Source organism: Dipodomys spectabilis, unplaced genomic scaffold, assembly GCF_019054845.1.
Source record: "Dipodomys spectabilis isolate Male_0828 unplaced genomic scaffold, ASM1905484v1 ptg000231l, whole genome shotgun sequence".
NCBI classification, from domain to species: Eukaryota; Metazoa; Chordata; class Mammalia; order Rodentia; family Heteromyidae; genus Dipodomys; species Dipodomys spectabilis.
The window spans coordinates 7,051,352-7,167,496 of record NW_024870908.1 but is presented as its reverse complement, the minus strand read 5'-3'; the positions used below and the strand labels follow the sequence as shown (position 1 = coordinate 7,167,496).

The 116,145-nt window shown below is 61.3% G+C and overlaps 13 protein-coding genes and 1 long non-coding RNA gene across 22 annotated transcripts; 10 read left to right on the top strand and 4 right to left on the bottom strand.

Moving 5' to 3' along the window:
* The first annotated feature begins 3,558 nt into the window (after positions 1 to 3,558).
* LOC122123907 lies at positions 3,559 to 6,805 on the top strand. Of its 4 annotated transcripts, none has more exons than XR_006150457.1 (5): positions 3,559 to 3,579; positions 4,166 to 4,212; positions 5,650 to 5,710; positions 6,246 to 6,362; positions 6,585 to 6,805. It is a non-coding gene; the product is annotated as an uncharacterized LOC122123907 (long non-coding RNA). The 4 variants fall into 4 exon arrangements; XR_006150458.1 differs by having other exon boundaries at positions 3,565 to 3,579; positions 4,043 to 4,212; XR_006150460.1 differs by lacking the exons at positions 3,559 to 3,579; positions 4,166 to 4,212 and adding an exon at positions 4,836 to 4,856.
* Positions 6,806 to 9,295: 2,490 nt separating this feature from the next.
* On the top strand, positions 9,296 to 16,425 carry Flywch2 (FLYWCH family member 2). Of its 4 annotated transcripts, none has more exons than XM_042698475.1 (4): positions 9,296 to 9,477; positions 11,236 to 11,307; positions 12,981 to 13,412; positions 14,866 to 16,425. In XM_042698475.1, the coding sequence occupies exons 3-4, from the start codon at positions 13,049 to 13,051 to the stop codon at positions 14,964 to 14,966; spliced, it is 465 nt and encodes a 154-aa protein (XP_042554409.1). In that variant the 5' UTR covers positions 9,296 to 9,477; positions 11,236 to 11,307; positions 12,981 to 13,048; the 3' UTR covers positions 14,967 to 16,425. The 4 variants fall into 4 exon arrangements, with proteins under 4 accessions (XP_042554409.1, XP_042554410.1, XP_042554408.1 ...); XM_042698476.1 differs by lacking the exon at positions 11,236 to 11,307 and adding an exon at positions 10,179 to 10,281; XM_042698474.1 differs by lacking the exon at positions 11,236 to 11,307.
* A 1,700-nt stretch (positions 16,426 to 18,125) lies between these two features.
* Positions 18,126 to 31,139, top strand: Flywch1 (FLYWCH-type zinc finger 1). Of its 2 annotated transcripts, none has more exons than XM_042698364.1 (8): positions 18,126 to 18,283; positions 24,962 to 25,307; positions 25,919 to 26,374; positions 27,735 to 28,172; positions 28,279 to 28,542; positions 29,105 to 29,368; positions 29,873 to 30,144; positions 31,032 to 31,139. In XM_042698364.1, the coding sequence occupies exons 2-7, from the start codon at positions 25,013 to 25,015 to the stop codon at positions 30,136 to 30,138; spliced, it is 1,983 nt and encodes a 660-aa protein (XP_042554298.1). In that variant the 5' UTR covers positions 18,126 to 18,283; positions 24,962 to 25,012; the 3' UTR covers positions 30,139 to 30,144; positions 31,032 to 31,139. The 2 variants fall into 2 exon arrangements, with proteins under 2 accessions (XP_042554298.1, XP_042554299.1); XM_042698365.1 differs by lacking the exon at positions 18,126 to 18,283 and adding an exon at positions 21,826 to 21,901.
* Positions 31,140 to 36,779: 5,640 nt separating this feature from the next.
* On the top strand, positions 36,780 to 40,386 carry Kremen2 (kringle containing transmembrane protein 2). Its single transcript, XM_042698367.1, has 9 exons — positions 36,780 to 36,883; positions 37,038 to 37,212; positions 37,866 to 37,957; positions 38,038 to 38,162; positions 38,350 to 38,503; positions 38,903 to 39,235; positions 39,344 to 39,472; positions 39,558 to 39,636; positions 39,867 to 40,386. The coding sequence occupies exons 1-9, from the start codon at positions 36,793 to 36,795 to the stop codon at positions 40,075 to 40,077; spliced, it is 1,389 nt and encodes a 462-aa protein (XP_042554301.1). The 5' UTR covers positions 36,780 to 36,792; the 3' UTR covers positions 40,078 to 40,386.
* An 871-nt stretch (positions 40,387 to 41,257) lies between these two features.
* Positions 41,258 to 44,179, top strand: Paqr4 (progestin and adipoQ receptor family member 4). Its single transcript, XM_042698368.1, has 3 exons — positions 41,258 to 41,778; positions 43,423 to 43,644; positions 43,746 to 44,179. The coding sequence occupies exons 1-3, from the start codon at positions 41,613 to 41,615 to the stop codon at positions 44,177 to 44,179; spliced, it is 822 nt and encodes a 273-aa protein (XP_042554302.1). The 5' UTR covers positions 41,258 to 41,612.
* Positions 44,180 to 44,714: 535 nt separating this feature from the next.
* Pkmyt1 (protein kinase, membrane associated tyrosine/threonine 1) lies at positions 44,715 to 51,818 on the bottom strand. Its single transcript, XM_042698366.1, has 9 exons — positions 51,628 to 51,818; positions 51,119 to 51,225; positions 48,788 to 49,245; positions 47,425 to 47,918; positions 46,692 to 46,798; positions 46,436 to 46,608; positions 46,115 to 46,275; positions 45,365 to 45,442; positions 44,715 to 45,285 (listed from the first exon to the last, which is right to left on the bottom strand). Exons 3-9 carry the CDS (start codon positions 49,136 to 49,138, stop codon positions 45,174 to 45,176), a joined length of 1,476 nt encoding a protein of 491 aa, XP_042554300.1. The 5' UTR covers positions 49,139 to 49,245; positions 51,119 to 51,225; positions 51,628 to 51,818; the 3' UTR covers positions 44,715 to 45,173.
* A 6,867-nt stretch (positions 51,819 to 58,685) lies between these two features.
* On the top strand, positions 58,686 to 70,191 carry LOC122123723 (basic proline-rich protein-like). Its single transcript, XM_042698140.1, has 32 exons — positions 58,686 to 58,749; positions 59,431 to 59,460; positions 60,015 to 60,050; positions 60,274 to 60,303; positions 60,385 to 60,417; positions 60,485 to 60,550; positions 60,787 to 60,819; positions 61,237 to 61,269; positions 62,033 to 62,044; positions 62,236 to 62,289; positions 62,513 to 62,548; positions 62,851 to 62,883; positions 62,979 to 63,038; positions 63,764 to 63,793; positions 63,873 to 63,905; positions 63,989 to 64,024; positions 64,291 to 64,323; positions 64,970 to 64,999; positions 65,086 to 65,118; positions 65,611 to 65,664; positions 65,774 to 65,806; positions 66,046 to 66,075; positions 66,400 to 66,420; positions 66,952 to 66,993; positions 67,092 to 67,124; positions 67,529 to 67,591; positions 67,671 to 67,700; positions 67,885 to 67,980; positions 68,207 to 68,251; positions 68,347 to 68,400; positions 69,470 to 69,936; positions 69,979 to 70,191. Exons 1-32 carry the CDS (start codon positions 58,686 to 58,688, stop codon positions 70,189 to 70,191), a joined length of 1,896 nt encoding a protein of 631 aa, XP_042554074.1.
* Positions 70,192 to 75,754: 5,563 nt separating this feature from the next.
* Positions 75,755 to 77,114, top strand: Cldn9 (claudin 9). Its single transcript, XM_042698347.1, has one exon. The coding sequence runs from the start codon at positions 76,109 to 76,111 to the stop codon at positions 76,760 to 76,762; it is 654 nt and encodes a 217-aa protein (XP_042554281.1). The 5' UTR covers positions 75,755 to 76,108; the 3' UTR covers positions 76,763 to 77,114.
* A 760-nt stretch (positions 77,115 to 77,874) lies between these two features.
* Cldn6 (claudin 6) lies at positions 77,875 to 78,542 on the bottom strand. Its single transcript, XM_042698407.1, has one exon. The coding sequence runs from the start codon at positions 78,538 to 78,540 to the stop codon at positions 77,875 to 77,877; it is 666 nt and encodes a 221-aa protein (XP_042554341.1). The 5' UTR covers positions 78,541 to 78,542.
* Positions 78,543 to 81,046: 2,504 nt separating this feature from the next.
* Tnfrsf12a (TNF receptor superfamily member 12A) lies at positions 81,047 to 82,817 on the top strand. Its single transcript, XM_042698374.1, has 4 exons — positions 81,047 to 81,172; positions 81,817 to 81,921; positions 82,020 to 82,154; positions 82,248 to 82,817. Exons 1-4 carry the CDS (start codon positions 81,079 to 81,081, stop codon positions 82,301 to 82,303), a joined length of 390 nt encoding a protein of 129 aa, XP_042554308.1. The 5' UTR covers positions 81,047 to 81,078; the 3' UTR covers positions 82,304 to 82,817.
* Positions 82,818 to 83,048: 231 nt separating this feature from the next.
* Hcfc1r1 (host cell factor C1 regulator 1) lies at positions 83,049 to 84,402 on the bottom strand. 2 transcript variants are annotated; one of them, XM_042698372.1, is made up of 4 exons: positions 84,190 to 84,402; positions 83,847 to 83,903; positions 83,606 to 83,734; positions 83,049 to 83,395 (listed from the first exon to the last, which is right to left on the bottom strand). In XM_042698372.1, the coding sequence occupies exons 1-4, from the start codon at positions 84,282 to 84,284 to the stop codon at positions 83,260 to 83,262; spliced, it is 417 nt and encodes a 138-aa protein (XP_042554306.1). In that variant the 5' UTR covers positions 84,285 to 84,402; the 3' UTR covers positions 83,049 to 83,259. The 2 variants fall into 2 exon arrangements, with proteins under 2 accessions (XP_042554306.1, XP_042554307.1); XM_042698373.1 differs by lacking the exon at positions 83,847 to 83,903 and having other exon boundaries at positions 84,190 to 84,394.
* A 65-nt stretch (positions 84,403 to 84,467) lies between these two features.
* Positions 84,468 to 87,466, top strand: Thoc6 (THO complex 6). Its single transcript, XM_042698371.1, has 13 exons — positions 84,468 to 84,735; positions 85,408 to 85,523; positions 85,639 to 85,703; positions 85,782 to 85,885; positions 85,979 to 86,016; positions 86,099 to 86,147; positions 86,242 to 86,313; positions 86,399 to 86,501; positions 86,595 to 86,644; positions 86,719 to 86,781; positions 86,881 to 86,991; positions 87,073 to 87,207; positions 87,283 to 87,466. The coding sequence occupies exons 1-13, from the start codon at positions 84,697 to 84,699 to the stop codon at positions 87,361 to 87,363; spliced, it is 1,026 nt and encodes a 341-aa protein (XP_042554305.1). The 5' UTR covers positions 84,468 to 84,696; the 3' UTR covers positions 87,364 to 87,466.
* Positions 87,467 to 87,718: 252 nt separating this feature from the next.
* Bicdl2 (BICD family like cargo adaptor 2) lies at positions 87,719 to 95,336 on the bottom strand. The gene is made up of 10 exons (XM_042698338.1): positions 95,277 to 95,336; positions 93,322 to 93,608; positions 90,365 to 90,580; positions 90,124 to 90,240; positions 89,840 to 89,986; positions 89,040 to 89,231; positions 88,809 to 88,958; positions 88,529 to 88,659; positions 88,316 to 88,436; positions 87,719 to 88,193 (listed from the first exon to the last, which is right to left on the bottom strand). Exons 2-10 carry the CDS (start codon positions 93,601 to 93,603, stop codon positions 88,038 to 88,040), a joined length of 1,512 nt encoding a protein of 503 aa, XP_042554272.1. The 5' UTR covers positions 93,604 to 93,608; positions 95,277 to 95,336; the 3' UTR covers positions 87,719 to 88,037.
* Positions 95,337 to 102,757: 7,421 nt separating this feature from the next.
* Mmp25 (matrix metallopeptidase 25) lies at positions 102,758 to 112,511 on the top strand. Its single transcript, XM_042698379.1, has 9 exons — positions 102,758 to 102,851; positions 104,493 to 104,628; positions 104,709 to 104,992; positions 109,941 to 110,117; positions 110,194 to 110,278; positions 110,427 to 110,509; positions 111,110 to 111,262; positions 111,407 to 111,664; positions 112,134 to 112,511. The coding sequence occupies exons 1-9, from the start codon at positions 102,812 to 102,814 to the stop codon at positions 112,385 to 112,387; spliced, it is 1,470 nt and encodes a 489-aa protein (XP_042554313.1). The 5' UTR covers positions 102,758 to 102,811; the 3' UTR covers positions 112,388 to 112,511.
* Positions 112,512 to 116,145: the final 3,634 nt, after the last annotated feature.

Sequence of the window (116,145 nt, the reverse complement as noted above, 5' to 3'; positions counted from 1 at the left end):
CAATGACTACATTCTTTTTTTATTTTATTCGGTTTCAGGGCTTGAACTCAAGACCTGGGCGCCATCCCGCAGCTCTTTTGCACAAAGCTAGTGCTTTACCACTTGAACCACAGCCCCACTTCGGGCTCTTTGAGATAAGAGTCTCGCAGGGACTTTTCTGCCCAGGTTGGCTTCGAACCCTGATCCTCAGATCTCAGCCTCTTGAGTAGTTAGGATTACATTTCTTTTTTTTTCTTTTTTGCCAGTCTTGGGGCTTGAACTCGGCCTAGGCACTGTACATGAGCTTTTGCTCAAGACTAGCACTCTACCCCTTGAGCCACAGCACCACTTCTGGCTTTTTTCTGTTTATGTGGTGCTGAGGAATCGAACTCAGGGCTTCATGCACACTAGGCAAGCACTCTTACCACTAAGCCACATTCCCAGCATTTCTTTTTGGGCAATGTCACTCCTTCCTTCCCAGTTTTTCTCTCCCATCACCAGCCACAAGTTGTATAGTTCATTTTCAAAATAGTGCCCGATGAGCACTGTTACTGCATTTGTTCACCCTTTGTCCCTCCTTTTCTGTGCCTCCCCTTACACATAAACGAATAAAGACATAAACGAACAAACAGAACAAAAAGGAAAGAAAACAAAAACATCAATCGGGCTGGGAAGGTGACTCAGTGGTAGAGCGCTTGCCTTGCATGCCTGAGGCCCTGGGTTCGATTCCTCAGCACCACATAAGCAAAAAAGAAAAAACCGGAAGTGGTGCTGTGGCTCAAGTGGTAGAGTGCTAACCTTGAGCTGAAGAGCTGAGGGACAGTGTCCAGGCCCAGAGTTCAAGCCCCTCGACCGGAACAAAAAAGAAAAAACATCAAGAAAAAAGAAACCTCATAACCCATAGCACAGTTTCAGGAAGGTAACATCAGAGCAATGCTAAAATCTGTAGAACGTAATGAAATGTCAACTATTCTGATAGCAAACATTTTTTTATAGTAAAAGAAAATTTAAAATCATGAATTCGTTGCATTTAGTTGTCAAATCTTTTAGATTATGTGGAACAGTTCCTGACTATAATTCAGGACAGTGAGTTTTGGAGATAACAGGCCATTTATTTTGTCGATAATTTGTAGCAAAGAACCCTGATTGAAGCCAGAGCTAGTGGTTCACACCTGCAGTCCTAGATACTAGGGAGATTGAGATCTGAGCTCTCTTCTCCAGTTAACAACAACAACAACAATAAAAGCCAGAAGTGGAAATGTGGCTAGAGCTGGCTTTGCACTTCAATCTTCAGACCTCAGCTTCCTGAGTATATATGATTAGAGGTGTGAGTAACCAGTCACCAACTTTGTCATTGTTGCTGCTGCTAGTCTGGGGCTTGAACTCAGGGTCTAGGTAGGCACTGTACCTGAGCTTTTTTTGCTCTAGATTAATATTCTACCACTTGAGTCACAGCTTCATTGGTTATGTGGAGATAAAGTCATATGACTTTCCTGCCCAGGCTGGCTTTAAACTTCCATCATCAGAGCCGGGCGCTGGTGGCTCACACCTGTAATTCTAGCTACTCAGGAGGCTGAGATCTGAGGATCACGGTTCAAAGCCAGCCCGGGCAGGAGAGACCATGAGACTCCCATCTCCAATAAACAACCAGAAAACCAGAAGTGGCACTGTAGCTCAAGTGGAAGAGCCCTCGCCTTGAGCTGAGGGACAGCACCCAGGCCCAGAGTTCAAGCCCCACGGCCGACCAAAAAAAAAACAAAAAACCTCCATCATTAGATCCCAGCCTCCTGAGTAGCTAGGATTACAGGTATGAGCCACTGGTTCCTGGCTTCCCTGCTTTTATTTAGATACTCAAACAGTGAAACAACATGATTCCAAAAGACATGTCTATACAATAATTATATTTATTCAGGGAATGGTTGTTTTCTCATCCCCAGCCCCTCAATTCTTCTTCTTTTTTTTGTCGGTTGTGGTGCCTGAAATCTGGGCCTAGGTGCTGTCCCTCAGCTCTTCAGCTCAAAACTAGCGCTCTACCACTTAAGACACAGCACCACTTCCAGCTTTTTCTGTTTATGTGGTGCTGAGGAATTGAATCAGGGCCTCATGCATGCTAGGCAAGCACTCTACCACTGAGCCACCTTCCCAGCCCAATATGTTTCCTTAATTCCCTTTCATACACAAAGATAATACAGGTATTCTTTGCTACTTTACTTTTCCCCCTTAGTTTGTAGAGATTTGTGGATGTACTGGTATTTACTCAGCTAGTCTTGTACCTCTCATCACTTAAACTATTTGCACTATTTTGTAATTCCAAACAACACTGCAATGAGTAACCAAGTACATGTCTATTTTCACCTCCTGGGACATCTGTCTTCCTGCTGTAAATTCCTAAGGTGTGAATGATAGAGCAAAAAGAAAAGACAGCAGTTTTGGTCATAATGCCAAATTCCTCTCAGGTTGGCTTCTCTTCCCACTATCAAGTATGAGAGTGCCTGCTGGCCCTCAGCCTCACCTATAGAGGGAGCACTATACTTGTGAATCTAAGCTAGTTCTCTAGGCAAGAATTGGTATTTCCATGCAGTTTTGGGTGGAGAAATGCAGGAAATACAGAATATCTCGTTTTACCTCTCAAGTAATACAATTCAGGAGCATTAAGTACATTATGAAATCATATAACCATTACCATATCCATTTCCAGAACTTTTTCAACATTCTAAGCAGAAAATCTATACTTTTAATCCGTCCCTGAATGGAAGAAAAGTCTTACAAGTCATATATCTGCCAAGTTAATATCCAGAATATACAGAAAATGACTTGCCAAAGAAAAAAGCCCCTTCTCCCATAGGGAAACTAGAGAGGGTACCACTGTCACACCTCGTGCTCCAGCAGCTCTGCTCTCTGCCCTAGGAGGCTGTCTTGGATGCAACTAATTTCTCGTTTCTCCTGACAGTAGAGAGCCAGTGCCAGGACCCCAAGTCCTGAGAGCACTGTGGCATAAAAAGGGGAATAAAAAAGAGGACCCTGGGAGCCTCATGTGCAGGATTTTTTGTGAGGGGTGGGGTGAGGCTGGGAAGCCTGCCTGAGGTTGAGCTCAGTGCCAAGGGCCTCACCCCTTAGCTACATGTCCCCCAGCCCTTTTGCTTTGAGTCTCTTTAATCAGGTAATCTCACACTTTTGCCCAGCCTGGCCTTGGACCTTGATCTTCCTATCTCTGCCTGCCAAGTATCTGGTTTAGAGGGTGTGTAAGAAATGAGAGGCAAGGGACCGATAACGGGGTCAACTTTTGGGGGGGACAGACCTGCCAGGCTGTTCTAAGTGGGAATGGAGGCAGCAGCTGTCAACAGGTGTGAGTGAAATTTAAAATTCAGGGAGTGGACAGTCATGAGTCACATTATGTGGGCTGCCAGAATTGGGGGAGGAAGAAGAATGTAATGAGACTTGCAACTGAGTGGGGATTTGTGTATCACACTGGGGAAATGGTACAGCATGGGGAAATCGAAACTTAACAGATTTTTTTTAAATAGGCAGGAAGTACTTTATAATATCAGCAAGCTGATTTTGAGACTTTAGATGGTGTGCTACCCAATCTGACCCTGACATGTAGGTTTTTAATTTGCTTTTTTTCTTTATTTAGGGGGTGAAGGGCGGGTTTCTGGGGCTTGTACTCTGGGCCTGGGTATTGTCCCTGAGCTGCTTTTGCTCAAGGAGAGCATTCTACCACTTGAGCCACTGTGCCACTTCTAATTTTTTTGAGTGGTTTGTTGGAGATAAGCGCTCCATGGGGCTGGAAATGTGGCTATGTGGTAGTGCTTGCCTAGCATACGTGAAGCCCTGGGTTCAATTCCTCAGTACCACATAAACAGAAAAGGCCAGAAGTAGCACAGTGATATGAGTCTGATAGACTTTTCTGCTTGGGCTGGCTTTGAACCCCAATCCTCAGATCTCAGCCTCCTATGTTGCTAGGATTAGTGGTGTGAGCCACCAGTGCCTGGCTCCCAACTGGTACTTTAAGGAACTTTATTACTAGATCTTTATTACTACTCCATCTGTTTTTATCTCAAAGCAGCTGAAAAGGAAACCAAGTAAAACTCAGTGATGTTCATTGCTTACCACCAAATCTGTAAACTACGCTATTTCCGGAAAGGAAATGGGTGGGGCAAAGGCAGTTACTCTGACTCGTTTTCAGCTCCTGGCACCAAATTAAGAATCTTCTGGAACTGAACACAGCTCAAGGTAAGGGTGGGAGCACCATGTCCACGGCGTGGGGGTTGCATGGATGGCCCATTATTGGATGCAGCTGGGAACGTGCAGGCCCGAGGGTGGGAGGTTCAGGCTGAAGAAGGCCTTAATGAAGGGGCAGCCCAGGTGAAACAGGCATGAATCAAGACCTTCCTTCCTTCTCCCTTGTATAACTAATATATACTAATTTTATTTGTTTATTGTGCCTGTACTGGGGCTTGAACTCAGGGCCTGGGTGCTGACCCTTAGCTTCTTCCACTTCAGGCTAGCACTCTTAGCACTTGAACCACAGCTCCAACTTGTTTTTGGTGGTTAATTGGAGATAAGAGTCTCATGGACTTTCTTGCCTGGGCTGGCTTCCAACTGTGATCCTCAGATCTTAACCTCCTACATAGCTAGGAATATAGGCATGAGCCGCTGGTACTGGCCATGTATGCTAATTTTTTTAAAATCAGGCCTTCCATCCACCAGGAGTTGCCAGGCCAGGGCAAGGGTCAGCCACAGGGCGTCATGAGATTTGGGGGTGCTGAGAAAGAAGTGGGGAGGGAATGGCAGAGAAAGTGTTAAAAGCCTACTATTTTCTTCACACCCACCCCGGCCACCCAGTCCTCTGCCTTCCACATCCCCAGGACCCAAAGGTGCCTCGAGGTTCTGTGGGGGCCCTGTGGCAGAAGAGGCATGCAGGCAGCAGAGGAACGGGCTGACAACAAGAAGGAAGTGGCAGTGTCTTCTAAGGACCCAGAGAACCATGTTCAGCATACATGTGGGGACCCTGGGGTGCAGAGAAGAGATACTGAGGAGCCGCCCTCTGAGGGCAGACTGCTTTCCAAGATGACTGAGGAATGAGAAAGTGGGAGGCCGGGGTTGACACCATCCCACAGGCCACGGGGACCCTGACAGGAGTCTGCCTGGGTTGTAGCTTAAGGAGGGCATGAGCAGAGACGCACTCACAGGCAGCTAGGGACCTTGTAGGGACTGCAGAGCTCCTGTTCCAGCTTCCTAGCTGCCTCCCCTGTTGGAACTATCCAGAAACGGGAGTGGGGGGGGGGGGGGATACAGGGGAGGGACAGGTGAAGAGCAGCTTAGTGACCACCCCTGTGTACATCCGGGCAAGCAACTGACAAGAGCAATAGAAAGGGGTGTATGGGAGACTGGGCCCTTGGTAGGCAATCCCCTGTACCTCTTGAGGGGTTTCTAGCCAGCCCAGCCGCAGGCAGAGGCCACTCACGGAGGCCACATGGAGGGTGGGTTGGGGCAGCCCATGGTCTCGAGGCCATTCCTTTGTGCCCTCTGTCTAGGTGCTCCTACCAAGCACAGGAACAGCTAGGGGGCGGTAGGCAGGGCAAATGGGGCCCTGCCATGGGCTGGGCTTCATGGTCCCCAGGGAGTCAGGACAAGGGTGGAAGGTGACCTGGACTCTCCTCCCTACAGGACTGACCGCTCTACTGTCTCAAAGATGCTGGAAACGGAGTCTGCCGTTTCAATCTCCTTGGTGAGAACCAAAGGCCCCTACAGGCCTCCCATGGGCAGTGAGGGTAGGCACTCCGCTGCCTTCCCACGGGCAGATGCCCCAGGGCACCTGAGATGGGCTATCCCTGATCCGAGGGCCTGCAGCTGTCAGAGGACACAAGGCTCCCTGGGCCTCCACCCAGATGGGGGGCCCAGGCCTCTGGGAACCTTGCTGAGCAATCAATCAGCGGGAACAGGACCCAAGGAGCCACAAGGCCCCTCTGGGGCATGCCAGCTTGCCCACCTCCGGTCTGAGTATCAGCCTGGTGCAGGGTGGGGTCCCCCGGCCCTGTGGGAAGCGCACTCATCTAAGGCCAGAGGGGAGGGAGGGGCAGTTTGCGTCTGTTGGGAGCCCGTTCTTCCCTGGCAGCTGGGTGGGACAGAGCCATCTCCAGGGTCACTGTGATCGTCCCTGCTCCTGTGTCCCAAGGGACCTGAGCCTGTAGACCCCCTTCTTGGCCCCCAGCTGTGGGGATGGGCATGGAGCTAGGGAGGTCAGGGGCCCATCTTTCTACTAGTCACTGCTGGAGACAGTATCTGTGACGGCGACCTTTACCGGACCTGTGGTATGGTTAATTGGAGCTGTGGTGGCGGTGGCCATTGTTGCTGCTGTCACTTATTATTTCATAAATAAGGTAAGGACTGTCAGCTTTGCTCTCCATGGCAGACCTGGGATGGATCTGCAGCCAAGGTTCCCATGAGTAACAGGAGGGGTGGGAGTGTCGGTGGACTGCTCAGGGTAAGTGTGCAAGAAGGGGCGGGGTCCCTCTGGGGTGCTCAGCACCCTCCTCTTCCCTCAGCACCTTCCCCACCCCTACCCGCCTCAGTGGCTCAGCTGACCTGCCTCTCTTTTTCAGATAAAGATGAATGAGAATAAAATGAAATGATGGCTGCCTGTTCAGTGTGAAGCCCTGGATTCCAACTCCCGCCCAAAAAAATTGTTTAAAGATACAATTGTTATCCAGGCCCTGGTGTACTGTGACAGGAAGGCCGCTGACGACACACAGTACACATTCCAAATTTTGGGCGTGAACAATGTAAGAAGTTTCATTAAACACAATTAGATGTGCTTATTAGATGCCTGGCTTTTTTTTTTTTTTTCCCTAGAACTAGACTCTAACCTGAAGGATCCTGGGTCCTTCGGCACCTACCTCCAACCCTTACAGCCCTTGGTCCTGCTGTGCCTGGAAAAAAAGCCCCGGATTGCTAAGTAAGCAAAGTCCCTGAGGTTTCTCTTTCCTGCTTCCTCGGCAGGGAAGGGAGCAGTGGGAGCTTGTCTGGGCCCTCAGGGGAGACCAGGAAGTCCTTACTCTCCCTGCCGGGCACTCTGCCCAGGGCCAGACCAGTTCCTTGACTACAAGTAAACACAGAGCCACTGGCAGAGGGCCCTGGGGCCAGACCAGTTCCTTGACTACAAGTAAACATAGAGCCTAGACGGCAGAGTTCTGAGACAGGAAGAAACCACCTGAAACTCAGGACTTCCTGCTTCTTCCAGAGATCTTAAGCTAAGTGCCTAGAACAGCCTGGACTTGGTTCCTCACCTTAGAAGTGGGCCACTGTCCTTACGAGCTCTAGAGTCCTACCTGTGGCTAGATATGACTGACTCTGCCTTCTAGGGGTCCTTCTCTGGGAGCCCTCATCCCCTCCTCCACACCCTCCCAGGACAGCCGGCTTCCCTTCCCCAAAGCCTCCCCAGTCCCGTGGCTGCTAGCACCTGGGTCCCAGCAGAGAGGAGTACTAAGCAAGCACTCTGCCACTGAGCTCCCTCCCCAGCGCCAGTAGGCAATATTTTAAATAACTTTTATGTTTTTTCAGTCCTAACAATGGTTCTCTCATGTGAACCAGGCCATTCCAACTTTTCCTGTGCTACCTTGTTTTTAGAAAATTACTTATACATTCATAAGTATGACCTGTTCCCACATTTCTAAAGTTGCCAAGCCTGAGCGGCAGCAGGTCAGAAAAATCCAGACTCCACACTGCCGTCTCCAGGGTAAGGTGTTGGTGTCATATTCTACCTGCTGCATTTTGTCCACTAGGCTTTCTCAAAAGGACTAGGGCAGCCGGTGCCAGTGGCTCATGCCACCAGCTTTTGTGGCTTTCCTAAATTTTGTACGTAGATGTCTTAGCAGCTGAACAAACAATCAGTCAAATGTAGTCTTTCAATCCCATCACCCCTGACTGTTTGCCACAGACCAAAAGTGCAAGTAAGGGTTTCCTGTAGGCCTCCATGAACTGGGTAGCTTTGAGCAACTAAGTTTATTCTTTCACAGTTCTGGAAGAAAAAAGTACAAAATCAGGGTGTCAGCAGTGCTCACTTCCTCTGCAAGTTCTAGGGAAATGCCCTCCTCAGCTCTTCCAGCATCGCCTGTCTCCCTTCATGTCTCTGCCTCTGTACTCAGACTCCTCCACTGGCCTGTATGTCTGCCTCCATTTCCTGTTCCCTTTGTCTTAAAAAGATGCTCATCATTGGAGGGCTGGGGATGCCACTCAGGGTAGGGCTGGCTTTCAGATGTGCAATCTGCAGCACCAGAGAAAGACAGAAACAAGTCAGGCGCTGGTGGCTCAGGCCTGGAATCCTAACTACCCAGAAGGCTGAGAAGTGAGGATCAATGGTTCAAAGCCAGCTCAGGCAGGAAAGTCACTAAGGTTCTTATCTCCAACAACAACACAAAAAGACAGAAGTGGAGCTGTGACCCAAGTGGGAGAGTGCTAGTCCTGAGCACAAAAGCTCAAAGACAGCACTCAGGCCCACAGAGTTCAAGTCCCAGCACCAGCGAAGAAAAAAAAAAAAAAATGTGAAGGGGTAGCTTACCTAGAGTGGGGAAGGCCTTGCGTTGGATCCCCAACCAGCAAAAATTAAATCAAACGTGCCAGGGAGTCACACCTGTCATCCTAGCTACTCAGGAGGCTGAGGTCTGAGGATCGCAGCTGGGAAGCCAGCCTGAGCGGTACAGTTCGAGAGACTGGGATCTCCAATGAACCACCAGAAACACGGGTGTGGGTCAAAGTGGTAGCGCGCTAGCCCTGCGCAGAGGGGCTGAGCGGCAGAGCCCAGGGCCCCGGCCAGCCCCGCGTCCCACCAAAGGGAAATAAAGGAAGTTCGGAAGGTCCCTCGGGGCTGCTAGGGCGCGAAACCGGCTCGGGAGGGCTCGCGGTGGGCACAGCGCGGGGCAGCCCCTTCGCCCCGAGGGCGCCTCTCCCCGCGGCCCGGCCGGGCGCTCGGTGCCCGAGGCTCCCGGGGGCCTCAGCGGGCCTCGGCTACTCGGCCAGGAGCGCGGAGCTGGAGCAGCCGCTCCGGGCTGCGCCAGACGCACCCTGGTGCCCACGGCACCGGGCTGCTATAGAACTACAAGGGTCCGGTGGTCAAACGGCCGGGCCGGGGCGAAGGCGCGGGGGCCGGGCGGGCCGCCGGGGCCGAGGGCCGCCGCGGAGACCGGAAACCGGAATCCAGGCTGCGGGCCCCGCGGAGGAAACGCCCCTTTCCGACAACACCCAATCCGTTACCGCCACGCCCCCTCGATCCCGCCCCGCGCGCCGATTGGTCGGTCCGTCAGCCCGCTGCCGCGAGGGGAAGACCCGGAGAAGCGGAGTCCTGCGAGGAATGGGCTCCGGAGCCCTGCCGCGCATGCTCGCGCCTTGACCCCAGATTGAGGTGACGGCCGGAGCCGAGGTGGGGGGGGGCCCTGAGCATTGAGGCGGAGGGAACCCGCCGCGGCTCCGTCGCCGGAGAGGGAGGGCCCGCTGCCGTCGGTGAGGACGGGCCCCAGCGGGCGGGGAGGGCCCGCGATGGACGACCCCCCCCCGCCCAGCTCTGCGGGGTCCGGGGGGCTGGGGAGGGTGCCCTCTGCCCCGGCGTGCCGGGATCTGCCTCCTCGGCTCGCCTCCTCCAGGACCAGACCCCGGGCCTGACGCCCCCCACCCCATCCGAGAGCCCCCTGCCTTCCCGCCCCGGGCAGGGTGCGCCGCCCCCACCTGGTCCTGTCCCATCTCGGCCCCGGAGGCTGGGAGTCGGAGGTTTGAGGGCTGGAGGCTGGGGAGACGATCGAAGGCCCGGAGCGGCCTCGGGGAGCCGGGGGGCCGTCTGCGTGCAGCCTGGACGGCCCCCCACGGCAGTCCTGTCGGGAAGATTCTGGGCCCTGGTGCTGAGGGAGAAATAATCACCTGATGAAAACTCCGGGTCCACGCCTCAGTAGCCCACACCTGTAGAATACAGCCCAGGACCTTCGGGTATCCCCCAAGCGCACCGTCTTTTCTTCCACTGTCCTGGGCACTACGTGTCGCATCATCCCTTCAGAAGCCCCGTGATGCGTGTCCTTCGTGGACGCTTTCCACAGATTGCCGGGAGCAGCTGGGGCTAGCCCACTTGGCAAGCAAAAAGACAAAACAAAACGTTCACAACCCTTCACATCTCGCTTATTAACAACCTCTGCTCCCTTCATCACTAATCCCAGAACACATGAAATCAGCCCAGAAATGGTAAGGGATTTGTCTTCCTATGAAGATAATTCTGATGACCTGAAGAAGGAGCCAGGCAAGGTTCCAGCTCCTGGTGAGGTTAGTTAGACCTTGTATTATTTTCCTGTGACTGCCATGAACAGATTGCTACAAATTTAAGTGGTTTAGAACAGAACCACAGTTATAAGGTGGGAGAAGCTAGATGTCTGTTGTGGGTGTCACTGGAGAAATGGAAGCGTAAAGCCACCAGGCTCACACCTTGCAATGTGAGCTACTCAGGAGGCTGAAATCTGAAATCTGAGGTTCCAAGCCATCCTGGACAGGAAAGTCTGTGAGATTCTTATCTCCAATTAACCAGCAAAAAGCTAAAAGTGAGCTGGGTGCCAGTGGCTCACTTCTGTAATTTTAGCTACTCAGGAGGCTGACATCTGAGGATTGAAGTTCAAAGCCAGCCTGGACAGGAAAGGCTGTGAGACTTATCTCCAGTGAAAAACAGAACACTGTGACTCAAATGATAGAGTGCTAGCCTTGAGTGAAAAACCTCAGGGTTCAAGCTCCATGACTGACCAAAAAACAAAGAAAAGTGAAAGTGGAGGTCTGATTCAAGTGGTAGAGTGCCAGCCTTGAGTAGAAAAGTCAAGCAAAAATGAAAGGCTCGGGCTGGGAAGGTAGCTTAGTGGTAGAGTGCTTACCTTGCATGCATGAGGCCCTGGGTTCAATTCCTCAGCACCACATAAGCAGAAAAAGCCAGAAGTGGTGCTGTGTCTTAAGTGGTAGAGCGCTAGTCTTGAGCTGAAAAGCTGAAGGACAGCACCCAGGCCCAGAGTTCAGGTCCCACAACTGGCAAAAAAAAAAGAATGAGAGGGTCTTAGTTCAATCCTCAGTGCCAACACACACACACACACACACACACACACACACACACACACACACACACACACACACACACACTGGAGAGATGAGTGGGGCTGCATCCCTTGGCTTGTGGTCCTTCTCCATGTTCAAAGTCACATCTCACTGGACCTTGCCTCCATTATCATGTGTCTCTCCCAGTCTTCTGCCTCCCTCTTCCACTTAGAAGCTGCCCAGTGATTAAGCCTGAGGATAATCCAGAGTGAACTCCTGGTGAGCAACTCTAATTCCATCTGCATCCTTCCTTCTGCATCTCCTCAAATAAGGTGAAACTGTCAGGAATTAGGACCTGGACGTGGTTAGGGACGTCCCTCTGTCTCCCACAGACCTGACAGTGTGGGAATAATACCCCTGGGTCCTGCCTGTGGTTTGATGCTGGGCTTGATCTACCCTGAACTCTGTGGGAAAAAGTCCAGAGCTGAGTGGCCCTTGTCATCACATGCCGGCCACGTGAGGCTCGGCATCCACGTGCCTTGTTGCTTGTGGTGCTGCTCTTGATCACCGGCTGAGGAGCTGTCTCCCCGGTGCATTTGCTATTTTTAATTTATTTTTACGGTTCCCTCTTCTTGGAACGGAGTCGCTGAAGCCTACTGACAATCCAGAGAGAGGACGTAGCGCCACCTCCTGGAAGAGGGTGTTTGTATTCAGTTCTTTAGATCAGTGTGGTTTGGGGATTATTTTATTTTTTGGGGGGTAAGGGGTTTGTAATCCTGATCACCTACTTGGAAGGTCTGACCTTGATGTCACAGGATCTTGTTCCGGACTCAGGGTGCTTTTGTGCAGGACTTGGAGGAGAGCCAGAGGGGCCGACTCACGCTCTGCCTCCCACCCTCTCACCATTCCACCCAGGTCTCCAGGTCACTCCTTTATCTCTATCTGCTTGTGTTGTGTCTGTTTTTTAATGCCAGAATGGTGTGTGTGTGTGTGTGCACGCGCGCGCGCACGCATGCTAGGGCTTAAACTCAAGTCCTGGTTTGTCCTTTAGGATTTTGATTCAAGGCTGACAACCTACTACTTGAGCCACAGCTACACTTCCAGCTTTTTTTTGACAGCCAATTGGAGATAATATCTCAGATTTTTCTGCCCCAGCTGCCTTCCACCATGATCCTCAGATTTCACCCTCCTGAGTAGGTAGGATTTACAGGCATGAGCCACTAGCACCCACCTTCATTTTCTCTTGTGGTATTATCTCGTATCTGAACAGAGACTCTTTTTTCCCTCTGAGTAATGGACTAATGAAAAAAATTGCCTTGTGAGTAATTATAGAGTGATTGGTTGATTGATTTTATTGGTGGTACTGGAATTTGGACTCAGGGCTTTGCCATTGCTAGACGAGTAAGTCTACTACATCTTGAACCAAGCCACCAGCCCTTTTTGCTTTAGTGATTTTTGTCCTTTTTTATCCAAGCTAGCCTGGAATTATGATTCTCTCCATATAACTAGAATTGCAAAATGTACACCACTAGCCTTTTTTTTTTTTTTTTTTTTTGCCTGTTCTGGGTTTGAACTCAGGGCCTGGGCGCTGTCCCTAAGCCTCTCTATACTCAAGGTTAGCGCTCTACCACTTGAGCCACAGCACCACTTCAGGCCTTCTCTGCTTATGTGATACTGAGGAATCAAACCCAGGGCTTCATGCATGCTAGGCAAGCACTCTACCACTGAGCCACCTTCCCAGCCCTAGCCTTTTTAAGTGTTAAATATTTTCCTGTTGTAAAGGTTAATTCATGCAAAAAAAAAAAAAAAGATGAGGTCATGAACATTACAATTTGAGAACAGAGATTTGTGGAAAGTGAAATCACTCCATCCACTAGATCCTCCCTAGATCTACCTGCTGAAGCCTGAGGAATAAGGATTTCCTTCACTCACTGGCTTGCCTCCTCCCCTAGGACAGAGCCTGGGAACCCCAGTAACCTGGCCAGCAGGGAGGAAGAAGAGGAGGAGGAGAAGGTGGATCATGTCTGCTGGGGGTCTGGCGCTGCCGGAGAGCCCAGGCACGGCCGGGCTCAGCATGCCCCTGCCTGAACCCAGTGAGCCAGATGTGAAGGCTGACCTGGAGCCCTCGGAGCCTGGCAAAGCTGTGCTCCCCGCTGCCCCCAGGAAGCCCAGGAAGTTCTCCAAGCTGGTCCTGCTGACAGCCTCCAAAGACAGTGCCAAAGTGGCCGGGGCCAAGCGCAAAGGTGTGCACTGCATCATGGCCCTGGGCGCGCCAGGCCCTGCCACGCTGGCCAAGGCCCTCCTCAAGACCCACCCAGAGGCTCAGCGGGCCATTGAGGCAGCTCCCCCCGATCCCCAACAGAAGCGCAGCAAGCTGGGCCTGGGTGAGTTTCAGAGAACCCCACACACACACCAAGATGGCCTCTGGTCCCTTGTCAAAGCTGCCCACACAGCGGATTGACGTCTGTCCCAAGCGTCTCTGTTGCTCATTCTGGCCTCTTGGCCCTCGACCCTGACTCCTCTGAGTACATGTGGGAGGTGGTGGCCCTGGGGTGGTGGGTGCTGGCTGTGCATCCCTTCAGAGCTGGAGATCCTGACTCTGCCCCTGCCATTGCTTCCAGGTGGCCATGCCCCCCCAGGCCCCTCCCCTGCAGCCTGCACACCTCACACCCCTACTCTGTCTCAGGCATGTCTGTGGGTGGAGCTGGGGGCCTGGCCTTGTGTACCTTCCACATATTCTAGAAGCCATGCATGGCCAGTGTAGAAAGCGCCTTCGTTTCTGCAGTTAGCTGCTTTGTCTCCACTTCCGGAATGGTATTGGGCACTGGGACTCAGAGAAGCCAGAGACTGGGTGGCCTTGTGCTGGCTTTTCCGAGGCTTTTCCAAACTCCAGTGAAGTCTGCCAGGACCTGAAAAGACAGGGTTTCCTCACTGTGTAGGGGAGCCCCTTGGGCTCAGCTGGGTGTTCATCTGACAGCCAGGCACAGAGCCCCTAGATATCCCGAACCACGGCCTGGAACTCTCAGGGACCAAAGGACTCTCTCTGTCTCCATGTCCTGCTGGGGGCTCCCACACCCATGGGAGTCCTGTTGGGCAGTCAGAGGGGACCTGACCTGAGGCATATCCTGCCTGCCAGTTCTCTGAGTGCTTCCATGTGACTGACCCTTGAGATTCAGCAGCCCAGGGGTGGAGGGTGGAGTCCCCAGGACCTGTGGGGTTGAAGAGGAGCCCATGTGGGAGTGGGAGGTTGGCCAGGAGCTGATGCCACAGAGAGGAGGGGATTAGGGTCTGGCTGGGGACTGGTTCTCCCCACTGGTTTTTTTTTTTTTTGGGGGGGGGTCCAGTTGTGTGGCCTGAACTCTGGGCCTGGGCACTGTCCCTCAGCTCTTCAGCTCAAGGCAAGCGCTCTACCACTGAGCCTCCTTCCCAGCCCCTCCCCACCATTATGGGTAGGACACGGCTGTCTCTGGGGTCCCTCTGTAGCCAGGCTTCTGCAGGGAACATGCAGAGGGAGGGCCACCCCTGGCCACAGGGCCAGCCGCCAGGCTTAGTAGTAGGCAGAGCAGCAGCTTCCCAAACATTTTGGAATTAACTCAACAGCCTTTGTTGCCCTTGGATTGAGGCCCTTCGGGTCCCTAGAGTGGCGATTATTTCTCTAAGTCAATCATCAGAGGCTCTGGCCTGGGAATGTACTCCACCCCACCCAGCCTGGAGGAGTGCTTATAGTCAGGCCAGGTAGGGGACTCCCAGCACAGGCTGGGTCCTGGGATGTCCAGAACCAGCCCTTCTCAGCCCTGGTCCTGTACCACCAGCCTGACCCACCTGCCTCCCCTCCAGATGCTGACACCAAAGAACACAGTGGATTGGCTGCAGTGGCTCCCATCCTGCTCCCGGAAAAGGCTGCTGGGCACCTGGCCCCGTCCACTGCGTCCCTGTAACCTTGCCAATGGTGGAGCCGTGGATCCTTGGAGGACCATTACTGGGGGAGGGGAAGGAGGAGAGGAGCTGTCCACAGGGCTCTTAGAAGCCCATGGGGAGTGGAGCGGAGGTTTGTTTTCAAAAAGATCAAGCGTGTTACTTTTTGTAAGAAAAGACATATTCAAAGGGAGAAAATAAGGAGCCCTGTTAGAGTATTTTAGATTGCCAGAAAACCGCACAGACATCCAGGCATAAAGAGCAAAGAAAAGGCTTATTCCAGTAAAGGGACTGGCAAGACCCCTTCCCACAAGAGAGGAGTGAGAAGAGGCACCGGCTATTTCTGAGGTGATCTATATAACCTTCTGAGGCTAGGAAGGGCTAGAAGAGGCCAGAAGGCAGAGACCCTGGTGTGGATGTGAGGGCCAAGGGCTTCATCATGGTGGACTAGGATTTAGGATTGGGGTCCAAATAGTAGATAAGGGTTGCTGCAACTGCCCAGACCTGAAGGTCACTCGAAGGAGCTCTTGCTGCCTTTGAGGGTGGTGGCTGCCCCAGAAGAGTGCCAGCTCAAGGTAAAGGGTTTGGAGGCTGATTATTTACCGCCTTTACTACATGGACCTAGTGTTGTCTAGGAAGGGAGCATGCCAAGCCGTAGAGAGGGGAAGGAACATGCTAAGCTATGGGAAGGGAGCTCATTGGGCTAACCAGCCCTGTGCGATTTCCCATTGCAGATGGGTTTTTAACATTCCAGGATTCTGGGTTCTTGGGACCTGGCTCCAATCCCACCAGCCTAGAGCTGTCCTCCCTCTACCAGTCTTCACGTGCCTCCCGCCTCTCCAGAGTAACCAGAGCAGGTGAACCATCCTCTATGGCTTCTAACCCCAGGCTTTGCCCCTCTAGACCCCTCTGGCCTGGAAAATGAGCCACTGAAGATAACTAGGTGGGTGGCTCCGAGGTTTCCTCTTCCTATTGCCCTTAGAATGGGGCCAGTGGGAGCTCATGGCCCAGGCCCTGGATAGCCAGGCCATTCCCTCCAGGGGCCTGTCCCTGAGAGGCCTCCGACTCCCACCTGCTGGGGCCTCCCACGATCAGAAGGTTACTTCCCTGCCTAGCCCGCACCTCGCTTCTTCTGGGCGAGGTGGCACTGAGCCTTTCCCCTAGCCTACTGGCTGCCACCAGACTGGGTTAAACATGAAGGAAGCAGTTCCCTTCCTCCAGCCCTCCACCAGGGCTCCTCCACAAAGCTCCTGGCCTTTGGTTTCCTTATTCTTTGAAAATCACCTCTGAGTACAAAGAAGCCTTCAGGTTTTGTTGTTGTTTTTTTTTCAGTGTAGGATGTAGAAGCTGTTTATTGTTAAATAGGATGTTTTCAAAACCAACTAGCATCTGCATTTTGCTATATTTCTTTTACATGGAAACTTCTTGCCTGGAAACTTCTGCTAGTTCAATGTTTAAATAGAATCCACTGATTTATCCTTTGCTGAGTGTCCTTGGGTGTGTGTGTGTGTGTGACCAGAGCGATATGGGGGATGGCAAGCACATCTGGGCTTGGAGAATGGCCAGTACTAGTGAGCAAAGCTAATATCCTGAACACACCTGTAATCCTAGCCACTCAGGAGGCTGAGATCTGAGGATTGAGGTTCAAAGCCAGCTTGAGCAGGAAAGTCTATGAACCTATAGCTCCAATTAACCAGCAAAAATGCCAGACTGATGGTATGGCTGATTTGGTAGAACATCAGCCAAGAGCAAGCAAGCAAGCCAAGCAAGATCACAAGGCTCTGAGTCTAAGACCTAGAAAGGGGGTGGCTTACATTTATAATCTGAGCTTTGCAAGAGGCTGAAATCTGAGCACTGTGGTCAGAAGCTAGCACAGAGATGAAAGTCTGAGACACTTATCTCCAATTAAACACCAAAAAGCCAGAAATAGACATGTGATTCATATGGTAAAAGGCAAGCCTTGAACAAGAAAGCCAAGAGACAGTGCCCGAACCCTCAGTTCAAGTCCCAATACCAACACACACACACACAGAGTGCACAGCATAGCACAAGCAAAATAGGGGGGGGGAGGGGAATGAGTCAGGTGTAGTGGTTTGCTTCTGTAATCCCAGCATTTCAGAGGTACAGATAGGAAGACCCCAGGATCCAGGTCAGTCTAGGCTCCATAGTGATTTCAAGGCCAACCTGAGCTAGATCATGAGGTGCTGTCAGAAATGCAAGCACTGCCGGGCGCTAGTGGCTCACGCCTGTAATCTTAGCTGCTCAGGAGGTTGAGATCTGAGGGTCAAGGTTCAAGCCAGCCCAGGCAGGAAAGACCTTGAAACTCTTTCTCCAACCACTCAGAAAACCAGAAGTGGTGCTGTGGCTCAAGTGGTAGAGTGCTAGCCTTGAGCTGAAGAGCTGAGGGAAAAGCTCTCAGGCCCAGAGTTCAGGCCCCACAACAGACAAAAAAAATAAAAAATAAAAAATAAAGAAACGCAAGTGTTAGAGAATGGCTCAGTAGACAGTGTGGATACTGAGTGGGTATGTAGTGAGATGTGGCATGGGTTGGATCCCCAGCACCACCAACAAACAAGACAAAACAAACTGAAACAGAGCTGGAGGTGCCAGCTCAGCAAGCTCAAGGCCCCCATGCAATCCCCAGAACCACCAAAATCAAAATCACACAGAACAATGATCAATTAGACATCATACAATGAAGAACTTCTATGGTTCAAAAGACACCACCTGAACTGGATCAAATATCTGATGAAAGATGCATAGCTAGCATATATAAATAAATAATCATACTCAGTGACTAACCAGTTTTTAAAAATGCATAAAGGCATCAGATGTCTCTCCAAAGAAGCCAGACCAATGGACAATAGCCACCTCAGAAATGGAGCATCACACCCCGCAAACCCCAGTCCCAGCCACAAATCCCGCCCTAGCCCCGCCCCTGATCTCCCCTACCCAATCCCAGAGTGGCCCCGCCTCTTTCGAGATGAAAGGCCCCGCCCCTGCACGATCATTGGCTAGGACGACCGTCAGCTCGGCGGTGCCCTGGGAAGAACCAGAGAAAAGGACTTTATCCCAGGAGCGGCTGCGCAGCCTTACTGCGCATGCTCGCTGGGGGGGGGGGGCTTTGGGGCGTTCCGAGAGGTCCGCACCGCTTCGCGGCCGCGCGCGCGCGCTCGCGCGCAGGGCACAGGGCGCGCTCTCGAAGGGGCCATTGGAGGCTGGGAGCCGGCGCTGTGGGGTTGTGGTGGCCCGAGTGGCCGGGGCCTCCAGGTCGACGCCTGCGGCTGTAGCGGCCGAGGCCAGGGACCCGTCGCGGGAGAGGGAGGGCCGGCTGCCGTCGGTGAGGACGGGCCCCAGCGGGCGGGGAGGGTCCCGTCCGGCGGATGGGCGCCCCGGGCCCCGCGGGCGGTGCTGGGGGGGGTCCGGGCCTGCGTCACGGGCGCCGCCGCCTCCCTGTGGGCCGCCCGGGCTTGCCCTCCTAACTCCTCGTCCTCTTTCCCCTCAGCCCCTTGGCCTGAAGCCGACACCCCCAAACCGGGGGCCTCCCCGCCCTCGCCGCCCGCCCCCCCGCGGTGCCCCCGCCCCCCATCTCCGCGTCCCCGGGCCCCAGTGACCTTGCACTTTGCGCCGGTGACGGCTTTCAAACTTCATGTCTGAGCAATGCGCCCCGTGTGCGGACCCTGTGGTGCCCGAGGTTGGATTGCTGCACCTCAAGTTTTCAAAGGGAGCCGCAGACCCCCGTGCACGTGACGCAGATGATCCGGCCCTCCTCGGATCCATTGCACGCGCATCCATTCCATCCCCACCCATTCCATGCCGGCCAGCACGCGAACCCGTGGATGGGGGGCCTGGGGGGGGGGGGGTCTGACGGACCCCTACAATCAGATAACCACACGTAAACTTCCATTTCTGCTTTCCAGGGCCAGCGTCGTTTCTGGAATGTGATGTAGATTTTTTTTTCCCAGTGTGATTTGGTTAGGTTTATCTGGTTCCTTTCCCCAAAGCCACTAAATCAGACTAGTGGAAGAAGTCCATGTCTGACGTTGGGGCTAGACTGTGTGGAGCTGGCCACGCTGAGTAAGCCCCAGAGCTGGAGGTATGCTTTAGATGCCTGAGGAAGCTTCAGCTTTAAAAAGAGGAACCTGCCAAGTGGTTCCTGCCTGTAATCCTAGCTACCCCGGAGTTTGAGATCTGAGGACCCAGGTTTAAAGCCAGCTTGGACAGGAAAAGTCTGTGAGACTCTTTATCTCCACTTACCTACCAAAAAGCCAGAAATAGAGCTGTAGCTCAAGTGGTAGAGCGCTAACCTTGAGCAAAAAAGCTCAAGGACAGCACCCAGGCCCTGAGTTCAAGCCCAGCACAAACAAAGAAATAAATAGAAGAAGAGGAACTTGCTGGCAACCTTTGCTGAGCATTGCTGTGCTGAAGACGAAGGTCTCAGATGACCTGAAGCAGATGGAAGGCAGGTGCAATCAGGTACACAGACGAAGATTTGAAGATGCATTAGGCCAGGTGAAGGAGTAAAACTAGCTGAGATTCAAGCCGGGCGCTGGTGGCTCACGCCTGTAATCCTAGCTACTCAGGAGGCTGAGATCTGAGGATCGCGGTTCAAAGCCAGCCCGGGCAAGAGAGACCGTGAGACTCCTATCTCCAATAAACCACCAGAAAACCGGAAGTGGCACTGTAGCTCAAGTGGTAGAGCGCTTGCCTTGAGCTGAAGAGCTGAGGGACAGTACCCAAGCCCAGAGTTCAAGCCCCACAACCGACAAAAAAAAAAAAAAAAAAAAACTAGCTGAGATTCTAGTCTAGGATGACTTGGGGTGCATTGTTAGCTTTCTGTAAGTACAAAATATATCCAGGAACTGACTTATAAAGACAAGAGGTTAACTTTGGCTCACAGCTCAAAGATTTCAGTCCAGGACTGTGCAGAGCACTTTGGGCATCTGGCAGCAGTGCTATATAGCAGTAGTGAGGAGTATGTGGTCCTTTTCAGGGTCCGGAGGCAAGAGAGAGGAAGAAGCAGGGATTCCTCTTCCTCTCAAGGGCACGCCCTCCCCAATGACCTAAATACCTCCCACCATGCTCACATCTTAATAGTCCCTTCCCACTCAGCCCTTTAGCACATGGGGTTTGGGGGGGGGGGGCACTCATGAGTCACTCTAGAGCAGGAGATGTGAGGTAGGGGCCTCCCATTAGCTAGATCTCTCTTTTTGTGGTACTAGCATTTGAACTCAGGGCCTCGTGTTTGCTAGGCAGTGTACCATTTCAGCCATGCCCCCATTCCATTTTTTAACTAGAATCTCACTTTTTTTTTTTTTTTTTTTTGGTCCAGGCCAGCCAAGACCTCGATCCTTCTAGCTATGCATCTCTGCATGGCAGGCACAGGCATCACACCCAGCCCTTATTGGCTGAGATAGGCATCTGGAGAATATTCTGCACAGCTGGCTTCAAACCGTAGTCCTCCCAATCTCTGCCTCTTGCATAGCTAGAATGACAGGTGTGAGCCTTCACCCAGCTGGGATCTCCCCTTCTGCACCCTTTAAGTTGCCTTGAAGCGGTGGCTCTCAGGCAGTTTTGCCTGTCAGAGGATCTTTCAGCTGTATTGGTTGTCATAACTTGAGGGGCATCTGTCCAGCAGGTAGAGGGCAGGGGTGCTGTTAACTATCCTATAGTGAGCAGAACAGTCTCCTCACCCCCACCCCCACCCCCACCCCATATACACATACGACAAAGCAGTGTCTGGTCCACACAGCAGTGGCCACTGGTGCTGGGGTTGTGACGCTGCCTTAGAGTAGCACAGGGTAATCTTCCGGAGGATGGACACCAGCCCCTCCCAGGAATGACAGCACACAGACTGTGTGCCGTCACGCAGGACTCTGGAACTAGGCAACGCCCACCCCTGAGTCTCATAGTTCATTAGGCAGCGCAGAGGGTGAAGGAGGAGCCATTGAGACCCTGCAGGAAGGGTTTTCCCTCTTCTTTGTTGGAGGTAAGGTCATGCTATGTTACACAGGCTGCTTTTTTTTTTTTTTTTTTGGTCCGGTCGTGGGTCCTGAACTCTGGGCCTGGGTGCTGTCCCTCAGCTCTTCAGCTCAAGGCTAGCGCTCTACCACTTGAGCCACAGCTCCACTTCCGGCTTTTTTCTTATGTGGTGCTGAGGAATTGAACCCAGGGCCTCAGGCATGCAAGGCAAGTACTCTACCACTGAGCCACCTTCCCAGCCCCACACAGGCTGCTTTTTTTAACGACTTTTTTTAACTGCTTCACTTTCTAAGCAGGTGGGATCACAAACCTGCACCACTGGCCGTGCTTGGGAGGTTTTTTCCAAAGCTAGGCCTTCCCTCCTGTAGTCCTAGCTACTCAGAAGAACTGAGATTGGAGGATTGGTATTTGCTTTGTGTCAGTCCTGGGGCTTGAACTCAGGGCCTGCTCACTGCCTCTGAGCTTCTTTTGCTCAAGGCTAGTGCTCTACCACATGAGCCACAGCTCCAATGCTGGCTTTTTTGGTAGTATATTGGAGATCAGTCTCATGGACTTTCCTGCTTGGGCTGGCTTTGAACCATGATCCTCAGAACTCAGCTTATGAGTAGCTAGGGTTACAGGCCTGAACTATTGACACCCAGTGAGGACAGATATTTGAAGCCAGTCTTGATAGAAAAGTCTATGATGCTCCATTTCTGAAATAACCAGCAAAAATGTTGCCTGCTCAAGTGGTAGAGAGCCAACTGAACAAAGAAGACCAGTAAGAGCGTGAGCTCCTGAGTTCAAACCTCAGCATTAGAATGGGGAGGGGTGGAGGAAATGAAGGAAAGGAAAATTAACTTGACGTTATAACTCTAGAATCTAGAAGGTGGCATTAGTCATACTCCAACTGGGAAGACAGACGCTTTGCTAAGACTTTACCTGGAATTTAATGGCTCTCCTGGGAGAAGACTAAGACACCAGCAGGAAATTCTAGGTAATCCAGAGTGTGGACATGGCTAGAAACTGCCACTACAGCCAGGCTGAGAGTCACGGGCAGCCAGGAGTGCTAGGCAGAGTGTGTGGACAGCACAAGTGGAGACGCTGTCCAAAGCAGGATGCTGCGGGGGTCCCAGCCCCTCTTGCGGGCCTCCATTGGCCAAATTGGACTTGAAACCCCTGTGAGGTACAACTGATCAACTATAAAGAAACTATAAGGACTCGATGTAGCTCAGTGGCAAAGCACTTGCCTAGCAAGTACAATGTCCTGGGTTCGATCCCCAGGGCCAAAAACAGAAAAGACCAAAAAAAAAAAAAAAAAGTTAGAAGGAAAGAAAGAGAGAGAGAGGAAGGAAGAAAGAAACTGGCAGCTGGGCGCTGGTGGCTCATGCCTGTAATCCTAGCTACTCTGATAAGGCTGAGCTCTAAAGATTGAGGTTCAGAGCCTGCTAGGACAGGAAAGTCTGTGAGACTTATCTCCAATGAACCGCCAGAAAACTGGAAGTGGAGCTGTGGCTCAAAGTGGTAGAGCACTAGCCTTAAGCAAAAGAGCTCAGGGACAGTGCCCAGGCCCTGAGTTCAAGCCCCATGGGAAAATAAATAAAACCTGGCCTTTGAGACACAGGAGGATAGTGGACTGCTCCCTGGGGAGCATACTGTAAGCACAAGCTGCTCAAGGTCAGGGAAGGACACACTGGGTCTGGGAAGCCAGGCGCAGACTCTAGTCCTGACTTTCACCAACTGTGTAGTCCTAGGCCATGCAGGGAAATGCTTGAGACCACTGCCTCCCCAGGGCAGAGTGACACCGTGGTGACACTTGGGACAAGGCCCCGGGTTGCAGAAATAGACATCAGGGCTGACAGCACAGGATCTCTTCCTGACAGGGCCCGAGGCGAGGAGGCCTGAGGCAAGGGACACTGAGGAGATGCTGGGTGAGACCCAGAGGCAGAAGGACCAGAGGGGCGGGATGTGGGCAGAGGTCTCCTCACTCACCTCGCCATGCTGTACAAGAGAGGCCTCTGGGAACATTTTCTGTGTCAATGCATTGCTAGTACCAAGGTTTGGACTTAGGGCCTTATACTTGTTTTGCTTGCTTGCTCAGCTGGTACTCTGTGACTTGAGCCGTGCTTCTGGCCCTACTTTTTTTTGTCAGTCATGGGGCCTGAACTCTGGGCCTGGGCGCTGTCCCTCAGCTCTTTGGCTCAGGGCTAGCACTCTATCACTTGAGCCACAGCTCCACTTCCAGCTTTTTCTGAGTAGTTTATTGGAAATAAGCGTCTCTTGGACTTTCCTGCCCTGCCTGGCTTTGAACCTCAATTCTCAGGTCTCAACCTCCTGAATAGCTAAGGCGTGAGCCACCTGCTTCCTGCCAAGGATCCTTCTTGTCCCCTAAGGTTTACATAGTTAGAGAGAAACTAGGAGATGAAGTTTTCTTTCTTTCTTTCTTTCTTTTTTTTGTCCGGCCAGTCCTAGGGCTTGAACAACTCAGAGCCTGGGCACTGTCTCAAGGCTAGCACTCTACCACTTGAGCCACACAGCGCCACTTCTGATCTTTTTTGTGTTTGAGATACCGAGGAATCAAACCCAGGGCTTCATGCATGCTAGGCAAGCACTCTACCCCTAAGCTACATTCCCAGCCCCTGAAGTTTTCCTTGAAGTTTATTATTTTCCCCATGGTAAAGAATTCAGGTTCATTCTAAACAACATGGAGAATGCAAATTAAGAGAAAAGGAAATCTGACTGGGCCCTGGTGGCTCACTTCTGTAATCCTAGCTACTCAGAAGGCTAAGATCTGAGGATCTCAGTTCAAAGCCAGCCTGGGCAGGAAAGTCCATGAGACTCCAGTAAACTACCAGAAGACCGGAAGTGGTGCTGTGGCTCAAGTGGTAGAGTGCTCACCTTGAGCTGAAGAGCTGAGGGACAGCGCCCAATCCCAGAGTTCAAGCCCTATGACTAACAAAAAGAAAAAAGAAAGAAACGGAAGGAAGAAAGGAGAAAATAGAAAATCCAGCTGGCTTCAATCCAAAATCCTTAGACCTCAGCCTCCTGAGTAACTAGGATTACAGGCGTGAGCCACTGGCGCCCAGCTTGGACATTTCCTATAAATGAATTCCTGTAATACTTGGTCTTTGGTAGTAGTCTTTTAAAAAAAAATCCAAATTCTGTTCCTTTGTATTTGCTGAATGACGCTCACCGTGGCCTCATCTGCTCATGCAGCTGCTGAGACCTTGGTGAATGGACTTGGGTTCTCAGTCTAGAAACCTCAGGGCAGAAGTGGGGGTCCAGTAGGAACTGGAACCCACAGAATTGTCACCGATTGCAGTGCAGAAGCTTAAAAAAGGGAGTATTGAAGCCTTGCTTGGGGTACTGACTGAGAAAGACCCCCACCAACTGCATCCTCCCAGAATGACAGGAAGGCCAACCCATACTGATGACTGCTGGGCCCATCAGCCCTCTCCCCCCATCCCCCTCTCCATATCCCGAGGAACTCTCCCAACACCCTCATAACCACAGGCCTGCTCAGCTGAGGCCGCAGCAAACAAAGGTAGCTGCTCCCCCATAGTTCTGGCACTTCCGAAGGACTGGGCCATCCTGGGACCTCCAAACTAGGATAGAAACTTCTGAGTGCTGGCGCTCACCTGGCCTAAGCCATATCTAAGTGAGGTCCACAGGGCTAGAGAGTCCAGGCAGGTCCTGGGCACACGAACAGTGAAGTCTGCCTCCAATCAGGTTTCTGCCTCTGGCCTCTAGTGTAAACTGGGCCAATAGGAATGACTGGCAGGGAACCCCAGGGCAGGAAGGTTAAGTGGACGAACTTGTGAGTGGGCCGCATCTGCACCTGCAGGGCCAAACCTCCACCGGGGAGAAACACCACTGTCAGCCTGCTGAGTGTCTACTGACGGTCGGCCTAGATGGGGAAGGGAGGCCATGGCTGCCCGGACGGAGGTGCAGAGCAGAGGCTTGGGGCCCACTAGTCCTGCCCCAGCTTCTCAGCTGCCCCATGCTCCATCCCAGGCCCAAGGGCTTCCTGCCCTGACCTGTTTACCTCCTCCCTTAGGACGGAGCTCCTGACCAGGGAAGAAGAGGAGAGAGTCATCTTCTGCAGGGAATGGAGCGTGGCGTCGGGATGCCCCTACCGGAGCCCCGCAAGCCAGAGGCCAAGGGAGTGAAGGCCGGCCAGGCGCCCGCTGCGGGGCGCGTCACCAGCGTGATCCTGGCTGTCCCCAAGAGTCTCCCAGCCCCCAACCAGGGTGGAGACGGGGTGGGCTCTAAGCCCGCCGACCCGCCCCGTCCTGTGTCCTTGGAGCCGTCTGGGCCCCCCACCCTCACCAGCACCCCCCCCACCCCGCCAGCCAAGGAGCAGGTGCGGCCTGTCCCGAGGAAACGCAGCAGAGTGGATGCAGGTGAGACGTCTGGGCGGCCTGTTGCCCCTGATCCCAGCACCCCGAAATCCAGCTAGGTGACCTCGTGTCACCCGCTTCCATAGAGCCTCTTGGTGTGGTTTGCCCACCGCAGGCTGGTGTGCCAGCGCCATCATGCCATGCCTGTGGGTAGGAATGCCAGTGACAGCAAAAGCTCTTACACTTGCCGAGCGCGGGTGGCTCACGCCTGTCATCCTAGCTACTCAGGAGGCTGAGATCTGAGATTGAGGTTCAAAGCCAGCCTGGGCAGGAAAGTCCATGAGTCTTATCTCCAATAAACCACCAAAAAACCGGAAGTGGCGCTGTGGCTCCAGTGCTTGCCTTGAGCTTAAGAGCTGAGGGACAGCGCCCAGGCCCAGAGTTCAAGCCCCACGACCGACAAAACAAAAAAAAGTTCTTAAACTCCTCCAAACACATCCACTGCAACCTGAGAAGCCAGCTGCACAGTGTTCACTTCTGGCCTAGCAGCTGGGGGGGTCCAAGGTGGGACCCCACTCATACGGACCCCATCCTCCTCCAGAGCCCCTCACCACACCCTCCCTGGCCTCCAATCTTGCCCCAGGAAAGCTAACCAGCCCTCTCCTTGCCCTCAGCCGCCCCCCAGCCCCTGGAGTTCCTGAGGACGCCGTTCGGAGGCCGCCTCCTGGTGCACAAAGGCTTCTTGTACAAGCAGGAGAAGGCGGTGGGCGACAAGGTGTACTGGAAGTGTCGCCGGCACGCGGAGCTGGGCTGCCGGGGCCGGGCCGTCTCGCGCGGCCTGCGGGCCACCGTCATGCGGGATCACTGCCACCCGCCCGGCGAGGAGGGCCCGGAGGCCGGGTGCGAGAAGGAGATACTGCCCGGCCCCAGCCTGCCAGAGGGCTTGGGCGAGCCCCCCGGTCCAGAGGGCGCTGAAGGCCAAGAGGAGGAGGCACTGGACGGCGTGACGCTGTGGCCGCTGCTGGAGGAGCCGGACCCCATCCTCCAGCAGCTGGCCCTGGAGGAGGAGGAGCGAGCCCTGGCCCTTTCGCTGCTCAGGCTGCCTCTCAAGAAGCGCAAGCGGAGGCCCGGTGAGCACGCGCCCCTTCTTCCTCTTAGCAGGCAGGAACCTGCCGGTCCTTTCATGCCCAGACAGAAATGGAGGCTCCCCCAGGGCTGCAGGCCTGGCTCAGGCAGTAGACAGCCAGCCAGCCTAGCCAGGGAAGCTTGAGCCTGAGCTCAAGCTAAAACCTAGGAGTGTCAGGTCCCATGTGTTTCCCCAAAATGTGCTCAAGATCAAAAATACAAATGTGCCCTGGTAGTCACGGGCCAGCACTACTGCTCCTAAACCAGCTGTGGCTCTGGGCGGGGGGGGGGGGGGGGGGGGGCTTCCAGAATTCTCTGATGCAGAAAGGCCCGATGTGGAGGCCTGGAAATCTGAATTGGAACAAGCCCCAGTGCTTCTGATGTGATGGAATCCGGGCAGGATCCCTGGGAAGGTTCGTCAGTTGGTCCCAGGTTCAAATTCCAGCCCCATCCACCGGTGGCCCTGTGCCTCAGAAAACTTGCTCAAACGCTGGTGTCTCTGGAGCTTTATCCTGAGGCAGATGCAACAGGCTGGGCTGCCATGGGGGGCGTGGGAAGTTCTTGGCCCCCACTTAGCAGGTGGGGACTTGGGGAGAGGTGGTTTTTATTACCAGCAGCAAGGTAGTGGGTTCCAGAAGGCCTGACCCCAGAAGGATCTAAGGGTCCCAGGCTGGGAGAGCCAGGTGCTGAGGCAGGGTGGGACTTCCTTTCCACTGAGTATCTCTCAGTACTTCTTGACTTAGAGCAGCGTGCACATGTATTATTGAAAAGGTTCGATAAAAATTGAGCCTACATGGCAACTCCTTTGTAACAACTACTTAAAGGTAATAATAAAGAGAATGACATTAAATAAACCCTAACAAAACACAGCCAAGAGCAAACAGGAACATAGCCCAGCCCCTCCTGGTGTGGGCCTACGGCGGGGGGGGGGGGGGGGGGGGGGGGGGGGGGAGGGCGGGGGGGAGCAGAGGAAGCCCAGCTCTCTTCTGGGAAGCACCAGGGGCTGGCGCTCTGCTAATGTTCCCTGTCACACCCAGCTCTGTTCCCTGTCACACCCAGCTCTGTCACAGGCTGCCGCTGCCGCTACCTCCCCCTCCTCCTCCTCCTCTTCTTGTCAGTCCTGGGGCTTGAACTCAGGGCCTGGGCACTTCCCCTGAGCTCTTTCCCTCAAGGCTAGCTAGCGCTCTACCACTTTGAGTCACAGCTCCACTTCTGGTTTTCCGGTGGTTAATCAGAGATAAAGGTCTCAGTTCCTTTGTTGCCCAGGCTGGCTTTGAACTGTGGTCCTCAGATCTCGGCCTCCTGAGTAGGTAGGATGACAGGCGTGAGCCCAGCCGCCCCTCTGTCCTCCTGTCCTCCCTCCAGGGCAGGGTCGGTCCCTGGAGTTCCTGAGGACCTGCTATGGGGGCCGCTTCCTGGTGTACCGCTCCTTCCTCTACAAGCGGGAGAAGGTGGTGGGGGACAAGGTGTACTGGACGTGCCGCGACCACGCGCTGTACGGCTGCCGCAGCCGCGCCATCACGCAGGGCCAGCGCGTGACCATGATGCGCCGGCACTGCCACCCGCCCGACATGGAGGGGCTGGAGGCCCGGCGGCAGCAGGAGAAGGCCACGGAGACCACGGCGGACGAGTACGAGTTCGTGGGCCATAGCCTAACGTGCGCTGTGGACAGTCTGCTCTCCCGCAGAGAGACGGGCGCGCTGCCCGCCCCCCGGCCCCAGGGCCGAAAGCGAGCCAAGGCCCAGGATCAGGAGCCCCCTGCCCAGCCCGAAGCCCCCCAGGGGTCCTCTGACGAGGACCCGGGTGAGTCTCCCTCCCTGGGGGCCCCAGAGCCCAGCCCTCGGCCTGTCCGGCAGTCCCGCCCCGGCCTCCACCTCCCTCCCTGAAGGTCCTTTCCATCTTCCCACAGGAGGCCCCGAGTTCCTGAAGACGCCCCTGGGGGGCAGCTTCCTGGTGCACGAGTCCTTCCTGTACCGGCGGGAGAAGGCGGCGGGGGACAAGGTGTACTGGACGTGCCGCGACCAGGCGCGCATGGGCTGCCGCAGCCGCGCCATCACGCAGGGCCGGCGCGTGACGGTGATGCGGGGCCACTGCCACCCGCCCGACGCACTGGGGCTGGAGACCCTGCGGCAGAGGCAGAAGCCCCCCAGCCCAACTCGCTGGGGTGTCCCAGGTGCCCCCAGGAGCCCTGCGGCCCCGCCCGTCCCCTGTGCCCAGCCTCCAGAACATTCCAGAAGTAGCCACAGTTCTTTCCTCTAGCCCTCCTCTTGCCTTGCCCCCCGCCCCGAGTCCTCAGCCCACCTCGGGTGCCCCTCTCCCTCGTGCTGGCGGGAGACCCATCCTGTGGGGAGACAGGCAGGGACGCTTCCACGTGGCTCTTGGTGAATCTGCACCCCATGGCTGTCCCCCAAGGACCACCATAGCCCGCAACCCCGGCCCGGCGGCCAGTGTCCCTAGAGGACAGCTGTCCATGCCTCCCCCTGACCAGCTCCCCTGCCCCCCGAGTCCCTGCACAGACACAGGCACAGCAGACACGCCTGCCCCAGAGTTGAGGGGCTCCATTTGCAGGGGACTCTGGACTCCGGAGAGGGGGTCCTCGAGGGGGCTGGGCTCTGCGTCCTGAGCAGGCCCAAACTGGGGGGAGGTATGACTGAGATCGAGACACCCCCAGATCGCCCCTTCCCGAGGCCTGGGGTTCGGGGAGCCGTCCTGACTGCTCTCCCGTGCCTCTGCAGAAGGCCCCGAGTTCCTGAAGACGCCCCTGGGGGGCAGCTTCCTGGTGCACGAGTCCTTCCTGTACCGGCGGGAGAAGGCGGCGGGGGACAAGGTGTACTGGACGTGCCGCGACCAGGCGCGCATGGGCTGCCGCAGCCGCGCCATCACGCAGGGCCAGCGCGTGATGGTGATGCGCAGGCACTGCCACCCGCCTGACATGGGCGGCCTGGAGGCCCTGCGGCAGCGGGAGCACTTCCCCAACCTGTCCCAGTGGGAAGGCCCAGGTGCGGGCAGGCGCGGGCGGGCGCGGCGGGACCATCTCCCTGCTGCACACACTCACCCTGACCGCTTGCCCCAGAACGTGGCCACCTCGTGCAGCTGGGGCTGCACCAGGCTCGGGGCGCTGGCCCTGATGTGGTGCCAGAAAGCAGCCGGCTGCTAGAAAAGGGGGCGGCGGCCTGCATGGCATTATGGGCAACCCTGGACGTGCTCAGCCTCAGCCCCTCCCCCCCCCCATGCTGGTCTCACCTCATGATCTCTCCTGCAGCTCCCTAGAGGCTGAGGGAGTTGCCTGGTTGCCAATTAGTGGAGGGGTGGATGGGCACTGGGGGGCTGGAGGGGAGGTCTTAGATGCCCAGACCAGATCAGACCAGGGCCAGGGGGCAGGCAGAGGCCTGGGCGTCAGAGACTACCATGGGGCAAGGAGGGATGGTCGTTTCCTGCCGGGGGGACAGGCCACCCACCCTGTGGCCAGGACCTGAGCTCCCCCTGCCTCCATCCCCCTCCAGAGCCCCTGCAGCCCCTGGAGTTCCTGAGGACGTCCCTCGGGGGCAAGTTCCTGGTGCACGAGTGCTTCCTCTACAGGAAGGAGAAGGCCGCTGGCGAGAAGGTGTACTGGATGTGCCGGGACCAGGCCCGGCTGGGCTGCCGCAGCCGCGCCATCACACAGGGCCGGCGCGTGATGGTGATGCGGGGCCACTGCCACCCGCCCGACCTGGAGGGTCTTGAGGCCCTGCGGCAGCGGGAGCGGCAGCCTGGCACTGCCCAGCAGTGAGCCCAGGTACAGCAGGGCCGGGTGGAGACCCTGGGCCAAGACCGCTTTGTGCCTAGTGCCTTCCCTTTCCAGCACCTTCCCCCCTCCTCCGTGCTACTGGTTGCTGCCCTTTAAGCTGAAACCGCAGCACACCTGGCCCATCCCAACTACTGCTTGTTATTCTAAGACATCCTGCATGTGTGTGCGTGCGTGCACATGTGTGTGCGCGTGCGTGCGCATGTGTGTGTGCATGTGTGCGTGTGCATGTATGCGCATGTGTGCGTGTGCATGTGTGCACTGTGTGCGCGTGTATGCACATGTGTGCGCGTGTATGTGCATGTGTGTGCATGTGTGCGCGTGCATGCGCATGTGTGCGCGCGCGTGCATGTGTGCGCGTGTATGCGCATGTGTGTGCGCGCGTGCGTGTATGCACATGTGTGCACGTGCATGCATGTGTGCGCGTGCGTGTATGCACATGTGCGCGCGTGCATGTGTGCGCATGTATGCACATGCGTGCGCGTGCATGTGTGTGCGTATATGCGCATGTGTGTGCGTGCATATGTGTGTGCGTGTGCATGTGTGCGTGTATGTGTATGTGTGCGCGTGCATGTGTGCGTGTGTATGCACATGCGTGCGCGTGCATGTGTGTGCGTATATGCGCATGTGTGTGCGTGCATGTGTATGTGCATGTGGACGTGAACTCCGGGCCTGGCGCCGTCCCTCACCCTCTTCGGCTCAAGGCTGGCGTCTACCCCTCGAGCCACAGCGCCACTCCCGGCTTTTCTGCTCCTGTGGTGCTGAGGAGTCGAACCCGGGGCCCCAGGCATGCGCCCCTCCCGGCCCCGGCACTTTCCTCGGGGCCTGGTCTGGCTGCGCTCTCGTCTGGGGAATAACGCGGGTGTCTTTCTCGCCAGGAACGCGGACGGCACGCGCCCGGCCGGGGCTCCCGTGCACGCGGCCATTTCCCAGCCGCTTCCAGTCGCTTGGCCGAAGTCCCCTCGCTGCTCCGCGGCCCCGCGCGGCCCCCGGTCCCCGCCTGGCCGGGGCGGGGCGAGGCGCTGCCGCCCTCCCGACTCTGGAAAGCTCCGGCGCGTTCCCCCGGCCTCCGACGCCTCAGCCGGCCCCGCGCGGCCGGCGCCCCGGCTTCCAGAGCCCGGCGTGGCGCGCGCCGGGCGCACTGCGCATGTGCAGACGCCCGCCTTCCCGCCCGCGCAGCCGCACCGGGGGCTCCGCGGCGCCGGTCCCGCCCGCCCCCCGCCGCACCGCCCCCCGCCGCACCGCCCCCCGCAGTGTGGATCCGGGCCCGCAGTCCTCACGACGGGCGAGTCAGGCCAGGGGTCGGGCCGGGGTCGCCGGGCGCACGAGGAGAGGGACGCGGGGCGGCCCAGCCCGGCCGGGGACCGGAGGGATCGGCCCCGGCGGGAAGGCCGCGGGCCGGCCGGCCATGGCGCGGTGCCCGGCTCTGCTCAGCTCTGCTTCCCCATTAAACCCGCTGCGCTCACCTGGTCTAAGGCCTCGCTCCGCGCGCGCCTGCGCGGGGGGTGAGGGGCTGGGGGGACCCCACTCCTGTGCAGCCCCCCTCGAGGCCAGACGGCCCCACGATGCCTCCCCAGGGAGAAGGCCTTCGCCCGAACCCCCGCGGCGGGGGCCGCGCGGGGGCCCCGGAGCCTCGGCTCCAGACCCGGTGTCACCGACCGACCAAGCGAGGCCGCAGGGCGCTGCGGGCTGGCCTCGAACCTTGAGCCCTCCTGCTGTCTCGGCTCCCATCCACGGGCGAGCCCTATTCACAGGCAGAAACCCCTCTGCCTCGCGGGGAACCCTCGGGAGAGACGCCGGGCCCCACGCTGGGGAGCGGACCCGGGACTCCGGCGCCACCGGACTCCGCGCCCCAGAGCCCTGGTGGGAGAAGGCCGGGGCGCCCGCTAGGGAGCGGCCTGCCGGGGCTCTCTGCACCCCAGCCCCGGGCCCGTGGGCCTTCGCGCAGCCCCTGGCCCTCCTGAGGGTCACCCCATCACTCCCAGGGAAAAGGCTCCTTCCGGGGGGCGTTAGCAGTCAGCGCCACAGGCCGGGGAAGGGGCCCCGACACCCGCACTGCGCCCCGCAGGCGCCCCGAGACGCCAGGCCAGCGCCCCAGCGCCGCCGCAGCGCGGGGGGCCAGGGCTCTGCCGGGTGCATGAAGTCGGGTTCATTAGGGAGCCGCACGGCCGTGTTCGGGCAGGAAGAGACTTTATGGTAGTTCTGGAGCGCGCGCTGCAGGAGCGCGAGGCCCAGGCCGGGCAGTGAGGGGCAGCCGGGGCGAAGTGGGGAAGGGGCGGGGAGGTGAGGGGGGCGGGGAGAAGGTGAGGGGGGCGGGGAGAAGGTGAGGGGGCGGGGAGAAGGTGAGGGGGGCGGGGAGAAGGTGAGGGGGCGGGGCCACGCCGGGGGCCACGGTGACCTCAGGGCCTGGGAGCCGCCCTTCTCAGCTGTGCCAGTTACCTAGGTGACACACCGCACGGCCGGGGCAGACCTCACCGGCTCCTCACAGCCAGAGGCCCCCCCCTCGGCCCTTCTAGTACCTGGGGGGGGTCTCAGGGGGAGGGGAGACAGTTGGGCACATGGGGCTCCCCAGATGGGTTTCCCTGCTGTCTGTCCATTAGGCTGTGGACAGAGACGAGCTGTGGGCCAGGGTGGGGATGCCGCCAGTGCCAGCACGGTGCTCTCCACTTGGACTTGCAGGCCTGGGGGAGGAGAGGGTTGTGAGGAAGAGGGAGAGGAGGCAGGGAGGGACGGGGGGGGGGGGGGGGGGAGCGGGCACCTCTGCGAGGCAGTGACAGGCCAGGGCGAGCAGGGCCAGGAGAGCCAGGACTCCGGCGGCGATGGGGATCCCCAGGGGCATCTGCAGCCCCTCACTGTGCTGCTGAGGAGAGGGGAACCGAGTGAGGGCCTGCGGAGCCGGGGAGGGGGGGGGTAGGGGTGTGGCTCTCACCTGCTGGGTCCAAACCAGCTGTTTCTGGAACCAGGCCATGGTGGCTGCCTCACCTGTCAGGAAGAAGAGAGGCGGCGGATGTGCCCCTGATGTGCTCCACAGCTGGCTCAGCTGCCCCCACCCCCAAAACCTCCCTCTTCCCAGGGGAGCCCCAACTTTCTCACATCTCACACCCCTCAGGCAGTCACCGCACCTCCAGGCTCAGCCTGCCTGCCAAGGAACCAGCTGGCCTCTCTCAGGAGCCATCTCAACCATCGAAAGTGAAACCCTGCTCTCCCAGGCCGCCTTGGAGAGGAAAGGGTAGGGAGCAAACAGAATGGACCTGGGGCTTCCCATGCCAGCCCATCCCAGCCCAGCGCCAGACAGCAATTTCCCGCAAGTCATGTGGATTCCTAAAGATAGGGCCCCAGGCGCCCACAGGAGGGCGCGCCTGAGTCTGCATGGCTGGTGTCAGATGAGACCAGCACGGCCCCTGCTGGCCGTCGCGGCGATCTGCAGGAAGACAGCCAGTGTGGCTAGTTTTCCCCAGCCGGTGGGCATTTAGTGGACTCTTCGTAGGAAAATGGAGGCCCAGGGAACCCAAGAAACTTGTCACGCGGGGACATGGTGGTTCAAGCCTGTAATCCCAACACTGGGAAGGCTGAGAAACGGAGGCGAAAAGAGGATGGAGAACCCCAGCTTTATGGTAAGATTGAGGGAAAGGCTATGTCTCAGAAGACAGCGAGACAAAGAGACGGAAAGAGATCAAGCCCTCCAGCAGATAAAAGGCAAAGTTGAGGGAGATCTGGTGGCTCACTCCTGCAATCCTAGCTACTCAGGAGGCTGAGATCTGAGGCTCCCGGTTCAAAGTCAGCCAGGGCAGGAAAGGCCATGAAACTATCTCCAATAAACCACCAGAAAACCAGAAGTTGCACTGTGACTCAAGTGGTGAGCACTAGCCTTGAGCTGAAGAGCTGAGGGACAGCGCCCAGGCCCAGAGTTCAAGCCCCACAAGGCAAAGTTGAAGTGAGAGTTCTGAAATCTGGGCCCCTCAGAAACCAGGCAGCTCAGGAGGCAGTGGGAGGGGGCATAGACATTCTGACACAGCAGGTACCCAGCAAGAATGCCATGTGATAATGAAAGCCAGTTCCTGCCACAATCCTTGGAACTACAAAGCTTGCTGCCAGAAATTGAGAAGCATGAGCCGATCACACACACACACACACACACACACACACACACAACTTGCTGAGCTCCAAGTCTCAGGACAGGTGGACAGGGAGCTTGGAGTCCAGGCTTAGCCTGGTTGACCTTTCCCTCCCTTCTGCCCCCCCCCCCCCCCCCCCCCCCCGCCCCAGAGAGCACACAGAATATGTCTGGTATTTCCCTTTGTGTTGGTGGCAGCAACATGACACTGCTCTGACAGCTGGGCTGTCTAGAAAGAAAACTGTGGGGACAAGGTCAGGTGCCCTGAATCCATGCTGGGGTCCACCCTCATTCTGATGGGCTGGGCTCAGAGGTGACGCACCTACCTCTACACTCAGCTGAGCCAGAGGGCCAAGCTGAATCTGCCTCTTCCCTTCTTGGGGGAAGGGGGGGGGCTTGGGACAAAGTAACCTGACTCTTCTTCTCACCTACAGCCCCCCACTTTATGCTATCTACCCTACTAGACTGGGCAAGTCTGCTGTTACATGCCGCAGAGGGAGGAAGGGCACTGCCCACCCAGCCTGGGACATTTTTCTCCCACTCCTGCGAGCTGTGGCCCCCCCTCCTGTCTCTCTGCTGCCCCCACGTGGCCAGTCTGTGCCTGCGAATCTGCTCCCTACTTCATTAACAAGCCAGGGCTGCGCCTCACCTCCCTCACGTCCACCAGAGGCAGGGTCTCAGACTCCAGTGCCCCTAGGCTGGTCTTTGCCCCTCCCTGGACTCAGTCACCCCATCTGTGAAATGGCTTTATTGAAGATCCTGCCCAAGGAGTGTGCATAAGCCCCAGCTGGGGTCCATGCACTGAATCCTGCCTCCTCCTACACTTCACAACCTGTCAGTCCCTGGTTGCTGAGGACCTCCCAGCTCAGGCCATGTTCTGCAAAGTGGGGAGACACGGACGCCCCCCAGGGCCCGGGCTGTGTAGACAGGCTGCTGCCTGAAAGTAAATGCTGAGTGTGGGCTGCCGTGTGCATGCGTGCGTGCGTGCATGCATGCGTGCATGCATGCGCGTGTGCAAAGGCTATTTGTTGTGGAAAGGACTGCATGCAGCCTGTGGCCGAGACACTGCCCGCCTCCCTCATGCCTGGCAATGGGATGCCTCCTCCCCTCCCTCCCCTTTCGTGGAGGCGGGGCTCTGCACCCCTGCCCCTCAGCCCCCGGGGTCCTTTCCGTCCCTGGTCCCGCCAGAGGGGCTCCCGGCACCACCCTGTGCCCACAGCGGGCTCCTGATGGCGCACGTCCCTGTGCTGCCTCCACCGCTGTCCACCCCGCCGTCCACCCTGCTGGGGTCTCGGCCAGGGAAGGGGGGGCCTGCAGGTGCTCCCCGGGTTGCCCCCAGATGCTCCCCAGGATGTCCCCAGGTGTCCCCTAGATGCGCCCCAGGTGCTCCCCAGGCCCCCTCCTCAGTGGCGGCCAGCCCGCTCCGGGTGAGGCCGGCTTGGTAGGAAACACCCAGTACGGGGTGCATAAGATCCCCCAGGAAGCCCCCGGACCCCAACGTCTTCCTGGGCCGGGTGCCCCCCGCGGGCGGCGGGCCGGGGGCTTCGTGGGTCTCGGGATGGTGAGGGATCTGGGCGGGGCGCGGCCGCCCCGGTGCCCCCGCCCCCGCCCGCCCCCGCACCTGCGCTGGCCTCCCCCCAAGCCCCAGGGGCAGCGGGCAGGCGGAGCCGGAGATCAGAGGACTCGAGTCGGCGGCCCGGGGGAGGGGGCGGGGGATTTCCCCCCACGCTTGCCCGGGCCTGCTCCCCTCCCCCTCCCCGCCAGGTGGGGGGCACCGCCGGGGAATTCCACCGCCCCGGCTGGGGTCCTCGCGGGGAGGGGGAGGCGCGGGCACGCGCCGGGGCGCGAGGCGCAGCTGTCTTCCTCCCCAGACGCCAGCTGCCCCTGCCCGTCCGGGGCTCGGGTCCACGACTCCTGCCCGGCTCGCGGGTGCGGGGGGCAGGGGGCGGCGGGGACCTGCGGAGGGGGGGCGGGGGGAGGTCACGGTGCACGCGCGGCCGGGGGGGGGAGCGCGCGCGCTTGCACGGGCAGGGGGCGTGCTGGTGCCCTGGGCGCCCCCCCGTGGCCTCCCGAGGGGTCCCCGGTCTGCCGCTCCCCGGGAGCGGGGCGGGACGGCGCGGGGTCCCCGCGGGGGTGGCGGGCGTGGGAGGCGTCTGGACCTGCAGCCCGCGCTGGGGCGCCGGGCGGGGCGCGCGTGCCCGGGGCGGGGCGGGGGGACCCGCGGGGGGGCGCGGGGGGCGGCGCGGCGCAGTGGAGACCCGGGCGCGGGAGCGGCAGGGTGCGAGGCGCCGCGGGACGGAGTGCGTGCGGAGGCCGCGGCCCCGCGGGCAGCGCAGCGGGGACGGAGGTCGCCCGGCCCCGGGGGTCAGAGGGGAGACACCCCAGGGGCCGCCGACCCTGGGCGGTGAAGACCCTCCCCAGGAGATAGTTAGACGGGCGGGGGGCGGTGCCACCCGGAGCGAGACGGGACCCAAGGAGGGGCCGGAGGGGGACAGACCCCGAGCGGCCGCTCCCGGCCGGGGGCGATGGGGGCCCGGGCTCTGCGGGGCCTCCTCCTCCTCCTCCTCCCGCTGCTGCCTCCGCGCGGGGCCTCCGCGGGCCGCCTGCACAGCCCAGGTGAGTCGGGCCGCGGCCAGGGCCAGGGTTCGAGGCTGGGGAGGCGGCGGGGCGCGGGCAGGTGCCCGGGTCGGGAGTTGGCGCCCAGGGGTCGGAGGGAGGAGACCCTGTGAGGTACAGACCCGCCCCGCCCCGGTCCTGCGGCGATCGGCAGGCCTGTCCGAGTGCTTCCAGGTGAATGGCGCCGACTACCGAGGCCACCAGAACCACACGGGCCCGCGCGGGGCCGGGCGCCCGTGCCTCTTCTGGGACCAGACGCAGCAGCACAGCTACAGCAGCGCCAGCGACCCCCAGGGCCGCTGGGGGCTGGGCGCGCACAACTTCTGCCGGTGAGGGGCGGGGCCGTGCGGTGGGTGTGGCCTGCGGTGGGCGGGGCGGCCTTGGTGGGTGTGGCCGTGCGGTGGGGGGCATGTGCTGGGTGGACCGCGTGGTGGGTGTGGCCTGCATGGTGGGCGGGGCGGAGGGCTGCGCGCGCGCCAGCGCGGGGTCCGCCTGGGGGACTTCAGGATGCGGGCCTCGTTGGCACTGGGATGTCAGGAGGAGCGCAGAGCCCCTGGCACTACAGGTGCCAAGACTAAGGTGCCCGACTAAGGCAGAGCCTCAGACCGGAGCTAGGAGAGAAGAGCCGGGCCTCGGCGGGTCCGTGCGCGCGGGCTGCCGTCAGCCTGAGCCCGGAGCGCGCAGGTCCAGCAGGAGGCCACCTCTCTACTGACCTGAGCAGCTCAGGGCCCTCCGTCTGCGCTTCCGGCGGGGTTTGGAGGACAGGGCCGGCCGAACAGGCCCAGCGCCGAGTTCTTACGGGCAGAATCAGAAACCTTAAAAAAAAAAACCACCCGAGTCTCCGGGCTCTGCGGTGACTTCTGGCCCCGCCGTCGGAGGTCGGCGTTCAGAAGCCGGTGGAGACGAGGAGACCCGGCGCTGGCGGAGGAATCTGGCCTCCATCCGACGTGCTCCGCCCTGTCCACCTCCCTCCCACCCACAGGAACCCGGACGGTGACGTCCAGCCGTGGTGCTACGTGGCCGAGACGGAAGAGGGCATCTACTGGCGCTACTGCGACATCCCCACGTGCCACAGTGAGTGGACTCGAGCGGACGGAGGTGGGAGCGCCTTGTGTGGCCTCGGAGGGCGGGGCCTGACTCTGCTGCCCCCTCAGTGCCCGGGTACCTGGGCTGCTTCGTGGACTCGGGGGCGCCCCCAGCCCTCAGTGGGCCCAGCGGCACCTCCACGAAGCTCACGGTTCCGGTGTGCCTTCGCTTCTGCCGCATGAAGGGCTACCAGGTACTGCCCGCGGGGCCCCACGCCAGCGACCCCCGACTGCATCTCAGCGCCCCACTCTCCGCACTCCGACGGCCAAACCCACACACTGACTTCCGCACCTGTGGCCCGCTTCCCCCTGCCCACCCCCTCCGACCCCGCCCCTCCCCGGAGACCCCTGCCGCCGGGGTCACTCGGTGTCTGCTCCCAGCTGGCGGGTGTGGAGGCTGGTTACGCCTGCTTCTGCGGCTCTGAAAGCGACCTGGCTCGGGGACGCCCGGCCCCCGCCACCGACTGTGACCAGATCTGTTTCGGACACCCAGGCCAGCTGTGCGGCGGCGATGGGCGGCTGGGCATCTACGAAGGTGAGCCCTGGGCAGGGACGGGGGAGGGAGCGGGGGAGGGGCCCGACGTGCCCCGCCCTCACCGGGGTGGGCTACGGGCAATCCCAGGGGCGGGGCAGGCCCCGTAGGGGCCAGTGCCGAGCCCGGGGGGCAGCACCGGGGAAGGCGCTGGGGGAGGGGCCCGACGTGCCCCGCCCTCACCGGGGTGGGCTACGGGCAATCCCAGGGGCGGGGCAGGCCCCGTAGGGGCCAGTGCCGAGCCCGGGGGGCAGCACCGGGGAAGGCGCTGGGGCCTAAGGAAAGAGGCCGAGCCGACCTGGGTCCTCGCCGGGGCTCCGAGGGCTCCGCTGAGGATCTGTCCCCGGCGGCGGGGGCGCAGCCCCGCTGCCCCCGGGGGTGCTGACGGCCACCCGCCCGCAGTGTCCGTGGGCTCCTGCCAGGGAAACTGGACCGCTCCTCAGGGGGTCGTCTACTCCCCGGACTTCCCGGACGAGTACGGGCCGGATCGGAACTGCAGCTGGCTGCTGCGCCCGGCGGGGGCCGCGCTGGAGCTCACTTTCCGTCTCTTCGAGTTGGCCGACCCGCGGGACCGCCTGGAGCTGCGCGACGCGGGCTCCGGCAGCCTGCTCCGCGCCTTCGACGGCGCCCGCCCGCCTCCGGCCGGGCCGCTGCGCCTGCGCACCGCCGCGCTGCTGCTCTCCTTCCGCAGCGACGCGCGCGGCCACGCGCAGGGCTTCGCGCTGGCCTACCGCGGTGAGCCCCGCCCCGGCCCCGCGCCCGCCCGCGCCGGGCCCGCGCCCGCCCGCCCGCGCCGGGCCCGCGCCCGCCCGCCCGCCCCGGCCCTCACACCGCTCTCCACAGGGCTGCAGGACGCCTCGGAGGACGACGCTGCCGCCCCCGAGGGCTCGGCGCACACCCCCGCAGAGCCCCTCGACGGCGCCAACGCCAGCTGCAGCCCCAGACCCGGAGCTCCGCAGCCGGCGGTGGGAGGTGAGGCTGGCCGGCGCGCGGGGCGGGGCGAGAGGCGGGCGCAGCCGCTGCGGGCCCCGCCCTCACCGCGCCCCTGTGCCCGCAGCTCGGGTCTCCTCGACGGTCATGGCCATCTCTGTGCTGCTGCTGCTGCTCCTGTCGCTGCTGCGTTTGCTGCGCCGACGGTGCGGGCGCCGGGGCAGGGCCTGAGGGCGGACCCCGCACCGGGTGCCTAACGCCTCGGTGTCCCGGGACACGGAGGGAGCCTAGTGGGGAGCCGGGGCCCTAGAAGGGAACGCGCCTAGGAAGGGACGCCTGGCTTCTCGAGGGGGCGGGCGTGGGATTGACGGCAGAGCAGGCAGGAGGCTGGAGACGGGGCTGGGCTGGGCCCAGCTGACGTGTGCTCCCTCTCTAGGAGCTGTCTGCTGGCTCCGGGAAAGGGGCCCCTGGCCCTGGGGCCCTCCCGGGGGCCCGGGAGAAGCTGGGCTGTGTGGTATCGCCGGCCCCGAGGGGTGGCCCTGCCCTGTCCCCCCGGGGACCCCCAGGCGGAGGGTCCCGCCGCGGGCTACCGGCCCCTGAGTGCCTCCAGCCAGAGCTCCTTGCGCTCGCTCATCTCCGCCCTCTGACCCGGGACCCCGGGGTCCGTCGGACCTTCCACCATCACCGAGATGGACATCTGAGACTTGATGCCACAGCCTACCTCGGCCTTCTCCTCCGAAGGCAGCGCGGCCTGTGGAGACCTCGGACGGGAAGCTTTCGGTGCCGTCGTGGGATCCTGGCCTAACCCTAGAGGTCCAAGGGGTGGAGGCCAAAGGGCAGGAGGACCCTAAGCGCCTCCCCCAACAATGGACCTCGAAGTAGGGGTGGGCTTCTGGGTTCAGAGGTCACTGAGCCCCTCCCGAGTTGGTCCTGGACTACTGTCTCCAATTAGAGGTCATAGGTGAAGATCCAACATAGACTTTCAATAAAGGGCCTGGAGACCTGGAGACCTGGTGCTGGCCTCAGTAAGTTCTTCCGTGGAAGGAGCTGAGCGAACCCCGGGGGCGCCGGGCGGAGCGATGCGGGTGTCCGCGCCGTGGAAAGGCCGCTCCCCGCAGGAGTGCCGAGGACCCGGGCGACGAGGGCGGGAGGAGAGAGGGAGGTGGAGGCCGATCGTGGACCGAGCGGGTCAGCCCCGCTCTTTCTCCTCCGGCCCTGCCCTCGGTCTGCTGCGGGTCCTGGGCGGGCCGAGGGCGCGCCTAGTGTGGGCGGACGATAACTGGGAGTGAACTGGGCAGAGCCGGAGCTCACCGAAACCTGGCTGGAAGAGCCGGGCCTAGCCCGACGGCTTCGGGGAACTTGGGGTGTCAGGGGCCAGTCGAGGGTCCAATGTGGGTCCGCACCCGAGCTGGGCGGGGCTGGCCGGCACGGGGCTGGGACGGCAGCACCTTGGACAGAGCCCCGCTGGCGCGGGGCGGGGCGTGGGGGGGGAGGCTGGGTGGCGAGGGGCTGCGCCTCGGAGGGCGGGTGTACAAAGGGGGGGACGACCTGGCCTTCACGCGGGAAGCCAGGATGCGCGTCGTGGGGCGCGAGGTGCGGGGTCACTGCGGGCCCCGAGCCGGAGCCACCCCCGTCCCACCCCCGCCCGGTTGCAAATGAGCCTGGAACCGCAAGTATTACGCTGAGGGGGCGGAGTCTGGGCGGCCCCGGGGCGGAGCCACCCCGCGCACGGCGCCCATTGGCTCCGGCAACGTCTACGTCAGGGATCCAGCGCGCGAAACGCGGGCTGGGCGGCGGGGGCGAGGAGCCGGGGTGGAGCCTGGCGTCCGCTCCCGCGTCCGGCCGCGCCCGTTCCCCGGGGCTGCGGCGAGGAGACCGGCCGCGGACTCCAGCTCTCGGTCCCCCGGAGCCCGCGCCGCGCCTGCCCCGGGCGGAACGCGGCGGCACTGCGCTCGGGCGTGCGGGTCCGCGGCTCCCCGGCTCCCCGGCGCGGGGGCGTGGGGCTCGCGCGTGCGCAGCGCGAGAACGGAGCGGGCCGGGACCCCGGGCTGGCGCGCGCGCTGCCCCGGCGCGGGGCCACCCTCGGGCACGCGGGCATGAGCTCCCCAGCGCCGCGACCCCGCTGACGAGCGGGGCCTGGGGGGATCCGGAGGCGCCCAGGCCGCCGGCGCTGCGGGAGGCCATGGCGTTCCTGGCGGGGCCGCGCCTGCTGGACTGGGCCAGCTCCCCGCCGCACCTGCAGTTCAATAAGTTCGTGCTGACCGGCTACCGGCCGGCCAGCAGCGGCTCCGGCTGCCTGCGCAGCCTCTTCTACCTGCACAACGAGCTGGGCAACATCTACACCCACGGTGAGCCGCGCCCCGCTCCGCGCATCCCGCGCTCGCGACCTCCCCGCCGCAGGCCGAGGAGCGCCCCAGCGCGCGGGTCCCGGGGTGTCCCGTCCCGGCTCCACCGGCAGCGGCCGTGACAAAGCTGCCATTGTCCCGAGCCGCGCTGCCAGCTTCCGCTTTCCCGGCGGGGACCGGAGAGGGGAGCGGGGAGAGGGGGGCCTGGGCCCCTTTGGGCCCCTCATCCCGCCGAGCCCCCGGGAGCGTCCGACCCCTTCGGGATCGCGGCGCCCTGGGCGCCTCCCACCCCCGGACGCCGGTCCTAGAGATGGGTGTGAACTGGCCGGGAGAAGTCCTCCCTTCCCGGGGCCTGGGGCCCGGCCGCCCCGCCGCCCTGCCTTCCCGCCTCCCCCGTCCGGGCAGCCCAGCCTTGGGGCTCCGCCTGGCGGTGGCTCCGTCCTCCCCCCGCAGCGCCCTGCCCCTCCTCCACGGCCCGCAGAGCTCTTGCTGACACAGCCCTGCCCGTCCTTGAGCTGCCCCGGCTTCTGGGAGGGGGGGGGCAGCGCCAGCTGGACTTAGCCAAGGGTCCTTCCCCAGGGAGGGGCGATTGCCAGGCCTGGCCCCTCCGAGAGCGGGCAGCTGGCGCCCCCAGGTGACCCCCGAGAGACAATGCCAACTCTGGAGAGGAGGGGCGCAAGTCTCCAGGAAGAGTCGCAGCTGGCTGCGCCACTGGAGGTCCTGAGAGGAACCTGGGGGGGGGGGATTGCTCCCTCATTCTGGCCTTGCTCCTGCCTGGAAGACAGAAAAAGGCCCGTTTGTGTGGACACTTGGGGGAGGTGCTCTGCAGGTCATGCCTTCCCGAGGCGTCTGTGAACACCCCGAAGAGCAGGCCTGCTGGGGTCCTGCCATTTCGAGGATGCTGCCACTTGCGGGGCGGGAGCTAGACGTCCGGGCTCTTAACTCTGTTGTTTGCTTCCTTGCTGGGCTCACCTAGTGTTTTGTTTGTTTGTTTGTCGGTCATGGGGCTTGAACTCTGGGCCCTGGCGCTATCCCTCACTCTACCACTTGAGCTACAGCGCCACTTCCATTTTTCTGGTGGTTTATTGGAGAGGAGTTCCATGGACTTTCCTGCCTGGGCTGGCTTTGAACCTCGATCCTCAGATCTCAGCCTCCTGAGTAGCTAGGCTGACAGGCGTGAGCCACCGGCACCCGGCTCCTCTTGGGTTTGCTTGGCTTCCACGCCTGTTTCCTCACCAGCAAAGTGGGGCTCGTCATCTCTGCTCTCCAGAACTGTTGAGCCACCTCGGCAAGCCATTTCTGAAAAGTCTCCAGCCCTGGGTGCTGCATGGCGGCAGCACCCACCCCTGTCTGGCAGTTGGGTACCTGTGATCCTAGCTACTCAGGAAGCTGAGGGTTCCTGTTCACAGCCAGCCAGGGAAGACAGATCCCAGAGATTTATCTCCAACTGACGAGCAAAAGCCAGAGTGGAGGCATGGCTCAAGTGGTAGAGCACGAGCCTGGAGGGGAAAAAGCTGAGCCAGAGGCCCTGATTCCCACCCACTGCAGAGCCGTCCCACCTCGTCCTGTGCCATCTTCAGCTTTTCAGACACGCTGTCTTCCGTGCTGAGCTGATGGACGGCGGGTAACTGTCTCCCTCCTCCCCAGGGCTGGCCCTCCTGGGCTTCCTGGTGCTGGTGCCGATGACCATGCCGTGGAGTCAGCTGGGCAAGGACGGCTGGCTGGGGGGCACACACTGTGTGGCCTGCCTGGCGCCCCCGGCCGCCTCCGTGCTCTATCATCTCTTCATGTGCCACCAAGGGGGCAGCCCCGTGTACACCCGGCTCCTGGCCCTGGACATGTGTGGGGTCTGCCTGGTCAACACCCTGGGTGAGCCAGGGCCCCGGCGTGGGGGAGGGCTGTTGGGAGCCCTGGATGGGAAGGGGCGGGCAGGCTCTGGCTGACCTGCGCTCTTTGCTTTCTCTCTGCAGGGGCCCTGCCCATCATCCACTGCACACTGGCCTGCAGACCCTGGCTTCGCCCGGCGGCTCTGGTGGGCTACACTGCCCTGTCTGGGGTGGCCGGCTGGAGAGCCCTCACCGCCCCCTCCACCAGCGCCCGGCTCCGGGCCTTTGGTTGGCAAGCTGGGGCCCGCCTCCTGGTGTTCGGGGCCCGTGGTGTGGGGCTGGGCTCGGGGGCTCCCGGCTCCCTGCCCTGCTACCTGCGCATGGATGCCCTGGCACTGCTCGGAGGGCTGGTGAACGTGGCCCGCCTGCCAGAGCGCTGGGGACCCGGGCGCTTTGACTACTGGGGCAACTCCCACCAGATCATGCACCTGCTCAGCGTGGGCTCTATCCTGCAGCTGCACGCTGGGGTGGTGCCTGACCTGCTCTGGGCAGCCCGCCATGCGTGTCCCCCGGACTGAACGGCCTCCCCAGTGGCCCTGGGACACCTTTCCTCTTGCTGGTCTGCAAGGCTCTGCCCAATACTGTTCTTTCCCCCCTCTTACCCCAGGAAGCTTCCAGAGCCAGGGACTTCCCAGCTGGGACCCCTGGTCTGTTCATTATTCCCTATGGATTTACCTCTTCCACCCAGGCTTTGGAATTCCAACTACCCTGACGCCTCCCCTCCTGACTCACTCCAGGGTACTGTTTTGCTGTGCCAGCTGGAAGGACACTTCTCCCTGTACCTCAGTTTACCTTTGGTAACTTGCGAGGCTTGGGCCAGAGGGCCTCGAGGGTTCTCTCTTGCCCTGACAGTTGCGTTTTGCCAATTGCCTGTGGCTGCCAGCCCAGAGCCATCTCCCCATCCCCCCTCGCCTACATCTCCTGGGTCCCTGGGGAGCCCCTGCTCCCATCTCCACCCTGCATGCCAGCTCCCCCAGCGCCAAAACCTCACCCCTCCCGGCCCAAGAGACTGGATGGAGTGAGGGTGAAGGACCAGCCCCTTCTCCCAGGACCCAGTGGGTGTCACCCTTCGTGTACCAGCCGGCCAAGAGGCACATGGTGACAGCTGCTTGATCCAGCAAGCACAGATGGGGATGGGTGGCCCTGGACCCAGGCCCCTGGGATCAGGCTGGTCTTCTACCTTCAGTGCCACGGTCTGAGGACATGACCTGCCCACCAGGGCTGGGCCCACTCAGGAAATCTGCTCCTCACAGTGCATCTCTGCTCGCCAGAGGCCTGAGACTCTGCGCTGAGCGGGGCTCAGCCTGGAGGCTAGATCATCCCGGGGACTCAGGACCCTGGGCAGCATCAATAAAAGGACCGGAAGTGCTACGTGGCCATGTGAGCAGGCTTGGGTGCGCCCAAGATTCAACTTTTATTAGACACAGGAGGGCCCAGAGGGACCCCAGCTTTCCGGGAGGAGGGACAGAAAAAGGGGTTAATGGTTAAAAGCACTGAAGCTGGGCCGACAGCTCACGCTGGGTCCAGTGAGTCCTCAAACAGGCTGAGGAGGTTCCGAGGTTCAAAAGAGGGAAAGGAGCCCCGGGGAGGCTCTGTGTCCATGTCACTTAGGTCCTGGGTGTCCCTTGGGGTAAGGAGGAAAGAGGAATGACACTCTGGAATTCAAAACCAGTCCTAGCCAGCCCAGTCCCCAGGCTGCTCACCTCCACATGTACCTGCCCTGGGGCGTGGAAGTGCTCCTGGTAGCCCGAGACAGGACAGGCTCTGGGGAGAGCGAGGGCCTGCAGGGAAGTGAGTGAAACAACCAGGCCTTAAGGGGTGAGTGATGCGGGGCAAAACCAGGTCTGGCCTCCCACGGCTCCAAGTCCACGGGGACAGCGACCCCGCACTGCCTCTGAGCACCTTGTTCCCTCCGCCCAGCCCTTCCCAGAGGCCTCTCCCCCTCTTCAGGATAGACAGGCTCTGAGGCTGATGTCAAGTGAGCTTTTGGTAAATGGAGCTTTTCCTGCTCTGAGATGCCTGGAGCAAGGGACACGCTGCTGTAAGGGAGTCCTCCCAGGAGTGCAAGGAGCACGTGTCTTTTCTGTGCTGCGGTTTCTTAATTACAGCCTCTTGGCCACCAGGCACCTGGGACTCAGGTAGTTCTCTCGGGGCGGGTGCTCACTGGGCTCTGGAGGCGTCTACACCAGGGAAGGACGTTCCTGGGCAGTGGCAGCCTCAGCTGAGGAGGTGGCTGCTCCCCTGCTGACCCTCTCCCTGCCCTTCCCAGCGTGGCGCTGCGCTATGACTACTGTCCTGTACACAGCCATATGCACGCAGGCCAGGCCACGCTGCTCACGGTGTGACAGAGGCCAGGCTGGAGGCAAGGCCCAATGCATCCGTCTCCATGAGGCCCCAGCCTCCTCCCATGTGCTGCTGGTCAGGGATTCACCACCCTGGGGGCGGTGTCTCACCCCCCTATGCTGTCATCATCCCAGGTGCTGGAGAGGCTGCTGTCCAGGAGGGGGCTGCAGGATGGTGAGCCGGGAGGGGTGGTTGGCGGCCCGGGGGGCTGCAGCCAACTTGTAGGGTGAGCCAGGCTGTGCCAGAGCCAGCAGAGCAGCGTGAGCAGGGCCTAGGAGATGGAGAGGACAAGCACAGCGGCTCGAATCTGAGCACTTGGGAGGCTACGCTGGAGGATGAGGAGCTTGAGGCCAGCCTGGGCTATGCTGTAAGTGGGAAGGGGAGCCTGCGGCGGTGGGAAGCACGCGGGCAGCCATCACGGTGCAGCGTACCTGCCACAGGGCCCAGCCACGACTCAGTGCGTCTGCAGCCAGGCACCACACAACATTCCAGGGCCTCGGCTGCCCCAGCATGGGCAGGGCCAGCAGGGCCTCGGCTGTGGCCCGCAGCTGGGGATCAGGCTCCAGCATCATGACAAGGACGGAACGCAGCTCAGCAGACAGACCTGTGCACAAGGCCGGGCTGTGTCAGGGGTCCCAGCCCAGCGGCTTCCCCCGCCACTGGCCCCGGCTCCTGGTCCCCACTCACCAGCAGTAAACTCGGGGGGCAGGAAGCCCCGGCGCAGCTGCTGCCAGCCCTCCCCACCACGGGGCAGCTCCATGTTGCAGGCCACTTCCAGGATGGTGAGACCGAGGCTGGGAGGACAGGGACAGGGACAGAACTAGCAGAGGCAGCCTCAGGACAGATGCCCACGCGGCAATGAAAGCCAGGAGAGAGTCTACCATAAGCCAGGGGGATGGCGTGAGGAGGGTGGGGGTTCTGAGGAGGCCCCCGGAGAGCCAGTGAACCCCAAGCAGCACAGAGACCTTGTAGAGTGTGGACACACCCCTGTGGCAGACAGGCTGTAATGGAGGCCCTCCAGAACCCCACCGACAGACACCACGGTTTCTAAATCATCAGTTTTCCTGTGATCACAGGTCCCACTGGTGGAGGCGGGGCAGTGGCTGGGAACCCAGGGCCTGTGCCCGGCCACGGTGGCAACTGGGGACTGGGGCAAGGCCCTAGCTTCACTGCGTCATTCCTTCCTGGGATGGGGTACAGTCACCACTCCTCCTATGGAGCTGTGAGGAGAGAAAGGGGCTCCAAAGGCAGCACTGCATTTGAGCAGCTTGCTCTGGGGACCTCAGAGCTAGAAGGCAGCCAGCATCTCTGCGGCCTGAGGCCAAGTGTCTGACCTAAAGCCAGGACAGGACGGCTTCTCTCCTGGCGAGTCCCTCTCTTTGGTGACCACCTGCAACATCCTCCACACCCCAGTCCTCACCTGAACACATCTGCGGCTGTTCCGTATGAGCCCTGTAGCAGCTCTGGAGCCATGTAGCGGGGGTCTCCCTCCTGGGCCTCGACTGCTCCGGTGGTACCCAGCTCCACCAGCAGCCCAAAGTCACCCAGCTTGCAGCGACCCCGGCGCCCCAGGAAGATGTTGGCAGGCTTGACATCAAGGTGGACCAAGCCCTGGCCATGCAGGTGGGCCAGAGCCAGCAGAGTGTCCCGCAGGTAGCCCCAGACCTGGGCCTCGGGCAGGCTGGCACCCCAGGCTTCGCAATGTTGCTGCAGGCTGGGCCCACACAGCTCTGTCTGAAGGTACAGGATGCCGCCCTCTTCCCAGGCCTGCTCCAGTCGCACACAGCGTGGGTGCTTGCCCACCTTCTCGTGGCCACCTACCTCAGCCAGCTTCCGGGCCCGGTCCTTGGGGCCCCGGAATGGTGACATGGAGCGCTTGACTGCATACAGCCGGCCGTCTTCCTTGGAGCGAACCTGGAAAAGAGGTGTGGTGCCCACAGGCAGGGGCGAGGGGCCATCAGCAGATGGCATGAAGATTTCACATATGGGGGAGAGGAAAGTTGTAGCACTTAGGGAGACCCCTACGTACAGAAACAAAACTGACAAGCCTCCATTGGTAGGGTGCTGACAAGCCTCCATTGGTAGGGTGCTGACAAGCCTCCATTGGTAGGGTGCTGACAAGCCTCCATTGGTAGGGTGGTGTGCTGGAGATGCAGCACCGATGCAGGCGGGGCGAGCCCGTGCGTTCTGCCCCATGGACTGCCCAGGGCGCAGGACAATGGGGCAGTGTGCTGCGCTACACAAGCCTTCCTCTGAGGAGAGCTGGTTCAGGGGCCAGGCTGCTGGCGCGTATAATAAGATTGCCTTTATATAGTACTGTGCCAGGGAAAGGTATGATTTTAAAGGGAATGTAAGTCAGTGGAAAATGAATTTAAAAAAAATAAAGGTGGTAGGCATGGGGTAGCTTTGAGCCTGCCAGTCGGGGTGGGGGGGTGGGCAGGAGTGGGGGCGTGCATTTAGGCCAGCTCCAGGAGCCAGGCAGGGTCTGCCAAGAACCCCAGCACAGTTGGATCCAGATGGAGAAATGTCATCCCGGGGCCACGCAGGCTGCGCCAGGCTCTGGAAAAGAGGCCAGTGTGCTGGGGGTGGGGGGGGGGGGCCAGGGGACAGCCCTAGAGGGGCTTGCGGGAGGGCTTGGGAGAAATCTAAACACAGAGGGAGGGCTGTCAGCCCAAGAGAGATGGACTGTGAAGGGAGAGAAAGAAAGAGAGTGTGTACAGGCTGCGCAGGGGAGTGAAGGATGGGATCCCAAGGCGAGCCTGGGCCATGACCCCTAAACTCACCTTGAAGACCTCGCCATAGGAGCCATGGCCCAGGCGGCTGAGTCTCTGGAAACTCTGCTGGAAGAAGGACTCAGGCCGGCTGGGGTCATACCCAGGGCTCTTCAGGGGCTCTGATGCCTTGTCCTGGAATGACACCCTCCGGGGCTGGGGCTGGTGCCAGCCAGGAGTCCGAGGAGGGAAGAGACGGCTGATGGGGATGCTGCCCTTGGCAGGAGGCCGGGGTGGGAGACTTCGGCTGAGGCCCCCAGGTCTCTTGAGGGAGAAGCCAGGCTCTGCATGGCGGAAGTAGGCTGGTACTGGAACAGGGGTACCACTCAGGGGCGGTGGGGTACCCTCAGTGGGCACAGGCATGGCCAGCGTGAGCGGCTGAGTGCAGTGTGTCCTCTCACACAGCGCCGGGTCCTGAGAGCCCAGGGCCAGGTCTCCTCGCACACATGGAGGCCCAGGGGCCACAGCACCTGCAGGAAAGGCAGAGGACAAGCAGTTGCACGCTGGCCCCCGCCACATCTTGGAGGTGGCAGAAACATGATGTGGAAACCATGGACTTGTGTCCCCGAGTGTCTCCCAGCCCAGTACAGAGATTAAAGAGAGGTCGCTTGGAGTCAGACGCCCGCATGTCCAGCCTCCCTCACAGCCAGCTGTGCAGCCCTCCAAGATCTTTTTTTTTTGTCAGTCGTGGGTCTTGAACTCTGGGCCTGGGTGCTGTCCCTCAGCTCTTGAGCTCAAGGCTAGCGCTCTACCATTTGAGCCACAGCCCCACTTCTGGTTTTCTGGTAGTTAATTGGAGCTAAGAGTCTCACAGACTTTCTTGCCCAGGCTGGCTTTGAACTGCGATCCTCAGATCTCAGCCTCCTGAGTAGCTAGGTGTGAGCTACCGGCACCCAGCCCTTCCAAGATCTCGAGGGGAAAATCTAATTCCAAAATTAAAATATTTTTTTTGAGAAGCTCTGAGTTGCAGAAGTTTCTCTCACCCTTTCTGTCATTCTCACAGTTGTGGTGCCAGAACAGATTCAGTGGGGTCCTACTTTCAGAACGGCAGCCTGGGTTCCCACAGGCCTCTCCTCAAAGACACGGGAACAGGTGTGAAAATGACAACCAAGCACCTGAGGTCTTTGAATACAGCAAAGGAAGAACCCTTTGCCCAAGAAAACCTACCAAATCTTGGTAATTGCACGTATATGGCGCCTTGGAGCCCTATAGGCCAAGAAGCTGGGGCTTCCCCTCCCATCCTGCCAGTTAAAGTGTAGGTATCTGCTAAGAGGGGGCAGGCTCTGTGCACTTCTCAGCCCCTCCCCCCCAGCTCCATGTGGCCTACAGGCCAGGGGCCCCCTTCTTCTAAACCTGCCCCCCTCAGGGAGGAAGCTCTTGTTGAATTCAACAAACCTTGGAGCCGGATGCCCCAAACACCAGTTCACTCACTTAGAAGAGACTCACTGGGCGAGGAAAGCCCAGGTGACCAGAGCCACTGCCCTGCACAGCGCTGCTCCTCAGACAGTAGCACCACTCGGAGCTCAGCCCATAGCAGAGCTCCAGGCAGGATCTTGCATGGGAGAGGTAGGGAGTTGAAAAACAGAGAGCCCTGATTCTCTCTTCCTGTAAATAGTACCTACTTTGTGACAGATACTGATTTCAGGATAATGCCTCCGACACATTAGTGCGTATGTACTAATATTAGCCTTCTAAATTAGTTTTTCAGATCTGAGACTATTTGAATTTTGAGATTCAGCTGGTGCCCAGAGTCTACAGACCTGTAGTTCTGTACTGGCTCCATGGAGTAGACTTAGCTTTGGTGCGGGCATAAATGCTATCATAAACCATGCTCTGGGTTATCACTGGGAGGACACACAAAGCACAGTTAGCTGTCCCATGGTGTCAGGGGCTGTGTCAGCAGTGGGGGCCCCGGGAGGGCTGTGGTGTTGTTACAATGTTGGAGCTGAAAGAAAAACCAGAAAGCTACTTGGAAGGGAAGCCACAATGTTTCCAAAGATGCCAAACCTTCCAGGTGTTGACTTCAGCATCAGTCACCTGAAGAGTGGCCTCCCGGGCTAGGGGAGAGAGCTAGTGAGGAGAGGGGCACCAGAGGGCGCAAAGCCTCTCTCACGTCCTTGGGGACCTTCAGCTGCATCTATGGACTTCAAGGATCCCGTGGCGGGGCTGGGCGTGTAGCTCAGTGGGTGGAGCCCTTGCCTAGCCGGGGGAAAAAACCCCGCACAGCAACAAACAAGGGGGAGGAAAGGGGGGGGGGATGGAAGAAGGGGAAGAATCATACTGCACACTTTGGGAAGTGGAGAACGAGGATGTCCGGATCTCGCCACGGGCCCAGGACCTCACCCTCTCACTGGACAGGACGCGCCGGCTGACCACGGTACTGCTAGACTGTGAGTTCCTCCGGGGCAGGGCAGCGGCTGAACCGGTTCGTGGAAGAGGGGAAGGAATCCCTGGCGAAGAACAATCGGGGTAGCCGGGCTGTCAGCGGGGAGCGGGGAGAGCCGGCGGCGGCGCAGGGCACGCGATGGGAAGCGGGGAGCGGGGGGAGCCGGGACGAGTACCGGGGAGGGGGCCGAGAAAGGGGCGCCTAGATCAAAGGGGAGGCGGGGCGGGGCGGGGCGGGGGGCGGGGCCTTCCGCCGCGGCCCAGGGCGGGGCCCGCAGGGCAGGACCGGGCAGGGCCCGGCCGGCCCAGGGCGGAAGGGAGGGGTGGGGCAGCCCTGGAGGGCGCACGGACCACCGAGGGTGGGCACTTGAGGAGTGGGTGAAGGCGGACGCGACCAGGAGCTGCCCCGGAGCGCGGGGCCCGGGCCGGCCCCTCCCGGGAGCGCTCACGGCCGGGGCTGAGCTCACCTGGGGCGGCGGGGCGGGGCGCGGCAGCGAGGTCCCAGATTCCGGGTCGCCGAAGGCTCCAGGAAGCTTCAGGACGGTCGGGACAGCCGGGGTCGGCCGGTGGCGGCTCCGGACGCCCAGGGGAAGGGCTCTCCCTGCGGGGTGAACGGCCCGTGAACGCGCGCGGAGCCGGCTCGCGCCAAAAATTCCAAACCGGCCTCGAGGCCCCGCCCAGGACCGCCCACCGCCACGCCCCCTTCCGCCGCGGCTCCTCTAGGGCGCCGGCCTCTGGCCACGCCCCCCGCGTCCTGCGTGCGCGCCGCCGCAGCCCCGCCCCCTGCCGCTCGCCGGCGTTCTCACTGCGCAGGCGCGCCGCGTCCCGCCGCCGGCGGGGGTCGGGGCTTGCTGCGGGGGTTCGAGCCCCGCGAGCAGGCCGGCCGCGCGGAATCTGCCCGGCGCCTCCACGCCGCACCCCGCTCAGTTCCCGACTCCCAGCGGCCTCCAGACCCTGGTTCCGACACCCGCTGTCCTCGCTGGACTGCCTTGATTCTGGAGTCCTTAAAAGGAGCGGCCGCAGCGCTGGGCCTGGGAGGCGAGGCCGGGCGGGCCGCGCGCACCAGGTCCAGTGCTGACCCCCGGGCCCAGCGCCCTCCTGACCGGCCGAGTGCCTGAGGGGAGACGCACCCCACTTTCCCCCATGGTGCAGGCGGGAGCATGAAATGCCACCTCATCCTGGAAGCCCTCTGAACAGACTGTTCTTTATTTCCTGGAGTTCGTGTCAATCCATAGTCTTTAAATGTCCAGTGAAGGTTCAGCTTGTGTCCCTCCCCTGGGGCACCCTGCGATCTCCTGTGCGGGTGCCTAGAGTCCGGTGGTACACACACTACTCTCCGGCTCAGCTGAGGCCTCCCGAGGCTGCTGAGGCTGAATGACCTACAGGTAACCAGCTGGGCTTTTCTGAGCATCGGATTAGTCTCTCTTGGAAGAACACAGCAGGTGATGCTGCGCTGATCCCCTTAAAGCACTTATACACAGAGCAAGCTGGGGTGGGCCTTGCCTCTTCCTGGAGGGGGCTGGTGATTGTGTAATGGGGTGCCAACCTTCCCAGATCAGTCTCCCTCTCAAGGATCAGCATTGAAGGTGGTGAGGCACCTGGTTATTCTCAAGACCCAGTGCTGGGCTAAAGCCTACCTCCACGCACCTCCTTTTCTATTAGCATCTCGGGCAGCCACCTCCCGGTGACTCAGGCTGGCTCAGACACCCGTGGGACCAGCTGCCCAGAGCAACTTCTGCCAGCCCCTTTTCCAAAACAGGCTCCTTCTAAACTTCTCAGCCCTCAAAGTCTGATTTACAACAACAAAAAAAAAAGCATCAGGGGCTGGGAAGGTGGCTCAGTGGTAGAGTACTTGCCTTGCATGCCTGAGGCCCTGGGTTCAATTCCTCAGCACCACATAAGCAAAAAGAAAAAAGCCGGAAGTGGCGCTGTGGCTCAAGTGGTAGAGCACTAGCCTTGAGCTGAAGAGCTGAGGGACAGCGCCCAGGCCCAGAGTTCAAGCCTCACGACAGGACCCCAAAAAAAAAGCATCAGCCGGTACTGTGGTATAAGCCTATAACCCTAGTATTTAAGAGACTGAGACAGGAAGACCACTTGAGCCCAGAAGTTGGAGGACAGCCTAGGAAATATAGTTAGACCTTGTCTTAAAAAAAAAAAAAGCTTGGTGTTACATGCCTGTAATTCCACTACTTGGGAGTCTGAGGTAGGAGGGTGGTGAGTTCAAGGCCAGCCTGATCTACACATGGAAGACCTAGTCTCAAAAGAGAACTGGGCTGGGAGTGTGGCTTAGTGGTAGAGTGCTTACCTAGAATGTGTGAAGCTCCAGGTTGGATCCCTCAGTACCACATACACAGAAAAAGCTGGAAGTGGTATTGTGGCTCATGTGGTAGAGCTCATGGACAGTGCCCAGGCCCTGAGTTCAAGCCCCAGAACTGGCAAAAAAAAGAAAAAGGAGAAGGACTGGAGATGTAGCTCAGTGGTAAAGCAATTGCCTATAGCATGCATGAGGCCTTGGGTTCAGTCCCCAGCCCTAAAAGAAGAAAGCAAGCCAAAAACCAAAACAAAAATGCATTTAAAATCACACTTCTAATAAATGTAATGTGGTACTGGATTCTGGCTGTGGTGCAGGGAAAGTCCGAACTGGGTTCCTTTCGTGCCACAACCTCGGCATGTGTAAAATAGGAGACTAAAATTGCTCCCTCCTTTCAGGCAGGAGCACTGCCTAGGAGAATGAATGTGCACAAGCACACAATCAGTGTCTTCTTGCTTAATAACAGTAACCTACCTGACCATCTGAATGATTTTGTTTTTGTCTTTTTATGTTTTGCCAGTCTTGGGACTTGAACTCAGGGCCTGGGCACTGTCTGTGAGTTTCTTTTGCTCAAGGCTAGCACTCTACCACTTGAACCACAGCACTATTTCCGGCTTTTTCTGTGTATGTGGTACTGAGGAATCGAACCTAGGGCTTCACCTGTGCTAGGCAAGCACTCTACCACTAAGCCACCTTCCCAGCCCAATGTTTTACAGTTTTCAAGACAGCTGCCAGGACCAAAAGAAGGCCACTGGAGAGGGTCCAGGAACCACACAAACCCCAGGTCACAGAGGCGGAGGCCTGTGATCTCAGGGGTCAGAACCAAAGCTCTGGGTCCAGGGAACTCTGGGAACCGTGCCCAGCTGTTGGATTCACAGGATCCCACCCTCCCTCCAGGCTCGGCAGGCCCCGTGCGCCCCCGTGTGTCCACTGGCTGCAACAGCACCTGGGACTTCAGGGTAGGGGGTGGGGGCAGAGCCTGACGGGACCACAGACAGCATAAAGTGACAACAAAACCAACAGGGGAAATCACGGGCGCTTCTGAGGACTGGCCACATTCTGCTCTGGTGGCTAAGTATTTGCTCTGCTGTACATTTGTGGGTGTGCTTCTCGGAGTCTGTAGTTCACACTTGCCTGAGGTTTCAGTGAACTGGCGGGTGGGTGGGGAGAAGGGGGTCAAGCCTTGCACCTGGCCAGGGCCTGGGGAACGGCCAGGCAGGTGCGCCGGGGGCTGAAGCTGAAGCTCAGGCCTGGCTAAAGGGCTGTCCAGAGGGAGGTGGCGTGGGGGCAGAGCGGGGGTGGGAGGCCAGGCGACATCTCACAGCTGCGGGTGCAGAAGGCGTCTGCCCCCAGGCGCCTTGTCCCCCCTCCAGCTGTCCCCCCAGTTCCCACCCTCACAGGGGCCCAGCAGCTGGCTGAGGATCCTTTGACACCGGCAGTGCCATTTTAGGCAGTATACTTCCTGGGCCTTTGTCCTACACTTCCACCAACCCAGCTGTCACTTTGTCTTGGGTCCCAACCCAGCCCCTCCGAGTGGCTCAGAGCCTGACCCATGTCCTCTTTTTTTTTTTTAATGGGACTTGAACTCTGGGCTTGGGCGCTGTCCCTCAGCTCTTCAGCTCAAGACAAGTACTCTACCACTTGAGCCACAGCACCACTTCCGGTTTCCTGGCTAGGATTACAGGCCTGAGCCCTCCGGCACTCAGCAAGACCCGTGTCCTCATTAGGCCACCATACCCGATAGCCCAGGCCAGGGCTCTGCCTTGGGCTTTCTAGGCACCAAGGTCTTGTGCTCTCGGGCTGACCCAGCCTGGGTGGAACTGGGTGTGGGTGAGCTGAGGGCTTGGCTGTGCTGGGGGTGAGAATGGTGATTTGCTGGTCTTAAGCGGCTGTTGAGTTAGCCCTGGCTGTCTGGCATTTTCCACAGGTCCATGCCAGCACCCCGGCAGCCTGGCAGTGGCTAAGCAAGCACTGGGCCTGGACCTCCCGTGTAGCCCCTCTGCGTCTCCCTGTCTGCCTCTTCCTGGCCAAGCTTTCCTGACATCCCGTGCATGATCCCTCCATGGCTGTACTCCTGGGCCTCCGGGCTGTGTAGGGAGACCCTGGCTATCATCTCAGGTCTCAAGGCACCTGGCTTGGAGCCTGCACCAAGTAGGCAGAGCACCTAAGAACAGGGCGCTGTGAAATCTCAGCTACTCAGGAGGCTGGAGTCTAAGGATCATGGTTCAAAGTAAGCAGGTTAAGTCTGTGAAACTCTTATCTCCAATTAGCCAGCAAAAAGCACCAAGTGGAGTTCAACTGAGCGAAATAGCTCAGGAACAGTGCCCAAGCCCTGAGTTCAAGACCCAGTACCTGCACCATGAAACAAACAACAACAAAAAAACTACCCAATGAGTAGACTTGGCCTTTTGGATTGCCTGGATTCAGCCTCCATCCACTTAGGAGTCACAGCCTCCACATGAATGTTTTCCCTCTGCCTCTCTTACCACCACCACCCCCCACCCCCCCCCCCCCCCCCCGTGAAACAAGGATGTCTTTATAGCCCCTGCCCGAGGGGCTCGTACCATCACCCCTCACCGCACCCCTTAAAGGAGGGACGTCCAGGAAGGCTGGGTTCCTGCCCAAGGTGCCAAGCCAGATCAAGTAGGCATCTGAACTTCTCTTCAACCCAGCGGCAAGCCTGATAACCCTCAGGAAACTCAGCTGCCTTGGTGGGGAGGTGGGGAGACCAGGAAGCCATGGCCGTGGCCAAGGGGCAGGCGCAGGTGGGTTGGCAGGAAGGCCCCCCCCTAGCCATCCTGGCCTCCGGCAGTGGCGGGGGTAGGGGCCACCCCTGTGTCCCTCGCAGTGACCGCTGGGAAATCCAACCTCCTGGCTGTGAGGCAGAGAAGGAGGTGGCATGCTGGGCGTTGGACTGCAGGGGGTCAGCAGAGGGGCGTCCTGCAAAGCTGAGTGGGGGCTGGGCGCCGGTGGCTCACCCCTGCCATCCTAGCTACTCAGGAGGCTGAGATCTGAGGATCACGGTTCAAAGCCAACCCAGGCAGGAAAATCCGTGAGACTCTTATCTCCAATAAACCACCAGCAAATCAGAAGTGGTGCTGTGGCTGAAATGGTAGAGTGCTCACCTTGAGCTGAAGAACTGAGAACAGTACCCAGGCCCATAGTTCAAACCCCTCGACTGACAAAAAGGAAAGAAAAGGTGGGTGAGAGATGCCCTGGAGCTGGCTGTGCACATAACTGTGGGTTTGAGTTCTTTTTTTTTTTTTTTTTTTTTTTTGGGTCTGGTCATGGGGCCTGAACTCTAGGCCTGGGCGCTGTCCCTCAGCTCTTCAGCTCAAGGCTAGCGCTCTACCACTTGAGCCACAGCACCACTTCCGGCTTTTTTCTTTTTGCTTATGTGGTGCTGAGGAATTGAACCCAGGGCCTCAGGCATGCAAGGCAAGCACTCTACCACTGAGCCACCTTCCCAGCCCATAAGTTTCTTTTTTTTTTTTTGGTCCAGTCGTAGGCCTGAACTCTGGGCCTGGTCGCTGTCCCTCAGCTCTTAGGCTCAAGGCTAGCGCCCACTTGAGCCACAGCACCACTTCCGGATTTTTTCCCCTGCTTATGTGGTGCTGAGAAATCGAACCCAGGGCCTCATGTATGCAAGGCAAGCACTCTACCACTGAGCCACCTTGCCAGCCCTTGGGTTTGAGTTCTTGTGTGGGGGGAGAGATGACCACAATTGGGTTGAGCTGCTGGGGAGGCGGAGCCAGGAGGGAGGTGAGGTGTGGTGTTAGGGAGCTGGCCTTGGAATGAGGGTGCTGCATTAGCCCTCCCATATGCTGGCGGCTGGGATGGCCTGTAGTTGTAGTGGACTCAGGGGTTCCACACCAAGACTGGCTCTGTCCCTCACTGAAGGTGTTTTATTTTATTTTTCGGTTGGTCCCTCAGCTCTTCAGCTCAAGGCGAGCGCTCTACCACTTGAGCCACAGAGCCACTTCTGGTTCCTGGTGGTTTATTGGAGATCAGAGTCTCATGGACTTTCCTGCCTGGGCTGGCTTTGAACTGGGATTGTCAGATCTCAGCCTCCCGAGTAGCTAGGATGACAGGCGTGAGCCACCGGCGCCCAGCTACTGAAGGTGTTTTCTAGACCCTTACTCTACCAGGCCTGGGCAGGCTGCCTTCCTCAGCCAACAGCTCCTGGAGGGGCAGCAGACAGGCAGGGTGGGGGCCTTCTAGACTTGGACCTGGGGGCTGGGGGCTGAGTCGGTGCTAGCTGCAGCCAGCTCCGTGGGGTCCGCAGACTCTCCTTGGGTCTGGAGAGGCCTGGCGCCTGATGTCTAGACACCCTCCCCCCAGCTTTCCTCCTCCCTGCCTGCCAGACCCCCTGCACACAGCCCGGCTCCAGGCCCCTCCACCTTCCCCCAAAGTGTGAGGGCTGCGCCCAGACCCCAAGCACCACTCTGCAGCCAGCCCCCACCCATCCCAAGCAGCACACCCTGAGTCTGTACACTTTCAAGAACAACAGGACTCTTGGACAGCCTGAGTACAAGGTGATCCATCTGTGTGCGTGTGTGTGTGTGTGTTGCTCATGGGAGGAGATGTATGACTCAGGTTGAAGGCTTGGGGTCTCTCAGAGCCCATCCTGCCCATCCAGGACAAAAGGCCTGTCTCCTGTGTGGTCCAGGAGGAGATGTTGGGATCAGACGGGATCCCTGAGGACAGCCTCCACCTGTCAGACAGCTTCTGATCTTCCCTGGCCTCTGCAGCTCCCCGCTGTCTCCCTGCATAGCACAGTAACTCTTTCTGAGCTCAGTGCCAGTGACGCCCACGTTTCTGGCCCTGGCTCCCACTCTGTCTCTCCCCAGCTGTGTTTGGGCTGGGCCTGGGGTGCCAGCGTGCCCCTTGCCAGCTGCTGAGGGACATCTGAGCCCTCCAGGCCTGGCGCCAGGGCCCGATCACTGACAGGGGTGGAGGAGCCCTGGGAGGGGGGGACAGGTGGAGGCCCTCTCTTAGCTGTCAGCACCCATGATGGATGAGGAGTGTGCAGAGAGGAGGTCCGGGAGGCCAGATGACTTCCCTGCTGCTGGGGAAGGTGGGGAACTGGCCTCCTGGGGTCTATAGGCAGAAAGCTCCCACCCCTCACGGCTGGGGGGCCCGGGCGAGGGCCCCCACTAACAGGGGTGTTTAAAAACCCAAAGGCTGCCCAGCCCTCCCATTCCCACTGGCGTCATGGGCACCTGGGCCTGCACAGCCTTTCTGCTGCTCTGCCTGACTCCTGACAGCCAGCAAGGCGGTGAGGGCAGGAGGCGGGGCCGAGGAGGGTCACAGAGCGCATGGACCGCACGCTGGGCTTCCAAGTCCAGAGAGAGTTGGGTCATGGGGGGCCTGGGCTGGAGATTTCAGACGGGGAGCGCTCGGGGTTCTGAGGGGATGGGCCCCTCAGCTTCTGAGGCCTAGTCCTGAGCAGCATACCTCACTTCCCCAGGGCTGCCCCCAATCTCTCCTGGCCTGGGACAAGGTAAGCCCTTCCTCTGGACACCTGGGGTCCCGGAGGATCTTGGAGCTCGCTGGGCCTGTCCTGGACGTTCCTCGGCCCCGGGACCCTGTCTCCTGACTGTCAGTCCACTTACTGGTAGGGAGGACAGATGGAAGGGGTCCGAGCTGGTGCTGAGCCCCATGACTGACAAAAAACAAAACAAAAAGAATCAGAAGGGAGAGGTGTGGGCTGTGATGAAGGGGGTGAATGGACTCTGCCCTCGACCCCCTGGGGTACAGCTGAGATGCCTTTCTCTGTGCTACCTTCAGACTACACACCTGGTCTATCCTCACCCCTCCTGTGACCAGTGGGGAAACAGGCCCAGAGAGGGAAGGTGGCCTGCACACTTGACCCTTCTTGACACTCCTGAGTTCTCCCCTTCTCCCCCTCACCGCCCCAGTCCCCCAAAAGCTAAACTTCTCATTTCCCTCCCCCCAGGCTATGGCTCCCCTAGTGGTCTTGGAGCAGGTGAGGGCAGAAGGGGGGAGTCTGGGGGCAGGGAGTGGGGTACTTCTGGTCTCTCTCCCCCACAAAGGGGGAGCAGGGCAGCAGCAGTTACCGTGGGGGCCATGGGCCGGGTGTGGAGATGCAGATTTGTAAACCCGGAAACAGGGGAGGCAGAGATCTGGAGGACTGGGGTTCCAAGCCAGCCTGGGCAAAATGTTATCATGACCCTATCTCCACCAACAAGCCAGACATGCTGATTCACATCTGTAATTCCAGCTATGTGAGAAGCAGGGTAGGAAGATTTGTCTGCGGCCATCTAGGATAAAAATGCACGATCCTACGTGAAAAATAAGGAAAGCAAGAAAGGGCTGGGGGAATGGAGGGTAGAGCGCCTGCCTAGCAAGCTCCAGGTCATGAGTTCAAATCCCAGCACCGAGAAGAGAGAGGAGAAGAAACACAGGGGGTCCTGTGTGGCCTCCACATGTCCTCCAGGCACACTCGGCCCCAGAAGTCAGGGGAGCTCTGTCCCTGCTCGGTGCCATCTCCCAGCTCACACTCCTCCTTCTGTCCCCCAGGATTCAGGAACGGAAACGGTCTGGGAGCCCAACTAGGTGAGACTGGGGGGGGGAGAGCACCCAGGAGGGAGGGTCAGGGCCCAGGTGTCCTCTCCCTGCCTGCCCCCCACCCCACCCCCGCCCCGCCTCAGAGGGGAGGGACGGGACCACTGAAGGTTGGAGGGAGGTGGGGAGCCCTGCAGGCTTGCTGGGTTCTGGCTGAGGAATCTAAGGCCCCCGTGGGGCCCCACACCTCCCGCCTCTCCCCTTCTCCCCTCAGGCCTTCCGGCTCAGAATGGCTATGGAGGAGGTAAAGAGCAGCCAAGGGAAGCCTAGAACCAGGGTGGGGGGGGACCCCTCAGCCCGGGGCTGACCCTTGTCTCGTCTGCAGGGGTTGCAGCAGGAGTGAAGCCTCAGAAGACAGGTGAGTCCCCTGGGACCCTGCCCCGGCCCCCTCACCCCTCCCTGACTGCCCTTCCCTGTCTCCGCAGGCTTTGGGCACAGGCATGGCGGCGGGCCGGAGGCGGCGGCCTTCCCCGGAGCTGCCCTGCAGCCAGGTGGGGCGCTGGCAGAGGTGGGGGAGGCCCTGAGGAGGGCAGAACTGGGGACTCCATGAAGGGGGACAGGACGGGGATGGGGGGTTCTGGTGTTGGGTTTGGGGAGGAGACAAAAGCCCCGGACACCCCCTAGCGCTCCCCTCAGACCCCCCTGCTCAGAATGGCTGTGAAACGAGGTGCCCCGGAGGAGGCTGGGTCCTCTGGCACCCCCATAGCTCCTCCATCTCTCTCCCCAGGGTTTGGAGGGGGTCCGAAGCCCCCAAAACCAGGTAAGTGTCCGCCGCGTGCCTGTCCCTCTGTCCCAAGTCCTAGCCGCCTGCTCATTCTTCCATCCGCTCTGCCCTCCAGGACAGGGAGCCGGGCCTTTCCCAGGGCCGGGACTCCAGCCAGGTGAGGCCGGCGGGAACACCCAGGGCCGGGGGCTGCTTCTGGAGGGAGGACAGGGGTTCAGCCTCCCATGTCTTCTAGACCTGCCCGTTTCTATCTGTGTCCCCCACCGCAGGCCTGTGCACCCCATGGCTTAGCCCCCGCCACAGTCTCCCCAGGTTTTGAGGGCAGAACTAGTTTGGGCGTCAGTACTTTTCCAGGGATGGGGAGTCCTGGCAGTGGAGAATGGCTGGGGTGGGGGCGGCCCTGGGGGAGGGGTGGCCGGGAGTCCCTGATAAATCTCCTTCTTTCTCATCTAGGCCTAGGTGGGAGCGTGAAGCCTCAGAAGCCAGGTGAGCGGAGGCCCCGCCCCGCCCCCATGATGATCTCTATGGCTGACTCTTCCTGGCCCATCTCTGCCTCGGTTTGCATTATGTTTGTAGAGACTGGTCCTGTGCTTGGCCTTTTGAGACATGGTCTCAGCCCTGGGCAGGCATGTTCCAGGCTGTTCTCTGGGCATATTTCTGGAGGGAAGAGCTGCCTGGGTCACAGAGGCCTGCTGTAGGGAGAATACCACATGAACTGGCTCCAGCGGGCACTGGGGCTTGAACTCTGGGCCTGGGTGCTGTCCCTCAGCTCTTCAGCTCATCCCTTGAGCCACAGCTCCACTTCCCATTTCCTGGTGGTTTGTTGGAGACATGAGTCTCGAGGACTTTCCTGGCCGGGCTGGCTTTGAACTGCCATTCGCAGATCTCAGCCTCCTGAATAGCTAGGATTACAGGCGTGAGCCACCAGCGCCTGGCTGAAGATCACATTTTGAAGCCAGTCCCAAGCAGGAAAGTCTGGGAGACTCACCTGCAACTGACTTAGTAGAAAGCCAGAAGTGGAGCTGTGGCTCAGGTGGTAGAGCACCAGCCTAAAAAATTGAGAACAGTGCCCAGGCCCTGAATTCCAGGAGTGTGCACCTGCGCATGCGCACATACACACACACACACACACACACACACACACACACACACACACACACTCACACGAAGCTGTGTAGACTACTGTCTAGACTACCGTGACTGGTCTCATACCAGCCGGGCTCCAGCTTCTGCCTCTGTCTCCCCGCAGCCCATGGGCCAGGTAGGGGAAGGGGGGCGTGTGTGAGGGTTTGGGGCTCTGCGGAGCTTGGTCCCCATCCTTTCCTCCGGCATGGGAGGAGGTGGGAAACCTCACAGCAGTGGCCCTTGGCCCGGCCCGTGCCAGCGTCCCGTCCACACCCTTGCGCGGCGAGGCCTGGCCTGACCCTGCTCCTTCCTGTCTGACTCCCAAAGGCAATGGGCATGGGATGCAAGCCCCGGCCTTCCCCGGAGGCAGAGCCCAGCCAGGTGAGGGCACCAGGCCGAAACCGGGGAGGGGGAGGATCTAGGGGAGGTCAGAGGCCATCTCCAGAAGGAGACTGAGGAGTTGGGGGAGGGGGGCTCTGCTCGTGGCTCAGCCTCTCCGGGTCTCCACTCAGGCTTGGGGGCTGGCAGGGAGCCCCAGACGCCACGGGTGGGCTTGTGCTTGGAAGTCCGCTCTTGGTCTGTTCACACCCCACTTTCCCTCCAGGACTCAGCAATGGAAACGGCCTGGGTGTCCAGCCAGGTGAGGGCAGCCCCCAGCCCACCCCGCCCCCAGGGTCTACCCCTGTGCCAGGCTGGGCTTGAAAGCTCAGTCCACGGGCTGAGAACGAAAGGTCCAATCGAAGGCCTCGATCAGGACTGAAAGGGACTCACAAGACTGGCGGGCAGGCCCAAGGGGCCCTGTTCCCCCTCCCACCCCTCCCACCCCATCCGGTCCTGCAGTGCCAATCAGTGTAGAGGGTGTGAGGGTGGAGGGGGCAGCCCAGGGCTGAGTTTCCAGGGGATACCCAAAGATGGACCCTCACCTGTTCATCTCTCCCCCAGGCTTTGGAGGGGGCAGAAAACCCCAGAAGCCAGGTGAGGTCCTCCTCGTATCCATCTTCCTTCAGTCTGCCCGTGCGTCTCCTGGGCCCAGATTCCCCCTTTGACCCCCTTTTGCTCTGTCTCCCCAGGGCTGGGGAATGGGAACGGGATGGGGGCCGGTGCCCTCCTCAGAGCTGGAACTCCACCAGGTGAGGCCTGGGTTCTGAGTGGGCGGGGCTCCCGGGGCGGAGGCGCTGATAGGCCAGCCTGACAGTCTCTCTAGGCGCTGTCCCTGAGCTCTTCAGCTCAAGGTGAGCGCTCTACCGCTTGAGCCACAGCGCCACGTCTGGTTTTCTAGTGGTTTATTGGCGATAAGAGTCTCATGGACTTTCCTGCCCGGGCTGGCTTTGAACCGTGATCCTCAGATCTCAGCCTCCTGAGTAGCTAGGGTGACAGGAGTGAGCCACCGGCGCCCAGCCCCCCCTCCCCTTTTTTAAGACAGTTTCACTCCATAGCTCAGGCTGGCCTGGACACAGCCATTCTCCTGCCTTTACCTCCCAAGTTCAGGAATTATAGGTCTAGCGAGTGTTGGTGAGGTAGAAGGCTGTCTTCCTCACTGGTTGTGACATCCAAGGATTCAGCAGCCAGATGTGGCATCCAGGGCTCCCAAGAGGGAGGTGAAGGCCAGGAGTCACCACCTTCCTGGGAGTCCAGTCAAGAGAGCGAGGGGCAGGGAGAAGGGGGGAAGGCCAGAGAGGGCGGGGTCAGCAGAGCCAGTGGGAGAGGGGAGGGGCAGAGGTCCAGGAGAGGTAATTGTCCACCGTGTGGGCAGGATTTGGCTATTCAGGGACCGGCTCCTTTGGGGCAGAAAGGGAGAAGGGCAGAGCCCGTGACCACCAGCCGGGGTTCAGAGCCCCTTCCTTTCCCTCCCTAGGCCCTGCCTCTCAGAATGGCTACGGACCAGGTGAGGACAGAGCTGGGTTTGAGGGAGGCCTGGAGATGGGGACCCCAGGTCCCTCACCTGCTCCCTGTCTCCTTTCCAGGATACGGAGGAGGCATGAAGCCCCAGAAACCAGGTGAGCCCCGCCCCAGCCTGTCTGTCCCTCCCCCACCCTGAGCCCCCTCCCCTCACCCACACCCCTCTGCCTCCGTGCCCCAGGATTTGGGAGCAGGAATGGGCTTGGAGCCCAGCCAGGTAGGAGTGCTGTCTGGGGGTTCGGCATGCCTGCAGCCCCCTCCCTCCCCAGCCTCAGAGGAGGGGGCTTGGGGAGTCTCAGAATGCCTGACCCTCAAGCCCCTGGGGGTGACACCTGGCATGGGTCCCTCCTTTCCCCTGCCCTCCCCTCCCCCTTCCCCTCCCCCACACATCCTTGTTCTCAGAATAGCTGCAAAAGGTGCTTGGAGCTCTGGGTTGGCTCTGTCGTTCTGGGGTGCTTTACCTGCTCCCCCATTTTCTGCTAGGCTTTGGAGGGGGAGCAAAACCCCAGAAGCCAGGTGAGTCTTGCCTGGTTCTGTCTCTGGCCATACACCCCATCATGCCTCCCTCCCTCTCCGCAGGGGGGCGCAGGGACTGGGGTGCTTCCCCTGCTCCCCTTTGCCTCCCATGCTTTGAGTCTGTTTGGGGAGGCTGAGGGGTCTGGACTGGGGCTGGGGCTCAGCTTTGGCATCACCACAGGCCCAAGAGAGACACCCCCTACCCCCAAACTCCTGTCCCTGAGCTGCCTCCTCCTGAACCCCCCCGCCACACCTCCTCCCCCCAGGATACAGTCACGGGAATGGACTGGGAGCCTGGCCAGGTGTGTGTGGCTGGCCCGGGGGCCTGGGCAGGTGGAGGGCTGGAGTCTGGGGGTTCCGGCGGCTGCCCCACCCACAATGGCCTCTCTCTGCCTCGCTCCAGGCCTAGGAGTGGGCATGCGGCCTCAGGGGCCAGGTGAGAGGCCGTTGCGTGTCCCTTCGTCCCTGCTGCCCCTGTGCATGGGGGGGCTGTGCCCAGCTCTGAGGAGAAGCCCTTGCTTCATAGTGAATGGAAGCTGAGGGGGAAAGGGGCCCGTGGGGGGGCTGGGGACCCCGCGAGCCCCCCTAGACGGGGCTGGGGCTTCATTCCCCGCCCAGCTGCAGCTTCCTCCTCACCTCCCCACAGCTCCTACCGCGGGAAACGGCTACAGCCCAGGTAGGGGCAGAGTCCGGGGTCTGAGCACCCCCAGAGGTGGGGAGCTCCTCGCCCTTCGCCCCTTACCTTCTCCCTCTCTCCTGCAGGCTATGGAGGGGACACAAAGCCCCAGAAACCAGGTGAGCCCTGTGTCTGTTGCGTCCCCAGCCCTGAGTCCTGCCCTCCCCACGCCTCCCGTTGTGCTGCCAGGACCTGGGCGCGGGCTGGGCGTGCAGACAGATGAGAGGCGCTGCGGGGGGGATTGCACCCCTGCGTGCGCACCCCAGGTGTCTCTGGTACCCCAGGTTTCTGGTTGACCCTTTTCTTCTTCTCCACCTAAGCCAGGGCTCCCTTTGGGGAGGGAGTGGCCCGGTCTGAGCCCCCCTCCTTGCCCCCCACTCCCACCAGAACCGAAAAACGCCCTTGTGCCTCTCAGCCTCTTGCTGTGGGCCGCTTGCCCTGCAGTGCCCGTTGGTGGTGGGAGGCTGGGGGCCTGGGGTCCGAGGAGGCATCATGGGCTCCGAACTACTCACCAGCACTTCTCTAAGGCACTGGGGAGGGCACAACACCCCCAGAAACTCCCTACTACCCCTAAAAGCCCCTCCCTTCCCAACCCCACTCTGTCTCCGCAGGGCACAGGAACGGGCTGGGAGCCGGGGCCTTCGCTGATGCAGGCACTCAGCCAGGTGAGCGGGCGCAGTGCGGGAGGCGGCAGGGGCCAGGGCACCACCGGCAGAGGCGGTCCTGGCGGACGGGAGGGGTGCAACTGGCCTGCCACCCCCCGTCTTTCTCCAGGCCTGGGACGGGGCACCAAACCTCCCAAACCAGGTGAGTTCCACTCGGTCCTTCTCCCTGCCTGCGCTGGTGTCTCCCCCAGGGACCTAGCCTGCTTGCCCTCCCTCCCAGGGCCCATGCCAGGGCACGGCCAGGGGCTCAGCCGAGGAGAACGTGGGGTGTGCCAAGGCCTGGGCTGTCTCCCTCTGGGCCTGGGAGGGGGTGGGAGGACCCCACATCTCATCTCTTCTGCATCCCCGCATCCTGCCCCTCGCTTCCCCGCTCTTCTCCAGGTTATGCCAATGGGCTGGCGGCCCAGCCAGGTGAGGCTGCTGAGACCAGGCTGGTGGACCAGGAGGGAGGAGGGGGTGGCTGGAAGGTGGAGGACCCCCCCCTGCCCGCCACTGCCTACTTGTCCTCGGGTCTCCAGCCTGACAAAGTCCCCTGCAAGGGTTGCAGGCTGTAGCTTAGTGGACCAGGGCCCCCTGGCAGCCAGGGGCTCACTCCCCACGCCTTGCCTCCCGCCCCCCATTCAGGGCCTTGCCATGGGGGGGTCATCCCCCGGCTGCTCCCCAGGCCTCCCACTCCAGCCGTCCCTTCAGAAAAAGTGGGTGGCTGGGGCCTGAAATCCCAGCCCCCTCCCGCAGTACAGAACGGCCAGTTCCCAGGTGAGTGTGGGGCGGGGGGTTGGGGGAGGGCACTGGAGGCCCTGGCCCTGGGAGGGGCTGGGCCCGGCCCCATGGCCCGCTCCGCCATGCCATCCTACACTGACGCTCAGAGACGACAGTGCCCTCCGGCAGGGTAGTTCTACGGCAGGCTTCAGCCTTCTCAGCCCTGTGTGGGCTCACTCCTGTCCCCCAACTTTCTTCCTAGCACCAACCCCGGCTGTGCAGTGGGGACCGAAACCTCAGAAAGCAGGTGTGAGTCTGTCCGTTCCCAGGCCCCGTATCTCAGAGGGACAAGCCCTTGCTTGTCTCCATGTGAGACTACAGTCCCTCCGCTGTGGGGCCGTCTCAGCCGCTCAGCTGTCCCAGGAAGTTCCTCCCAGAGTTGACCCTTAGTTTCTCTTGCTGTCTCCTAAGCTTTCTTTTTCTAGCCTCTACTCTGTGGATAGGGGCAGCCCCTTACATTCGTTCTCGGCCTCTAAGGAGCCAGAGGAGGTCTCCATCCTCCATCACTCACCTCCACACTCTTCACAGGTTACCAGCCTCCCAATGGTTACCGACCAGGGGCAGAACCGGGTGAGAAGGCTTCTCCTGCTCTTCCTTCTCCCTCCACCCCAGGAAAAGGCCTGGCAAAGCTGGGGCCATCTCTGACCCACGATCTCCTCTCTTCCCAGGCTTTGGTGGTGGCCTCAGGCTGCAGAAAGTCGGTGAGCCCTGCTAGGTGGCCAGCTCAGGCTCAGGCTGACATCTCCACCATGGCGCGCCCCTCTTTAGCTCCATCTCTCCGTCTCTTTTCTTACTTATGCAACATCCATTTGCTACTCATTCAGCTATTATGGTGGCTGCAACCTCACACCCTCAGAAGATGATAGAATGGTCTGAGCCAGGGGGAAAGAAAGCAGGCTCAGAAATTGTCTAAGGGGATGAAATCCTGGAGGCGCTGGCAGGGAGGTAGTTGGAAAGGCAAGTGGGAGAGTGATTCAGGTGGAGGGGGCAGCCTTTGAGGCCACCTTAAAGTTGCCTCTGAACACGGAGTCAGGTGGGCAGTACATCCTGTCACTACTGCCGGTCCTCTGGCCTTCCATGCGCCACTTTCTCCTCTCTCCTACAGGTTTTAATTATGGGACTGGAGCTCTAGGCGCTGGGCTTTTCCCTGAGGCCCGCCCACCACCAGGTACCTGGAGGGCTAACATGGGGGTGAGAGGGTAGGCCAGGGAGACTCCCGTCATCTCTGATCTGCTTTCCTCCTCCAGCATTCCCTGGGCTCACTGGCTTTCGGAATGGTGAGTTAGAAGGGACGTGGCCAGAGACTGGACAGAAATAACTAGGATCTCTTACAAAATATAGAGAGGAGGTTCTTGGGTACTCCAAAGTCATACCTCCAGGTTCTGGAGGAGCTGGGGCCTCCCAAGTGTCTAGCACGGGGGTGGGGGGTGCAGGGTGGCCAATGTCAACTGTCCCCTACAGGTCTGCTGCCACAGGCCTCTGCCTGGCCAGCCCTCCGGCCCTGGGAGGCTGGCATGAAACCAGGATACAGATATGCAGGAGTTGGGAGTCAGCCAGGTAATGGGGTGTATGTGGAAGGATGGGGTGTGGTCGAGGAGAAATCAGGGCTCTGAGTCCAGGTCCACCCCACGTCCCTGTGGAGAGGGAAGGATAGAACTCTTGGCAGAGAAAATGGAGGGAAGGAGGCAGAAGGGAAGAGGCACAGGTGGGTGCCAGCCTGAATGCTGGACAAACATAGGCAGAGGAGAGCAGGTCATGGAGCTCAGTCCTTCCTTCTTCCCAGGACCCTATGGTCAGCGGGGGCCAGAGCTGGGTCTGGGGCCCTTTGGTGAGTGTGAAATCTGCTGGTACCCAAGGGGGAAGTTGGGTAGGCAGAAGTTATCTGGTGATCCAGGAGCCCCTGATTTGTTTTCTGTACAATAGGGGACCCTGAGGTGAAGCCAGGTGCCAGTAGCCATCTGGAAAATGCCTATGAAGGTGAGAAGAAACACATGATCCACCGCCATTGTCCCCGCCCCCCCCCCCCCCCAGCTGCACATTCCCAGTGTTTGTGGGACAGCAAACTCTCAAACTAGAGTGTGAACTCTGACCGGAGGCAGGACTCAGTGGGGCCCTGCTCTCCCTAGTGCTCACTCACTCTACCTCTTCCTAGGCTGATACCCTCTTGGAAAATAATGAGCACTGGAGCCAGTCCTCTGCCTATCCTCCAGGCCTCAGCATCACCGCCTGGCACCCAGGGCAAAGAAGGCGGGACCTGGGAACTTAGTCTCTGGCGCTGCCTGGCGTGGGGTCTCCCTCTGGCTGAAGTATTAATAAATGCAATGTGCTTCTTTGATCGCCTCGGGGTGCCTCGGAGGTGCTGGCTGGGGTATGAAGAGAGCAGGGGCTGGCAGCAACCACTCAGCATCTCGTTCATTCATTCAACAAACGCCAACGTGGTGGTGTGCCAGGGCCCAGGTGGGAGGGAGACACTGTGAGAACTCAACAAACGCAACATCTGTTCTCAGGCAAGCACTCACCTCTGGAGTAGGTAGGATCACAGGCGTACCTGACACAGTGTACTTGATCAGACTCCCTCCGTCGCTTTCCCTCGTCTCCCTCCACTTCCCCTGCGCCCAGTCTGTCATTTACAACCCTTAGGAACTTCAAGTGCTGTCCACTGTCCACAAACGCGGCTCCAGAACTGTGTGGTCTTTTCTATAAGACAACTGGAATGAAAACTCAGTTATCTTACAGAAACCATGATTTATAAGGAACATCGCCCCGGGTCACTAAGGGTAAACCGCAACCAAAGCAGGGCCGCCCGGGCTCCAGGACGGCCAGACTAAAGCAAGCGCTACCCCACCCGGCCAGGTGGGGGCGCACACCGCGCGTGCACCCAGCCGGATCTCAGCAACGGGAGGGACGCAGAGATCCGCACCGCGCGGGGCGGGAGCACGTGACGGAAGCGCGCTGCTGCCTCTGATTGGCTGCTAAGGATAGCGGGGAGGGGTGTGTGTGAAACGACAGGCGCACTGGTTCCTGATTGGCTGGAGCATCCAGTCAGGCGCCTCCAATTGGCTGGGCTGGTGCCGGTGGCGCCGGGCCTCCGCGTCCCGGCCCGAGGTCGCGGAGAGCGGTGCCGATAGGGCGCTGGGGCGGCCGGCGGCGGCCAAGCTGGCTACGGGGCTGCCCCGCTCGCGCTCGCACCCGCGGTTCTCCCGCGCCCGCGTGCACCCCCGGCTGGGCCGGACCCGCGGGTCGCTGCCGCCCTCCCCGCCGCCCGGGCCGTCGCTGCCGCACCCCCCGCTGCCGGGGCTCCCGGCCGGCCTGACCGCGGGCCCCCCGCCGCCCTCGGCGCTCGCCCAGGCCGAGCTGCCGCCGCTGCCCGCGCTGCCGCTGCGGCCCGAGCTGCTGGCTCCGTGGGGGCCCCTCGCCCACCTGGCGCTGCCGGAGCTGCCGCCCGCGGCCTGCGCGCCCGCGCCGCCCCGCGCCGCCCTCGCGCTGCAGGGCCTGCCGCGCCTGCCCGCGCCCGCGCCGCCGCCCGCGCACCTGCCGCTGCCGCCGCTGCCCGAGGCCGCCGCCGCCGCCGCGCCGCTGCCCGTGGGCGCGCGCGGCCGCCCGCCGCTGCTGGGCGAGGCCTCCCCGCGGCCGCTGCCGCCGCTGCCCGCGCGGCCCGCGCCCTGCGGCCTGCTGGCGCCGCCCGCGCCCCGCGAGCCCTGGCCGCGGCCCGCGCCCCCGCCGCCGCCCCCGCCGCCCCCGTACTTCCTCCTGTGGCCGCCCAGCTGACCTCGGGGCCTCCCGACCACCGGGCAGCGCGGGGTGAGTAGGGAGCCCGAGGTGGCACCCCCAGATTCAGATCACGGGCCCGAGCCCGGCTGCGGGGTCAGGGAGGGATCCGGGTTTGGGGGTGGGGGGGAAACCTCAAGTCTGACAAGGCCGTTTTAAGATGAAGGGGCCGGCGAGCCGTGGTCTGCGGCCCATGCCTGTCACCCTGGCTGCCCAGGAGGCTTACAGCTGAAGATCGCAGTTCGAAGCCAACCTGAGCACCAAGCCCACGACACTCATAGTCTTAAGTGAACCACCATAAAGCCAGAAGTGGAGCCGAGGCTCAAGTGGTAGATCATTAACGTGGAGCGGAAAAAGCTCAGGGACAGCGCCCAGGCCCTGAGTTCAAACCCCAGGACTGGAAGGGAAAGCAAAAACAAAATGGGGCTTTCTTCCATTTCCCTTTGCTGCAGTCCATCCCAGTGCTCAGGACACATGGAAGGAAACCCGGATCAAGAAGATGAAGTCGGGCCCCAGTGGCTCACCGGCCTGTTGTCAGCTCTTCTGGAGGCTAAGCTCTGAGGAGGGTGATTTGAAGTCAGCCAGAGCAGAAAAGTCTGTGAGACTCTTATCTCCAATTAACCACCAGAAAGAAAAGAAAAGAAAAAAATGGAAGTGGTGCTGTGGCCAAAGCCGTAGAGTGCTAGCTTTGAGTGGAAATAGCTCAGGGACAGGGCCCAGACCCAGAGTTCAAGACCCAATGACCCATAAGAAAGGAAAGAAAATGCCAGTTTCGGTGGCATGCATCAGCCAGCATCCCACACGTCTAATTTCCCTTTACAAAGGGTCTGGATGTCATGAAGGCCTTTTTCTCCTTATGTTGGGAAACGCTGACCTTCCTTTTCAACTGAAATCCATCCTGGGGCCTGCTGTGCCTCGTGAGCGTTGATAGACAGCCAATACTGGGCCAATGGCTGTGAAGTCATCCCTTGGACAGGAAAGCTCCGGGGCCTCCATGGAAACTCCTGTCTCCAGCTTTTTACTGGCCTTCCACCCCCACACTGCCAGTTTCTGTGCAGCCAGTACACTTCGATATAAAGTTCTCTTTGTTCCCCTGGTGGCCTGGGCTCAGGTAACCAGGCGGATGCCAGCTCCTGGGCTCTTCTGCAGCCGCTCAGGAGTAGTATCAGGAAGCCAACCTCGACCTTGGGGGACCTCTGAGATCTTGGGACCCACCAGCAAGAAGGGTAGTGTATTAGTTTTCTGTGACCACAGTAACCAAGCACTGAGTGGCCTAAGACAACAGAATTTTTTTTTCTCTTACAGTTCTGGATGTCAGAAATACAGAGTGAAGTCTTGGCAGGCTCTGCTTCCTCTGTGAGTACTAGGGAAGGGCCCTGTCCTGTCTCCCGGCTTCTGATGGCTTCGGGCCATCCTTGGCTTGTGACTGCACCACTCTGGTCTCTGCCCCTCTCACAGGCTTCTTCTCTGGGTCTGCTCCCATTTTCCCTGGTTCTCTCTCACAAGGACATTTGCCGTTGCTCCTGGCACACTCCGTCCATACCGATTTTGTCTGAAGAGCCTTCATTTTACACCAGATGAGGTCACATTCCCAGGGTCCACCTGGATTGTGGGCACCGTACAGTCCATAGAGGTAGTGTGGGACTGGCTCATCTTCCTGTCAACCCAGAATTTCCTGTGAACAGGGCATGCTGGTGCTCCCCTGTAATCTGGACATTCAGGAGACTAAGATGGAAGATTCTAAGAGTTCACGGCCAACCTGAAAAAGAAAAAGAAGCCAGGTGCCCGTGGCTCACCCCTGTCATCCCAGCTACTCAAGAGGCTGAAATTGGAGGATCATGGTTTGAAGCCAGCCAGGGCAGGAAAGTCTGTGAGACTCTTATCTCCAATTCACTCCAAAAAAAAGCCAGAAATGGAGTAGTGGCTCAAGTGGTAGAGTGCTAGCCTTGAGCACAAAAGCTCAAGGACAGTGCCCAGACCCTGAATTCACCCCTCCCCCCCCCACACAGAAGAAAGAAAAAGAAGGAAAGAAAGAAGGAAAAAGAGCTTCTGGTGTCATAGGCCCTGCCCCTCACTGAGCTGGGACCTTGGGTACCCCTAGAGCCATTTCTTGGGCAGGAGCCCCGGCTGCTGATCTGACGAGCAGAAGAAAATGAAGTGCCTGTCCTTCCCCACCTGCTGGCCTGCTGCCTGCCCACCTTCTCCCCTCAGCTCAGTCAGTCAAGGAGGGACAAAGAATGTCCTCTGAAAAGACAGCCGTAACCGGAGCCCCACCCCCAAGCTGGGAAGCTGATGGTTACCACTGATAATAAAGTTAATTGTTACCCAGTCCAAGCGCCTGTCCATGTTTTCAAGTGAAACTGCCCTTAGGATTTTAACAAAATACCTGCCTGACTCCATCCCTACAGTGATTCCCCAAAATGTAAGGTGTTCACCTAAGAAAGAGGCCCGGGGGTGGGGCGGGGCTTCCACCACCACACCCAAGAGACACCTGCCGCTGGGCACAGGTGACCGGCCCCGGGTGGTCCTGGGTGAGAGTCCAGCCTGCTGCCTACTAAAGGAAAACCAGGGGCACTGTGCTCTTTCTGCCTGGGATACAGACAGAGAGAGAGAGTGAAGATGGCCTGTCTCTGACCATCAGGTTCACTCGCGAGAGAATGGAGCGGGGAGGGGAGGCTCTGCTGGGGTAGGGGCCTTGCCCCACGGCCCGCTGGGAACAGGGCCGCAGCAGAGACCAGGGACCCGAGGGAGCCGGGCTGGGAATCCCAGTTCCCACAGCACCCGCAGCCCAGCTCAGGATGCGGCCAGCAGGGCCTGCGGGCTTCACCGGAATATTTCAGAGGGTTGGGAGGTTAGAGCTCTGCTCCTCCTCAGGTGAACCAGGGCCCTCGGTGCACCTGCAGGCCGAGCGCCGGCTGCCCCGGGGTGCTCCCAGAACCCTTCCCTGTCCTCGGGCTGGGCCGCACTTTCCCCTCCAGAAGAAGGGGCTGACTCCAGGCTGGTAGCGAGCTGTTTTCTCCTTCCAGCCAGCCCCTCGGTCCTCCCAGACCACACAAAGAGAAGTTATTTTGTTATTCCCCGAATTTCCCACCAGGTTGGCGCTCTGGGGAGGGGTTCCCTCCCCCACCTCTTTCCGGCCCCCGGAGGGAGGGGTGGGGATTGCTAAATGCTTCTCCACGCCCCACCTCTCCATATCAATGGCATTCCAGACGCTATCAATTCCCCTGCTAGGTCCCTATGTTAACCCTTTGGTTCCCAGCACCTAACTAGGTTAGGTCTGGCTAAGCTGGACAGGACCCTGAAAGAGAGGCCGTCCCAGCCAGGCCCCCGGGAAATTGAGGGCCCCATTTGGCGGACTCGAGCCTTGGGCCACCTGAGGGCCAGTCTGGCTGGAGGTGACCGCGGGCGAGAGGTCCCCATCACCCAGCACACGCCTTCCTGTGGCCTGTGGGTTCCGCCCCGCCACAGTAGCCATTTCTGCTTTGCCTCTGTGTGGTGAGCACCCCACGTTTAGGGGGGTCTTTTGGTCCCCTCTTTGGGACAGTGCTTTATTGTGTGTGTGCAGCCACTACCTGGTGACAATGTTGGGGGTCTAGTGGGCTGCCCAGCCCCCCCCCCACACCGGCCCACGCACCTGTCCCAGTTTCCCTGGGACACGGGCTACATCCATCTGGGAATGTCACGGGCCAGGAGGGGTGAGTAGGTCACTGTGAGCCTAGCGGGGAGACTGTCGGGTTGGGACAGCGACGGTGTGTGTGTGTGTGTGTGTGTGTGTGTGTGTGTGTGTGTGTGTGTGTGTGTGTGTGTGTGTGTGTGAGCCTAGCGGGGAGACTGTCGGGTTGGGACAGCGACGGTGTGTGTGTGTGTGTGTGTGTGTGTGTGTGTGTGTGTGTGTGTGTGTGTGTGTGTGTGTGTGTGTGTGTGTTGGTGGGCCCTTCGAGAGACCCGGGCTTTGCCTCCCAGGCCAGACACCTGCCCAAACCTGTGTGGCGGGATTCCTGGTAGCCCCTGGAAGGTCGCTGGGGAAGCCCACGGACAGGCTGGCTCTATTTGCTCTTCTTCTCAGCCCCCCTGCGCTCCCCTACCACCTGTGAAATCCAAGCCCCAGGAGCTGGATGAGCTGGCCAAACACAACCTTGGAGGAGGCAATCCACGCCTCTGGCCTGGCTGGGGGATGGGCCCCAGGCGGGCCCCAGGCCAGCCCCAGGTTCAGGTGGAGCCCCTCCCTGTGGGGAGCCTCAAGATGGGGTGGAGGATGCCCCAACCCACTCCACCTTCCAGACAAGCTTCCCCCCCCCCCCATTTTTGGTGGGGGAAGTCTTCCAACACAATGCTCCTATCCCCGGGTTCCATCTGAATAATCCCAGAACCAGAGATTTTACAAAGTCCTGGGGTACACGGTGGGGGGTGCCTCTCAGACCTGCCCCATAGGTGTGTGGTGGCCGTGTCAGCCCTCGCCGGAGGAGGCCTGGAGGTCAGGCTGGGCCATTGAGGGCCTCCTCTCCATGAAACACGTTCCTTTTCAGATAATTATAGTCGCCACTAGTCTAGGTCTTAGCAACCAGGAATGGGCCTCGGGAAGTTCACAGACCCCCAAAATGAGAACTGTTGCGGGAATATGTTTCTATGGAGCTTGTGAGCACCTTGAGGGGTCTCAAAGGGGTCTCCACTTCAAGGGGCCTTGGCTTTCTACGATGCTCCCTGCTAGAGGGCTGGGGGCTTGAGCCATGATTTGTGTGACTGTCAGACTGCGCCCTGCAGGGGAGTTACAGCTTCCCAGAGGGTCTCCCCTAGTGATCCAGGCCATCTGTCTCCATCGCCTTCCCAAGAGCTAGGTCTGAGGCTGCACCTGGACCTGGGGTCCCTGTATCCCCCTTCCTGACCCCAGGCCCCTGTGTGCCCCCCCACACAACAGTTTCTTCATTTCCTGGCCTCTCTACCTGCTCAGTCCAGCCCCCTCCCCCCAGTTTCTGCAGTGGGGGAAGGGCAGGCACACCTGAGCTGGGGGGGTGCAGTTTTCTAGGCCGTCACCAGAGCGATGCCACCCGAGCTGGGCGCCAGGCACCTGTTGCCCGGGGAACTGTGCGGGCGGGGCCCTCTCCCGGGAGCCGCTGGGCCACTGAGCTGAGACGGGAGGTAGATCAGATTCCAGGCTCCTGGGGCCAGGTGGGGCTCCGAGAAGGGGTGCAATACGGCAGAAGCTGGGGCGTCATGGAATGGGGTGGGGTGGGGGACAGGGCGAAGGTGGCAGGGGACAGGGGCAGGTTCAGGCCCAGGCCTTGTCCGCCTTCAGCGTCCAGACCCGATTCATTGCCTTCCGGCCTTCCCTGTGTCTCAGCTCATCCCTTTCTCCTATGAGCCAAGATGTTCCTTCCCCTGGCCCTGCCTGAGCTCAGGGCCCCCCCACTGACCCTCAGGGCACCCCAATCCACGCGCCCGAGGCCCCTCCTCCTCATCCCTCAGGTCCTACCACCCAATCACAGCCCCAGCCTTGCTCCACGCCTCCCCTGCCTGAGTCTTAAAACCCCCGCCACCTGCAGCAGGTGCCACAGAGGCCCCGGTGGCACCACAAAGGGCACGCTGCCCAGCCAGCACCAGCGCCCGCGCCAGCCAACACAAAGGACGGAGCCCGCCCCGGCCACACAGCAGGTTGGAGGGTCCAGAAGGGTCTTGTGACTCCATGGACACTTAGCCAGGGCCGTCCATGGGTGATAGGTCCCCACGCGGACACAAGCCACCCAGCCCAGGAGGACCTAGAGACCGGCGTGGATTCAGTGAGTACCAAATACCTGGAGGCCCACAGATGTGAGGACTGTCCCGGCCCCAAGCCAGCACCAAGAGCCCCCCAGCCTGCACTTGTCACCCCTGCTCCCAGTCAACCAGGCTGCCTGGGGCTGAGAAGATCTAACCCCCCCAAATGGCTTCGACTGGCCTTGAGCTTCTGGGCATGACTCTGGCGGTGCTGGGCTGGCTCGGGACCCTGGTGTCCTGCGCCCTGCCCCTGTGGAAGGTGACGGCCTTCATTGGCAACAGCATCGTGGTGGCCCAGGTCGTGTGGGAGGGGCTGTGGATGTCTTGCGTGGTGCAGAGCACCGGCCAGATGCAGTGTAAGGTGTACGACTCGCTCCTGGCGCTGCCCCAGGACCTGCAGGCCGCCAGGGCCCTCTGCGTGGTCGCCCTCCTGCTGGCGCTGCTGGGCCTGTTGGTGGCCATTACGGGTGCCCAGTGCACCACCTGCGTGGAGGATGAGGGCGCCAAGGCCCGCATCGTGCTCACCGCCGGGGTCATCCTCCTCCTGGCGGGCATCCTGGTGCTCATCCCGGTCTGCTGGACAGCCCACGCCATCATCCAGGACTTCTACAACCCTCTGGTGGCCGAGGCCCTCAAGAGGGAGCTGGGGGCCTCCCTCTACCTGGGCTGGGCGGCAGCGGCCCTGCTCATGCTAGGTGGGGGGCTCTTGTGCTGCACATGCCCCCCACCGCAGATTGAGCGGCCCCGTGGACCCAGGCTGGGGTACTCCATCCCCTCGCGCTCAGGGGCCTCAGGGCTGGACAAGAGGGACTACGTGTGAGGACGAAGCCTTCTCCAGGAGCCCCAACCTCCCGCGTGGCCTCCACGCGACTGTTCCTTCTACTACCAGCCCTGCTCCCCAGGAAAGCGGCACAGGCTCACCCAGGACTGGCACGGCTCGGCCACCGCGTCAGTGGTCCCGGTGCTGAAGGCAGGAAAGCTTGGGTGCTCTGCCCCCCCCTTCTGCTGTGTGGCTGGAACAGAACTGTATGGAAGTTTCTGGCCCTGGGAACCTGGGCTTTTAACCCAAAGGGTAAAAGCTGTTTGCCCTCCCTGCCTTGAAATTCACTAGAACACCACTGCCATCAAGAGGCCCAGGCTGCCCATCTGTCCGGCTCCCCACCCCCCCCCACCCCCAGAATAAAAGAGCATTTGTAACCAGCCTCCCTCCCTCCCTCTGCGGCTCCAGGTCCAACTCTGTAGATGGTCTCACTGAGGCGGGGTGAGGCTGGGCAGGACAAGGGTCAATCACCTCTGCACACCACCTCCCCAGTGGAGAATCCAGCCCCAGACACAACAAAGGCGTATTAAAAAAAATGCTTTATTTAGTAAAACCTTGTGTAGGTAGTGAATGGGTGAAATGCGTGCGTCAAGGTAAGGTTTGGGGAGGGGGGGGGTGTATATCACAAGCAGGACCTGACTCAGGATGGGGCCATGGTGACCAGATTTGGGGGCCAGGGGTGGAGAGTTCTTGGGTGACTGATCGCCTCTTCTAACAGGCCTGAGGAGAGGCCTGATGGCAAAAGGGTGTGGTCACCTTTACCGGTTGGGGGGGGGCAGCAGAAGCTGCTGCTGGGACAAGGCAGTCTGGTGGCCACAAAGGCAGAACTGCAAGCAGCCTTGGTGCCGGGCCCACAGCTCGCTCCTGCTTGGCTTTCCAAGATGGTGATGATGTCTGCGGTGCCAGAAACTCAAAAGCACCGTTTGGTTCAGTTAAAAAAGGTGAGAAGGGGGGGCGGGGATCTCTCCAGTCTTGGTTCAATTGTCGAGTGGGTTTAAAAAGATTATCCCTGCCCATAAAAGCAGAACTCAAACCCAGAGAGTATTAAGAGCCAACACCCTAGGTGCTGAGGGCCTCATCGCACGGTGGCTGAGCTCAGAGGCCAATGGAGGTCACACGTAATTCTTGGTGGGGTACTCAGAGGGCCCCCGAGGCGGGGAATGGGGGGCTGACGTGGAGTAGCGGGCCATATAATGGCTGGCAACCGGGGACCCTCCCGAGGGGCACGTGCAGCACAGGAGCCCCCCACCCAGCAGCAGAAGGCCGGAGGCAGCCCAGCCCAGGTAGAGGGAGGCCCCCAGCTCGCGCTTTTGGGCTTCAGCCACCAGGGGGTTATAGAAGTCCTGGATGATGGCATGAGCTGTCCAGCAGACTGGGATGAGGGTCAGGATGCCTGAGAGGACAAAGATGATCCCAGAGGTCAGCACCAGACGGGCCTTGGAGTTCTTGTCGTCCACACAGGTGGTGCACTTGGCGCCGGCGAGGTAGATCAGCAGGCCGAACAGGGACAAGAGCAGAGTGATGACGCAGAGGGCCCTGGCGGCCTGCAGGTCCTGGGGCAGCGCCAGGAGCGAGTCGTACACCTTACACTGCATCTGGCCGGTGCTCTGCACCACGCAAGACATCCACAGCCCCTCCCACACGATCTGGGCCACCACGATGCTGTTGCCGATGAAGGCCGTCACCTTCCACATGGGCAGGGCGCAGGACACCAGGGCCTTTATCCAGCCCAGCAATGTCAGGACAATTCCCAGGATTTGCAGACCAGAAGACGCCATGGTGAGGTGCAGAGGCTGCAGGGGGGGGGGGGGGGCGCAAAAATAAACAAGTGTTCGGCCCAGACAACAAACGACTAGCTAGCTTTGGTTCCATCAGCAGGACACCAAGAGCTTGTATCCTGAAGTCTGTCTGTCTGTCTGTCTTGGAATACAGGAGATAAACATCCTCTACGCCTCATTTTTAATGAACGCCCCCCTGGTAAAATGACAGGCACTGATTTATCCCAGGGAATAATCAAAGGACACAGATGATAGCGTAAAGCTGACTCACTCACAGAGCGCGGTGAGGGGACACAGGTACTTTTCAACTCACTTCGTGTAGCAGCAGAAAGGAATGGAAAGACAGTGGCATTCCCAAAGGCAGAGTGGAGATCTGCTCTTCCTCCCCACCCAAGGCAAGGCCCGAACCGAATCGCTCTCGATCGCCTACACCTTGCGTCCCACCACGGCCCCGCCGGCGCGCCACAGCCATCTCCTCCCTGACCAGGCAGGTGTCTGGGTTCCTCACCTGGGAGGCACCTGCCAGCCAGGCCTGGAGGGATAGGAGAGACCGGGACACTCTCACCCCCAAGCAGTTCCTTCCTCAAAGCCACCTGCTGCTCGTGGCCTCCGCCCCGGGCCGAGGAACAGGTCCTCAAGGTTTGGGGCATGCTTGTGCACTTCAGACCAAAGGTCTCAGGGCACATCTTTGCCAGGAGAAGCTAAACTGGCGGGGGTGTGTTCCGTGTCTCTCCTGTGCCCCCCATCCCGTCCACCTGGCTTCGGAGAGGACAGGGGACCAGCTCTGCCCCTGGCCCGCTGGAGACCGCCATTACCCTTGGCTTTTCCTGAAGGGTTTGGGCCTAGGCCCGGGGCAGCCCGGCAGTGGCCGGTGGGCGGCTCCTGACTTCCTCCTCTCTTACCCTCCGGCCCCGGAGGCCGGGCTTATGGTCTCGGGGGACCCTCGCCTCCCCCCACCTCCCTGTACCCCCGACGGAGAGGCCCAGCTGGGTCCCGGGCCCGCGGGGCCCCGCCCGCCGCCCCCCCTCCCCGGGCCGGCCGGCGGGGGAGGGGAGCGGGTTTCGGTGCCTTTGTCCTGGGGAGGGGGAGGGGCGCGGAACCGGCCGGAGCCGCCCCGGGGCGCGGGGGCCCCCCGGCCAGGTGCAGCGCCGACCTCCGGCCCGAGGACTGGGCGACCCGGGCGGCCGGGAGCCGGGGCGCCGCGGGGACCCCGCGGGGGCCTTCCCCGCGCCCGAGCCCGCGCCCGCCCCCACGCGCGGCCCGCGCCCGCCCCGGGCTCACCTGCGCGCAACACCTGAGCGGACGCGGCGGAGTGCGCGGACGGGCGGAGGCGGGGGGCTTAAAGGCGCCGTGACGTCACGGGACCACCTCCCTCGGGGAGGAGCGGAGACCCTGGCGGGGTCGCGGCCGGCTCGGCGGGGGCTCGGCCCGGCTCGGCCCCGGGGCGCGCGGGGCGCGCGGGCCGCACCTGCCCCGGCCCCGGCCCGCTGACGCCTCCTGACGGCGCCCGACTCGGGAACTCACCCAACCTCCGCGGGCCTGTGTCCAAGCCCGCCAGTCGAGGCGAGGACCGGAGTTTTGGAGTGAAGGACCTCGGGTGTCAATGCAAGGGCGCGCGGCTTGGGTGCGGATGCGCGCGCGCCGGGCCCGGGGCGCGAACTCGGGGCCGCTCCTCTCCGCCTGGCTCCCAGCGCCGCTTCCCACTTTCCGGTGGTTCATCGGAGAGTCTCGCGGACCTTCCCGCCCCGGGCTGGCCTCGAACCGCCATCCTCAGACCTCGGCTCCTGAGCAGCCGGGATGACGCGGCGGATCGTGGAGCCGCCGCCGCCGCCGCCGGGCGTTTGTGGTTCTTGTAATACCCTTGGGACCCTGGAGAAAGTCGCACCCAGCCGGGGCCGAGGCTCCGCCTGCAGTCCCCAGGGCTGACTCTCACCTCCGATCACCCTGTGGCTCAAGTGGTAGAGTGCTGGCCTTGAGCAAAAACGGCCCAGGGTCAGCGCCGAGGACCAGAGTTCAAACCCCAGGGCCGACTGAAGACAAAAGAAAGCTGCATCTCAACTACTCAGGGTGTCTGAGGCAGGAGGTAGCGAGTTCGAGACCAGCCTGGGGTACATAGGAGGCTGAGGGGAGCAATCGAGAGAAATCAGTGGCGAATAAATGGAGACTTAATCACAACCCTGTCTTCATGGGTCCTCTCTTTATTCCCCATCTCCCGACTGGAGCACGGGCAGGGCCGGGCCGCACCGACGCGCCCAGGGACTGCGCTGAGCGGGCAGCGCGCGGCCGCACGTCCCCGGAGCGCCGGAGGGCGGGGCCTGGGGCGGGGGCGGGGCCGGGGTGGCCCCGGGGGCGGGGCGGAGGGCGGGGCCGAGGCGGAGGGCGGGGCCGGGGTGGCCCCGGGGGCGGGGCGGGGGGCGGGGCGGGGCCGGCCCCGGGGCGGGCCGAGGCGAGGCCCCGCCCCGGAAGGCGGGGGCGGCCGCCTAGGGCCCGGCGGGCCGGCGGGCGGCGGGTGCAGACCGCGGCGGCGGAGGACGAGCGATGGCCGCGGCTCCGCGGGGCGCCCTGCGGCGGCTCTTCGCGCTGGGGTTCGGGCTGGTGCTGCTGCGCGCCGCGGCCGCGGAACAGGCGCCGGGTACGCGGGGTGTCCGCGCCGGGGGTCGGGAGCGGGACCGGGCGGACGAGGGGAGGCGGGATGGGGCGGAATGGGGGGGTGTCTCCGCACACCGAGCTTTCGGGTAGAGAGAGGACGGGGCCCCCTTCCCCTGCAAGCCTCCCCCGCCGTCCCGGCCTCCGTTTCCCTGCCTGATGGGGCCATCTGTCCCCTGAGCCCGCTCCAGACGTGGAGTTAGCGGGCCGGAAGCCTGGCGGGGTCCGGTCAGAGGCCACGCCCCCGCCCGGTCCCCCGGGGTCCGCCCGGCCCGCGGGACCCGGGACTTGGAGGGGCGTCGGCAGGCCCGGGGGGGGGTCTGTGCCCTCTGCCCCGCGGGGTGCCCCCTTCCATCCGGTGACTTCAGTGCCCAGCTATGTGGGGGGAGGGACCCGGTCGGGCCCGGTGCCCGGGCGTGACTCACCCGCCGGCGGCGGGAGGGGGGCGGGGACCCAGCCCCCCCGGCCCCGCGCCGCACTCCGCACGGCCGTGTCCCGGTCTGGCCGTGCGGTCACCTGTGAGGAATGCGGCGGGGAGGGCGCCGGTGACTCACGTTATTCGAGCCGACCGACCCTGACCTCAGCCCTGAGAATAGACGCGGGCCGCCCTGACCCCGGCCCCCTCCCCAGGCGCCGCCCCCTGCGCGCGCGGCAGCTCCTGGAGCGCCGACCTGGACAAGTGCATGGACTGCGCCTCGTGCCCGGCGCGGCCGCACAGCGACTTCTGCCCGGGCTGTGAGTGTGGGGGGGCCTGGACCCCGGGGCGGGAAGGGGGGGTCACGGTGGGGGGGCAAGGCCTGGTGAGGAGCGCTGACTGCGGGTCCGGCCCCTAGGTGCAGCCGCACCCCCCGCTCCCTTCCGGTTGCTTTGGCCCATCCTGGGGGGCGCCCTCAGCCTGGCGCTGGTGCTGGCCCTGCTTTCCGGCTTTCTGGTCTGGAGACGGTGCCGCAGGAGAGAGAAGTTTACCAGTAAGTTTGCCCCTGCGGGTCGGTCCGCCCATGACAGCCCCCCACTCTACCCCCTGCCGGCGGTGACCCCGTCCTTCTTTTTTCACCTTGCAGCCCCCATCGAGGAGACCGGTGGAGAGGGCTGTCCCGGTGTGGCACTGATCCAGTGACCCATCTACCGGCGCGGTGCCCACTCGTCATTCATTCATTTTGGAGCTGGCCTTGGCCACCCAGACACAGCCTGAGCCAGGCTCTTCCAACCACAGGGGGTGGGGTGGGGGTGATGAATCACCTCCCAGGCCTGAGCCAGGGCTCCGAGGAGCCTTTCTGGGGTGTCTGATTGCCCTGTCTGGCTCCTAGACAGAGAAGGAGCCTCATGCTGCCTCATACAAAGAAACTGCAGTACTTGCACACGGGGGTCTCCTTCCCCCACTGCCCCGGCTCACTCCAAGGGCAGACACTACTAGGCACTCAATGGACTGAAATTCCACCACCGCGGCTCAGCCCCGGCGTGGGGGTGGGGGTTAGGAGCCTGTTCTTAGCTAGGGGCTGGCCCTCCATGAGGGCAGGTCCTCATGTAAATCCTCCCCCATCCCCCAGGGGGGGGAGGAGATATTTATTTTGGGGGAGAAACTTTGGAGAGGAGAATTTATTAATAAAAGAATCTTTAACTGTAAATGGTTAGAGCACTGGCTTGATCCCCAGCTTGACTTCTCAAAGCTGGGGGGGAGTGAGTCACCGCGGGGGCGGGGGCGGGGCTCTGACTCACACATTCTCAATGCCTGGAGCCCAGCCTGCCAGGACTTGGCCTGCCCCGACCGTTTTCCAGGGAAAATCTTGTGGAGAACCCCCCCCCCAGCATCCAGCACCCCACCCTCCACCAAGGCCTGGAGTTCCAGACTGAATCAAACCTTCAACTGTTCAGCAATCTTTATTCATTTAGTACCCATCTTCCCTTGCTCTGCCCCTCCCACCCATGGAGCTCTGGGTCCGCTATTGGAAAGGTCCTGATGCCCTGGCACGTGGTCTGGAGGAGGAGAGACCAGCTCCTTGTCTCTCAGGGGGGCTGCTTGTCTCTGCGGTGGTGGGGCAGGAAGCAGGTGGGAAGGTACACGGGCAGCAGGGCTCAGAGCTCCATTGTGTCCCCAGTTGGCGTTGCAGGGTAGTGGGGACCGGTAGTACCCCCCAGCCTCAGCAGCCGGAGGGCCTCGGGAATCAGGCTCCCAGGGTAGCGCCAGAGAAGCAGCTCGGAGCAAGGGCTTCTGGAAAAGGAAATATTTCGATAGTCAGGGCATGCGGCTGATAGCTGTCTTGGCAGGACCCTGAAGGTCCAAGTCCCGAGGCCACGATGGGAAACAGCACACAAGTTAGTCTGGAAGCTAAAAATAGCCCCATGAGGCAGGCCATGGTGAGCACTGGCTCTTGGGCCCAAGTGTGGTCCTCCAAAAGTCCTGGCGGGCGGAGGTGCCTACCTGAGCGGGGGCCGGGCTGGCGGGAAGGCCGAGGGGGGGCTGCAGTAGGGGTGGTCATTATGTAGGCTCAGTCGAGAGAAGTGGGTGGCCATGTTCTCCTCAGAAAGGAACTGCTTGCGCAAGGGCTCCCTGGGGAAAGACACAGGGGAAGGCAGGCAGAAATATTGAGAAGGGGAAGGCCGAGGTCTGATGGAGGCCGGAGGTGACAGATCTCGGGAGTCCTCCCTGCCCCCAAACTCACTGCTCCTCCTTCAGGCGCCGTTTGGTGCTCAGGGGCACAGCTCCTCGGAGAGGGGAGCTGGGAAAAAGAGAGAGCCAGGTGCACCCCACCCTTTTGGCCCCTTCCTGGGGACCTGCCCACCGGAGCCTGTACAGCGTGAGTGGGGGCCCCCAGCCCGGGCCTGTGTGTGCGTGCTACCTTGAGCGAGCCCTCGCCAGAGCTCGCCAGCAGCCCCCCCTCGTGGCGGGCCCCAGCTCCAGCCCGAGCCCCGCGGCTCGCCGCATCTGGTGTCATCCTGCAGGCCAGCCCGGGGTCTCCAGCCAACGCGCCTGAGCCCCTGATCGCCCTCAGCCCCTACACGCACCTGGCTTCCAGGCTCCGCGTCAGCCCCGGGACAGCCCGCGCGTCGCGCAAGGCCCGGCCCGGGGGGCCTCGTTCCAGAGGCTGCTGCAGGATCATTAGGGCTCGGGGTCCTGCGGACAGAGGGGTGGGATCCGGGCGTCGGGGGCGGAGCCTCGGAGGGCGTGGCCCGACGCGGGAGGTGCGGCCTGAGGTGCGCGCGCGCGCGCGCGGTGGTGAGGTTCTGCGCAGGCGCGGAAGAGGAGCGGCGCGCGGCTGGAGAGCGGGTTGGCTCGGCGGGGTGGGGGAGGGGACTCGGCGTAGGGAGCCACCGCGGGCGGCACTTCTCAGTGTAGGGGGCTGGTTGGCGTCCCCCTCGGTTCCTGGGGGTGCCGGGAAGGACTAGCGGCGGCCTTCGCGCCGGGCCGGCCGGCCGTTTTGAGCGGGCCGCGAAGAGCCACTCGTGGGCACGTCCGGAATCCTCCGGCTGAGCCGCTCGCAGAGCAACCTGGGACTTGTAGTTCTTGTGGGGATGGAGCGCGCTTCGCTGCTCGCGGCTCCTCTGGGTCAGGTGAGTCGGGGCTGCGCGCGGTACCTTGTGGGGTTTGTAGTCCGTCCGTGCTGGCTCCGACGGGGTGGGCCGGGAATGGTGTGGGGACGGCTCGAGGGCCTTATACCAGGAGAGCTCGGAGCCTAACGTGAAAGTCAGGAGGCAGGGATTAAACGTCAGCATGTGTTAGAGCCACTTTTTTAAAAAAGCTTGACACATACTAACAATACGGAGTCTTTTTTCTTCTTTTTTTGGGGGGGTGATACTTTGTGTGGAACCCAGAGCCTAGCCTATGCTAAGCATGTGCCCAGCCACAGCGCTGCCCTCCCCCAGCCCCAAGAGCACTTATTAACCGTTTCCTACATGAAAGCTCTTTGTACAGCTTTTTACATACACTTATGGAATTGTCTGTGAGCATCTGACCATTCTGGAACCTGAGGGCCTCCCCTCGATGCCTGCTCTAGGGTTCCATTAGGCATCGCGCCTCAGTTCTCACCTCACCCTCTTCTTGGAGACACCAATGGGATAACAGGGGCAGGCACCAGTGTGTGGGTCGGGGAGCCACCTCAGAAGGCTGAGGAGTCTGGGTATGAGAGGCTAGGAAGCCAGGCCTATGGCAGGGAACTCAGGGACAGGAGTCTGGGCAGCGGTCTTAGACCCCCCAGTCTGGCCTCATCCAGCCTCTCCCAACAGACAGAGGTGTTTCAGGCCCTGCAGCGGCTGCACATGACCATCTTCTCTCAGAGCATCTCGCCCTGTGGGAAGTTCCTGGCAGCTGGCAACAATTATGGGCAGATCGCTATCTTCAGGTACCCTGGGGCCTTGATTTTCATTTCCTTTGTTCCCTAAGCGTTGGATATTCTTGGGACTGGCGCTTCCTGCTTCTGACCTCTGACTTCCCCTTGCTTCATCTCTTTGCATCAGCTTGTCTGCTGCTTTGAGTTCAGAGGCCAAAGAGGAAAGCAAAAAGCCTGTGGTGACCTTCCAAGGTGCGTATAGCTGTTGAATCTGGCTTAGGAGATGGAGTCAGAGACTGGATAGGTTCACGCCAGTTCTGTTTCCTTTAGCCCATGATGGGCCCGTCTACAGCATGGTCTCCACTGAAAGACATCTGCTCAGTGCTGGGGATGGAGAGGTGAAGGCATGGCTTTGGGCAGAGATTCTCAAGAAGGTAAGGAGTCTAGAGCCTGGAGAAGGACTGGGCTGCCCTGTCTGAAGTTTACTTGAGTTCACTTGGTGTTTCCACTACTTTCCTTCTATGAAGGGCTGTAAAGAGCTGTGGCGTCGCCAGCCCCCATACAGGTGAGTCACGGGTCAAGACCCACAGGTGGAGGGCATGCTGGGAGAGCACTGCCCCTGATGTCCCCCTTCCCATCCTCCCCAGGACCAGCCTGGAAGTGCCTGAGATCAATGCCTTGCTGCTCATCCCCAAGGTCTAAACCCTTCGTGACCCAAACCTTGATCTTTCCCGCTCTGCCCATCTTAATTTGATGCTGACTTTCTGCCCCACTCTGCCTTCCATGGTAGGAGAACTCCCTCATTCTGGCTGGGGGAGATTGTCTGCTGCACACCATGGATCTTGAAACGGGGACCTTCACGGTGAGCAGGGCTCTGGAGCTGGGGAAATCTACCCCAGAGGAACTCACGGGTCGTCCTCATTCTGACCCGGTCTCTTTCCCTTCAGCGGGCCCTACGGGGCCACACCGACTATATCCACTGCCTGGCACTGCGGGAACGAAGCCCCGAGGTGCTGTCAGGGGGCGAGGATGGGGCTGTGCGTCTTTGGGGTAAGAGGATGGCTAGTTAAGAGGGCAACATCAGGATAAGAGAGAGGCTGCGATCCACGTGGCTCACCAGGAACCTTGGCTTTTTACCCACAGACCTCCGCACAGCCAAAGAGGTGCAGACCATCGAGGTCTACAAGCATGAGGTAAGGACACAGTCCCCACCGCACTGTCGGTCATATCCCCAAGCTCTCCTCATCTTTCCACTCTTCCATCCCAGGAGTGCTCAAGACCCCACAACGGGCGCTGGATTGGATGCCTGGCGACAGATTCAGACTGGATGGTGAGCTGGGCAGGGTGTGTGGTGTGGGAGCAGCTCTGGGCCCTCTTCAGTGAGGGCTCCTGGCTCATTATGGCTGGGGACCCCTCACTTTGCGCCCAGGTTTGTGGAGGGGGTCCAGCCCTCACTCTCTGGCACCTCCGATCTTCCACACCTACCACCATCTTCCCCATGCGGGCACCACAGAAACACGTCACCTTCTACCAGGACCTGGTGAGGCCCTCTGCCTTGCATCTGCCACCCTTGCCTGGCTCCCCTCTCCGCCCTGACCCTGACCCCCTCCCTGTTCTGCAGATTCTCTCCGCTGGCCAGGGCCGTTGTGTCAACCAGTGGCAACTGAGTGGAGAGCTTAAGGCCCAGGTGCCTGGCTCCTCCCCGGGGCTTCTCAGCCTCAGCCTCAACCAACAGCCGGCAGCACCCGAGTGCAAGGTGAGGCTTGTCTGGAGCTGGGGATCCCAGGGGGGTTGAGTGTGGGCAGGCCAGTCACACCTCTTTTGCTCTCAGGTGCTGACTGCTGCGGGCAACAGCTGCCGGGTGGATGTCTTCACCAACCTGGGCTACCGAGCCTTCTCCTTGACTTTCTGACATCACATACCTGCCCCCAGCGGCTTAGGAGTGTTTTCTTTTTTTCTTTTTCTGTCATGGGGCTTGGAACTCAGGCTGAGGGACGTGGGGCTTGAACTCTGGGCCTGGGCACTGTCCCTCACCACTTCAGCTCAAGGCTAGTGTTCTATCACTTGAGCCATACCACCACTTCTGGTTTTGAGTGGTTTATTGGAGATAAGAGTCTCATGGACTTTCCTACCATGGCTGGCTTTGAACCATGATCCTCAGATCTCAGCCTCCTGAGCAGCCAGGATTATAGGCTTGAGCCACTGGCACCCAGCTTCATCTATTTTTTTACAATAAAGTTTTAGATTTCCCAAAAACGAAGACTTAAATTGTTGCAGTGATTTATATATTACTCTGTCCAACCTTAATCGATACATAAATACCCACTCCCACACCTACTCCCAGAGCAGGCCAGAGCAGGGGCTTAGTACTTACAAAAGATAGACCTATAGAGATTCGAGGAATAGCTCTGCCCCCACTGCTTCCGCCACCCACCTGGGCCTCAGCCCTAAAGCTGGCCCCTGTTCCCAAAGAGCCCCTATCCGCCTCCTGGGGAGGGGAGGGCACCGCCTGGCAATCATCTGCGCCTTGTGGCTCCATCGGCCATTAGAGTGAGCCCAGGACTGGCAATCACGGCGGTCCAGCCCTCAGGTCCTTCGGAAGAGGTTACTAAGGAAGCCACCGGCCTGCCCCTGGCCCAGGCGCAGCGAGAAGCGGGTCGTGGCTCGGCGTGGGGCCGCGGCGCTCAGCTCCTTCTGGCGCTGGGAGCGCAGCTGCTGACCGATCACCACCTGCATATCGTCCTGGAGGCGGGAGGGGGTGGGGCCGGGCTGCGTCAGGACGAGGCCCCGCCCCTCGGGGCGCGTTCATTTGCATGGACACGCCCCTCCCCGTCGTCACGCCCCGCCCCCGGCACCGCTCTCACCTGCCAAGCCTCAAGCTCCTGCGTCAGCGCCACCTTCTGGCGGATGGCGCGCATCAGCTCCCGGGACAGCGAGTCCCGCTCCAGCGAGACGCGGCTCAGCTCCAGGGACAGCTCCTGCGCCCTGCGGGCGGCAGGGGCGGAGAGCCGGTCGGAGGGGGCGGGGGAGGCGGGTTCGGGACCCGGCGGGGGCGGAGGGGGACGGCAGAGGCTCACTTGTTCACCGCCTCGTCCCGGTCGGACAGCGCGCCGCGGAGAGCCTCCCCGAGGTCGCCCTGCGCGCGCAGCTCCTTCTGCCGCCGCAGCTCCTCCCGCAGGGTCTGCAGCTCTGCGCCCCGCAGTGCGACCTGCGGGCAGGGCAGGGGCGGCGGGAAGACGGGGCCGCGCCGAGCCCCCCCCAGCCCCAGCGGGGTCGGAGCCTGGAGTGGGGCCCGGGAAGCCCTAGAGGGGCCGGGCGGAGGGGGACCCACGGGACGTCCGGCCCGCGCGCTCCTACCTCATCCTGCAGCCTGGCCACCTCCGCCTCCTTCCGCTCCAGTATTTCCCCGGGGCTCAAGGGCGCTCGCTTCTTGGGGGGTTCCAAGCTCTCTTCCTGGGGTGCAGTCTGGGGGCTGGACCCCGCCTGAGCATCCAGGGCCGGGGTGGCCTGCGGGCCCCACGGGTGAGTCGGGAGGTGGGAAGAGGAGGAGGAGGGGCCGCGCCGCCCGCTGGGGAGCCTCCCGCCTACCTGGCCGTCTCCGGAAGCTTCGGCGTCCGGGGCCTGGGGGCCGTGGAGGCTGTGGGCGAGCTCCGACTGCAGCGAGGCGCCCGACACGTCGGCGTCCTGGAGACGGGCCTCCTCCTCCAGCTCCGACACGCGCCGCTGCAGCCTGCGGAGCGCGCCCAGCGCCTCTGCGGCCTCGGCGCGCGCGCGGTCCAGCTGCCGGGCCGCACGGGGGCGCGGGGTCAGGGGCGCCCGCACCCCGCCGCGATCTCCCTCCCAGGCCCCGATGTCCTCACCTCCAAAGCATCCCGGCCCCACCCATCGCTCACCTCCCCGGGCGGGGCCCCTCGCCCGCCGCCTACCTCCTCTCATTCATGACTTTGATCCTGGGTGACTGTCCTCTCCTTCCCAGCCTCGCGCCCTCACCACAGCCCCGAGAAGCTGGCAGCGAGGCCATCGCAACTCACACAGGGGGACAGGAGGGGAGGCACCCCACGACAGTCAGAAGCCAAGCAGCTTAGGAAGCAGCCTGCCAGGAGCTCAAACATCAGGGGCAGCTTCCTCCTTTCAATCCCTCTCTCCACGTCCACGGCCTGGGACGCGCCCTGACGGGTGTCTCCTTGTCTGAGCTCTTGGGCCCTGGGCCCTTCCCTGGCCTCCCAGCTGCTAGGCTGTGAGAGAGCAGATCACCCCCCACACACCCCCAGCAGGCTTCTGTAGCTCGTGCTTGCTCCAGGCTGGCCGTTCTAGTCAGTGCCCATTCCCCAGAGCGCCCACGGCCATTTCCAAGGACCCCGCTTGCTGCGCCCCTTCCCCGTGGTCACCTCCAGGCTGCTCTCCTTCCTCTCCCGCCTCAGCAGCAGCAGCTCCTCGTGGCTGGCCTGCAGCCGGCCCTGGTCCCTGTCCGCCTCGTCGCGCAGGCCTCGGATCTGGGCCTCCAGGTCCTGCCGGCGGCTCTGCAGCATCTGGTTCTGGAGAGAGAGGCCTCAGAGCTGACCCTGCGCGGGGCACAACCGAACCTCACTCACACCAGCCCGGCCCGGCTGCTTCTGGTTCAGACAAGACCTCCAACCCTTAACTCTCACCTGCAGCCCCAGCCCCCGCTCACCTCTGCCTGCAGGCTCTCCAGCCGCGTCCTCAGCTCCGCCCCAGCCAGGGCCTGCCCCTGGCACTGCCCTCGGAGGGCATCGAGTTCTCTCTGAAGCTCCTGCTCCGTCTGCGAGGCCTGGGGACCGGGGTGGGGGGTGGGGGTGAGCAGCAGAGCCTTGGGCTGATTCCTGCCTCAACCACTGACCCCGGCTCCGCTGGGCCCAGATGCCAGCCCCGTCCTCGGGGTGAGGCCGGCCCACCTGCGCCAGCTGCTGGCTGAGCCGGAGGTTCTGCTCGCTGAGCTCGCCCAGGGCCCGTGCGCGCTCGCGCCCGCTGTCCTGCTGCTCCGACCGCTGCTCCCCCAGCTGGGCCCTCAGCGCCTCCACGTCCCCCTCCAGCTCCACGGCCCGGGCCTCCCACTCGGCGCCGCGCGCGGCCAGGCCCCGGCGGAGCTCGTGGTTCTCCTGCTGCAGCCGCTGCGCGGGGGACAGAGCGGGGTCAGATCACAGCCCGTGCCACACAGACAGGAAACAGAGGGGGAGAGACGGCAACCCGGAAGGATCAGAGGCAGAGCAGTAGAGAGAAGGTCTAGATAACGATGGAAGTGGGGCGCCCGGACCCCTACGCACCTCAGGCTGCCGCCTCAGCTTCTGCGCCCGAGGTCGCATGCGCCGTTTTTGGCGCCTAAGCCGGGCAGAATTTAAGCCGCGGCCCATGGCCTCACACACCTGGGGCGTCCTGGGGCTCTGCACCCCAGCTTCTGCCCAGCCCCTCTCTTCAGTTCCCTCTAATTAACCCTGGCCTGCCCAACCCTGGCCTGCCCCACCCCAGACTCTACCCCCCACCTGCCCTCCCCCAAACCTGTCTGACCAGCAGGGGGGACGCGTTTGGCACACCCAGATGACCAGCTTGGGGAAGCACAGGACTCGAGGGGGCCTCTCTCTGCTGGACCTTGAACCAGGAAGGGCCCCGAGCCGCGATGACAATAACCACAGCTGCTGCAGATCATTAGCAGGTGTTAAAGCACCCCCCTGAATCTGCATGACTTCACAGAATCCACTAGAGGGCGCTGGGCATGCCCTCAGACGTGGCTCAGAGAGCTTAAACACCTTGTCCGAGGGCCCACGGTAGATGAGTGGCAGGGGATGATGCCAGGCCCAGCAGCCAGTGTCTAGAATGGCGGGCCATGGGGACTCAGCTGTGCTTGCGGTTTCTGGGTTCTGCAGGGTCTGAGTAGGCTGCGAAAGTCCCTTTAATATCTCCAAGTCTCATGATCCCATTTTCTCCAACACCCATCCATCCTGCATCCTCCATCCAATATCTCCCTGCTCCTCCTGTTCTGGGGCTTAGTTGTCCATGGTTAATGGAGGCATTCAGGCTGCCTCCTCTAGCAGCTTAGAGTCCACAGGGCTATAGGCAAATGGAGACATGCTTGAAGCAGGAAATCTCAGAAGGACAGTCCAGGCTGTGAAGGAACCCAAGGAAGTGAGTGGGGCGGGGCTTCCGTAAGGAGTTGATGCTTGGATTGGCTCCTGTAGGGCCAGAAGGAACCAACCAGAAAGAAGTCTGTTAAGAAACAGCAGGTGGGGCTGGGAAGGTGGCTCAGTGGTAGAGCGCTTGCCTTGCATGCCTGAGGCCCTGGGTTCCATTCCTCAGCACCACATAAGCAAAAAGAAAAAAGCTGGAAGTGGCCCTGTGGCTCAAGTGGTAGAGCGCTAGCCTTGAGCTGAAGAGCTGAGGGACAGCGCCCAGGCCCAGAGTTCAGGCCCCACGACCGGACCCAAAAAAAAAACAAAAAAAACAGCAGGTGCAGCCAGGCAGTGTGGTGGCTCAAGCCTGTCATCCTAGCTACTCTGGAGGCTGAGATCTGAAGATCACGGTCCAAAGCCAGCCTGGCAAGAGATTCTTTTCTCCAATTAACCACCAGAAAACCAGAAGTAGCACTAAGGATGAAAGTGGTAGAGGGCTAGCCTTAAGCGAAAGAACTCAGGGACAGCGCCTAGGCCCTGAGTTCAAACCTCATGACCCACAACAAACAAACGAAACAAAACCAGCAAGTACATCTGGGTGCCAGTGGCTCACATCTGTAATCCTAGCTACTCAGGAGGCTGCAATCTGAAAACCAAGGCTTAAAGCCAACCCATGCAGGAAAGTCTGTGAGACTCATCTCCAATTAATGCTCAAAAACCCAGAAGTGGAACTGTAGACCAAGTATTAGAGTGCCACCATTGAACACAAAAGCTCAGGAACAATGCTCAGATCCTGAGTTCAAGCTACAGTACTGGCACACATGCAGGTGCACATGCATGCACACACACACACACACACACACACACACAGATTTACAGAGGTTGGGGAGAGCATGTGTGATGGAGAGCCCATGAACAGGTTGAGATGCCTAATAGGCAGCCTGGTAGAAAGGGTGCAGGGCAGTTGGGAAGCGGAGCCAAGAAGAGCCTGGGAAGTGTTTGGCAGAGGTGCCCAGAGGTGACGTCCGGAAACCCCTTGCCCCGTGAGGATGGGGAGCGGCTGCTGCCATCTGGTGGCTGTGCTGTGTGGTGGATGAGCTAGAGCACCGCCAGACAGGGCCAGCTGCTTGCCAGGGTTACACAGCCAGTTCTGCCACTGAGCTATACCCTCAGCACAGCCCAGATTCGGGTTGTTCCCTCCCTCCCTTCTTTTGTTTCTTCCTCTCTCTCCCTCCCCCTGCTGTCTGGCAGTATCAGGGGTTGGAAATTGAACTCCTGGCCCCTCTCTTGTACTACTTAAGCCACACTTTCAACCTCTAGAATTGTTTTGTTTTGATGCCAGAACTGGGGTTTGAACTCAGGGCCTGGAGATCCGGCTTAGCTTTTATGCTCAAGGCCAATATCCTACCACTTGAGCCACAGCTCCACTGCAACTCTGCACTGCTTAATTGGAGACCCGAGTCTTGTGGACTTTCCTTCCAGGGCTGCCTTCAGATCTCAGCCTCCTGAGTAGCAGGGATTAAAGGCCAGTGCCACTGGTGCAAGGCTGGACATCTTGCTTTCCACTACTGGACCACACTGGCAGAGGGGCTTGGGGCCAGCACCGAGTCCTTCCAGAGGTGTCCTCCTGCCGGTCCATCCGGTCCCTGCCCTCTGGCCTGCCCTCAGCCCAGGGCAGCCCAGCCCAGCCCCTGCCTCTGGCCTGCCCCAGCCGGGTCTCCCGCCCGGCCTCGCCCGGGCCCCCTCACCTCCTCGCGCTCCGCGTGCTGGGCGCTCAGCGCCTCCAGCTGCCGCCGCAGCTCCTCGTTGCGCTCCAGCAGCATCTTGCCCAGCTCGGCGGCCAGCAGCAGGTCCTTCTCCTTCTGCTGCAGCCGCAGCGCCAGGTCCTCCGGCTCCTCGGGGCCCCGGCCACCCCCTTCCAGGAACGAGTCCCGCTGCTCCAGCACGAAGGGGAAGAAGCCGTCCTCCGCGCTGGGGGAGGCGCCCCCCGACAGCGGCCCGCGGCGGCTCCGCGCGTCCGGGGAGCTCATGGCACCTGCGGGGACGGGTCACTGCGGGACAGCTCCCCCCCACCCCTGCGGGGCCGGATCACCGCGGGACAGCTCCCCACCCCTGCGGGGACGGGTCCCCGCGGGACAGCCCCCCACCCCTGCGGGGCCGGGTCACCGCGGGACAGCCCCCCACCCCTGCGGGGACGGGTCCCCGCGGGACAGCCCCCCACCCCTGCGGGGACGGGTCACCGCGGGACAGCCCCCCACCCCTGCGGGGCCGGGACACCGCGGGACAGCCCCCCACCCCTGCGGGGCCGGGTCACTGCGGGACAGCCCCCCACCCCTGCGGGGCCGGGTCACTGCGGGACAGCCCCCCTCACCCCTGCGGGGCCGGGTCCCCGCGGGACAGCCCCCCACCCCTGCGGGGCCGGGTCACTGCGGGACAGCCCCCCACCCCTGCGGGGCCGGGTCACCGCGGGACAGCCCCTCACCCCTGCGGGGCCGGGTCACTGCGGGACAGCCCCCCACCCCTGCGGGGACCGGTCACCGCGGGACAGCCCCCCCTCACCCCTGCGGGGCCGGGTCACTGCGGGACAGCCCCCCACCCCTGCGGGGACCGGTCACCGCGGGACAGCCCCCCCTCACCCCTGCGGGGCCGGGTCCCCGCGGGACAGCCCCCCACCCCTGCGGGGCCGGGTCACCGCGGGACAGCCCCCCACCCCTGCGGGGCCGGGTCACCGCGGGACAGCCCCTCACCCCTGCGGGGCCGGGTCACTGCGGGACAGCCCCCCACCCCTGCGGGGCCGGGTCACTGCGGGACAGCCCCCCACCCCTGCGGGGACCGGTCACCGCGGGACAGCCCCCCTCACCCCTGCGGGGCCGGGTCACTGCGGGACAGCCCCCCTCACCCCTGCGGGGCCGCCGGGCCCCAGGCCGCCCTGGGCCACCGAAGGTTAATGATCTACTTCAGCCACCCGGCTCCCCGTTAATGTCCCCGGGGTACACTGAGGCAGGGAGCAGAAGGAAAGCAGCTGCCTTCTGACCCCGGGAAGCCTGTGCGACCCCCCTGGACGGCGGCCGCCCCTCCAGTCAGTGCCCGAACCCCGGGCCAGGAGCCCCGAGCCCGGTTCCCGCGGGCCAGCCCCGCCCCGGAGCGCGCGCGGGACCCTCACTGCGGGGGAGGCCGCTGCTGCCCCCCGAGACCCCGCCCCGACCCCCGCCCTGACCCCTGACCCGCCCCCGCCACCCCCGCCCTGACCCGCCTGGCCTTCCCGCGAGCTGCGGCGGCGGGGCGGGGCGCGAACAGGTTGCGCCGGCCGCGCGCCCGGGCCGGGTTTCTGTTTACCGCCGCGCCCGGCCCTGGGGAGGGCGGCCGGGGGCCGCGGGGCCTGGGGCTCCGGGTTCGGGGTCCCGGTGGGGGTCCCGCGCCGGGCCCGCCCCCCTCGGGTCCCGCCCCCCCCGCACCTGCCGCCTCGCCCCGCGCCCGGACCCGGGGCGCCCCGCGCCGCGCCGCCCGGCGCCCCGCGGGGTCCCCCCGACCCCGGCCCTGGGTCCGCGGCCGCACCTGCGCCTGCCGGCCGGCCGATACCCCCGCGCCCCGCGCCCCCGCGCCCCGCCGCGCCCCCGCGCCCCGCCGCGCCCCGCCGCGCCCCCCGCCGGCCCGGCCCGCCGCAGCCCGGGGCCCCCGGCCGCGGCGCCCCCTCCACGCTCACCCGCAGCCACCAGGTCCCCGCGGGCCGGGTCCCCTCTTCCGGAGGCGGCGCCAGGTGCGCGGCCCGCACAGGTGAGGGCGCGGCCCGCACGGCGGAGGGCGGCGCCGCGGCGGAGGGCGGGCGCCCCCTGGCGGCGGGCGCGGGCGGCGCGGCCCGGGAGCACCGAGCACCGAGCACCGAGCACCTGCTGTGGAACAGGCCAGGGCCGGCAGGCTGAGGCTGCGGGGTCACCTGCCTCGTCTGGGGCTCGGTGGACAGCAGGACGCGGAGGCCCCGGCAGGGACGGGCCTGCCCCGCAGGCGCCGAGCTGGGACCCGCGTCCCAAGTCTGGACTGCGGCCTCGGGGTGGACAGGGCAGAGGCCGGGCGGGGTCCAGGCCCCACGTCCCCACGGAGCTGGGCACACAGGAGACTCCAGACACGGCCTGGTGACTCTTTTTATTTTTTTTGGTCGGTCGTGGGGCCTCAACTCTGGGCCTGGGCACTGTCCCTCAGCTCTTCAGCTCAAGGCGAGCGCTCTACCACTTGAACCACAGCACCACTTCTGCTTTTCTGGTGGTTTATTGGAGATAGGAGTCTCAGAGACTTTCCTGCCCGGTCTGGCTTTGAACTTTGATCCTCAGATCTCAGCCTCCTGAGCAACTAGGATGACAGGCGTGAGCCAGGTTTGCTTGCGTCATTTGTTTATTTTTTCATTTACGGTTATTTTTAGAGGTGAGATACAGCATGGTTACATTTATATTCATCAGGTAAAATGTACATTTTTCATACAGAGTCCTGTTCCCTCATTCTCTCCCATTCCCTCCCTTATTTAAATGCACTTGGACTTGAACCCAGGGCCCTGTACATAGTAGTCCAGAGGCCCACCATGGAGCTACACGTCCCCCCAGCCCATTAATGCTCACAGGGAATCCAGTACTAGCAGGGTCCACACACCTTTGGCTGGGATCAAGATTCTTGAGTCTTGGGGAGCTAGGTAGAGCTGGGACTCCCAGCTGGTGAGAAAAGGGGTGCAAGGACTCCTTGGTGGGAGGTTCAGGCCCTAGAACTCCAGGCCCCGGGGCTGGGACAAGGCATCCTGTCGGCAGAAAAAGAGCAAAGCAACTTCAGAGTTGAAACGTGTAGCAAGGAGGGAATGCTTGTGGGAGCCACGGGGTGTGTGGCCTCCCCCCCCCCACACACACACTGCACTGCCATCTTGGGAAATAAAAGTTCAGAGTCAGGCTGGGAAGGTGACTCAGTGGTAGAGTGCTTACCTAGCATGCATGAAGCCCGGGGTTCGATTCCTCAGTACACGCACACAGAAAAAGCCTGGAGTGGCGCTGTGGCTCAAGTGGTAGAGTACTAGACTTGAGCAAAAGAAGCTCAGGGACAGCGCCCAGGCCCTGAGTGCAAGCCCAGGACTGGCCAAAAACAAAGAAACAGACAGAAACAAAAAACAAAAAATGCTCCCAGTCCGCTTTAACTTCCAGAATCACCCGGGCCCGCCCCACCGCCAAGGTCAGCACAGCTTCCCTGAGTCCTGGCCCTGCCTACGCTGGGCAGAGACTGAAGTCATCTGCAGATGATGGGCCGACGCCCGGCTCCCCGGCCGCTCCCCTTACACCCAGGTCGTGGGAGGGGCGTGGTCCTATAAACCAGAAGCAAACCCATAAAACAACAGCACAAAGGAGCTCAGTCCTTGGGCACCGGCACCACGTGGCCTCAGTCCAAATCTCAAGTTGGTCATTTAGCAGGCACGCACCCATCCGCCCACGGACCTCTGCAGCCCTCAGTTTCCCCATCTGTAAAACAGGGTGATGATGGATGTTAGCTTATAGGCATTACAAGCCTACTATGTGTCTAGGCCATACAAGTCTACAGGACGACTTGAGGCACACCCCACACCCCAGCCCTGTCCCCTTTCCATTTGTTTTTTTCACAGAGGGCCTGGGTCTTGTGCCAGGGCGATCTCCCCGATGACAACCCACGGGAGCGGTGGCCCGGATGTGTTTGGTTTGGTTTTGTCTGTTTTGCGACGTAGTCTTCCTCTCCAGGCTCTCCTCCAACTTGCAGTCTTCCTGCCTCAGCCTCCAAGGGCTGGGACTCCAGACGTTTGAATCCAGCTTCCAGTTTCTCTGCAGTTCTAGCCTCCAGTCTTCAGCCTCTGGCTGGATCTGAATTCTGGACTTCTGGACGAGAGTCCCAGCACCCACCCCTTTCCCCCTGCACTGAGGAGAAGGAAGATGGGCAGGGGGCTCAGTGTCCCCTGGGAAGCCCTGGAGAGCTGGGACATTTCCAGATAAGACGCAGGAGATGAATCTGGGCGCCGATGGCTCATGGCTGCATCCCAGCTCCTCAGGAGGCTGAGATCTGAGGATCGAGGTTTAAAGCCAGCCCCAGCGGAAAAATAATGAGACTCTAACTCCAGTTCACTAGCAAAAACTCAGAAGTAGAGGCATGGCTCAAGTGGTACAGCACCCATCCTTGATGGAAAAAACTTAGCAAGAGTGTGAGGCCCTGAGTTCAAACCCTAGTACCAACACACACACACACACACACACACACGCTATACACACAGAAAGGGAGAGTTGTACCTGCTCTTCAGCCTTGTCTCAAGCAAGCCAGCTCTCTGGAAACGCCTGGCTCATCCCCAGCTGCAAAGCCCTCCACCGCTTGTCCAGAGGAAATGGGGCAAAGCTGCCTCCTCCCCCAGGAAGCCTTCCCAGATGTCACCACACCATGACCTATCAGAGGCCACAGCACTCCACTGCCCTCCCAGAGCTTGGGCACAGAAGACAGGCCGGGAATGGCTGTGTTTCAGACCAGGGCGCCTCCAGGCTTTCAGCAATGACTACTATTGTTTGGAGCATTTCAACCTTTATATAAAATGTTTCACACTGTGCAGGGCTGAGAGGGAAGTTCATAGCTCCGAGTGCCCAGTTTAAAACGCAAACAATCAAACAAACACAAAGAGATCTCAAATAAATAGCCTAATGGTGTAGCCAAACCCCAAACGAAAATTAGTAGGTAGCAAGAACTAATAAAAGCCAAGTGCCAGTGGCTCACGCCTGTCATCCTAGCTACTCAGGAGGCTGAGATCTGAGGATCACAGTTCAAAGCCAGCCTGGGCAGGAAAGTCTGTGAGACTCTTATCTCCAATGAACCACCAGAAAATGGAAGTGGCGCTGTGGATCGAGTGCTAGAGCGCTCACCTTGAGCTGAAGAGCTGAGGGACAGCGCCCAGGCCCCGAGTTCAAGCCCCACAAGCAACGAAATAAAAAAAGCGTGTGGGGAGGGCGGGGGGAGAGCATCTGACTTGCAAGCACAAAGCTCTGAGTTCAAGCCCCAGTTACAGCGCACACTGAGGAAAGAATGCCAGACACACGGACTTATCATTCACCCTAAACGTAACATTTGCTCACGTGGAACATTGAGGAAGCAGGCTTTGAACCTCCATCCTCAGATCAGCCTCCTGAGCAGCTAGGATGACACGTGTGAGCCGTCAGCGTCCAGCCTCTTGAATGTGACATCTCCTCTAGACTGTCTCATGCTTCCAGTCGTCCATCTCCTGATTGCTGGATGGCAGGCGCGCTCGCCCAGGCCTGGCTTCCCCTTCCATTCTCAGGCGATACTAAGAACAAGAAAGCTGACGGCTGCTCTTGGGCGCACTGGGAATTCTTCAGTCTTTCTGTTTCCCTTTTAGGAGAGTTGTGGTTTTTCTCTTTCATAGCAGACCTAGTGTACCTTTGCTGTGTCTTCAAATCTCTCTTCCTCTTTAGGGGACGGGGTCTCCCTGCTCGCCCAGCCTTTTCCAGGAAGCACGGAGGAGCTGGCGGTCCCTGGTGTGGTGTCTCCTTGGCTCCTCCCAGCCAAGCTGCACAAAGAAGCCAATGACAATCTGTCCGTCTGCTCTTCCTTTGCTTTGGTGGGGCACAGGCTTGCTCCAGCCCCTCTCCATCCCAGCTGTCCCAGCTCCGTCTCTATGGAGCTAAACAGACTGCAGCTTGCTCTGATCAATTTGAGTGGGCCAATGGAACACCATGACTGGGGATCTAAACAGCAGCAATGTTATCTCTGTCCGTCCTGGAGGGCTGCAGGGGCCACAGCCGGTTCCTGGAGGCTCTGAGAGCAATGTTGTTCCCTGATTCTTTCCTAGCCTGTGGTGATGGGAGGCAGCCAGCATGCCTTGGCTTGCAGCTGCATCATAGTGCTCTGCCTGGGTGCCACAGAGTCCTGCCTTCGGAGTCTTCTCTGAATCTCTGTGGCCTCCTCTCTGCTCTCCCCTCCTCTCCCCTTTCAATTTTGTTTTACCATGTGGCCCTAACTGTCCTTGAACTTGCTATGTGGCTCAAGCTGTCCTCAAATTCTCAGTCCTACCTCAGCTTCCAGAAGGCTGAGGTTACAGGCATGAGCTACCTACCATTCCTGTCCCATTTCATTGAAGGGAGTTTGTATTAAAAATAAAAAAAAAGCAGCAGTATAATATCACCACAATCATGAGCAATCACCCCCAAATTTTGCTACACCCCCCATTTTTTCTTTTGTCAGTCATGGGGCTTGAACTCTGGGCCTGGGCAGTCCCTCAGCTCTTCAGCTCAGGGTGAGTGCTCTACCACTTGAGCCACAGTGCCACTCCAGTTCTCTGATGGCTCACTGGAGATAAGAGTCTCATGGGACATTCCTGCCTGGGCTGGCTTTGAACTGTGATCCTCAGATCTCAGCCTCCTGAATAGCTAGGATGCTATGCCCGTTGTAGTCAATGTGTCTTCTCCGTCTCTAGCCCGTGGCAATTTCAAATCTGCTTTCAGTTGCTCTGGTTTGGGCTCGAATGATCCACACAGGAAGTCATGGGCGGTCTGCGGTCTTCTAGGCCACCTCCTGCTTCTGCATTCCCCCAGCCCTCTTTGTACCAGGGTCTCATGGTAGGAAGGTTGGCATGGTTCTGCTGGGTGCTTCTTGCCAAGATTCCATGAAGTTGCAGGAAGATGGCACAGGCCAAGTCTACAGGCAGCTTCTCCATGCTGGCACCTGGGGCGGGGGAGGAGGGGCGCGTTTGTTGCCATTTTTGTTCAGTAACAACCGGATTACCAAGGTGCTTGCCATTGGTGTCCTGTAATGCAGAGTCCATTGCAGTGTGTTAAAGCTCCATGCCTCCCTCCGCGCTCTTGGTCCACACCAGGGCAAGCTCACACCTCCCTGCGCTTCCTCCCACAGGAGAGAAATGTAAATCCCAAAAGTCTTGGCCAGTTTGGTGGAATCCTCACCCTAACCATGATAAAACCCCCTCCTGGCCATCCTGTTCCCGAGAGAAAGAATCCATGAGTAATCAAAGGGTTGGGGTTTGGAGGCGTGGTTCAGGTGGTAGAGCACCAGCCAACCAGTCAATGAGTGCAAGTGTCAGAGACCCAGTTCAAGTCCTAGCCTGGGGCGGGGAGATAAAAGGGTTCTCATGCCTACACTTCCTCCATCCCCAACTGCAGATCTGGAGTGCAGGGTTAACCCTATCCTAGGACAGCCATAAAACCCTGCTATCACCACAGCAAGGATCTCAGCCAGGCGGCGGCCTAGGCCGAGGCTCTGGTGGCACAGCCCAGGGCGGCCCCCCGCTGCATCACCACCCCTCACAGCTCTTTCTTATTATGGTTCTCCTGCTGCTGCTAGGGCTTGAACCTGGGGCCTGTTTTACTCGACTCTTACTTTAGATGCTCAAGGCTGGCGCTCTTCACACGTCTCAACCCCTGGAGCCACACCTCCGCTTCTGGCTTTTGGATGGTTCATTGGAGACCAGAGTCTCCCGCTCCCCCAGGCTGGCTTTGAACCCCGTTGCTGGAGCCGCTGGGAGCCCAGGCGCGAGGCCCGGAGGCGCGGGAGCGCGGCGGCGCGCAGGGTCTCCGGGACGCCCCGCCGGCCGCGGGGCCGTGGGCACCGGGACTCCGCGGAGCCGCCCCGCGTGCGCGCGCGCGCGGCCGGGCGCGGAGGACCGGAGGCCGGCGCTGCGGTTCGCCGTCCCCGCAGCCCGTCGAAGTCACCGCGGGTCCTCCGGCCCCGCCCGCCCGCCCGCCCGGCCCCGCTCCGGCCTCGGCTCTGAATGCCCGGCGCTCCCCCCCCACCCCCAGCGGGGTCCGGAGACGCCGCGGCCGGGGCCGGGGGCCACAGGATCCGGGCCGGGGACCCGGCGCTTCCTTCCCGGCCTCCCGCTGCCCGGAAGTCCCCCGGCGCTGCGGCTGCCGGCCCGGCGGGGTCGGGGGGGGGGGGGAGGACGCGGAGGGGGAGGGGGGACGAGGAAGAGGGAGGGGGAGGGGCGCGGAGGGGGAGGGCGGGCGGGGCGGCCGTGCGCCCCGGGCACGCAGAAGCGCGCCGCGATCCGGGAAGAGAAACTTGGGGCGGGGGAGCTCGGGGCGTCCGGCCCCGCCCCAGGCGTCCGCCCCGGCGCCCGCTCTCCGGGGAGGGGACCCCGGCCCCGGTGCCCGCGGGGCGGCCCCTGCGCCCGCCCCGCCCCGCCCTCCCCGCCCGCCCGCCCGCCGCACGTCGAAGGTCCGGCCACTTCCCCGCCGCGCCCGCCGCGCTCCGCACCCGCCGTCCGCCCGCGGGCCGCGAAGCACCGACCCGGCCCCCGCCCCTCCTCGCTGCGCCCTCCGCCGTCCCCACACCCAGCCCGGCCCGAGCGCCATGCGGCGGCGGCGGGCGCCGGGGCCCCCGCGGGCTCTGCGGCTGCTGGCGCTGCTGCTGCTGCTGCGGCCGCCGCCCGCGCGCGCCCCGGACCCCGCGGCGCAGGACGTGAGCCTGGGCGTGGTGAGCGCGGGGCGCGGCGCGGGGGCGCGGGGGGCGCGGGCCGAGCGGGCGGGGATGCGGTCGGGGCGCGGGGGGCGCGGGCCGAGCGGGCGGGGATGCGGTCGGGGGGCGGGGGGCGCGGGCCGAGCGGGCGGGGGCGCGGGCGCGGGGGGCGGGGGCCGAGCGGGCGGGGATGCGGTCGAGGCGCGGGGGGGGGGGGGCGCGGGCCGAGCGGGCGGGGATGCGGTCGGGGCGCGGGCGCGGGCCGAGCGGGCGGGGATGCGGTCGGGGCGCGGGGGGCGCGGGCCGAGCGGGCGGGGATGCGGTCGGGGGGCGGGGGGCGCGGGCCGAGCGGGCGGGGGCGCGGGCGCGGGGGGCGGGGGCCGAGCGGGCGGGGATGCGGTCGAGGCGCGGGGGGGGGGGGGGGGGCGCGGGCCGAGCGGGCGGGGATGCGGTCGGGGCGCGGGCGCGGGCCGAGCGGGCGGGGATGCGGTCGGGGCGCGGGGGGCGCGGGCCGAGCGGGCGGGGATGCGGTCGGGGCGCGGGCTCCGTCCCGAGGCCCCGGGGCGGGGGGCGGGGGCCGGGCACCTGCCGGGCGGAGACCCCGCGGGAGCGCGCGGCCGGGGAGGGGGAGCCCCGGCCTCTCCCCCGACACACCGCCCGCTCCACGCGCCCCCTCTGACGGCCCAGGACTGGCTGACGCGCTACGGCTACCTGCCCGCCCCGGACCCCGGCCAGGCCCAGCTGCGCAGCGCCGCCCGGCTGCACGACGCCCTGAGGCTCATGCAGAGGTTCGCGGGGCTGCCTGAGACCGGCTCGCTGGGTAGGTGTCCCGCCTGCTTGACCGTGACCCAGCAGTGGTGTGCGTGTGTGCATGCGTGTGTTTGGGGGGGCGCGCACGCACTCACGGTTCTGAGACTCGAACTCAGGGCCTGGCGCTGGTCCTCAGCTTTCCCCCTCCAGGCTAGCCCTCGACCCCTTGAGCACACAGCTCCACTTCCAGCTCTTCCGTGGTTCACTGGAGATCAGTGTCTCCCGACTTTCTTGTCCAGGCTGGCTTCGAACTGAGGTTCTCAGATCCCAGCCTCCTGGGCAGCTAGGATGACAGGCGTGAGCTAACGGCACCTGCTCCAGCCAAAGTTAAATCTCAGCCTGTGACTGGGTCCCCGGAGCTGGGAGGACGCCCAGCTGAGGCTTGGTCCTGCCCTGGAGGCTCGCCAGCTTTCATCTTAAAACAACCTTTCTAGGGAATCTCTGGGGTGCCAGGCCATCTCAGGTTTCTGGCTACAGTGGCGGACAAAGCTGATGTGTGTCCACCCCTCTTACGGCACTTAACGTGTGAGGGAGACAGACAGCAGATCCGGGTGCAAGATGACGTCAGTTAGTGCTGAGTGCTGTCCTGATGTTGTCTATCTTGGTCTCTCAAACTTGTGGTTCCCCTGTCTCGGCCTCCCTGAGTGGCTGGGATTGCAGGCACCTGCTGCTGTTCCGGCTCTGATTTTCTGTTTTACACAGTTGCTGGTGGAGCAGAGAAGGCAGGCAGTGGGCAGGACTGGCGGGAGGTGGTGGTAGCACTGGGGGAGGGGAGCGTGGTAGGCTGGAGTAGGGTGAGGTGTGGATTCAGTGTGGATTTTGGAGGTAGAGCTGAGGCCTCTTCTGTGGAGTTAAAGGTGCGGGAGAAGGATCTGGCTAGCTGCGAGGCAAGATTTGGTTGTGTGCTGTTTGCTCTCTGAACGGGCAGCCTGAGCAGAGCCTTGGCATTACATCCTGCCGCTTCAACCAGTGTGGTTTGACCTTAATTTGAAGAGGAGGTGGCGGCTGTAATGGTGCCCCACTAGAAAAGGGAATTCCAGGCAGCACTCACCCAAGAGGCCCAACACTGGCCGCCCATGGACCCGCCCACCCCCGCCTTCCCACTGGGAATTTCATTGGCCCTATGGAGAGGGACAGGAGCCCCAAAGGAGGACGCCTTGCCTTCCCCCAGCCTCCTTTCTAGAGGGTCTGCTGGTGGGGTACGAGGCCTGGCTTTCAGCTCTGAGCACCCAGGAATGCCCAGTCCACCCAGAGTCACACAGGGCGCTGCCCACCGAGGTCAGTGGAAATTGTGTGGCATGAATGTCTTCCGGAGATGCCGAGGTTCAAATGTGGGCTGTGGAGCCTTTGGCAAATGTCTTAGCTTCTCTAAGCCTCGGGCTCTCTGTGTAGAAAGTTAGGTGGTAGCCCGGCTGCGGATGGCTCACGCCTGTCATCCTAGCTACTCAGGAGGCTGAGATCTGAGGACCGGTTCAAAGCCAGCCTGGGCAGGAAAGTCTGTGAGACTCTTCAATAAACCACCAGAAAACCAGAAGTGGCACTGTGGCTCAAGTGGCAGAGCGCTGGCCTTGAGCTGAAGAGCTGAGGGACAGCGCCCAGGCCCTGAGTTCAAGCCCAAGGATTGGTTCACACCCTCCATTGTCTCCCACAGACCCAGAGACCATAGCTGCCATGCAGAAGCCTCGCTGCTCGCTGCCCGACGTCCTGGGGTCTGCGGGGCTGGTGAGACGCCGCCGCCGCTATGCCCTCAGCGGGAGCATGTGGAAGAAGCGGGCCCTGACGTGGAGGTCTGTCCCGGGGTCCCCTTCCCTGGCCGGGTGGCGTGGCCTCCCCTCCCAGCCCCGCGCTCCCTGTGTCCTCTCCCCAGGGTGCAGTCCTTCCCGCAGAGCTCGGGGCTGAGCGCGGACGCTGTGCGCTACCTCATGAAAATCGCCCTGGACGTCTGGGGCGTGGAGTCCAGCCTCACGTTCCAGGAGGTCGCTTCCCAGGAGCCCGACATCCTCATCGACTTCACTCGGGCCTACCACCAAGACAGCTATCCCTTTGACGGGCAGGGTGGCACACTGGCCCACGCCTTCTTCCCTGGGGAGCACCCCATTTCTGGGGACACCCACTTCGACGATGAGGAGACCTGGACTTTTGGATCAAAAGGTAAAAATCTCCCATGTCCCAAGAAATCCTCTCCCCAGCTCAGTCTGTCCTGGAGAACTAAGCTGAAATTCATGTCGCATACACGGCGCTGGTGGCTCACGCCTGTAATCCCAGCTGCTGGGGAGGTTGAGATCTGAGGATGGAAGTTCAAAGCCAGTTTGGGGAGAAAGGTCAGAGTTTGAACTGATTGGACTGAAGCTCACCCACATTTGGCTGATTAAATTCCTTAGAGCGGTTGTCAATCAAATCTGCAGTGTACTGCAGCAACAGCTGGGTTTGCATTTGACCAAACTCTTGGGCATCGCCAAATTAACAAATTAAGCATCACAGAGGCCGGCTGGGTGCCCAGCTGTGTGTGAGCTGGGCTGGCGGCTCCCAGCGTCCACACAACCTCTCTGTCACCTCTCTGTAAGTCAGCCCAGCTCGCAGAGTTGGAGCAGGACCAGCACTGGTGACTCAAGCCTATAATCCTAGCTATGCAGGAGGCTGAGATCTAAGGAGTGCAGTTCAAAGCCGGCCCGGGTAGGGAAGGCTGTGAGACTCTTCTCTCCATTTAACCACTGGAAAGCCAGAAGAGGAGCTGTGGCTCAAGTCATATAGTACCAGCTTGCGCAAAAAAAAAAAAAAAAAAGCTCAGGGACAGCACCCAGACCCTCAGTTCCAGCCCCAGGAACAAAAACAAAAACAAACAAAAAACAGCTGAGGCGGAAGGGGACTGGCGGTGACTTACTACACACGCGGTGACACAGCAGCCTGAGGTGGCAGCGGAAGTCAGTCCGCAGCCGGTGCGTTCCCACAGGACGCGCCCGGGACGCGCTGGCTCGGTGTCGGTTCATTCTGCGTGCGTGTGTGTGCCCGGCATGGTGCTACATGCCTGCTGTCCCAGCCCTGGGGAGCAACAGGACTGAGAGCGTCAGGCCAGCCTGGATTACAGGGCAAGACACACACACACACACACACACACACACACACACAGCCTAGGCCACATGGACAAGGTCCCGCCCTGGAATGCACAGGGCGCGCAGTGAGGAGCCACCAAAGGGAGATGTGACCCCGGACATCTGAGGGGGGGCGGGGGGCGGGGGCAGTGCAGAGGAGAGCGGGGCTGTACGGCAGGGGAAAGCCCGTGGCAGGGTTTGGCCAACGGGGATCTGAAAGCTAGCGTCGGGAGCTGTCCAGTGGTGATGCATTCTGGAAGTAGCCCTGGCGCAGGGGAGGTGTGGGGAGAGGCAGGGGGCCAAGGTGCCGGGCAGGGCAAGTGTTCACAGTGCTTGGATGTTCCGTGTGTGTGTGTGTGTGTGTGTGTGTGTGTGTGTGCGGGTGCGTGTGCACATGTCTAGTGCAAGGGCTTCCGCTCCGGGCCTGGGTGCTGTCCCTTCATTTTTGTGACTGAGGCTGGTTCCCCACTACTTGAACCCGAGCTCCACCTCCAGCTTTGGTGGTTCGTTGAAGAAAAGAGTTTCATGGATTTGTCAGTCGGGGCTGGCCTCAACCCGTGATCCTCAGATCTCAGCCTCCTGAGCAGCCAGCGTGACAGGCGTGAGCCCCCGCAGCATGGCCTATCTCGCACCACAACTTGGACTCCTCCATCCTGGGCTGGGTTCCCCACAAGCGGAGAGCTCCTCGTGGAAATGGTTGTGCAAGCAGTTTCTCAGGGGAAAGAGAAGCAGGCGAGGGTGAGGAGCTGGGTGAGGTTGTGGTCTCAGCCGGAGAGCAGCCTGGTCCCACGGAGTTCCGCAGCAGGCACACGTGTGCATGCGTGTGTGCACGCATGTGGGGGGTCGCTCTCCTCGGGCCGGTGGACCAGTCATGAGCTGCAGGCTGCTGTGGGCGCCTGTGTGGGGAAGGGGCAGCCAGGGCTGGCGCCGAGACGGGGATTGGCAGCCAGTGACAGGCGGCGCTGAGACAGGGCTGTGTCCTGCGGGAGCAGGCGGGCAGGCAGGCTTCCGCATTGATCCGCAGTACTGGGGGTGGCCCAGGGCCTCAACGTGCGACCGCTGAGCCACCCCTAAGTCGAAGCCGGTGGATTCTGCCGCCACTTGGGGTTCCTCTGTTTCTAACGTGAGCAAGTTCCTCACCCTCAGGGCACTGTCTTCTCACCTGAGAAATGGGAAGAGGAGTTCCTGGCAGCAGTGTGGTTTGCGGGCTCTTCACGGGCCCCGTGGTGATCTCTCCGCCGCCAGCGCGGTGGGGGCTGGGCCTGCCGGCACATTGGAGGATTCTGGAGGGTTGGGAAGGTCACCAGGAAGAAAGCAGCAAAAGTGAAGGTCAAGTTCAGAGCCTTGGAGAGCCCCGGCTGAGGGGTGGGCAGCGGGGAGGGGGGCTAACGGAGGCGAAGGGACAGGCCGAGGGGATGAGACAGGAACGAAGGAGGAAGTGGTCAGACACAAACAAGTCCAGTAAGTTACCCGGCCTGGACATGGCCATCCGGGAACAAGTGACCTTTCCTTTTTTTTTTATTTTTTTGGGGGTCCAGGGGTTTGACTCAGGGCCTGGGCTCTGTCCCTTATTTTTCTCCAACACTTGAGCCACACCTCCATTCCTGGCTTTTTGGTAGTTAATTGGAGAAAAGAGTCTCATGAACTTTCCCACCAGGACTGACCTTGAACCAACCTCCTCAGATCTCAGCCTCCCTCAGGAGTGAAGATTACAGATGCGAGCCACTGGCACTCAACCCAAGTGACCCTTTTGTGGCTGCAGGCTGCGTAGATGGGGAAGGACTCCAACTCCAACCCGAGGAGGAGAGGAGACCGAGTTCAGCTCACTGGGGAACTTGGCTGCAGAGGGCAGGCGGACAGGAGTGTGGCTGAGGAGCCCTGGGTACCAGGTCCGGAGAGCATCTCTAAGTGGAGTTGGGATGAGCCAATAGGAAGAAAGGGGTGTGGCCCGGGTGCATGGATGCAGGGACTGCTGGGAGGGGAAGAGCCGCTGAGTTGAAGCAAGGTCCTCCCACAGGACAAGAGGCAGGAGACAGGCGTGGGAGAGTGAAACTGTCTGCCCCCATGGGCACTAGAAGCCAGCATGATTGTGCGTTGAAACAGGGTGCAAGTGTCGGCGTCTGCCGCCCAAAGGCGGGACTGAGGCTGAGTCCTAGCACAGAGACGGTGGATCTGAACAGGCTAAGGTGTTTCCGGCCTATCCCAGCACAGTGATTTCTGGGAGGAGGGACGAGGGTGCTTTCACGCTGCCTACCAGGCCGGAGCTGCACAGCGGTGTGATTTCCTCCAGCTTCATTGCATAGGAAGGATTCAGGAAGGGGACCTAGCCCGGAAGATCCTGCGACCAAAGAAAGAGAAGGCGAGAAAGGAAAATGAGAGGAGAGCCGCACGATCCAGACAACGTCCTCTGATCTCTCAGAAAAAGTATACAGAGACCAGGCGGGCGCCGGTGGCTCACGCCTGTCATCCTAGCTACTCAAGAGGCTGAGGGCTGAGGATCGCGGTTCAATGTCAGCCCAGGCAGGAAAGTGTGAAACTTTTATCTCCAATTAACCACCAGAAAGCCCGAAGTGGAGGTGTGGCTCACGTGTTAGCATGCCATGCTTGATGAGAAAAGGGACAGAGCCCAGGCCCTGAGCTCAAACTCCAGTACTGGCACACGCGCGGGCACGCACGCTGGATACAGAGCATCAGAAGATGTAGAGCCAGTGCGGAAGTTCATCCCTTACCTGCATTTGAGCAGCACACCTGCGGACACTCGCAGTGTCATCCCTGGCTCTGCCCCCACCCTCACCCTTTCTGTACCTCAGTTTCCCCCTCTGTAAAAGGGAGAAGAGGAGGCAGAAGTTTGGAGTGTTTGCTATTCTTACATTCTGTTCGTCTGGGCTGAGGGCAAGTTGCTTTTCTTTCCTTTTTCTAGTTTCTTTGTTTGTTTTTTGGTAGGGGCACCTGAGTCTGAATTTAGGGCCTCCTGCTTGCTAAAAGTTCTACCATTGAACCATGCCCCCAGTCTCAAAGGTCAATGGACTCCATCACTTCCAATAATCTCTCTTTCAGTGTCACTAACCCTGGCTAGAGATTTCCATGAATTAGATCAGCATCTGCTGGGGCTTGTCCAGCTCTCCTCAGTGTCTTTGGGGCGAGGCCTCTCCCTGCCGGAGCGGTCGATTGATTGGCAGGAAGAGGCTCTGGTCCTGGCTGGGGCTGGATCCCCGGGAGGCCTGCGGTGTGGGAAGAGGCCACAGCTGATCTCTGAATGCAGAGGTAGCAGCAGGCTGTGGTCTGAGAGTGCCTGGGGGGGGGGGGGGAGGGAGCCCCAAGTGCTGGGAAGAGTCAGGCAGAAGGCCAGTGTGGGGCAGGGTAGAGACCCCAGACATGGGGAGGGAATTGAGTCTCTGGAGATGTGGACCACAGGACGGGGAAAAATAGCACAGACCAAAGCTGAGAGGAGGGAAGGCAGGCGGCAAGGGCTGGGACTCTGGAGAGACCTACAGGCACCCTGAGTTCCTGCCTCATCCCCCCTGAAAATAGTAGTGTCTGCGGGCTTCCTCCCCATGGGAAAAAGCCTTACTGTATACACACACCTCTCTTCTGTCCTCTCGTGGGTCTCTTTAGTCTTGGGCTTCAGCGTCGGCACTGCCAAACAAGGCTACTCAAAGGTATCTGCTGACTGGGACCTGTGCAGTGGTGCACACCTGTAATCTCAGCTACTGGGGAGGCAGAGGTGGGAGAATCCGGAGTTCCAGATCAGCCCATGGGAAATTAGGGGACGCAGTATTAACAAGAGGCTGGGGACATGGCTCAAGCGGTAGTGTTTGCCAAGCAAGCCTAGGTCCTGGGTTTAATCCTGAAGGTGGGGGACAGACAGACATTGCTGCATGAATGAAGGAAGGCAGGAATGACAGTCTGCCCAGCCCCAAGGCTTCCTGCGGGTCACCAGCCCAGCCCCCAGGTCTCCTTCCCTGGTAAGGGGCGCCTTTATCTCAGCCCCCTGTCCCCTCCTCCTCCAGACGATGATGGAATCGACCTGTTTGCTGTGGCGGTTCACGAGTTTGGCCATGCCCTGGGCCTGGGCCATTCCTCCGCACCCAACTCCATTATGAGGCCTTTCTATCAGGGCCCGGTGGGTGACCCCGAGAAGTACCGCCTGTCCCAAGATGACCGCGATGGCCTGACGCAGCTCTATGGTAAGAGGAGCGGGGACATGCAGACAGGCCGGGTGGGGGCTTGGAAGCCCACCTCTGCCTAACTCACTGCCCACAGGGAGAGCATCGCACACCCCCTATGACAGGCCCACCAGGAAGCCCCTGGGGCCCCCAGCCCCGCCCCCGGCCCTGCCCCCGGACAGGTGAGTGCCCAGGGGTTGGGCGATCTTCTCTTGAGTGACCTGTTCCTACCTCAGTGTCCCCCAGAGGCTGAACCCTGCCCTCAGGGCTGTGGCCTAAGGTCAGAAATGGGGGGAGCCCAGGCCCCAGCTCACTCCCCTTCCTCCCCAGCCCCTCCACACCCGTTCCTGATCGCTGTGAAGGCAATTTCGACGCCATTGCCAACATCCGTGGGGAGATCTTCTTCTTCAAAGGTGAGGCTCTTGGGTCGTGCCCCCCCATCCCATACTTAGCTTCTGACCGACTTCAGGAGGCCCACGCGGGCTGCAGGGTTTCCTGGCAGTGGAACTTTTTGTTTGCTTGTTTTGTTTTGGTCATGGGGCTTTAACTCTGGCCCTTCAGCTCAAGGTGAGCGCTCTTCCACTTGAGCCACAAGCGCCACTTCTGGTTTCCTGGTGGTTCATTGGAGATAAGAGTCTCACAGACTCTCCTGCACCGGTGCCAGGCCTGTTGTTGTTTTTTTTTAAAAAGAAAGTGGTGCTGGTGGCTCACACCTGTCATCCTGACTCTGGAGGCTGAGGTCTGAGGATCGCTGTTCAAAGCCAGCCTGGGCAGGAAAGTCCCTGAGACTCTTATTAACCACCAGAAAACCCGCTGAAGCGGTAGAGAGCTAGCCTTGAGCACAAAAGCTCAAGGAGAGCGCCCAGGCCCTGGGTTTGAGTCCCACACACACGTGCACACACATGCACACTCAAGGTCTTAGCAGGCCGGATGCTGCTCACCCCAGGTCCGCGCAGCCCCCCGGTTTGCAGGCAGACCCCTCGCCCACGTGGCCCCCGCCCCGTCCCCCGCAGGCCCCTGGTTCTGGCGCCTGCAGCCGTCGGGACAGCTGGTGTCGCCCCGGCCCGCGCGGCTGCACCGCTTCTGGGAGGGGCTGCCGGCCCACGTGCGCGCGGTGCAGGCGGCCTACGAGCGGGCCCGGGACGGCCGCATCCTCCTCTTCAGCGGTGAGCGGGCGCGCGGGGCGGGGGCGCGGGGCGGGGGCGCGGGGCGGCGGGCGCGCGCGGGGCGGGGGCGCGGGGCGGGGCGGAGATGTCGGGGCCCGGCGGCGTTCCCCGGGCCCGCGCCGGACGGCTCCCCGCGCCCCGCAGGCCCCCAGTTCTGGGTGTTCCGGGACCGGCAGCTGGAGGGCGCGGCGCGGCCGCTGGCGGAGCTCGGGCTGCCGGCCGGGCTGGAGGCGGACGCCGCCTTCTCCTGGCCGCTCAACGGGAAGACCTACGTGATCCGCGACCGCCGCTACTGGCGCTACGACGAGGAGGCGGCGCGCCCCGACCCCGGGTACCCGCGCGACCTGGGCCTGTGGAAGGGCGCGCCGCCCGCGCCGGACGACGTCACGGTCGGCAACGCAGGTGGGGGCGCGGGGAGCCGCGCGCGGGCAGCGGGGGGGGGGGGGTTGGCGCACGCCGGGGACGGGGGCAGCCGGCGCGGGCGCACGTCGGGGCGCGGGGGCACGCCGGGGGCGGGGGCACGCCGGGGCGCGGGGGGCAGCGGGCGCGGGCGCACGTCGGGGCGCGGGGGCAGCGGGGGGGGGGGCGCACGTCGGGGCGCGGGGCACGTCGGGGCGCGGGGGCACGTCGGGGCGCGGGGGCACGTCGGGGCGCGGGGGCACGTCGGGGCGCGGGGGCACGTCGGGGCGCGGGGGCAGCGGGGGGGGGGTGGCGCACGTCGGGGCGCGGGGCACGTCGGGGCGCGGGGGCACGTCGGGGCGCGGGGGCACGTCGGGGCGCGGGGGCAGCGGGCGCGGGCGCACGTCGGGGCGCGGGGGCAGCGGGCGCACGTCGGGGCGCCGGGCCGGCCCCTCACGGCACCTCCCCACAGGGGACACCTACTTCTTCAAGGGCCTCTACTTCTGGCGCTTCCCGAAGGGCAGCGTCAAGTCGGAGCCGGACGCCCCGCAGCCCCTGGGCCCCGCGTGGCTGGACTGCCCCGCCCCGAGGCCCCCCAAGGCCACGCCCAGGCCCGGAGGCTGCGACTGTCGGTGCGAGCTGAGCCGGGCCCCGGCCCCGCGCGCCGCCCTCCTGCTGCCCCTGCTGCCCCTGCTGGCGGGGGGCGCCGCCGCCGCCCGCGCCTGAGCCGAGCGGGGCCCCCGGGCGCCGGGACGGCGCGAGGTGCCGGCGAGCCCCGTCGTCCGTCCCACCGCGGGAGCCCCGAGGACACCGGGCTGGCGGATTCCTGCAGCCCGGACCCGACCGGACGGGACGGGATGCTCGTGGGGGGAGGGCGTCGCCGCCAGGGGGCGCGCGCGGCCCGCGCTGGCGCCGCGCACGGGAGGGCGTGGGCCCCGGTCCTGCCCGGCCGCGGCCCCTCCAGCTGCCCCGCGGCCGACCGCGCCGTCTCCGGGCAGCCATGGCGCTGATGGGCAGGGGCCCTGACGGCCGCTCCCGGGCGCCGCCGGGCCTCGGCCTCGCCCCCGTGGAGCCCTCTGCCCCGCACCCCTGGAGGGCCAGGCGCACGGGCCTCGGCCCGGAGAGGCCGGCGGAAGCCCGGGCCTGGGCAGCCTGGAGGAAACTGCCCCGGACCAGCACGGCGGGAGGCTCGCGTCCCCCGCCGCCGCCGCCACCTGACCCCTCCGAGCCCCCAAGGACCCCCGCGCCTCCCCAGCCCCCCTCCGAGAACCGGAGGGGAAACCCAGCCCGCCACCGAAGACAATAGACATGGCTGGCCATCGCCTCTCCTTCTTGCAAGCGCTCCTGAGCCGCCGGTGGGGAGGGATGGCCCCCAGGGCCCGGGGATGATGGGGGGGAGAGACCAGAGAGAGAAACCTGGAAAGAGCACCCCACCACCAAGGTTAGACAAACCTCAGCGTGGGGATGATGATTTGCGATTCATATGTCTGATAAGGAACTTGTGTTCCGAACACAAAGAGACAAAAAGGACTCTTGTAACATCTTTTCTTTTTGCCAGTCCTGGGGCTTGAACTCAGGGCCTGGGCGCTGTCCCTGAGCTTTTGCTCAAGGCGCGTGCTCTCCCACCCGAGCCGCAGCCCCACTTCCAGCTCTCTGGTGGTTCATTTGAGACTTCCCCGCCTGGGCTGGCTGTCAACTGCGACCCTCAGGTCTCAGTCCCTTGAGAAGCTGGGATTACAGACCACGTGCCTGGCCCACAGGTTGCTTGTTCTTCTGATAGTTCTGCAGGAGAAATAAACAGAAATAAGAAAAAAACAAAGTCTGAAAGCATGGTGTGGAATGATTGTATTGGGGTCAGCCCCTCCTGGCCCCTGCAGACCTGGGGTGCCCACCCAGTGACAGCAGCTACAGCTGCCTCTAGGCTCAGCCGCCCCCCGGGAGCCGGGAGCCTGGAGCCAGCCGCTCTCCCGGTGGATTCTGCCTCCTGCAGACACCTGAGAGCTCTGACCCTTGCTCACCCCACCTTCACTGAGCTGAGGGGTTAGCCACACACTGTCCCCAGTCTGAACCCTCCCCCTGCCACCCTTGCCCCGGGCAGTCCTGGAAATAGCTCTGGACCCCATCCAGGCTTGGAGGAAGGGGGGAGGTAAGGCTGGCTTTGCCCCTCACTTTTCCTTTCGGTTTCCAATCTTGTCTCCCTGGCAGCCATTGGCCCTGCCCGAGGAAGGATGTAGATGCGATGCTCCCCTCCCTTGCTCCTCCCTCCTCCTCTTCTACTTTAGGGCAGCCTGGGTCCTCCTCTTGAGCAGACATTGCTGGCCTTTGAGCTAGGAGGACTGGACAAAAGGTGACCATTTCAGCAAGGGTTACACCCCTGGCCGCAGGACAGGGCTGGGTGTGTGGTGGCAGGGCCCTGGACAGAGCCTGAGGCGCAGGACCAGCTGGGCAGAGCCCGAGGGTGCAAGGTCTGGTGGGGAATTCCTCTGAGCCGCTTTTCCCCTCACCTCTTCCTTCCCACCAGGCCCCTGGACCCTGAGCCGCCATGTGCTACGCCAAGGTGAATGAGAGCTGGACTTCCCCATCCAGGCTGGCTTTGAACCATGACCCTGAGGAGACTCCTGAGAAGCTCTGGCTACATGCGGGAGCCCCTGGCACCTGGGGGTGGGGGGGGGGAGTGTGTGCTGGGGGGGGAGTTGGGGGGGAGTGTCTTGGGGGGATCTCAATCTGGGATGCTGAGGAACTTCTGGCCAGAAAGTCCTGGGGGCCTAGGGGGTGTTTACACAGAGGCCTCCATGACCACTACCCTCAGCTTGCAAGACGTGGACAGAAAGGCCGCCCCACCTTCCCTGGGGTGCACCTAGTCTCTCCGCATCTGCGTCTGGGGGGGGGAGACTGGGGGGTCTTGCAGGTGCTCATCCCTCACACTGGCCACGTCCCCTGCAGCCCCCTAGCTCCGTGTGTCCCTGAGGGAAATGGGTGTGGACAGAGAGGGGATTCTCGGCTCCCTGCTGGAGCAAGTTAGAGGCAAATGTAGAAAGCTGAGGACAGGCAGGAACTGGAGACCGGATTGAACAAAATGATTTTTTTCCCTCAATAGGCACTGTCAGCGTTACAGGTGAGTTTAGTCCCAGGACTGAGGTGCCCGGCTTAGGGGAGGTGCCCACATGAGGGGAGCGGGGCTCCAGGCGCTCTGGGGATTCCCCTGGAGGCCACAGTGGCACCAGGAGGCCCTGAACTCTTCTCTTCCGCAGGATGCACTGGGCGGAAGCCTGGTGGAATCCCTGGATTCGGTCTATGCAAGCAACAGCCAAGTGAGTCACCAAGGCTGCTAGAATAAGCCCTCTCTCACCTCCTTCCCTTGCCCCCTTTTTCCTTCTGGTCCCAGGGCAGGCCTGGGCACAGTTGGCATAGGATGGAGGGAGGAGGGCTGGGGCTAGGCTGCCTGGCTGGTGCCCGAGCCCCGGCCTCCTCTAGGTAGGTGTGCTGGACACAGCCCAACTCATGAGCACACATTTCAAACCATTGTGATCTAGGCCAGGGAGGGGATTGGAGGGCGGGGCCCTGGGCAAAGCCCGGAGGTCTTTCCTGTTTCCAGGACTCCTAGAGAGGCCGGACAGTCCTGCTGGGGTCAGTCCTGGGCTTATACACACACCCTGAGCATCCAGACCCTGACCGGCCACCATCTTCCCCAGGACCGCGCTCCTCTCCCCTGTGACGTGAGGCGGGAGTTATATCACAGACTGCGCTCTGGCTCCGACTCCTCCGCTGTGGACAAGGATTCCCAGGCTCCAAACCCCCAGGACGCCCATGAGAGCAAGGTAAGGCTCTGTCCCCGTGAGCACCGGGCAGGACTCCCAGATCCCCCTCCTCCCTGGAGGACTCGCAACAGCCTGGCCTAGCATGTAGAAATGGTTGAGCAACTTTCCTAGCAAGGCCCTGAGTTCAAATTCCAGCACGGCTAAGAACCACCAAACAGACCAGAACACATAAAGAATTCCTCCTTCTTTGAGAGTTACAAAACCTAACGTTTTGGCTAAGTTATAAATATGCTTCTGTGTAATTACTTGTATATCTCTAGTAGTGTGGTTGTGGGGCTTGAACCACTTGCTAGGCAGGTGCTCTATCACTTGAGCTATGCCTCTCGCCAGAGTGGATTGGTTTTGCTTTTTGTTTTTCTTTGTGACCCGGTCTTTTTTTTTTCTTTTTTTTTTGGGGGTCCGGTCATGCAGCCTGAACTCTGGGCCTGGGCGCTGTCCCTCAGCCCTTCAGCTCAAGGCTAGCGCTCTACCACTTGAGTCACAGCACTACTTCCGGCTTTTTCCTTTTTGCTTACGTGGTGCTGAGGACTGGAACCCAGGGCCTCACGCATGCAAGGCAAGTGCTCTACCACTAAGCCACCTTCCCAGCCCGCGACCCGGTCTTAAACTCGGTATCTACCACATTCCTTCATTGGCTGTCACACAAATTCATGAACTTCACCCATA

Bases quoted from the DNA above. Each gene is read 5' to 3' on its own strand.
- Flywch2 (XM_042698474.1), top strand. From the start codon at position 13,049: ATGTCTGCTGGGGGTCTGGCGCTGCCGGAGAGCCCAGGCACGGCCGGG. The intron at 13,413-14,865 runs GTGAGTTTCAGA...CCTCCCCTCCAG, and splicing joins GCGCAGCAAGCTGGGCCTGG to ATGCTGACACCAAAGAACAC.
- Flywch1 (XM_042698364.1), top strand. From the start codon at position 25,013: ATGGAGCGTGGCGTCGGGATGCCCCTACCGGAGCCCCGCAAGCCAGAG. The intron at 28,173-28,278 runs GTGAGTCTCCCT...ATCTTCCCACAG, and splicing joins GTCCTCTGACGAGGACCCGG to GAGGCCCCGAGTTCCTGAAG. The intron at 29,369-29,872 runs GTGCGGGCAGGC...ATCCCCCTCCAG, and splicing joins GTCCCAGTGGGAAGGCCCAG to AGCCCCTGCAGCCCCTGGAG.
- Kremen2 (XM_042698367.1), top strand. From the start codon at position 36,793: ATGGGGGCCCGGGCTCTGCGGGGCCTCCTCCTCCTCCTCCTCCCGCTG. The intron at 37,958-38,037 runs GTGAGTGGACTC...CTGCCCCCTCAG, and splicing joins CGACATCCCCACGTGCCACA to TGCCCGGGTACCTGGGCTGC. The intron at 39,473-39,557 runs GTGAGGCTGGCC...CTGTGCCCGCAG, and splicing joins TCCGCAGCCGGCGGTGGGAG to CTCGGGTCTCCTCGACGGTC.
- Paqr4 (XM_042698368.1), top strand. From the start codon at position 41,613: ATGGCGTTCCTGGCGGGGCCGCGCCTGCTGGACTGGGCCAGCTCCCCG. The intron at 41,779-43,422 runs GTGAGCCGCGCC...CCTCCTCCCCAG, and splicing joins GGGCAACATCTACACCCACG to GGCTGGCCCTCCTGGGCTTC. The intron at 43,645-43,745 runs GTGAGCCAGGGC...TTCTCTCTGCAG, and splicing joins CTGCCTGGTCAACACCCTGG to GGGCCCTGCCCATCATCCAC.
- Pkmyt1 (XM_042698366.1), bottom strand. From the start codon at position 49,138: ATGCCTGTGCCCACTGAGGGTACCCCACCGCCCCTGAGTGGTACCCCT. The intron at 46,609-46,691 runs GTGAGTGGGGAC...CCTTGTGCACAG, and splicing joins GCCCCCCGAGTTTACTGCTG to GTCTGTCTGCTGAGCTGCGT. The intron at 45,443-46,114 runs GTGAGACACCGC...ACTTCCCTGCAG, and splicing joins GATGATGACAGCATAGGGGG to GCCCTCGCTCTCCCCAGAGC.
- LOC122123723 (XM_042698140.1), top strand. From the start codon at position 58,686: ATGGGCACCTGGGCCTGCACAGCCTTTCTGCTGCTCTGCCTGACTCCT. The intron at 63,039-63,763 runs GTGAGGCCTGGG...TTCCCTCCCTAG, and splicing joins CAGAGCTGGAACTCCACCAG to GCCCTGCCTCTCAGAATGGC. The intron at 65,665-65,773 runs GTGAGCGGGCGC...GTCTTTCTCCAG, and splicing joins TGATGCAGGCACTCAGCCAG to GCCTGGGACGGGGCACCAAA.
- Cldn9 (XM_042698347.1), top strand. From the start codon at position 76,109: ATGGCTTCGACTGGCCTTGAGCTTCTGGGCATGACTCTGGCGGTGCTG.
- Cldn6 (XM_042698407.1), bottom strand. From the start codon at position 78,540: ATGGCGTCTTCTGGTCTGCAAATCCTGGGAATTGTCCTGACATTGCTG.
- Tnfrsf12a (XM_042698374.1), top strand. From the start codon at position 81,079: ATGGCCGCGGCTCCGCGGGGCGCCCTGCGGCGGCTCTTCGCGCTGGGG. The intron at 81,173-81,816 runs GTACGCGGGGTG...CCCCCTCCCCAG, and splicing joins GGCCGCGGAACAGGCGCCGG to GCGCCGCCCCCTGCGCGCGC. The intron at 81,922-82,019 runs GTGAGTGTGGGG...TCCGGCCCCTAG, and splicing joins CAGCGACTTCTGCCCGGGCT to GTGCAGCCGCACCCCCCGCT.
- Hcfc1r1 (XM_042698372.1), bottom strand. From the start codon at position 84,284: ATGATCCTGCAGCAGCCTCTGGAACGAGGCCCCCCGGGCCGGGCCTTG. The intron at 83,904-84,189 runs GTGCGTGTAGGG...TCTTTTTCCCAG, and splicing joins ACGCGGAGCCTGGAAGCCAG to CTCCCCTCTCCGAGGAGCTG. The intron at 83,396-83,605 runs GTAGGCACCTCC...TTCCTTTTCCAG, and splicing joins CCAGCCCGGCCCCCGCTCAG to AAGCCCTTGCTCCGAGCTGC.
- Thoc6 (XM_042698371.1), top strand. From the start codon at position 84,697: ATGGAGCGCGCTTCGCTGCTCGCGGCTCCTCTGGGTCAG. The intron at 85,524-85,638 runs GTACCCTGGGGC...TCTTTGCATCAG, and splicing joins GGGCAGATCGCTATCTTCAG to CTTGTCTGCTGCTTTGAGTT. The intron at 86,502-86,594 runs GTAAGAGGATGG...TTTTACCCACAG, and splicing joins TGGGGCTGTGCGTCTTTGGG to ACCTCCGCACAGCCAAAGAG.
- Bicdl2 (XM_042698338.1), bottom strand. From the start codon at position 93,603: ATGAGCTCCCCGGACGCGCGGAGCCGCCGCGGGCCGCTGTCGGGGGGC. The intron at 89,987-90,123 runs GTGAGCGGGGGC...CTCTCTCTCCAG, and splicing joins TGGAGAGCCTGCAGGCAGAG to AACCAGATGCTGCAGAGCCG. The intron at 88,959-89,039 runs GTAGGCGGGAGG...TGGGGCCCGCAG, and splicing joins AAGCTTCCGGAGACGGCCAG to GCCACCCCGGCCCTGGATGC.
- Mmp25 (XM_042698379.1), top strand. From the start codon at position 102,812: ATGCAGAGGTTCGCGGGGCTGCCTGAGACCGGCTCGCTGG. The intron at 110,118-110,193 runs GTAAGAGGAGCG...CACTGCCCACAG, and splicing joins TGGCCTGACGCAGCTCTATG to GGAGAGCATCGCACACCCCC. The intron at 111,263-111,406 runs GTGAGCGGGCGC...CGCGCCCCGCAG, and splicing joins CCGCATCCTCCTCTTCAGCG to GCCCCCAGTTCTGGGTGTTC.